This window comes from Gymnogyps californianus, chromosome 1 (assembly GCF_018139145.2).
Source record: "Gymnogyps californianus isolate 813 chromosome 1, ASM1813914v2, whole genome shotgun sequence".
NCBI lineage: Eukaryota > Metazoa > Chordata > Aves > Accipitriformes > Cathartidae > Gymnogyps > Gymnogyps californianus.
In genome coordinates, this window is record NC_059471.1 from 109884182 (window position 1) to 110028360 (window position 144179).

The 144179-nt window shown below is 39.5% G+C and overlaps 1 protein-coding gene across 2 annotated transcripts; it reads right to left on the bottom strand.

Moving 5' to 3' along the window:
• Nucleotides 1–5291: 5291 nt before the first annotated feature.
• Nucleotides 5292–99713, bottom strand: USP25 (ubiquitin specific peptidase 25). 2 transcript variants are annotated; one of them, XM_050890895.1, is made up of 26 exons: nt 99621–99713; nt 77057–77134; nt 75809–75953; nt 66278–66401; nt 60056–60218; nt 45723–45809; nt 40792–40929; nt 39815–39891; nt 39031–39104; nt 37403–37551; nt 33484–33611; nt 32617–32712; nt 32146–32307; nt 30119–30327; nt 29336–29406; nt 25945–26173; nt 24373–24570; nt 22728–22867; nt 19874–19987; nt 17981–18076; nt 14309–14487; nt 13423–13501; nt 11476–11555; nt 7172–7295; nt 6339–6534; nt 5292–5887 (listed from the first exon to the last, which is right to left on the bottom strand). In XM_050890895.1, exons 1-26 carry the CDS (start codon nt 99663–99665, stop codon nt 5715–5717), a joined length of 3354 nt encoding a protein of 1117 aa, XP_050746852.1. In that variant the 5' UTR covers nt 99666–99713; the 3' UTR covers nt 5292–5714. The 2 variants fall into 2 exon arrangements, with proteins under 2 accessions (XP_050746852.1, XP_050746926.1); XM_050890969.1 differs by lacking the exons at nt 17981–18076; nt 19874–19987.
• Nucleotides 99714–144179: the final 44466 nt, after the last annotated feature.

The window sequence follows — 144179 nt, forward strand, 5'->3', positions numbered from 1 at the left end:
GTGAGCATGGAAGGGAGGAGATAAGAAGTCTTTTGAGCATCCAAACTCAACTTGGACTTCTCAGAACAATAAAACCCCCATTCCTTGAGGGAGATAATGTTATTTGATTTTGTGGGGAGGGGTATTTTGGTTTTGGTTTTTTTTTTTTTTTTTTTTAAAGAATCTCCTTCATGAGATGCAAAACTTAATCTTTCCAAACAAAAGAGCTTCATAAGCAGATTATAAGAATGTATTACCTTGAGCTATTAAAAGTGCCAAGATTTTCAGTTCCATAGATCAAGGTTTCTCTGAAAAGCCTAACACTCCAACCTCTTCCCTAAGAAAGCATGAGATTTTCTTCAAATTGGGTTACTTAACACTGACTTTTTTTGCTTAAAACTTCTTACTTGAAAAAATGTTTTTTTCATAATCCATATAAAAGTTTACTATGTTTACATAGTAATTCCCTCCACCTTATGATTCTGTGTTATCTATAATTAAAAAGAAAAAAGCAACCCCCCCCCCAAACTCCCACAACTTTTCCAAGCCTTTAGTTCACAGTTCAATTAAGTTTCACTGTTACAGATTAAGGTCACAGACAAGTACAAGTTTTGTTTCTTGAAAGAAATCTACAGGAATTACTGCTCTCTCCCTGTTGCCTGCATGTCCGTGAAACACAAATGGGTTCGGAGAACTTTAACACAGATAATGAAGAAGATACTTCCTATTACTTTGTGGGACTGTATCTAGATACAGAACACAGATATGGGTAGGGACTACACAGATACCAACTTAAACCAGCACATCGAGACATAGCTGCTTTTTGCCAAAATTTATGTTTGACTGCAGTTTTAATAATTCAAAGACAAAGCATGAGGATCAGGGTAAACTGAAGATCATTCAGCATCAGGAACAGCCCCTACAGCCTTCATAAACCCGGATAGTGCTGAGATACAGTGCACAAGACAACCCTCACGCTTCTGAAGTGCCCAGTTCAGAGTGCTCGGTTAAGTCAGTCTCCAACAAATTATTTACCCCCTTTTTTTTTTTTTTTTCAAATGTGCCAAGAGACTATACAGAAAAAGTCTGCAGCTTGAACTAACTATCCATAACTTCCCTATTTCAGGCTCTCAAATGCTGAGTTGCCAAACAGCATGTGTGTGGACGGTGTTATTTGACCCACAGATCCTGCACAGGCATACACACCAGAGCTGTTCCAAGAAAAGCACTCAGGAGCCTGTAGAAGTGAAAACTAAAGCCCACACTAATCAGATGGAAGCAGAAGAATCCTGCTTCACTAGCTCTACCTGGTAGTAAAGGCACAGTGGTGAAACGAGCTGATGGTGAAGCAAAAACTAAAACTAGAAAGCCTGGAAAGTGGATACTTGAGTGACTTAAATGGGGAACAACAGGGCACAGGGGAAATAAAAACATAAAAAGAGTTAGTGAAAGAACCATGGGGTCCAAACCTTTATTTGAGAGGTACTTCAATTAAGAGATGAAGTGAGAGATGAAGGATGACCATATCCTTAACATTCATGATGAATCCATCCAGTGAACGCCATTCTGAAAATAAGCCTTTCTCACTATACATTTCCCAGTCTGAGAAGGGGATTTGGGTTGATCCTAACCACCAGAAAGTAAGTCAAGCTGTTCTTTCAAAGTGCTGCCTCAAGAAGCTGTTTCTGAGAAGTGTCAGTCTCTTCCTGCTACGTGAAGGTCTGAAATTAATGGTGAAGAGAAGTTCATAGCCAAGTCCAAGATTCTAAGAGCATGACAATAAAGCTGGAGCACACGTGTGTATGGCAGCGATGGCCAGAGCTGTACGAAATACAGGTGTCTGCAAAAGTTTTGTGGCTTCGCTCCCGTAAGAATCAAAACTGAAATAGAAGAGCGGAACCAAGCAGGAATGTTCTGCTGATGGAAACTCAGCTAGGGGAATACCAATACCATTAGTTTGCCTACGAAGAAAGATGCTCCTTAGGAATTAAGAATGTTTTCAGTTAATAGCTTATCCATCAAGCCCAGGATTTCAGAAGATCTTCAAGGACACAACACAAAGGAAAACTGGATATCAATCACATGAAAAATAATTTAATTTCACTCGAAAGAATCACTCCCCTTTTGAATTCTAGCTACTGCATTTTGCTAAAAGACCTCCTTGGATAACAGCTTTTTTTATATCTGTATTAGTATCCTCTCCAGAAGCAAGTAATGGAAAGATGCAACCACTTCCCTCTCAATGCCGTGACTGATACCCATTTTTCTTGCGTCCTTCTAGACACAAAACCAGAATATATTTTAAAAAAATTAAGGTACATATTTATGTTGGAAAATGCCGCATAGATGAGGTGATTTATTATATACTTAGAGTGGTGCATTTTTTCATCAATATTCTTAACTTGTGTTTATATAAGGCCTCCCACAGACATTTGGACTCACTGGATTTTGAGAAAAGGTAACAGCACAAAGTGAAGAATATAAACAACCACCGTTGTCTCTCTTTATGGACCTTTATGTTTGTTGGACAGTATCAGACTGTTTCCTGTGTGCTGCTGTTTATGTCTGATACCTTTCTGGAGCTGCAGTCTTCACATGCATACTGGAGTAACCTAAAAATAATCTGAAAGATATTTAATACAGATATTATCAGGTTTTTGGTTTTTTAATGCCTGAACGTGAAGCATATGCTTTTGACTATGTTCATACTTCACGTTTTCTAGAGCAAATCTGTTCATTGCATCAGTCATTCACTGTAGTTAAAGTACAGACTGTTCACAAAGCAACGGTGACTCAGTAATGAAGGTCTAAGTCTATCCCCTTGCTTCTGGTATCATGTCAACACCACCACGTCTAAGAAGTACAAATTCACTCTATCAATCCTCTTCGTTTGTTCTGATTAATTCTGCTGCTGCTCATGGTCTTCTGCTAGGCTGGAACTAACAGATCTGCTACGGCAGCTTTAACTAGAAACAACAGGATATTTGATACTACCAAAATATCAGTTAAAGTGCAGCAATATGATAGGTCAGCTAAAAAGAAGACACATGGCAGGGGGGGAGAAGGCACATAACTGAAAGACTGCAGTGCCTCATGGGTCCTCCACAGTATGAAGCAACATCTGGAAAAAACCCACTTTGCATTTAATTGATGGCGCAGGGGATTTAGTAAATGAATTTGGGTTAAATTCCCTTAATCTTTGTGTTCTGTAAACTGAAAAAGCCTGATAAAAATCTCACAATTCCCATACTGAAGAGAAATATCTACTTACGTAATTCAGTCACAGACTATTAGGTAGTCAAATGAACTGTATTGCTTTACTACCTTACACAGTTACTTGTATAGGTTTTGCGCTAACATCGTGAATCCAAGCTATCAGCTATCTTATTGCAGTGAATAAAGCAAGGGTTTTAAGACAAAAATAGTACCTTAATGATTTAGCTGAAGGTTTAATTCATACCAGGTATTTAGAAGAGAGTAAAATACATATATATTTATTTCTGCTCTACTAGACAGACCTTCTCAATTCAACTCAAAAATTCAAGTAATTGCAAATGAATACATATTTATCTTCAGTACTACGAACTACCATGGATTATTTTCATACCTTAAGAAACTGAAAACAACTGAAACAAAAAGAACAAATAATCTCGTCTTTGCTTGCTTCCTTTTAATTCAAATATCTTAGATATTCTTCCAAAGTGAAATACTTTCTTCCTCTTTTTACCTTAGAAAGAATGCCTTTTCCCCTGTGTTTGTCATAGAAGATTACACAGACGATGAGGGTAACTGGCTCCTGCAGGGCTAGAGGGGAGCTTTCCTTAAAAGTTTTCACAAACATTCGAATTCAAAACCTGCTAGCAATAAAGAAATAAAATTGCTCTTTCACTTTTAGCTGTTTTTACTGTTACTGAAAAAGGCAAATAGTCTAATCTGTTCAAAACCTTGTTTAAAAATACCCAGTGCTAAGTAGGCATATTCTTGAGTTTCAAATCAAAGTGCAACAGATGCAAAACGTGAAATCTTTTAAAATGCATCTTCACCCTTTTCATAATATGCGGATCTTCATCCTTGAAAGGTGGTATTTCACACATCAATAGTTTCAGACCTTAAGTAGTACTGCACTTGTAAGAGTTCAATATTCTTTAAAAAAAAAAATAAATAAATGGATAGTTTGACAAAAGTATGAAGCACTCCAATATTGAAAACGGAAGAGGAACACATCCCTAAAAAGATTTTGAATTGAAGGCCACACTCTATTCACTGCATATTGTGATCCAGTATCTCTCAAGAGTGAACAACTTCCAAGACTGATACATCCCAAGACTGAACTCTGCCGCCTCTTGCATATGAAATGCCTACATTTATGCCCACTACATTTCTAGGTGGTCTGAACTTAATCACTCCTTCCCTCCCTCTGTGTTCTTTTATTAGTAGATATTCGAATAAACACCACTTGAAAGCCTGTAATGAGAAGTTGAGTGCCGCTCCAATAAAAACATACAAACAAATATTCACATATTTTACTGTTCTAACACAAAACGTTCTCTATAAAGAGTAGGAATCAAAATAGTGTCAGGTAACAGGATTACCTAAGGACGCATGAAATTTCTTTTTCCACAAAATAATTAAGTTTCTTCATTAAAACCAGACAGTATTTCAGTTCTACAAAACAAGCCCTATAGATCTTTTCTTTTACTTCCAACAGAAATTTAATTAGGACAGATAAAAGATTTCTGAGATATTTTGTTGCAACAATAGCAACCCATTTCAAGTAAGGAATTAAAGTAAGGTTTTATTTCTCGTCATTTACATGACTAAAATACCAATTAAAAAAAAGGATTAATTCTTAAGCTTCACAAATTCCACTTTTTAAAAACTTTTATTTCTTCTACTTAAATCAGTTTCTAGAAATTTTGCTCAGAGGGTGTAATATATTTCTACTGAAAATACTTTTTTTTTTTTTCCTAATTTTTCTTCTAAGAATAGAAGGAAGGTGCCATTATTGTTTTGCTTCAGAAGCCAGTTCCCACTATCAGAATAGACTTGGCATGGCCACACACACACAAAAGTGTTCAGGTGCAGTATCATACAGATCAGTAAAGAATATACAAAAACCATGGTGTATAATACTGTGACAGTTTTTCAATATATTCACATACAGTAATCTCCGACTACCTGTAACTAAACTGGCCATAAATCCTGAAGAACCTTGTCTATAAAATTGAGTAACCCATCAATATACTGTATCTCTTCTAAAAATACCCGTATTTTACACTAATATACAAGGTATCTGCTTGCAAACACAGAAGTAGCCATAAATAAAACTTTATTCTTTCATTTCATTTACAAGCTACCAAGTACCATGTATTTACACAGCACTGGACACTTAAAGTAGTTGCAGTCACAAAATGATCCAGACAGCTGTTGATAAAGTAAAGGATCTTAAGATAAAAGCAAAGTAATACTGTAACAGATAAGTGGCAAAAAAGCAGTTTTGCCATAATGATCAGACTTGCATGTTGCATCGATTCTGGTTGAAACGACTGAGCGCCATGCGATTCTCAGCTTTAATTGTTTGCAGTCTGGCTAAAGTTTGTACAGTCATTTCTCTTTTGCAGTTATTAAAATAAAAAAGTTAAAAACTATAGCAGCAACAAGCAAACCCTGTGACAGGAAGGCAAGGTTTAAGAACTAAAAAAGTTTATACAATGTGCTTAGGAAGGTTGCAGAATTTATCTTCCATCAGCTGGAGTTCGACTGAGTGACAACATGATTCGGGCGTATCTTTCACACAGTTCATGTGTGGAGTAGGAGGGTAACTTTGGCGGGTCATTGAAACCTTTAATCTCTGTAGAACAATCTAGCAGTTTTGGCAGGAAATCTGTCAGCTTTTCTTGCAAGTTAGCTGCAAATAAAACAAGAAAAATAGACATAAGCATTTACATCTGCATTGTGGAATCCTCCTTTTTCTGCCCAACACTGACTTTTTTTTTTTTTTACTGGTGGGTGGGAAGAGGAGGACTTTCACTTGGATTAATCCACTTTCTTCAGGTCTGCCAGCAGTAACTAGGACATACCAATTCCTAGTAAGATGTTAATATAAATGCCCCTTCAGATGGTCTAACACCACAAATGTTTTTCCATTCAAAAAGCATGTTTCCTTTAAGGTCTAATACCCCAGTGCAATATATGGGAACACTTTATTTAAACGTGTACGGGACTATTCAAAAGTCAGGGTAGCTCAAAACACATTACTAAGGCACAAAAGATATAGGCTCAATTCAAGACATTGAAAACACCACATTTATTAAAAAAGTTGCGCAAGGGCCTTTTACCTTAATGAATAAATGACTTACGTTCCATTTCTTGTCCAAGATAGGAACACCAACGGTTTCTCATATCTTCCACAGCAACAATATCTTTTTCTTCCATTTCATCCACCAGTAGTAATGGCAAACATGGGACAATAAGCTCATTCATAATGATCAGGCCGTTATTTACTTCCTGATCATCTCCCGATTCAAACAGTGCTGCAGCATGTTCATTTAGTTTCTTCATAAACCACCACAAAAAAGGAAAGCCTTTAAGTATACAGCATTTCACATTCTACCATGCATCAGTTTCTGTTTGTTTTAAAGCACAGTCTTCCTGCAAAGCTACCTGGTAATTTGTATTAACCACAGTTGCGCTTTAATGTTTACAGCAATGATGCATATACTCTATTAAACCACTTGACCTTGTGCTATTCCTCAAAGCCACTTCATTTGATAACTGCCAACTCAACCTTTGCAGCTGTTCGTTTTAAAGACTGAGGTCCTATCACCTGCTTTTGTTTCCTCACTATTGCTAAAAGTGACATAATCAAGGAAAAAAACCCTTATTTCCTGCTGATGCCTTTTCCAATATATGGAAAATGTTTGGCTATACCTAGCCCAGACATGATGGCAGTGAGCACACTACTTAGAATCATGAAGAAGATGATTAATTATTGAAGAAAATGGGAATAATGTTTTCCTTCTTACTTTTGCTTTTTTCCTTACACAAGTCTAAGTATTAACTTGTTAATGAAAGGGGGTTTTGGTTGGGTTTGTTTTTGTTTTACATGATGGCAAGATTTTTCAACTAATTAGTTTTGTTAAAGCTATGCAGCAAGTTCAACTTTTTGAAACATACTTCACCCTTCACTTACTAGCAAACATTCTCGTCTGTAGTGAGATATCAGCTCCTCATCATGCCCTCTGTACGGGCCTTTGGACAAGAGTTCTTTGTTATTCTGGTAAGCATAGATAAGGTAGAGCAAGGCTTCCATATAGCTGAAGTAAAGTAAAGAAACAACATTAGATGCAACATCCAGGTACCACCTGTTTCAAGCTAACTACTGCGCTCTTCCCAAGATAGGTAACTTCACTTGCTTATTTGACTCTAAGTCTACCCGTGCCCACCAATCTCTTCATAATGGTGTTTCTTCTACCACACAATTTCGTCTTTTATGTACATTAGAACAATTTATCATCAGGTTAGATCACTTGCACATGACATCTGATCCAAAGCTCACTGAAACCAATGGATATCATTTCACTCATTTCAAAAATACCTTTGGATTAGCCTTGAGTATACATGAAAACTTAATTTTTCCTGCGTGCATTTATGTCACATTAGGTTTGATCTTCTGTTGCCATGTATATCTTGATAGCATTCCACACCTTAGCAAGTAAGACTTAAGGCTGTCACCTTATTTCTAAAAAGTGAACTGTGAATTTTTAACCTCACTAACTGTAAGTTCTTCCAAACTATTGAAGTCTAAAGTGATGGAAGAAGCCACAACAGCATTTCAAAAGCAGAAGTGCCAATAGACTGTTGGTATTTCTGTCTTTAATCTAAATGCAAGAGATAAATACAAGCCTAATTGGTAAAGGACGACTAACAGAGGACCTAAGAACCTAACAGTTAATAATCAACAGAGATCCCTTCACGCACAGATTAACAATCTCCCCTTACACTGCCGCATACCATTTCCAGCAAACAACTTAAATTGTTAATTCTCTGACTTACAGAAACCCAGTTATGACAGACAGCCACTGAAAGCAGTTCAGGCAGCTACCCTAAAAACAAGCAGTTAGCAATCTCATTTTTATTCAAACTAAAAAAATCTAGGAAGAGAATTTTTTAATGGAGTGTTAGAGGAACAGTACATTGTGCACTCAGTCCTAGTGAGAACAGGAGGTCATAGTTAAGGTTTAAACTACCAAAACCAAACTACTAAAAATGGCTAAAAAGTATGTGTGAGCACACAGAGGGCATACCTGAAAAATACATGTCAGAATTTTCCAAACTAGACAAACTCAAGACTTACAGTAATGCCTCCCAATGAGATAACATAAAAAGAAGGGAAAAGGCTACTTGAAATAGCAATGGTTCATTAAAGCTTTACCTTCTAATATCCCTGTTTAGAAGAACAAGATGAAGCCCAACACCATAATTTCAGAATCTACTGTGAAGTTATTTCTTCCACCATGAGATGTGCTCATAGTCCCTTGCAATTCTAAATGTTTATTGCTTAAGTAATTAATATATTATATTACAAGTACAGTCACTGTTCTCCACCTTTTTGTCCTCAAAATACAAAGCTATGCTTTCATTAAAAGAGGTCCTATTACCCTCTCCTCAAGTCCATTTCTCCTGCCCATGAAAACTCTTCACACGACTGATCACCAACACAACTGACCAGACAGCAGAAAACTTCATGTAGGAGGAAAGAAGATGATTGCAAGGAACTGGAATTGCTGGATATAAAGCCAAAGGAGCAGGACCTTCTCTCCCCTTCCATTCTTAGTTCAGATATTTGTGAAACTGCAGGTTGAAATTACAGTGTCAAAACCTCAGCTGATCCAAATTAAAAACTTCCTGCTGGTAGTGACCCTATTCCCAGTCCCTCTCTTCCTGCTCCTTCCCCCAGTTGTGTGACCTTTCCCTGAAACAACCGTAGTGCCATCTAACAACAAGGTAAGCTATTTTAAATCATCATTATACATCCAAGCTCAGAGTCCTTATATATCTTGAGAGTCTGAGGAATATGACTACAGTGTAAATTAGCAAACAGATTCTGCCTTTTCACATCTGAAGTGCATAGGAGCTCCAGCCTATGAAGTCTAAGGCTAAAATCACCGAAGCTGCTCACAGAATTATGGAGCTCACTGGGTCTAGGCTTTGGAAAAGATGCAGAAAGCACAGGCTGGCAAAATTTTTTGCACTGCTTTGAAAAAGGCATTTCAGTCAAAACTGAAAAACTGTACTGGCTTTCCAAGAAACTTAAGAGGCAACTGCTAAGGTCTACAGTTTGTTCACTTTTCAGCTACTACCACAGAGCAAGCTGCAGGTAAAACTCCTGCCAAGGTTCATTAGCTGGCTGCATTCATCTCGCCCATAGCAGGTTCCTACTCTATAGTACAGTCAGCGAAGACATGCCTGAAAGACCCTTTAATTCGCCACCTGCAGTGAAAAGAGGGCCTTGTCAACCATCATAAGGGATCAGGAGTGAACACTGAAAGTAGGCATGAAAAAGATACACCGAACTACATCTTTAATGTTGACTTTGTGTTTGTTCAACACAGTACAATTATTTAAGGAAATAAGAGACCACCTGGATAAAGGCCGATTTTTGCCTCCATCTAGAGACTGAGTGCTGCTAGGTATCAACTACTGTTATTAAAACTAAGAAAAGTTGGTCAACTGAGGGAGATGGGTTTCTGAAAAAAAGCCTCAAAATAGTCCTGCTAATGAAGGTCATATTTCAATTATGAAAGTCTATGTTTTCATAAATATTTTTAAAGTTACATTTTTATGATTTCACTGTTAATAAGGGAATCGGAAGAGTCCATCAATTCAGTCTCATTTTCAGAATAAGGATGGTAGTACTGCCCTCTAGAGTGTACAAGATGTGAACCTCAGTAAATATCTGTCCTTTGGGAACCTGTAGCTGAAACATGGGTGTGTAATTGCAATAGATGCCTTTAGAGCAGGTCAATGGATACCCAGATCCTCACCCATCCTCTAAGCATGCTTAACTCTAGTCTTACTGTCTTTGTATTATATACCTCTTGAAGCATCGATGAAATTGCATTTCTTGCCAAAGGGAATGAATGCTACACTTCTTCGGATGTTAGATGAGTCTGATAATATCGTATTTTTTTATTTCTGACCAATACCAGAGTCTAAGACTGGTCATTATAGGCTTGTTTCCTAAATTACAAAGATGTTTGGTAGCAAATGCCTCACCCTAATTCTGCAAATTAATGTAAATAATGGAAAACTATACCAAAAACGCTGTTCAGCACAGAGCAGAAACCTGTGCTTCCCTCCCTCCCCCTGGCATAATCAGAATATATTATGGTAAGAAGTGAATGAGTGAAAACACTGGTATTTTACAATTGAAGGTGCCATCCTGGAGTCCCAGTGCCAAGGAACTTGAAGATCTTCCGTTCTAAGCATGCCTGTATGCTCAGAGTGTGCATGAAATCTGGGGGTAACAAGGAAGGTTCTTATATACCACACTGATGCCTGTGACATTTTTGCCTCCTTAAGGGATCAAGCAATACCAGAGTGTTTATTTTTCAAATAAGGCAGGCAATGTTCTGACCAACCTTCGTACACAGCTCAATTTTCACACTACAAATGTCAGCCACTGGATATTTTGCAGCTGATCATTTCATTCCTTTGGCTGGGCATGGGAGGAAGAGGTACTTTTGAACAATTCTGTTTCAAAGACTCTTCTGCAGAATGCTTTGAGACATTTACACTGTAATCACCATCCTTGTTGCATGTAGTAGATCAGAGAATAAATTTCAGCTGTAGTGCGTTAAGTACGTAAGTGTCACCAATTTTATATAGCCACAATTCCTGACTTGGTTCAAAAAGAGAAGGGAATGAATCACCATTGCCTCATGGAGCTAAGAAGAATCAGCTACAACTATGATAGTTATGCATGACAGTTTTCCCCAAATATGTTCTTTCTTCCTGACCTTTAAAGCCCATGGCAGGTGGAATTTTGGCTCAGACAAATGCAGAAGGCAAAACTTTGCTTCTGTGGGAAGACCCAATAAAAAGACAGATAAGACAGGGACTTGACTAATTGTGATTGCCAATGAAAGCAGATAAACGTATGTGCACATGTGGTGCCAGAGAGGAAAGATTTTTATGTCTGAGGGATACCCAGAGCACTTAGAGTAGGAGAGAAGGAGGAATACGGGTGCACGTGGAGGGTGCTCTGAAAAGAGTCCATGACTTGATAAGAGATTGGAAATGGAGATTAAGAATAGGAAGTTGCGGGAAACTGAGGTAGATGCAAGACTGAAAACATTAATGGACCAAATAAATGCTTAACTAAAATGAAGAACACATTAAACATTTCTTAATTTAAAAAATAGCTTTACTTATCAATATTACATTTTGCCTTCAAGTCGCTTTACTACATTTGAGTTCTGTACTACTACTTACCTCTTTTTTTGGAAAAACTCCAATCCTACCATGAGAAACATGGTTGTTTCCCTGAAATTTCTATAGTCTTGATGCCATCTCTGCATATAAGAAAGGGTATATAGAATTTCATCCACAAACATGAAACACAATTTTTTTAATTTTTTTTTTTTTTTTTTTTTTCCCCCACCACACATTTTACTTAGTGCTGAATACTCACAGTAAGTGCTAAGGACCCCTAGGAAGCTAGGGTCCCTGTGAAAAGTCCACCTGAATCCCCCCTCCCTCCATAAAAATAAAATTCTAGAAATATTTTAAATACTTAAGATTAGGTTATTTTTACGAAATGTATTACCATTTGAAAGGAACACAAAGCATCTTTCAATAACCACAGTCAGAATTATACGAGTTCTTTTTCTTCTCAAAAAGAGTTGAGAAGCTACTAGCCTTTTTTTCTTCCCTACATTACACTCAGTTATTTACTCAGAAAGTGTTAGAAAGCTTTTTCATACACTAAATATTAAGCTTAACTTTCAACATAAAAATGACATAGAAAAAGCCTGAACACTTTACATGGGAAGTGACAAAAAACCAAATGCAATTCAGACTGTGGGGATGTTTATATTGGAGCAAAACATTTATTTTACTGCATCACCATTTATACAGAGTGACTACTGGTACACTTTACAGGTAAATGCTCCAAGTGACAAAGGTGCTTTTACTGCAGTTGTTTAGTAGCCAACTTTCAATTGCTCATTAAAGATAATATAGGGGACAGCATACCATAATACATAGCCACTTACAGATTCAACACAAAGCGCATGAGAAAGGGTCCATGAAATGCCAACTCACTACACAGGACAAATACTGATACAATCTTTGGAGAAACTAACAACTATCTGCCTCAGGAGCTGAAAAAGTGGCACATATCTGCAGGGGAATAGAAGACACTCCCACTCCCTCACTCTTAAAGCGAAGTCCAGAATTGTTTATTCTACCTGTGCAACGCCATTCAGAAAATGGTAAAATATTGAGCCTTGCACAGCCTAAAAAAATGCAACAGAAATCCCACTATGAGAGTCCTTTCCCCTCACAGGCTAGGGAGGGCACACTAATGTAGTAGCATCTACTGTAGGTCCTGAACCTGGTAATGAGAAATGACAAGTAAATATTTTTCATTTGGTTTAAGGGAAAGATTACTCCCATAGTCCTCCTGAACAAGCTGTTTGGACCTAATAGCACAACAATGAAATATAAGTGGTGCACTGGAATCTGCCTCAGACATAAATATCCACTGTTAAGAGGCCTTAATAAACAGCATTACGCAGAGTTGAAACTGATGCTGTAAAACCAGCTACAGACTTAGCTTTAAATAGGAAATTAATTAATTTTGGCAAATATTAGTAATGATTATTTAATGTCTCAGATTTGCTCTTTTTTTCTTTCCAAGTTTTTCTAAATAGCACAGGAGGAAAAATTAAATGCATAAACTGGTTAAGCATGGTCTCGGCAAACAAAAGAATCTGGTGCTCGTAAGAAAATGGGAATGGCTGCAGAGACAGCTGGAGGAAAAGCACAAATGTGACTGTGACCCAGTTCTCAAGATGTGTAAGGCTGGGCTTAGACCACTCTCACTCCTTCACTGCTAGCTGTTTCTGACTACAGAAAGCCAGTTGGCTTACATGGTGATAAATTACGAAATACTGTTAGTGACATCAAGACACATTAAGTAGTAAGGACAGACTCAAACTTGACATTTACTTATGGCTCAAGTCATTGGAATTACAGATGTGGAAAAAACCCAGCTTTAGATCAACTGATCAGAACAGTCTTCCTACAAATAAATGGTCTTTCAATAACAAGTTTTAACTTCTCAGTGTAAGACAACAAGAAATTTGTGAAGATAGAATTCAGCTTACTGATAACTAATTCACGTTACAATTTAATTTAAAGCATAAAAATACTGACCTCATATTCCTCCATGTTTACTTCATCTGGCTTTATCATTTCAAGTTTAGCTTGAGCAACCTTCATTATGTTACGGCACCTTACAAAAAGCAACAAGAAAACATGGAATATTACTGGAAATTCACAAAGGATATTATCCATACAAAGACAGCAGCCTCAAACAGTATAAGCTACAGCCTTATGCAAAACAGTATGAAAACACTGTGGAAAACGTGCTTTTTATTATGCATGGTATAATCAGCAGGAGAGGGCATACTTTTGAAGCACGTGTGATGGAGGCCTGTGCTATTTAAGAATTACTTCTTGTTTTATTTTGTTAAATTGCCACATTGCTCAGTCTTTCTTTTTAATTTAAAGTTCAGATAGCTTGAAACTCCCCGATATTTATTTTGCAAAAGTAACATTAGAAGATTATTCACTACACAGAAATCAGACTAATACTTATTTCTTTAAATAAGTAAATATATGGAATTTCAAGTGGAAAAGAGACATTGTCTTGCTTTCAAGTAAGTTACCCATCTAGCTTGTAAGGTTTTGCTGTCTCCTTCTGGCTTTCAGGGCAGTGAAGAAATGCAAATTACACAGCCTTACACAGCGTTTTGAAAGAAGGTACAGAAATCTATGTCCAAAATTATGAACAACACTGAGTATTTCTCGTTATTTCATACCAATAGAACCCCAACTTCTTGTTTACCCTTTTTATACAGATTTTTATAAAGATGGTATTTTTTACAAAATATACTTGCAAGCTATTAACTAGAAGATAAAACCAAACAAACACACTAGCGTTCCCTCTATTACCTGCACTATCTGAATAGGAAGGGGCATCTCCACACATCAGAGAACGTTCGTGAGCACAGGAAATGAGACATGCAGATCTTATTACCTTTCATCAAAGCTAAGATTGTGATCTCCAAACTGTTCCAGTAATGTTCTCTCAATTATCTTCTTTGGTGCCTGGTTTTGGATGAAGTACACAATTGCATGACGCAAACGGTAATCACATTCAGGTGGTGGATCTTCCTGGGCTAATTTTAGCAAACGTGTGTATTCCAATTTAATTGCCTAAATAATTTTAAAAATATACGTTATTCTTTCTGGCTTTTAACTCTTAAACGTCACAGACACTAACAGGATAATTCATGTCCCATGGCCTTTTGCCTACAAAATAATTTTTTGACAATTCCATAGTCTACCCTTCTAACACGTCTGAACTACGTTTAAAAAACAAAAAAAAAACCAAAACAACAAAAAAAACCCAAAAAACAAAAATCCAGACAAACAGTAAAGTTGTTCCTGTCTCTCCCCAGCTAAGCCTGCCAAAATCCCAGGTAGATCTTCACTTCAAAAGCAGTCCCAATCCTGTGCTACGCCTCCCTGAGAGAAGGTTTTTCCAATCCCTAGAGAGGCTTCTTTAAGCATTTACAGCCCAAAAGCAGTATAAGATTTCAGACACTTTACTTGAAAGAATCTTCTAAAATCTCATAAGGTAAAAAAGGTACCTCTAATACATGGTTAAAATGCAAATACGTAAATAAAACAAATTCTACAGAAAGTTTAATGAACATATACAATTTTGGAAACACTAAGTGAGAATGGAAAATGTCTTTCAACAAAAATCGAACTGTAGGATTTCTAAAGAAAATAATACTTCAATAAGAATAGTATTAGTCTGATATAGGGCAGGACGGAGTCCTCACTGAATATTTTAGATTGACTTTAGAGATCATCAGAAGCCTTTATTTTTCCAGCTTTGCCAGCACAATAGATTTTAATGAACATCATCTCTTATGTTCATTATTCACTAAAACTATACAGCATGAACAAGAACAACAACAAGAAAAATAATTAGAAAAATGGTGACAAATGTTAATATGTTCCATAATTTATCTCTCAAAATAGGGAGATGATCAGATTGTTTGCTAACACTAAATGTCAACTTAAAATAAATGACTTACAGTAGCTTTACACATTAGCAAAGTTTTGATACAACATAAGCACAAAATAAAGCTCCAAAGCAGGCAGAAAAATACCCTGTTCAATATTTCAAATTCCTTTATGTTGAAATATCTGGCAGTAGGAGGTAACTTCTTGATGTTGAACTATCAGAAATTTGGGCTCCCATCCTCTACTAATACATATTTTGTTTCAGGACTAAAACACATGGGTAGGATACTATTCAGACTTGCTTAAACACAGAGCGTGTGGAGAACTTTAAAACTTAAAACGTTCTGCATCAGTATTTTTAAATACTAATCATATGCATTATCATTAAAAAGGAAGTTTGAGAGAACTGACTATAAATATTAAAAGCCACAGAGTTTCTGTTATCTTACATCAGAAGAAGTTCTACCATTAGAAAACCAACGTGGATAACTATGCAACTAAACCCTGTTTATTGGGGTAGGCCAGAAACAAAAAGCAATTGCTATTATACATTTAATTTTTCAGAGAATTACTTAGGAGGAAGAAATGCAACACAAGACCTGTATTTTATATACATATTTAAACAAAATGCAATGGTATACTACAGATTCAGAAATCCTATGTACAATGAAAAAATAACACTATTTCTTTACACAGAATACAGGAAAAGGGACGGGAGAAAAAAAGTATTACCTGCTTTCATTTTCTCACTAAGAATGTTATATAAAGAACTTAAGGCAAACATTCTGCAAGGAACTGTCTATAAAGTTTAAAGAAGGATGATTGGAAAAGGTCATGGATCAAGAAATATCTTAATGGGTTTGTATTAGTCAGGTCTCAAGCCTGAGATCTAAAGAGGGAGTGAAACCTTGGCAGTAACAATGACCCACATCAAATGGGTTTTACCTGAGTTACACTAAAACAAAGACATCATGGAAAAAAACCCACAATTTTCTGTAAACACTCATTTTATAAAAAACAAACACATGAAGAAACTCAGGGTATAACAGTATTAAAAAATATCATAGAAGCTTTTACAATAAGTTTATGGAGTAACATGAGATTTCATCTGATACGTTTCAAAATATGAATTTTGTTACTAAGTAGGACTACTTCATCTGCATACAGTCATACTAATGTATTCCTCAAAAATGAAGCATGTTCCACCTCTTCTAAGTTATTGCAAACATGATTCAGCAGAAAATGAGTAAGGAAACTTTTCTACTCTCCAACAATTTAGTGTCAGAACATTTTCTCGCTCAAAGACAAATTCCATCCTCCGTAAAGTGAAAATGTTTAAGCATTCAAAATTGAAGACTGAAAAACATTTCAACTGAGCATTGTTTTGATAACTCTGAAGCACTAAATAGAATTTTATTTTGAACTGCATTTCTGTTTTAAAATTATCAAAACACCCTTCATATTCAAAAAATAATTAGGTGTAATTAAACTTCCTGGTAAAGAGTTTGATTTGATCAAATGAGGATGTTTTTTCAACTTAATAAAAAAAGATTGACATCTTTTCATTAAGTAATAAACGTGAAAAAAAACCCAACACTGAATCTCAAACAAAACCTATTTCACTTAACAGAGGCTATGGCAGGTGTCTCTCCATTCCCTGAGGGCAGGCACGGTTAACAGAGACAGCCCTGCAAACAAGTGTTATGGTCATAACACTTCTCTAAGTATCCATTACAAAAACCTACACAAACAGATAAACAAACAAACCCATGAGATTTCAATTTCCTTACCAAGGGGTTGGAGAATTTTTTGGTGGGGGGGGTGTGGGGTGTGTGTTTGGTTTTTGCTTGGTTGGTTGTTGTTTGGGGGTTTTATGTTTCTTTTGGTTTTTACAATTTCTTCTAGTGCAACTACACCATAACAATTAAGACGAAAACAGACTGCTACTCAACGACAAGCAAGAAACTTCTTCCCCCTCTCCAAATCACGTTTGAGAGGATTTTACATCATGTCAAAGTAATTCCCTTTCTAATACCCTGAAAATTCAAAAGATCAAGAGCTAAGAATGCTCAGAAGTTTCTGTATTTAATATGACTAACGCATTTTTAAATCTGGTATCATTGTGAAGAGTAATAACCACAAAAAGCCTAATGTCTAATTCCCAGTAATAAAACATTGCATAAATAAATAGTATTGACATCCATGCAGTTACACAAAAGAAAGTAATTTAGATTTACTAAAAGTCTTTTAACGAGTACAAAACAAGAACATCTCTTTGAAATAAACAAACGACTAAACACTGATGTCCCTGGGTGAAAAAAAATGATGTCCCAAACAGTCTAGCGAAGGCATGGATTTTGTTACTAACGGGAAAAAAAAGACACATATTCTTATTCATTACACATCTAGGTTTCATGTTACTTGCTACTGTTATTAGAATGCTAAAATGCAGAAAGGTATATAAGCTACTGATATCAAGGCAGTGTACTGCTGAATCAACAGGGCAATAGCTGTCTATTTTTCAAGGGAGAAATATCTAAATGGAGGACTGATATTATAGAAGAGTACGTATAAATGCTGGAACAGTCTTAATACGCATCAAAGGGTGGAGGGAGAAGGCATATCTAACAAGAAAAGTCAGAAGAGAAAAAGTTGAAAATGTTAGTTGTACCTTAAAGAACCCTGCTTCTGGCCCACACCTGTCATAAACATTCCTGGCTTTACCTATAGCCATGATAATACCTTGCATGTTCGGGGTCAGCATGACCTGCCACAAGGGATTTAAGGTAAAAGTTTTGAATGATTAATATTTTAATGACCAAATTCAATATGCTTTTAGTCTCATGCAAGATAAAAAGCAACTTAATGCATGCATACATTGAAATGGCACATTTCAATACAGATCTGGTGTGCATATTCTGCAAATCAGTCATGGCACGTGTATATATTTTTACTGTAACAACATATGATTAAAGGAAGCTTACAAAAAAAAAATATCGAAGAACTGTGTCAAATACAATTTAAAAGTTACATGGTCAAAACTTCCTAGGAAAGGAACATGCATCGTTCAGCATTATTACCCATCAGAAACTGCATACTGAATGAGCGCTACCCATGGCCACCAAAGGATTAAAAAAAAATCAAATGTTTCAAGTAGAAAAATCACCCAATCACACTTTATATACACTATACTAAAAACATAGTAAACTACACTGCCTGTATTTTATGCATATTTCAACATCAAAATACGGGATTCATTGCTGCAAATGCAATTGGTCCCTGAAGCATTTGCAGACAAATTCTTAAAAATCAAGCCCAAAACATTTAACAAACACAAAGCCAAACATAAGACACACATCTCACAACTATTCACATCAGTTATATACAAACAATCTGATACATCTAGGTTACTCAGAAGGGCCGTTCCCCTTTGTAATCTGTCAGCAAAGAAAAACACTCCCTCTCTCCCTGCCCAAGGTATAGCTGGCACAGCAACTGGCACAGCAACAAAAGATGAAGAAGCCTAAACTCTCCAGAAGTTTTCTCCACGCATAAGAACAACATTTAAAAAAAAAAGTGAATACACTTACAAAAGGAACAGGGAAATAGGGAAGAAAGTAATCATCCTCTAGAAAGGCAATGGCATGGGGACAACAGTGAAAAACAACAGTGTGACAATGTCAATTAAATAATTTTATTCCCCATCCCATACTCCTAGTTACAACTGATCACAATTACAGGGCAGAATGACCTGAAATATCCATTTGCCTAGGGCAGCAAAAGCTCCCCATAGCCCACCAAGAACACATGCTCAGACACCTGAGAATATGGGCTGCACCAATGCTATCCACAACCAAAACAAACACGGAGTAAGCAGTGTCAAGGCAGGACAGTTTGATGACCTGGCAGTGTTGCTTTCTGCTGCTAAAATAGGGCAGCAGAAAATAACGTCTCTCAGGATAACATGGGCCTCTCATCTGTTCTGCAAGTAGTACCAGCTACACGCATCACCCTGGGTCTGAATTGGGAAAAAAGAATTTTTGTATTTTTTTTCCTTAAGCTTTGGAAGAGTCAGCTCCACCAGCCATATCAGTTTCAGGTTATTTCCATGGATAATTTAATCCTTGAAGTCTGAAAAGCTTAACCTTAGCAAATAAGGGATCGGACTTGAACATTAGCTTTATTGGACTGACAAGAAAGCACAAACATTAAGAACATCACTCACTATCCTGTCACTTTTTAAGTAATGTAGTAGTCCGCAGTCTATCACCAGCATTTCAAAGGCTATCTGGCCTAACACAAACATTCAACTTCCACAGCTAAAAAGACAAATATACCTCCAGTGTAAATGGTACCATGCAAAGCGTGCCCAATTAGAGTAGCTAGTGCTTTCCTTTCATATTCCATTACAAATTAAGACATTGTTAAGGTTACAAATCGCTAAGCATTTAGTTTTGCAGAAATCTGTTAGGTGTCACAAAGTGCAAACATGCCAAAAGTTCTCATCAGGCAGCACAAGAAAGCACCGAGGAGGAGCGGTGCACACAACTGCAATCAAATGTACCTCATCGTCATAACCCCCCTCCTCTGACTCAATCACAAAAGTCCCTACATCAGGAATCGCCACCTCTACAACTCGCTGGTTAGGAACTGGTTGAGCTGGGGCATTATCAGAGCTCTGCAGAAGAAAACCATTATCAGTATATGTGTGTGGGGGGAAAAAAAAAATAATCAGAAAATAAAGAAAATGGAGAAACGCAAACAGACAGGCTGATCAAGTAAAATGATGTGCACTGCTGAAGTTCTGAAAAAAGTTATAAACATCACTTATAGTCTAATTACTTACAGTTTCTTAATTTTTAAGCAGTACATTTTAAAATTAAGCCATAGTTATTAAAAAGATTTCATTTGTTTTTTATTTACTAATTACATCTTCACAGGTTAGTATGCCAGTATTGCAATCTAATATCCATTACAAATTTCAGGCAGTTGTTAAAGGGTGAGTCTGTGAACCACCACTTCTTTTCATACATTAACCAAAAAATTACTAAATATATCTAAGTATCTGATGAATTCATACTAAGGTATGGCAACAAGCCAAAGCCTCACATTTCCTGATACTCGGGGGGGGGGGGGGGGGGGAGGGGTAGGGCAGGGAATACAAAAAAGCCTCTAGCAATCAAGATATTTGAAAGAATATTTAAAGGTGCATTACATTCAACAGGTTTATTTTTTTAGAAGGGTAATTAGACAGAAAATCAGGGGAAGATTATGCTAGTCACTAAAATTATTGCTAAGTAAGTTTTAAACAACAACGGAAACTAATCTCAGCTCCTATGGTCTATCATTGTATAATAGCCAGTTTACAACATTTGCAGAACTTAAACCTTGACTCTAATCTAAGCAATCACAGACCGCCATGCCACTTGTTCTGCAACTATTACAATAGTCTCATTTTTAACAAAGATTCCAGAAACACACATAGTATCTATTTACACCCAGTACTGTATAAATGCAAAGGAAGACTGTGCAATCAGAGGCCAGAAAAAAGGACAAAAAGGCAGAAAATGGACACAAATGATCATGTGGTGACTAACCTACAATCCTGTCTGTTACATGTTCTCATGTTGGCTTTCCTTCTTTTAAAATGGACAAACAAAAAGTGGCGGAAAGGAATATATGCCTGCATGTCAGAATGCATATGGAAGTAGAATTATTAAAAAGCATGCTGATACACTGAGAAGGAAGCACAACTCTGCCTAAGTTAAAGTTGGGTATACAGAGAGCAGCTTTTAAACATTAATAGAGTACCTTCAGATTAGCTAGAAACTGGCTTTAGATTCTAAAAGCTGAAATACATTTGTTTCTAAATAAAAGAGTTTGCATAGTTTGGGTTTTTTTGGTTTTATTTTTAAAGAGCCATCCACCTTGTGGCAGAACAATGCAGTGAAAATATTGGAATAAGACAACCTGCATCTGCCTCATTAAGCCTATCACGATGTTCCCCATGTGGTTCCTCAACCACAGTCTTGTGAAGTCCTAAGGCTGATCACTGTACAAAGTGTCATTAGCCTAAATTTCCGTAAGATTCTTCCACATCCCACCGGGATGGATGCCCACAGACCCTAGAAAGAGGACAGTATCATGCAAGACATTTGATCATGGGTTTGGTATCTTCATAGCTACCCCTTCAGCTGGAGGTAACTCATATTGAACAGGCTCCCCCTAAGCTGTTCTGTGTTCTGAGAACTCAAAACAGTCAGGTATACAGTAGACTAAAGCACTAGTGGTAGAGCATCTTTTCCTCCAGGGTTAGATTAGTTTCCCTGTTGGCTTTGATTTCAGTTTAGCAGAGAAAGTGTGCTTCTCTGCTCTCCTGACACCACAGGAGAGAGGGATGGAAAACACATCAGGTGTAAGAGTCAACAAGTTGTCACATCATTTTCAAAGGCTTTAAGAGGACTTTCCTGTTGGCCCCAAAGACATCTGGGGCTAGACTGCTTTTGTTTAATGAGGACTCATACCTGAACTTAGGAAGCATGCTTCAAATTTTGCACAGATCTAAACTGTTCGTATCTCTAATCGTTACTAGGGGTGCCTAAGGAAGCTATACTGTACATTTCCCATGTTTTATCCTTACCAATATGGTTCCCATACAGATGCATATATTGCTTTAAAGGCACTTGCTTTTGTGGCAAATACATTGGTCATTTATCTATATACTTATAGGGAAGTAAAAAAATATTTGCTGAAAGAAAAAAACTGTTAAACATTAGTTTCATTAATACCTCATGAAGTAGTTAATTTCCAATTCCTCTTACTATTTGTTGTATAAAGTGAAAACAGAATTACCCAACACTAATTTTTATAACCATTTTAAGTTAATATATGCATCTGATGAATCACAAAAAATAATTTTCATCACGTCGTGAATTTGCATTAAAGCTACAGAATACTGTTGAAAACCCCCTTATTTTTGAAAGGTACTTTAACTTCCATAGGTCTTTCAAGGGAACTCAATTATAATCTTATTTCTCAGATAAAAACCTGAATGTTTAAAGCAGTATTTTTCAAGTCTTAAATGGAACGTCAGTGTTTACTCCTCAAAAATAAATGGAGCTATCTAACACTTTGAAAAGATGGTGGGCACAAACACATGATTGTCATTTGAACAATATGCTGTACCCTTGACAAGTACTTTAATCACATAGAGGTCATCTACCTTAGTATTTTTCTTCTACTACACCCATCACTGTAGTACACACTTTCTGGATGGACTTTAGTGTTGGACAGGCCCTCAAGAAACAGCAATTTTCAGTTCAAAGTTTCCACACACCCCCTCTTTTATCAGCTATTATATCATTTCCACTTGGAAAATAAAAGCAAAAGAAGTATTTCAAGCTTCAAAATATCCTCACCGTATCCATTATAGCTTCCGGACCTCTATCTTCTTGTTCAGCTAAAGCTTTATTGATTGCTTGTACAGAATCTTCTTTTAAGTGCTTTGAAATATCAGTTCTTGATGGCTGCTCTAAATATTCTGGTTCTCCTGCTTGAACTTCGTGACAGAAATAAGATAACAATTTTGTGTGTTAACAGAAGCATGAATTTCGAATTGGTTAGTTTTATTTGGATCACTGTCTCATAGATAAGGTAACCCACACAGAAAATGGAGAGCAGGTCACACCTACACAAATTCGCAAATACAACTTCACACCAGTCTGTCTCAGGTCATTTTGAACTCTTTCATATAAATGGACCCATGATTTTATATTAGGAACAACAGACCTGTCCTGTCTATAGACCCATTAAGGCTCTTGAGTGAGGGGTGTTCATCAATCATATAGGGGATGACTGAGAACAAAGATGAGATTCTACTTGGACTTTCTCTGGGATACAGACCCAATATATGGAATGACCTACAGCCACTTGAGTGCCAGATGTATTTTTACTTCGCAAAATAATCAACACATTATATTCTTCTGATTTACGGGAAATCTTAAAGTCTCCCCCACTTGAGGGCAATAAAATTGATTAGCGTAAGTAGCATCTTATATTCCTTACGTGATGAAAGCAAATTTTGGCAGACAAATAAGACATTCATTTAGTACTTTCCATTACTAACAAGAGAACTAAAACCAGTCTCAAGGTGTTTGTGAAGTCAAAACATATAGAAGATGAAGTCACTCTCCAGAGAGTTTGCAAAAAGAGAAGTGTCATTAAATCACTGCACTTTTTACATTCAGTTTGTAGTCATAGATAGTTATGAGAAATATATTCTCAGTCTTAATGACTCAAATACAATGAGAACATCTGGACAGCAGTCTCACTACACAAATCTATCATATCATCTTTCACATAATGTACATACAGCCTTCTGCAATGGAGCAAAAGGTGGATGTAAACTAGAACCCGACAGGTTTTTCTGTGTCAAAGCAGGCATATGCTTTATAGTCAGATTGCCAGTGGTCTTTATTAGCTAGGTTCCTAACAGTATTGGCCTTACTGTTGCTGTTCAGAGCCTTTTCCATAGTTTTAACACCCTTGTTTTTATGTAGTAATTTCTTAAGTGGGCCCTACTATTGCTAACTCTATTCAATACATCACACCAAATAAATTATTCTTCTCTTCAGATCTCATTTTAAATTAGGACAGAATTTAGAAGGTAGGTCTTCTACTCAATCACTGTGAATAGAAGAATATATGTCACTTGTGGACTAATAAATTCTCCAAACAGACTGGTGAGATCTGTTAATAATTACCTATCTTAAAAGGCCAAAGTTTCTATAGGGAAAAAAAAAAAATATCAGTAAAAGCTAAGCACAACTGGGAGGGAAAAGGCACAAGAACCAACAAATAATTCTTTTCTTTAAATAAAAAATAAAATGCAGAAAAACCCCAACAGACTAACCTTCAAGTACAGTTACCTTAGCCAAGTAAATAGTTACAATTCAAGATCACACAAATTAACTTTTTCTTCCTTTCTCAAGCTGCAAAACAACATATACAAGACCCAGTGATTTTTGGTTCTACTCCTTTTACAAACAGGTAGAAAAAGCTAACCTGGAGCAGGTGAGGGTGCGGGTGCCCTGGGTATCTGAGATAACAACTTCTCCTGCTGTGCCTTTTGAGCAAGTTCTGCATCCCATTCTTCAAGTTCTTTCTCAAAACGTTTATTGTCTTCCTTGACATAATCCCTTAGATCAGAAGGTAGTGTGTCCATTCCAACAAGGATCTGTCCTGTTTCTTTGTTAAACTCCTCTGCGGTAACATGAAACGTAGATTTCAGAAAAAGAAAGAATAGGGGAAAAGAAAGTATGTTCAACAAGTTTCCTCAAGTGAATTACTGGAAACACACAGTACAGCACCAAAAACCCCAAACTATATTACTTTTAACTGGTTTTATTATCTGTCGGGCACTCCTCTGCTACTGAGACGTATGGCTACTGCTCTTGTGATCTTTGGATTACACGTTCTTGGGCACCATCAGATCATTGCCATTTTGAAAGATGAGCCTTTTGGGCCATGACTGTGAACATTCAGGGGGAAAAAAAATAAAAAAAAATAAAAAAAAGTCACCATAGCTTGATTGCATTACTGCCACACAGGGCTGTACACAACTCAACTTCCCAGCAGAAAAGGGGAAGGGGAGTGGGCCTACAGGGATTTGGAAAGTCAACTGATAAGAATACCAGCTACATTGAGTAACCTTCCTTTTTGCTTTGAGAATGGTCTCTGCAAGAGTATCTCAGATCCTAGGGGATCAATCAGCTGTAATTGTCCCCCAGCAAGCAGGCCGCAGACTTAGAGTGGCACAGCCACCCTGCAGGGCCCATAAACCCTATGGCTGTAAGTCCACTACTAATCTGGCAATCTAGAAATGTCAAGGCTAATATCGGTTCTCATTTAAAAACTGAACAAATGTGCACTCTAGCTTTCTGCCCTATGAAAAGACAGGAACATGGAAGTTTTCCACCACCTGTTATTGAACCTCTGGCCATTTTCAGTCAGTTCCCTAGCCGCCATTATCAGGCCCCACAAAACTCATGCTAAGGGATCTTTGCCCTCTCTCCAAACACTTCCATACAAGCCTTATAGTTACATACTACTACATGACCTGAAAAAAAAATTTCCCAAAACATGTATTACTTTGGTTTAATGTGTGGTTGGTAGGTCTAAGTTATTCACATTTTAATACACTGCATAAAGCTTCAAGTTTCCACGTTCCAGTAAAGTTCATCAGAGTTCTGAAGCTTATGGAAAAAAAGCTACAGGAGGATTTTAATGTCAAGAGGCTCATTTCTCTATTTCCATATTTCTGTTCTAATCTTCAGTGAGATAACATCTCCAAAATTCTGAACATGCAATCACCTGGCTAAAATGTTTACAAATTAGCAAACTTAGTTTATTTTGCTCTCTTAATAATGCTGAAACACTGGCATTATCTTTATTAATCTAAAAGTTGAAGAGCAATTGTTCCACCCACAAAAACAATCTAACAGTTATGAGCATAAATAGAACTTTCAATAATTATTAAAACCATTTCAAAAATCTGGTAATCCATCTGAAAGAAGCTCACTTTATCAATATATTTAGCTATTCTATATTATGCAGAAGACATATCCGTAACATTACCTTGTATCAAGTATTGTTCCTTATCATTGATATACATCAAACAATATGCACTGGCATTCCTGTAACCACCAAAAGAGTCCCGTTCCAACTCTTCCCAAGTTGACTTTGTCACAGAAATATCATTGTATTTCATCCATCTGTTCTGGTGGTGGTCATAAATATATGCCCAGTAGTGTCCTGCATTAGCTTGACCTTCATGAACTAGCACAGCATGCAACCTATAAGGAACCTTAAAAAAAACAAAACAAAACAAAAAACGTTAAAATGTCAAACTCTCCTTGCCAGCATTTAGTCCCTACTACCTGCCAGCAATAAGAGCTACATTAAATAAAAGTAACAAAAATAGGATCAAAACATGACATAGAGGAAAAACAAAGAGTTAAAACTAGCAATCCACTAAGCAAAAGAACTTTGAACTATTTTACTTACCACTACTAGTTACAAGCGATCTTAAAAACATTAGTGAGTCTACAGCATAAACGTCTACTCTGCCATCTTTACTGCCAGGCATCCTCTTTTCTTAATTCCTTAATATTCCTACTTTCCTTGTATCTACAAAAAACCCTCAAATGTGTCAGCCTTGAGTGTCTATGATTTGCTCCAGTTCTGACCTGGTAAATTTGTCCTGAAGTGTGGAAAGGCATATGCAAATTCAAAGTAATAAACTCTGTGCTTTCTGTGTGCCAGTAAGAGAGTTTATCTAAAGGAATATCTGGGAATTCAATACTTCCATTACCCAAAGGTAAAATTCTTACAGGAATACAACTGTTTTCCAGTATTTTAAACGTATCAGTAAAAGCATTGCTAAGGGAAGCATGGAACACATGAAGAGGTCCTCTCCTCCTTCTGAAGCAGAGAAGGAAGATATCAGTTTCTAGGATCAATGTAAAAAGTATCCCAGGTTACATGTGTTCACCGACAATAAGAATGGGAAACTTAGTTTCTACATACGTAGTTGGAAATCTGAAGGAGAGAGAGAAGAGCAGAATGAATGAGTGCTTCCTTACTTAAAAGTCTTTTAAAAGCATCTTAGTGATCAGCTCATGTTAACCTGCTGAAACAGCACATGCAACATAAAAGGGAAAGCTGATCTTCCCTGCTATGCACAGTATGCCTGAATGACAACAGCTCAGCTAGGATGAAAAACCTGAAACCATCTTTTACTGGTGTCACAGTCTGGACTGTAGATAAATGGTCTATTTAACACAAGGTATACTAAATATTGTTGCAAATATCATTTGAGCACCACAATAATCAGTAACCATAAATATGTATGTAACTATGACTTGAAAAATTCCTTGAAGTTATTTTTAACCTGATCATTCTCTTCCAGGCTATACGCAAGTGCTGGAGATTTTGCAACCCCCCTTGAACTGTAAAGCTGACTGACTGCACAGCAGCTGGAATCAAACAGTCTGTCTTCCCACAGACCAAACCGCACTGTAAATCTCCCAAACATAAGAAGTCTACACAGAAGAAATCCTAGCAAGTCCTTAAATCTGAATGCTCTGGGGTTTTTAACATCTGTTATCAAACCAGTGTGAAAGCCTTCTTAGAATGAAGTTCATGGAAAGAGGGAAATAATCAAATAAGCAGCTGATGAAATTTATTCATTCACGAGGATGAGACAAAATAATAATTTTGGGAATATATTTCATATGACAATTTGACAAGGGTTTTATGGACAACTGTAGTTTCCTTAGAATCAAAGGGGACACAAGGACAAGATGAAGAGCTTCTTAAATAGCTCATACAAACACTAGAAAGTATCCTGCAAATATAGTACGTTTTCCTTAAGTCTAGTTTTATGTGCCCAGACCTTATCAACTCCCAAGAGAAAAGTTTTCAATCCTGCAATTGTATCATTCAGAGGAAAACATCAATACTGTGAAACTGCTCCCAGAGAACGGGGCAATACTAAGCTATCCAATCGCACAGATGCAGAGGTATGCAGGGTAAAGTAGACAGCTATATGCACCTGCCTCCTTCCTATTGTGCCAAAACATCCACAGGGACAAAACCAACTGAGCTGTAGAAGGGCAGCCTTCGCTTCCAGCCTGTGATTTCAGATGGGTTCAATACCTACTCATTCCCTAACAATCATTTAACGCACACCACTATTTTCAGGCATAGCACAGGAACCCCCTCTACAAATCTACATACCATCTTCTTCCTCCTCCATTTCTGGAATTCTGTTTCAGAACAAAAAAAATCTAGTCTACATTATACAAATCTACACTAGGACAAAGTGTTTTACTAAGTAATCTCCTTTTTCCACTGTAATGATTGCTGACTAATATCTTTGCCATTGAGAGGTATTGCCTCCTATAACACCTAAGCCAACACAGGTAGGCTATTTGGATGTGAAATCACCAAATTACTTCATTTTACTGTTAGATGACATGTAGCCTGTAGCCTTCCTGTTATAACACAAGTATTAAGGAAAAAAAATGCCTGCCAGTAGCAAGCTTAAAGAAAGCCATCTAGGCAAGTCTGCCTGAAATCCTTAACATCAGAGTTCAGCTGCCACAAACTATTACAAGCCATGTACAAAATGAAAACATACCTCAAGGAAAACTGTAAGCTGAACAGATCTTACTTGGAAGGAAAATAGTTCCTTCTACTAACAGAAGGTAACAGAGGAAGTAATCCTTAACCTTAAAACCTGTCAACGTGAGCAAACATGAGTGTGTGAACATAAGAAATACCAGAGGAGCCACAACTCCATGGCAAAGCATTCTAAAAATGCTGTTCAGATTACACAGCATGAGGATCTCCCTAAAAGGCAGCTTAGACTAATAGTCAAGGTTGTGACTGATACTAAATCTAGACAGAGTTTTAAAAAAAAAAAAAAAAAACAACAAAAAAACCCCACCAACAACAAAAAACCCTACTGGCATTATTAACTACAAATTAAAATCAGGAGCCTTGAATTCCCAAGTATTAGTATGGAAGTTGAAATACACAATGGCAATAAGCATCGAAGTATAAAAAAAAATAAGTTTCTTGTGTCTAATGCTTTGCCACCTTAAAGCCATAAGATCACCTAGCAATATGGTCAAATTGGGGTGAGAAAATTTTATTGTTATACAAAAACTGAAGTTCTGCATTCAAGTCAAAAAAGTAGATCAGAGAGAGAACATATTTGGGCTTTTCATCACAAAGTTGTTTAAACTTAAGTATGTCACCTGTAAAATACTGTAACGCTGTCTTTCATCTGACTGTGCATAATTAAAAGGTTTGCAAAACCCATTATGACTTTCCAATGAAATTTCTCAAACCTCTATACATAATAGTTGTATACTTGCTCTATTTTCAAGCATCTAAGAACTTTTATTAAAGTGACAAAAAGGATCTATTTTGAATTATCTCATGCAGAAATTGTACTTACTTGGACCATTGTTTTGTCAGAGTACATCAATTCAATTGTCCGATGTATTCTAGATATACTTTCTTGTAAATCTAAAAGAAAAATAAAAAAAGAAGCTCTCTTCCATGAGGCTGCATAATTGCACATGGCTACATCTCATTAAAAGCCAAACAAGGGTTGTTTCACATTTGGTGCATCTGTTTATCTATCTACATGCCAAACACTAAACCTTCTCGGATGCTAAAGCAGAGAGAGTGATTCGTAATACACCGCTGCTGTTTCCTAGAGCTCAACCAAGCCCACCCCCGCTGGAACAACTGCTACCCTTGTTTCCCTCAGAGCAACAGAACAGACCGTAAGCTCTACCCACTCCAAAAAGCCTTTGCTCAGAAATTTGCTGAATTTTCCCTTACGGAAGGGGTGACTCTACCCTAAACTCCCCTGCAGAGCACCAAGTCACAGCATGGGCCCCAGCCACTATCACACTGACAGCTCACACATGTCTGCAGAGACTTTCTTCGGCATGGATCCCACCTCTGTTTCACTCTACTCCCCCCAACACCACGCACAGAGAAACCTGCGTTGAAACACCTGTGTACGCTTCACTCAACGCCCAGCTTGCATCTTCAGTTTATATACCTCCAGTCTACTACAATCTCTGACTGACTTCCCTTCCTATGTGCTAGAGATAAGTTTACAAGTACAAAACAAGCAACTCAACACACATATGGACATTAAGGCTATTTCCCCCACTTCCACAAATCCTTTCCAACAGCAAATGCATTGTCCAGCTTGTGGCATTACCTCTAGTGTCGTTCTCTACTTCAGTCCTCCAGCGATGTAAACAGCCTTCTAGGACAGACAGCTCTTCCTCAGTGATGTGCCTTGGTGCCGGATGCATTGGCAGATCAGGAGGAATTCGTGATTGTGTAAATGGTTTATGTATTACTGATCTTTGTACAGGAGATGTGCTTGGAACATCTGAAGATGAAGGGCCCTGCTGCTCTATTGTGCTGCATTCATTCAAAACATGAAATACAAAAACTGAATCATCACACATACAAACTAAAGGCTACACCATAAAAATAAGCTTTTCATCTGAAAACAGAAATTTTAAAGGTAGTAATTTCCTACAGTGCAATCCAGGAAAGGTACTTACAATATCAATATGGAATTACTATGTAAATTGTGAAAACTTTGTGGTGTACTACTTGTTAGCACAATAACAACTCTGACTGCCATTACCAAAGATAAAGGAATCAGAATTGGATTGGTCAAGCCAGTTTGCTTTACCTGAAGTGCTATTCAACACTTTCAAATAACGTCATACAAGTAATCACTGTGGTTTGAAACATTTACTGCCAAACTGCAGAGAGAAAAATCATAGCAGCTTGTCTTATGGCCCATTGACCATAAAATCCAATAAACACAAGTTCTCCGTTTAATAACTTCTTTGCGTGTCTTATGCCTAGCAGACGTTCTTTTTCCAATTGCCTACCTACAACTTATATTAACTGAACAGCAACAATGAAGGGACCTCTAATATTTACAGCACACCACAAATTTACCACCAAACCATCTAAACTTATTCCAAACAAGTAGTCTAGCTCAAACAGCAAAGTGGCCAGCTTAGGAGAATTCTACAGAAGTAGCAGAATAATAAAAATGAAAACCTGCTACAGATTTTTCTCTTCTCATCAACAAGACCACCTAATATGGAATCATATGCATAACAGGAATCTGAAGAGCTTTCTAGCAAGCTACTGACTTTTTACTTTGTGTACAGCATCATGATACAGCCTGGATTCTTCAGTAGTTTAGAAAGTTCTGAGAACATTAAGAGCTGACAATGTCACTCCACGTAACATGCTGTTGTGTTTCTACAGATTGACCAAAAAAGTCATAACACTTACATTTTTACAGAACAAACTTCCTATATAGGAGTTTGAACAAAGTATATTACTTTTGATATTGTATTTCATGCAACCAATGGTAGCTTTTAAAAGTTTGCTTTCTCTTATCAATCATCATGATTTCTACTGGCATTATATCAGTAAGACATTTGAAATCTTTTAAAGGCTTTTTAGATTCATTTACTTCACTTCTCTGAACTACAAAGTTAACTGTCTTGACTGGACCAGAACCTAGAACCCTACTTTCCAAATGCAATATAGAAAGCTCTGTTATAAACTGTTAATGTCCACCTAGCCAAGTCCTATCCTAAGTTATACTCTATTAACTGTAACTACTAGTTACTAGCTTCAATAATGAGAAAAACAACATTATTGGACCTTTATCTCCCTGATACTTTGGCTACTCTGTATTTAAAGAGTTGGACTGTTAGGTTCCTGACAAATTCGGTGAGAAGTGTAAGCTGCAAAGCAGAAAGGGAGCTTAACTCGCAGGCAAAAATTAACAGCTAAATTGTACACCAGAAACCTTGAAGCTCTGCAGCACATACATGCTGCCCAAATTCAGATTCTTAAACAATACAGTTGGGAAGCAGTGACCTCACCAGATATTGTGTCTATTTGGAATTGTAGGTGGAATTGAGCTTTGTTTGAAAATGGTAATTCTCCACCTAAAGATATTTTTATAAGCGCATGAGACAAACTCAGATTATTAACATTTTGGTTTATTTAAGTCTGTCATGCTGAAAAATACTTCTAGGAAGAGAGCAGAAACTTTACACTATACCCCTTAGGAGATGCCTAGTTGTATTAATCTGGTGAACGAAGCAGTTAAACTTCCTCCCCTCTCTCTCAGCAGGCAGGTTTGCACCGAGGGGATGACTGGCCTCTCACCTTGGGAGAGCGGGAGGCAGCCCTTACCTGGGCGAGGTTTGGGCCGGCAGCGTGCCGCTGGCAGGGGCACTAGCACCTAGGTCATCAACGGGAGACGAGCACACCGGCTTGCTGGAGGCGAACTCCAAGGCGTACTGCAGGACATCTACCAAGGGGAATCGTTTAGGACCAGAACCATAGCTTAAATATCTGTTAACCATAAAACGTATTAATGCCATGACTCACATATACAAAAAAAAAAAAAAAAAAAAGAAAAAAAAAAAGAGAGAAAAAAAGGATTTTTTTCTGGTTGACTGCAATTAAATAAAGCAAGCCTTTCCTAGCATGTGTCATGCATCAGAATTACTGCACTTATACACAGTTTCCAAGGAAAACGGTAAAAGAAGAGATACAGAAGGGAAATCTAGAGCAAATAACTATACACAAAGCGTATAGTTGAACGGAGTTATTCTATGTAGCCCATAATATTATTTGCATTTACACAGTTATCTATAGTACCGTTCTAATCTTTGTTGTAAAACTGTGAGGTACTCCTTGAGTCTCTTTATTTCATCCCGTTTAATTCTTGTTATTTCTCTGTTTTTGTGCATATATCTGTAAAACATGAAATTTAGAAAGAGGTGTCAGCCCATAGTATCCCAACACTGAAACTGAGGTCTGTACCCATCAGCCATACTGCTTAGTGCTAATAAAAACTCACGCTCTCTAGAACTTACAACATATTAAGCAGCAAAACAGAACTAAGAAGAAAATGGTAAATCCATTAAGCCTTCCCTCCCACAACCTTCAGAAGATGCTTTTTCCCCCCAGTGTCAAAAGCTCTGTTCATACCATGGATGACAAACATGTATTAGAAAGCTTCCAAATTAAGTGGCTTAAGCAGCAACCATGTAGCAATACTTCCGCTTCATTATTTAGGCTCACAAATAACATTCAGCATCTAACTGAAACCCATCATGGTATTTCACCTCTACGCATAAACAGCATGCACTGATGCTGAGAATCCTCTTCAAACCATGCAGTCTATCTGGAACACCATGAAATATCTGACTTCTCACCCTCTTTCCAAAATGGACCTGTAAATAGTATGATTTTTCAGAGTATTTTGCCTGTGTACACAACTACCTAGCAATAAATTAAAGACTGAAGTGCAAGCAGGTTTTGGTACAAAGTAGCAGTATGTCTTAAATTGTATCCATGTGTATTTTCCGAAACAGATGAAACCCATGAAAATTTTAACTTGTCTAGCTAGAACAGAAATTTACTGTGATTTAAGCGAGTATAGGATGCACCAGCAGCTTTATCAAACTCATGAGATTTAATTTCTATTCAAACTACGACTTTGTTGATAATAGTATACTGTACCTGTCCAGATACAAAATTGGAGGAAATTCTAATTTGTTGTGTATCTTCTCTGGTCTCCCCAAAGCCTGATTAAATTCAAATCTTGATAGCTCAAAAGTTAAGACAGGAGGAAGCTCGGTGAACCAGTGCTGAACAAAAGAAAAACAGAAAACCCCACAATGAATGCCTTCCAATAGCAGAACTTTAGTAATAATGGTACAATACCTGCAGACTGACATAGCTATGGGAGAAATTGCTTTTAGAGGGTGGATCAGCATAAGCTTTCCAAAGTTCCCACCTTTCCCCTTCACTGTAAACGGAGACCATTTGTCACCCGTGCTGCATCAGAGCTTTTCAACTCATCTATCACTATCTGTGTTAAAGCAAAGTAGGCAGGAAGGCTTCTTCCTTTCACACGTCTCGCTCGTACTAAAAGCAGCCGACGCTTGAACCTACCTGCCTTGCCAACTGTCCTGTTCTCTTCTAACTCTCCAACGCCACTGAAAGGGTTGTTTACACTGCATCAAGTGCTATTCCCACTAGTTTCCTCGCACTCAAGTTTCTGACCCTTTCATTCACCTGGTATCACTCAAAGTTTCTAATGACCTCCTCTGAAGCACGATCAGCAAATACTCTGGGCTGGGTCAGACAAGCTCTCTCAGTGCTGTATAACTGATAGTTTTTCTTGAAATCTCCTCCATACTAACAATCTCTCCTGAAGTTTCTGCTCATGTCTCTAACCAGTGCTAATCTGTCCATGGACCAACCCATGTTATCATTTCCTTATCCCAGTTTTCTTTGAGTATTCGTTAGGGGTCTATCCTTAGTCCTCATTTCTTTCCTTACATACTTTGTTTCTCAACTACAAGACAAATTCAGCTCCAATTCCAGCATTAGAGTTCCTTTTTTCTCCCCACTCTACAATGTAAAAACCACAGTCTATCCATTTAATACGTTTTGGATGTCTGACCATCAACTCAAGCTTCCCTGATTGCTGCGGACACCGCTGCCACATATTTCTGATGTCAATGCCCATAGCCCAGACGTGGCATTTGACTCGGGGCTCGCTTCAAGTTCTCCTATCCAGCCAAGTGTCTTGAACAGTCTTTTCCTACAATACCTCCAAGACAGCCTTTTCTTCCTGTGCTCACGGCTAAAATTTGGGTCTAGGTTCTCATCACGCCACATCTCAGTGCAATGTTTCCTCTCTTCTCCCCTTGCCCGGCCTTAGTGCACATAGCCTTGTCACACTAACAGATTTCCAGGATGTTGCTGAATTTTCCTAGTTCATTGCCTTCAGCATCACTCCTCTCATCTGTTCACATGCAAAGTGAGCTTCCTTCCCTTTTCTTTCCTATATCAACCTCCACTACCCAACTTTTTAGTTTTAAAGGAGACAATCATGATCTCCCTCTTGCAGCAACTTCACACAGCAGTAAATTTCGATGCTAAACTCAAAGCCACACCACAACCCTTCCCCTTAAAACCCTCTTATTGCGAGGCCCCCAAACCACTTAACGATGACTAAGCTGCTGATGTGCTGAAGTTTCATCAACAATGATGCTGACAAACGTTATCTCATTTTCCCCACAATTCTAACGCCAAGTATGTGCGTTGACCTCCGTCTTCTCTTGAATTTGGATTTAAGTTCCTTGGGACTGGGAGTGTCTTTTTTTTCTGTTCGTACATTAGCTCGCTTGCTGACACCCTACTCCATGGCTGAGGCTTTTAGGCATCGTGATAATAATAGTAATAATTATAATAATAATAATGAACTACAAGCTGAATACCCCAATTAGAGGCAATAGGGGGAACAAGGAAAAAAATAGAATGTTACTTTCAGGATCTTTCAACACATGTGACTACCACATTAATATTATTCTCTTTAAGCTTTGTTATCTACCAGCCTGGATGAATGCCACTTCAAGGCTTTGTTCAGCGGAGACAGACTTCGTTAAAACTACATGAAATTCAGCTTCCTTCAGTACTTCCAAACCTTCCAATGCACTGTAACATCTTTGAGGCATTATGTTTAAATGTAACTACTAATAGCAGCAACCACTATAAATAAATTACTTCAGGGAAACATAACCAATTTACTTGGCCCTGGTAATAATGCAGTATTGTTTTTCTAGATTAGGACTTAACACATTACCTTTCTTGTTTTGCCACTCTTGTCAATTCGTCACACGACTATTTCACTTCCATTTCCACATGTTAAGAAGCCAAGCTGATTAAAATCCTGACAGTTTCACAGAACTCAAAGCTTAATGCTCTAGACCTATACATGACTATCCTTCTGTTACCCATAGTTTCCTGACATTACAAGCTAAAAAACCCTCAAAAACACCCCCCCCCTGCAACTCTGACATTTCTAGTCAAGCGTTTGTAACTGAACTGACATTTTATGCATGAATGCACACAGGTTTTAACTGCAAGACAACCTTCAGTCCATAAGATGAACAATCGTGCTCTTGTAATAGGTACATACAAGACTTCACCTTCCATAAAGAAATTGAACTTTGGATTCCACCAAGATATTTATGAAATTTTTTTTCTTCCAGTTATATTTCAGGAAACATGCTCATTGTAAGAAGACATTTCTACAAGTAGTGGAATAAAAAAATTGAAACATCCTGTGAAAGAACAAGACATCCAGTAGGATGTGTAAATACACTGAAAATGCTTGTTAACATCTGATTTGGGCGATCAATATTTGATCAACAGCTGACCAGAAAAAGGGACTGCAAAAGGGATGCTATAAAACTTTTGTTGATAACACAAAACTGGAAATAGAACTTCAGACTGGAGGATGATTTCAGTGTGCATCACTAGGCTTAGTAATTAAACCCTGTGTGTATGTTGCTATGATTAAAGGAAGCAAAATTTCATTACTGCCAAAGACATCAAGGAAGAAACTATACCTGAACTTTTTACTTAAGTAGAAGAAACCTCCTAAGATTTCACATCTTCAAAATAACTGTGATGAAACATGAACAACTGTGTAAAGAGAAAGTAGCTCAGCCTTTACAGGCAATGGAGATTCCCATATTTCCACACCCATAACCCACAGGTTATTAGAGAGAGCTCTGCCAGAGAAAAATGCTGGGTATATACATGTATGCCAGCAATAAGAGGGGACATTTTAGAGCATACCCTCTTGGTTCTACAACCACCATGGGTCCAACTACCTCTTTTCCCTAACCTGTGACTTCTGCACAAGAAATCTCATTCGTCACCTCATCCCAACACCATACACTGCATACTCCACTTTTCAGTGTGGCTCCATCTGAATCCCTCCACCCTTGTTTCCAGCATGCTCTGACTTCTGGCAGCCTCCTGCTCTAGCAAGAGCTCTCCTGGGAGGAACAGCAGCCCACAGAGCAAGTATTTTATGTCCACCACCACGAGCAAAGAGGAGGAGAATTGCCCACCATAGGGGGCAAAAAGGAGGATGCTGGGAAACATCAGTAAAAAGGGGAGATGGGAAGAAGGCCAGGGTGCTGAGGAATTACAAGACAGAGGCACAGAGGAATAACAACAAAGCTCTGAAGCAATGGTCAAACGCACAGCTCACAGTTGCTGTTTACAGCATGGCACAGGGCAGCAAGTCAGTCACCACAGGACATTATACCCATGACCTCTCCGGAGATCAAATATCAGCAACAGGTGGGAACCAGCCTGTGCCAAATCACTACTGAAAGCACTTAATTGTGCCAGCTTTTAATAAGCATGAACTTCATACCTTATGAAAAATACAAAAAGATGATACTCTGGATACTCCAAAGGAAATACAAATCCCCCAAATTAACAATCCAATTTCACCACACATCAGAACCTGCACAGCAGCAGGTCACATAAAAAAACCATGAACCCCAATGAAAAATAAGGAGCACCACAACCACACCCTGAGAGAAGCCCACAGGAGCACTTAACTCACCTCCTGACCAGATTTTGCAGCGTTTTCTGAATGGAGAGATTCAATCTCCCCTTCAATCATTGCAGCTTCTAGGCACTCATGCAGATCTTTAAAGCCATTAACCTGGAGTGGATACTGGCCAAACATTTCTGTGTTTTCAAATTTTTTACCTTCACATAAGAAATTAAACAGTTACGGAACAAACATTTACCTTTAAAAAAACCCTAAGAATCCTAGGTCACCTGACCTAGTCTACTGAACAATACCCACATTTTCTTATTGAGTAATTCAATTACACGTATGAAAACAAGTTACTCGAAAAAGTCACTTGAACTTAATATTGAAAATTACTGTATTTTCCTCTTCAGCCCATTTTTTATATTATTTTTGCATCTATTGGTATTAAGCAAAAACACAAAATTACTTGGCACCACAGATGTATGGGAAGTTTTAGACATATAAATCAAAATCCTCCTCCTGCAAATAGCAGCTCAGTAATACAACTCTACATTGTATCAGCAAAGTCAGTGGAATTGCTGGTATGAAACAGCTCTTTGTATAAGTAGATTTTGCAAAAATAAACCACAAAAGAGAACATTCATGATTTCTGTCCTGAAAACAAGTTCATAATTTGCTAAGTGTATAAAGTTGTAAGCTCAAACATGAGCAGAAATATGGGTGACAAGTGATTTCAATCTACAATTTCAATTTATTTCATCCTAAAGTCAGTAACAAGCCTTCTTACATCTGCCAGTTTCTTTTCATTGGTTTGGTTTTTACATATCTCCTCAGTTAAGATACGAATGTGAGGGATGAAAGTAGCCAAACGCAAAGGAGCAAGAATGCTAGCTAGTAGCAAGAAAACTGCAGAATGGTTTTGAAATCTGACAACAAATCATTAGATACACTGTTCCAGGCTGAGGAACAACTTGGAAGCCACTTTAAAGATTACAGCTGCATCTCAGGAGTCATTCACTCTCGGGATGGGGGACAGAATCACCAACATTAAAAATACTTTCACAACTGCTGGCCTCCTGGAAATAGAGAACACTGCAATTCTGCAGATCTACTAATTATACGCAGATAAGATAAAGGCAAGTTTGTTGCACAGTCTCTTCCTCCTCAGTACTCTCTCCGACACTGCCCTTGAGCAGGTTTCCACTGACTTGTTTTCAATGAACTGTACTTTTAGGAGGGCGAGTTATCCATACCAGAAACTGTGCAGAAGAAAATGCAATAATTGAAATTTTAAATTGCATTAAATGAAGCAGAGAGAGTGCGAGACACTAGCTCAATGAAATACAGTAACTTGCCTTCTGTATACCATTAGTAAGTGGCAAAAGTGCCCTGATGATAATTTCTTGCAAACATTTTTGCTCAGCATCTCACCCTAACTTCTACTGCACTAAGTACATACACTTAGCTCTTGAAAGTTATCAAAACAGTCTTTCTGGACCACTGCAGCTCACTACATTTACCTTCAGTCTCACATTCTCAGTACAAACCTTTTGTCACAGACTGACCATGTATTCTCCAAGCATACTTCTGCAGAAGTAGCTAAAATGCTACAACTGCATCATTCACCTGTGTACTTAGACAAGCATTGAACAGACACGAGCACAGAAGTCCAAGTAAATTCAGATGCATACCTTCAAGTACACCTACTGCTAGAAATCGTCCATAAAACAACTCCACCATTGGGTTCTTTGGTTTCTCTCCATCCCTGAAAACGTGTCAGTGCAAAAATCAGACGCAAAGCTACAAATTTTTAAAAACTATGAGCAGAATATTCTGAATTCATTATGGAAATGCTGCCTATTTTACTCAGTTACTGTTCATTCAGTTTTGTACTTTCCTCTAACGACAATAGCAATGATTCATATATTTGCAATAAGTATATTCTGAAAATTAATCTTCAGAAGTGCTTCATTCTAGGAAAATTTATGTAAATCAGATTCAATTCGTGAGTGGTTAAATTGTACAAAACCCTTGTAAAAACGATTTCCTGCAACACTCTAGAAACAATTATGTATTCAAAATACAGTTTACAGATGTTCACTTGCACAAACAATGAGTATTTACTTCTGAGAAGAGAAACAGGAGCAAGGTTTTAGAGTATTTAAGCTACAGGACTGAAAAGCAAAACTGCATTCAAATGAAAAAAGCCTAATTGATTATGTACAAAACACATCTCTACTCTTTATATACTTTGGACTTCATTCAGCAAGATTTCTAACATGAAATAAGAAGGTGAAAAAAGATCATTCACGGAAAATCAAAGGTATTGGCACGTATGGAAAAAACACACTTGAACTAAAACAAGCTACAGAGTTAGAACTTTTTCAGCCATACAGTGAGAAGTGGATTTTTGGTTGTTTGGATTGCTTTTTCTCATCAAAATGTTCAATATACAGAGCTAGGAAAAAATCTTACCTCTCTTCTTCAGCTTTAATTTGGAAGGCATCTTCTAGCCAATCTAATAATTTGTGTGTAAATTCACTAACATCTTGCTGTTGAAAAATATAAAATGATCAGTATATGTTCACATACGTAACAGAACACAATGAAGTGTCACCTTAAAAGATCAGTACAGCAGTATTCCCCTCCACAAGAGCTCCAAAAATCACACTATGTCCAAGACTATGCCATGATTGTTTTGTTTTTTTTTTTATGGGTGGCTTTTAGAGTATGCTAAGGCTCTGGTGTTCCTCAGCCATTACACTGTCCTGTGATCCTTATTACTGAGCTCAGCTTTCATACCATGCTAGTCCAAAGGCATCTTATGAATCTCATTGTTCAAACCCTTTGGTATCTAACAAGTGGTGACTAATACTACTTTCATCACGCACTAAATTCAGCATGCTGTTGTAATTAAACACCTTAGCCACATAACCTCATGTGCGAAAAATAAAGCACCTGAAGAAACAAAGTGTTTCTCAGAAAAGAAAAATATACCCACTATGATTTAGGCAAGAATCCTGAATATGAATATTAGGACCCTCCAAACAAATATCTACACAGACAAATAGTATACTAGGACTGTACCAGCCCTGGATGTACTGTTACATCAGAAAAATAGAGCTCTTTCAAAAGCCACAGACTTAGAAGCTAAACTAAACCCTAAAAGCAAGAATGTGGAACTATTAGTTTCTAAAATAATAGGAAGAAAGTGTACTGAATAAAATAGTCATGTTGTCCGGATTTTTTTTTTTATTATTACTACTTTATTTTTTTTAATAAGAGTGACTAGAGATCACATAATATTAGAGAAAAAGCTCAAAGATTGTCATAATTAGAAGTTTCTTTTCTGTAGACATTTTGAATTTTTGTTGTCCATTTTAAATATTTCCTATTGCCAGATGACCATATGAAAACATGCATAAGCTTGAATGAAAATACACAGAAATTACCTGTTGGGAATCATTTGATTTAAAAGCATCTTTAAGGATTTCAACTGCTCTTGATGGGTCAACATATTTTCTCTTCGAACCAACTAGAAGTGCAAACAGGTACCTCAATTCACGCATGAAAGGCAGATTCCTATGTTCCTGTATTTGAAGAAGAATTAAAAATACTTAACAAAGTGGTAACAAAAATCTACTTTACAGAAGTGTTACCCAATGAACTAAGCATATATCCAGCCAATCATCATAATAATATATAAGCTTACTTGTAGTACTACCAAGGTAGTGTTGCATGCCTTTTGCTTGTCAGTTTTACAAAATAATGTCCTTCTCTGGGAAGAAGATTACATTTCAGAAACTGAAAGCTCCCTGAAACCACATCTAGATGTGGCTGTTTGACTTGAAATGGGGCTGAATGGACAAGTGGACAAGCTGAGTTGCATTTATGACAGAACTGTTGTTCCCAAGACTTACAAAGTCTTAAGTAATACACTGCAACAATATGCATTGACTTTATTGAAATTAGTATTTCCCTACACCTCTAGCAGAATTTCTTGTGAGCCTACACACTGCCTAGTACCTTTTGAAGCTTATTTTTTACTGAAGACTAAATTTATAAGGTGTACACAAATCATTATTATTTCTCTTGACAGAAGTAAGAGAAATAGCCTGCTCTCCTTTCTACCTATTTTTTTAAGTATAGTTCATAGGGAATATGGAGGGTTTTTTTCTGGTTTCCAGGAAAGAAGCAGAAGAAATACTTTCCGCCTGTATAATGAAAAGCAAGTAAACCGAAACACAAATCCGTCATACCATAGATTAAACCACAGGTTACAAATGCTGTGGAGACTGGATATCACTCATACTCCTGAGTCGATAGTTGACAAATACTTGTGAAATTAAAACTCATGTAATATCCACTTGTATTTAGAACAAAGTATCATTCAAAGGCAGCACAGATATCAGATGCTGGTCAAACTGGAATTACTTGATGACAAACTATTTCACATGCTCATCAAACAGCAGACTTGTTTAGTCACTGCTATGTCAATCCAGCATGCATAAAGCTTTTTGTACATAAAGTCTGTTTTATTTCAGCTTTAAAAAAAACCTGTGCATGGTGAATTGGAATATGTTCCGCATACTACTTAAAAAAGACTTCTAGTCACGTAAATTCCCAAGTTTTACTTGCTCTTCCAGTCCACCTTGCAAAACACCTGCCAATTATAAACAATGGTCACAGAAGAGGCTGAAGACTTCATCAAATGCCACCTTAATTCAGCATTAAATCATCATAATTTAAGAATAAAATCAGTCTCCCATCTACATATTTAAAGCACTTTGTAACAACAAAACAGAGAAATTGTGAAAGTGTTTTTCTTACTGTTGTCATAAAATAATCTATGAAAAATGAATAGAATTTCAAGTTTTAGATACAGATATATTTTATCAAGATGCTTCAATACCAGCGATAATTCATATGCATAATATAGATGAGTGACCACAGAATACTTTAGATCTCGCCTTCCTTTTGTTAAATCTGAAGTACATAGGCAGTGAGTATTATTGCATTACTTACCCAAATTTACACTACTAATTTGGCTGAGTTTTAAGCATACTTGTAGCTTTAGGTTGAACAACTGGCTACTGATGTCAGTAGGATTACTCAGAACAAATACCTCTGTAAAGCCTATAAAAGTTTTCTAAAACTAGAAAAATCCTTGTTATTTTTTGAGAAAGCTCAATTTAATGCATTAGGCATGATCCTCAACCAGATTATGCGGGCATTACCACAACAAACAGTGATTCTGACTAAACAAAGCCTAAAATCTTCAAAAGGATATGAGCTAGTCCCCAAGACAAGGTATACAGTTCCACAAAGGACTTGCACATTAAAACAAAAGAACTAATAAAGGGATCACAGCACAGCATACGGTTCTCAATTTTAAAGCATACTGTAGGTGCACAAACATGAAAAAAGATTAAAATCAATTTTGAAATAAAAACTGTATGGAAAGTTCATAATCTAAAACATTCTCTATTGTATCACCTATCCTGCCTGTATAAATGATTTCTTAATACACTGATGTTGGAACAATTTATGATTAAGAAATGTTTCGAAAGCAATCTATATGTTTAATACATAGAAAACATTCGTTATTGTCAATCAGTATGCCAGGACACTGGCATAACAATAATGTTGAAACAGGGGGAAGGATGTGCTAACCTGTAGCACAGTAATGCACTTCCTCTGATAATAAAATGTTTCCTGAAGATATCGTTGAGGCCAAATATTCTGGCCTCACTGCGTACAGCAAAAAAGATCTGTTCATAAGACAGCAAGAGGTAAGAGAACTGGGAGAGCAAAGAAGCTGCAGTAACTACAGAGAACCGAATTTGTTTTACAGAAGGAAGCCGAGGAACACATCAAGGAAGAAAAATGAATTTCAAATGAAAAAGAACAAACACAGATTGGAGATTTTAAGTGTATGCCCAAATTTAAAATCAAGAAAAACGAAGTCCAATCAGCTGAGGCAAACAGGGTGGGGTGGTTGTTTGTTTTGCGTTTTTTTAAAGTCAAAATTTATACCATGACTTCTGCATTAAAAATGTTACATGCCAAATTATTAATAGCATTTCGATTCAATATATTGATAGGAAAGAACAAAAACACCCCACTATGTAATATTCCCTGAAGTACAGCCACATACTTTAATTCTAAATCAAGAGAGTGTCATGACCCCAGCATTAAACTCTACTTTCCACCAAGTGGAAGAACAACAGGATGTAAACCAAAGTCTTGAAAATCTGCGATTATTAAAACTTGGTCTTTATTAGCAAGGAAATTTGATCCTAGGGAATGTCAGTCACATACAGTACTTAATACTAGGTTAAAAATAAAAACCAAAACAAAACTAAGTCAAGATAGTTTTAAAACAAGTAAGCAGATGGAAGTAAACTCCAGGGCTTTTTTTTTTTTTTGTCAACTGGTAGCTTATATTACAACTTTAAATCAATTTGCCTCTACTTGCCTTCACCTTATAAAGAAATAAAAGCACTATATTTGGGGGCATGCATGCTTATTTCTTCTATTTGTCTAAATTCCAACTAGTGAAGTGATCTCTTTTCCTAAATTCTCCCCAAAACATATTTCAACATTAAGATAATCCTTTTCCAGCTGTAGATAAGACAGATGAGTACATCAATTAATAATGTTATTTCATTCTGGAATTTAAGTTAAGAAAGGAGAGGATACAAACTACTGCCAAAGTTTCTTACTAGCAGGCTTGTAGAAAGCAAGGTTTCTGCACAAATCCATATACTTGCCTGGTGTCACACCATTTCACACAGCCTTAATGTTGTCTGTCATGGTCAGAATTTCTAAGAAATAGCACTCTGGAATTGCTAAAGACATTTAGCTACTAGTGTCAATGCTTGGGCAAGACATTTTTCAAAGACAACAGCTTGTTGTTATCTATTTCATATCACCTCTTAGGTGCCAACTGCTTTTTACACCCTGAAAAATGAAGGTAAAGAACTCCAAGTACTGGAGGTTATTACTAAAACAAGTTGTATGACAAATAATGAAATACTACGCAGAAAGTCAATCTAAAAATAAAAATATAAACATTTCAGTACAACACTCTGGTAAAGCATGACTTTATCCTGTCTTTCTTACTAAAATACACTATCCCGTCAGCCTCTCTTGACATGTTCCCAATACTACCCATGTTGTATTTGCACACAATCTCATGACCTGATGCAAACATTTTTTCCTAAAAAACCCCAAACCCAGTGACAACCTGCTCTTTGAACAGGGGCCGGGGGCAGGGCGGGGGGGGGGGGGTGGGCAGGAGAGAAATCATACAGTTCTGAGTGAACATTCAACTTCCCTTTTATGGTACATACCCAGAGGTGTAGAAAATAGACACTATCTTCTCTACGTCTGTTTTCTTTTGCTTTTTTAATTGCAGCTCTTTCTTTTGCTAGTGAACATTCCAGTCAAGCTTGAAGTGCCAAACAACTAAGAACAGGACAACACCACACTCCCTTTTTAAAATCCGAAAGAAAGGGGCAAAAGCCAATAGGCTAATTTCTGGATACGCAAAAATTCACTGCTCTGTAAGCCCTTGCTAAAAATCAGGGCATCGAGCGCCTTCACACTTCATACAGCCACTTCCTCTTCCTATTTCTTCCTTTCTATTTCATAGCATAGAAACCAAGGTGCCCCCGTGTATTTCTCCTCAGAGGGCATCCATGAAGGAAGAAAAATTGGTCTGTTTTGTCCCGCAGTCCATGACCATTCCCCCTTGCTAGTCTGAGGTCACAACAAACCTGAGCCAAGGCCCCCCCTTCCCCAATCCCATATGAGTACCAGAATAAACACGGGAAGATTTATGCTTACAATCACCTCATGAAAAGGCCAGAAGAGACAAGCTAATAACCGAAAGCTTAATCTCAGATCATGAGTTACAAGTAATTAACATCCCCAAAAAACCAATTAAGTGGCCAGGCCAACACTAACAACGCTGCTGGCAAAGCTACACAGATCAAAAACACCCAAGTAGTGAAAAAGCATGCCCGTAGCTGCACGGTGTGATGGAACCAGAATAAAATATGTTTGCTAATACCAGCTACGTTCACATTAGAAATGCTCACCCACCAGCGGCAGTGCTGCTACAGCTGTATCAGCAAAGCCCTTCTACTGAACCTGGTCTAAGCAGCAGCACGTCGAGCAAACTCTGCCTCTCTCAACACCCTGCCCCATACTCTGTGAGGCTAACGTATTTTATGTAAGATCCGTAATAGGAAGCTCAGAAATCTTAATTGGCACCTATAAAATCCGTGCTAATCTGAGCTAAAGAACAGCGCAAAATTCAATTACAAGAAAGAAATGCCTTTATCAGCCACCAGGGGAAGTTAGCTTCTAATTTTACCTTTTGGTTTCGGGGCAAGTCTTGAGCATTTGCAGGAGGATTGAAATTCAAAACTAGTCTTCGAAACTCCAGTAGGTTAAATAATGACTGAAAAGAAAAAATTAAGAAATGTTTAAGCACTTCTACAAACAATACAAAATTCTTCCAAATGTGCCTTAGCAAAATAAATGAAATGTTAAACATATGCAATGCTACTGTTTCATTTCAGAAGCCAGATTATTTCACTTAACTTTGCTAAACATATTTTCACCATAAGATGATTACTTTTGCCAAGAAAAGAGCATAATAAAAAAAAAAACTTCTTTACACTTAATCACATAAATAGAACACTTTTAGATGAAAGGTAAACTACTTTTTACAACAAGAATTTTATTAATTGTGTAACCGTCAGTTTTCAAATTGAAATGAAAGCCTTTTTAGCCATGTAAAATTCATCTTGCAGCCCCTCTATCATCTACCTCCTCAGTGCAGAGAAAGTACATCTTTGTACATGCAACTTAAATCTGCTTGCAATTATCTGTACTTTTTGCATTCTGTCCACTCCTCCCATTATTATAGGATCTGAATGATGTACATTAGAGTAAGGAAACTGGGTTATATATCTTTGCAGGTAAGGAACTGATAACATTCTCATTTTACGGACAATAAGACATGAAAACAGGCGTCTACAGGCACACCCACAAAGAACCCCACAGTGTAACACACAGCCTGGAACCAAGAGAGTACAAGAACAAGATGACTCTCTGGGCTGCAAAAATACAAGTGCAAAGCAGTGGCTGAGAACTGAAGTCCTCAGCACTTGCGTAACTGCATCGTTGCTTTTCTGTACAGGCAGAAAGCACTTTAACTGAAGTTCACTTCATTACCACAGACTAGCATTTTGATGAAGAAAGGGTAGCAGAAAAGGTCTAAAATATTTTAAACATGCTCACCAGAGAAGCACAGGAAAGATTTGCCCTCCTATTCGTACCCTGTGGTTTTACAATCTATAATTAACTTCCCCCCCCGATCACATATTAGCTATTTATTTTGGAAAGGCAGGGCTTGCCTACCCCAGCAATAGACCTTGATCCCGCAACTTGTCCTACACAGGTAAAGACTTAAGTCACAGATCACAGCGGGTTTAACAGGATTTCAACCCCACAGTGCCAAGAAAGTGAAACTCAAATTGTGAAGAGGCACTGCATTTATTCTAATAATTTAGAACATGTTGGAAGGAAAAGATGAGTTTTTGAAAAGTTGCAATGTTCCTGACTCCCCTCATGAAAGAGCCTGTACCAAGTTTAACCTCTTCCCATACCCCACAGTATACAGCATCTCCAGCAAAATGAAAAGGCTGAAGTTGTCTTTCCTAACATTTTTAGATTTAAAAATAATTAAAAAAACAAAAAAAAACCACCACCAAAAAAATCCTTTCTGACCTTGCTAAATCAATACAGACAATTGAGTAGTCAAGCTTTTTTTTTTCCTTCTGGTTTGCTGTTCAGAACATAGGTTCCCCTTTTATCCATCCTTGCAGAGAAGGGAGATTAAAACACAGAGTCCTTTGTTTACTTACTCAAAGCATAGAAAATGTTAATATTTAAATTCAAGTGTCATTCTAGAAGCTGATACTAATTGAAGTTATGTCTCATGATGTAACAGCATTCCACTGGTGGGCTCTTCATCAAGTAAAACATAGCAATGTCTTACATACAAAATAAACGAGCTGCTGAAATGTAATGTCCAAAGACTGACTTCTCTCCATGACCAATCCAAGTGCCAAAGTGCCAAGCAGCTGAGCTGGCCAATTTCATAATACACATACACGAATTAAGTACAGAAAACTGTACTAAAGTTTAGAACTTTTGCCTGGCATTCAATCCACAAGTTTTTCCGCAAAAACTGTATTCCTTTAATCTAGAACTCTAAACTATGAACATGTAACTCCATGCTTTACTAAGCTGAATGAACCTATTTCTGCAAGCTGCTGAGAACAATTAAGAGGATTGTCTGATATGCTCTTTTCTTCTTCACCTTTGTTCTACTCAAAATTTCTCATGCAAGATATTTAGTTATTAAACTTTTCTCCAAAACGGCTTACGCTGTGCATGGTTGTACTGAGATGCAGCATAACGCTCACAGTTAATCTACTGCCAACGCCACTAATGCTAACAGGACAGTATCATGTTGTAGCTCTTCTATACTAAGCTAAATCAACTTCAGAAAACTTCTATCTTCTTAAAAAAAGCAGATAATTTCCCAGTGTAAGTGTAAACAAGTATAGAAAAAGTGTGCCTGAGACCAACCAATTTTTGTGGTTGGAACCTACAGTTGGAACCTACGGTTCTTCCTGAGGTAAGGAGATATAGACAAGCTCACCTAAGCCCTCATTGCAGCAGGGACCTCCCCTGGCCAACCACTCCAGTGCTTCAGAAAGGGGCTAGGCAAAACAATTCCCAGTTTGCTGAGCCATCTGTTGACTAGGCTTCCTACACCCAGGGTAGGCGACACCACGGAGCACAAGCTGTTCTTCTGCAGCCACTGACAGAGACACAGCAGACATTGTCCCTGGCCCGAGTGCCACCCGCTGGCCCCAGGCCAAAGCACTGGCCTTCCGAACTCACTGCATGGGGCAGCACTTCATCTCTTACCCACTTGGCTTCAGCTACGGGTAGGTGTCAGGACTCCCAGTGCAAGAAAACAGGCTGGATCTAAAAGGCGGCCTTGATCAAATATGTTTAAAATTTACCGATGTAAAGTATGCAAAACTTATGCATGCAAGAAAAATTCTCTAAAAGGTGGGGTTTTTTTCCCCAGTGTATTTAAACTTATTTAAAAGCTGTCATCTGGAAACTTGACCAAGCTAAGGCTAAGGTAAGTTGTATCAATTCCAATTATCATGAAAATCAACAGATTTTTAGAATACCCTTCCTATTATGTCAGTTTGGGGGCTGAACAAGACAGTAAAAGAAAGTGAGAATAAACCACAACAACAAAAATCCAATGTCAGTTTAGGGCGTTCAAACTAACTGTGCTGAATGACATACTGTGGTTTTCCCCTGCTATAGGTGATGATGTAGATGTATTTTCTGTCATGCCAGAGAGAGCTAGGCAGAGTTGTAGCTTCAAGACTGTAAGATACTAAAAACATTCACTTTTCTGAGTAATGTCTACCCACACTATACAGAGTCCAAACACAATTTCAGAATATTGTTACGTTGGTTTGGTTTCACCTAAAACACCCTGCTTATCCCTTTTTCCCCCTTAATGTCTAAGACTATCAAACATAAGGACCTTGGCAGAATTTAGGTTGCCTGAGTAAAGGATTAATTCTTAACATTCAAGAACTGTGATGCTGCATTAATACTGCAAGAATATCAATTAGTCAGCATATTAAATCCATAAAAGCTTGGCATGCAACACAGATCATTAAGAGTCACCAGCAGAGTCCTAAAATAGTAAAGTTACTGACATCAACAATACTTGGAAAGAAGGAAAAGAGTACTTCTCTGTCTAGATAAAAGATGACCTATCAAGCTGCCACACAAAGCTTTAGACAGGCTCTGTGATGGATTCTTGCAAGTTCTGTAAGCACAGGGCACTAAAAACAGCTGTTTCACTAAGAGGTGTATGAAAACCTTTTGTTTTCTTTGACTAGCAATTTTGTATTTGTTTCCACCGTTGAGAAAAAAGCAAAAAATTTTGCACAAGAACTGGGGAATTTTTAATATTGATCACCTTTATACAAGTTTACATGAAAACCCTAATTTCATAATACTATGAACACAGCTATCTTCCCATTCAATTCACAAAGGTTAAGCTTGGAGGGAAGGAAAGACTTTCAAATTGGTCTGTGAAACACATATTAAAGCGATTCAGACTACTAATTCTAAACCAGTCAGTAAGATGCCAAAAACATTCTCATTTGGCTGAAAATCATCTAGGACGTTTCAGTAGAATGAATACATTTGACCAGTGCTGTAATGGCTGCAGAAAACCTAAACATCTCCTAAGGTGATAAGACAAACAAACAAACCAACCACCAAAAAAACCCCCCGCAGTTACTAATGAAACTTAGCAAACAAAATAGGACATACCTACTAGCACACAGCTGGACCACCACCGGCATATTGTGAAATGTGGTCATCGTTCAGGCTTCTCTTAGAGCAGCCCCAAGAAAAGCTGTGCAATTTCCATTCTTGTGGCAGGCCAGTTTGTAGGCTCCCCTTTACCGCAAGTGAAGGGGATTAGCAACAGGCAAGGATGCCGCGACTAGTGTAGGTGTGCGTAACAATACCTATGTGTCAGCAGCAAGTACTGGCTAGAACTTCTCCAAATTAGTGCCAAGGCTTGAGATTTAACAGGAGAAAAATACAAAGACTAATTTGAATTTTGGCAAAGAAAATTTAGGAAGGACTTAATTTGGCTAGTAACCAAAAACTAAATATATCTTATTAATACAGCTTGAAAAGCAACTCTTCGGCGGGGGAAAGAAAAGTATGCATTCCTACAGAGCTCCTAAATGAATTGCTTCAGGTACTGGCATTTAGCTAAAACATGATCTTGTCTAAGTTGAAAGCTTATATATGCATTAACACACTGCAACACCCATTTGCCTCACTTAGTCATCTGGGGCCTTTTATGCATTTCCAATTTTACATTTATTCAGATTTTAAAGCCACAAAGCAGAGACCATATCTACCTTCATTTTGTATAGCCAGCAGAGAGCAATCTTAAAAAATGAATACATTATTATTGTTCTAAAAATAAAAAGCAAAAATAGAACTCTACCTATGTCATTAAGTACATTATTTGGAATAGTTTGCCTCTGCCAACATGACAAATTAGACTTACGTTCTCACTTCACTTTATAAACAGTTTTGGTGGTTTACTGTAGATAGAGCTAGTTTCAGTGGGGTAGATCAGCCATTATTAGGGTTAACTTTTTATTCATGCCAATAATCTAAATCAAAGAAAACACAGAACTCTATGGAATGTATGCTCCCACCTGCACGCATTACCATATGTTCCTTCCAATAACATTAAGAACTTTAAATTTACTAGTTATCAATATCCTAAGTGCTAAGAGTTCAAAACAGAAGTACTCCTAAATACTGCACTTCGGCTTATTAGTGACTTAACACTCCTGTATACCTCAGATTGAGTATTAGTGTCCAGCAAAGCTCCACACTGCAAAAACATAAGCAACTTCACCGGCAACTAAGTCCACTTCTCTCCAACTTTCAAGTCTTTTGGACTTTATACCACAAATTTGAGAGAATCACTTCTCCGTCCTCTATTAAGGCCTTCCCCACTTTTTCTATTTATTGATCTATTTTACTGTTTTACCTTTTGGTTCATATTCTTGAACCTACTTTTCTCACAACAAAGTCCATGAAGTGGCTGTTTGTTGCCACTGCACTGGCCGCTCTTAAGCTCCTTTCCACCGAGTACCTCCTTATAACTCACACTGGGGCTGCCTCCTACTCCACTTGTGCATGTCCTGTTTGCCTAAGTGGTAAATCCCGTTTTCAGATTAGAGATTAATGACGGGCATTAAATGTGGTCATCAGGCCTGTATTTGAGCCTATGCATGCATTGCATAGCAGTAAAAGTCAGCAAGCATAAATACAACAAGAATTCTTCCTATAATGCTTAAACTAAAAGGAAACTGACTGCTATATGCATATGCAAAACATTTTACTTAAAATGTAGAAAATAATTATTGTAACAAGACCATAGAGAATTTTAAATCTATTTTCTCTTAAGCACATAGTAGCCCTGTATTTTGTCTTCTACCTTTTAGGGAAAAAAAAAAAACCTTAAGAAAATGAGGAAGTCACCCAAAACATATTCCTGAGATTGCTTCTTTCCATACACTGAGAATTTGGCAGAGTCAAACGCCTTCCTGAAAATCCTCGCATTCTTTAGAAAACTGCATGTAAGGAAGAGGGAAAGGAAGAGAGGAAAACGACTTCAAAGCTGGACTTGAGCAGGTTCCTGTTCAAACTTAGTTGTGAAAGTATAGGAAGAGGAGTTTTTTCTCTCTCCCTCTCTGAAATAAAACTCCTACAGACAGATAGGACACTATCTCATGGCTGAACTTCAGCAGAACAACCCCACATGTACAGTGGTAGCAGTCAGGAAAACATTTAGCATTTTCAAAGTCACAGAGAGATTCAATCCCAGATCTTAAAAGCTTTGGAAAGTATCTCAAAAAGGACATTTTTATTTATAAACAGTCAACTAATCAGCATTCCAAACTACTGAAAACCAAGGTATAAAATGCAGTTTTAAGCTGTCATGTTTTGCTTTTCCAAAAGGCTGAGGTGTAACATGGAAGAAGATGGAAAACAGCTTTCATACTGTTTGATCTAGAAAGTCAAACTAACTTAAGACCTCTAGCAGACTTGGGTTAAGTCAACATTTTAAACAAACAGCTCACCATGGTATTACCAGCCTGCATTTAGAGAACATCTACTTGTTTATAGCAACAAACTCAGAACATTACTGCAATTCAGAAGACAGATAAGTATGATATGTGTCCAGAAGAATTCACTTTACGTGCCAAGACACAAGTATACTAAAAAATGCCATTCAACCACTCCTCTATTACATGTTCAAAGCAAGAAAAAAAAAATCTGTTAAGACATAAAATAACAGCCAACATTTCCTTACATGGTTACAGTTTTCAACTTCTTGCCTAAATGCACAACAACATGAAATAAGTTTGTGGTATAACTTTAAACACCACACCTAAACAATGCAATGGCTTTATGCCCTTCTAAACCTAGGAACTGCACGTCGGGTCACAACCCAACACTTATTCTGTATCCTTTATTTTAATTAAATGAACAACTATTTATGAGTCAAAGCTAAAGCCATCATCCGTTACAGCTTTCCAACCCTTCACAGCAGAAATTTTGCAATATTATATATCACTAAATATAAGGTAAGAGTTTGAAAAATCACACAAGCAACCCGAGGGAACTGGAGACCACAGAGAAGAACAAAAAGCAGGAAAAGGAATAGCCTGTCAGCAAATATCATACGATGACTGAACATGAAAGTGACAGGTCAATCTTTACTCTACAGGGAAACAGAAGGAGTGACGGAAGGAGGGAAAGCAAGAAACTAGATTTCCAACATCATTATTCCTCTGTCCATGAAACTCTACAGAACAGTTTATATGATATTCCACCCCCCCACCCCCACCCTAGGCTGTTCCACAGAGAAAATAGTGGAAAGAAAGTATTCCACCAATGACCATTTTAACTCAAATGGGGATTGCACACTGAATGTTCTTCAGCATGCAACCTTCCATTGCATGCCCAGGGAAGCAAGGGAGTCGTGTACAATGTACTTATATGCAACTCATTATATAATACTAGGCTTTTTGGTATTACTGCACTACCACATCATCCATCACAATCCTTTCCATTCAACATGACAAATAGGAAAAACAAAACAACGCAGAAGTTAGATACTTGTGGTAGGCTCCTTCAAAGATGGTAAGAACAATAGCCGAGCCACCAACTGGGAAGAAAATACTTGCTTGATTCTCACTCATCAAGCTGGCTCGCTTCTTCCCTGAACTAGAAGCTTAGGATCAAATGAGATCCTAACCCCAAATATATTGGCATCAGGAAAGCAAAAAGGCTGCTCCTCAACACAATGCAACAGAGTTAAAATGCCAGAAGTGGTGTTAGGGACCCTGAAAATAAAAGTTAAAGAGCAGCCATGGAGATTCGTGCTTGTAAGACAGTAGCTTGTTAATTCTTTGTTCTGCAAGCTATGTACTTTTGGGGAAGAAAAAAAGTCTCATTTTTGAATGCCTAACCAGACTCTGACAGACTCCCAGAGAAAAGAGTGTGGAGATGCCAAACCCCAGCTGTCCTGTTGGCATAACTCATTTGGTAAAGGTATGAGCTACAATCTGGACAGGCCCTCAGGAAGTCATGAGACCCAGGAAAACACTGTACCTAGTACTTTAGGTATGAGACTGGGGGGTAGGGAAAATAGAGCAGCATTTACAGTACAATTTTCATGTGTTTCCCCACACACCTTCTTCCTTCCATCAGAAATTTGTCTTAGCACACTGAGTGGATGACAGTCACTAAATGACCAACTACTCGGTATCTCCCATGACACCTTTTTCAAGGGGCAAGTACTGCCAGGGCATTACTTCTCGCACGTGACTGAAACCCTACTTGGAACTCCAAAAGATCGTCTTGTGCAATGTCTTAAAGCAAAACACCTGGGAGACAACTTGCACAGGCAGCAACCCTACAGACACAATTCCAATAGTGCATCTGTGTCCTGTGAGTTACCCGCCTTCTACGTCCTACGTCCTGCAAACACTCAACTCATGCTCAGCATGACACAAAGGAGCCACTTCACAGGCTCAATAAGCCATTTTCAGACTATGAACTCTTAAAACAAAGGAAAATTGTGAAGTTACCTTTTTACAAGGGAGCCACTGAAACTGTGAAAAAGGAAGTAAAAACACGTAGTAATATATTTGTGTTTTGTTTCTTTAAAGAACTTGATATCTTAAGTTCTATTTCAAGAGCAGACATGGGCAGTTACAATAATGAGAATTAAAAAAAAAAAACAACCCACACAAACAACCTTCTAGAAATATTCTAAAACCTCAAGATTTAGGGACCTTTCTACAAAAGTTAATCCAACTAAACAGTAGCAAAAGCATGTATGGGTGAACTTCTGTCAAAAATGTAGGTTTATTACAAGTTCAAGAGGAGGTGGGGAAAATCGTCAAGGGACTCACTTCGTTTCTTGGCAGGTAAGGAAGAAGCAAACATGCTTTAATACAGTTCTGTTTTGACATATTTTCTTGGGGACTCAGTTTTAAATTCAAGTTATTATCAAGACAAAAATCTTCAACAGCTGGATAGATTTTTAGAAGTTACACTGTGGAAAAAGTATTGCTGTTCATTCTAATGATGCTGAATGTAACTGTTGAAAGCAAAACTTTTGGAGCTATCTGAAGGGAGACTCCCCTCTTCCCCTACAGAAGACGATGACTTCCACATGTGCATATTTCTCTAATGCACAAATAAATACAGATTAAAAGGCAGTATTTCTAGCAATGTTTGAATCTTGCTAGCATTTGCTGTCACTCACTGCAAATGTATCATATGGAATTTCATGGTCTTAATGCAAATACAACAAACCATTGATGATTGCATTTGACTAAGTCAGCTAACTGGTGGCTATAAAAAACAACATACATTGCATAAGGAAACTGTCAAAATGTCAAAAGCTTTTTCTTTTTCCTTAACAAGCACCCCTTAAATAGAAGGAAAAAGACTTTTCTTTCTTTGCAATTTAGTTTTGGATTATATTACACAATATATCATTGTGACTGACAGTAGTTAACATTTAGATATTGTTGACCTATGTGATGTGTCAGGTTTCAAAAGACTCCTAAAGAAAGCTTGAAAATACTTCTACATAGTCAATGCAACCCAAGGAGTCAATCCGCCCCGTGGATAAATAAATACGGTATTAGCTAATGCTCTAAATTAACATGCATTAAATTTCCTGGGATGGTTGTTTGAAACTTAAGTCTTCCTGGCTGGCAGACAACATTAATAACCTAAATTTTCAACCAACTGAAGTTATAAATCTTTCAATGGTTTACTTGAATTACATTCTATAGACCTAAATACGGAAGTTTATCTTTTAGGATCAAACCATTATAATTCCAAATGCCACAGATTTTCACATAATATGGGTGGTGACCATAAGAACTAGCTAGCCCTCTTTATGATCCATTTTCAAGCTATAAAGTTGCAGATTGGGTATAAGTAACATGAGATCATAGGTCTAGCATAGGTTTTTACATTCTTCAGCCTCTGTTCTTATCTCTGTGGTTAATGAATTAAAATTCAAGTTTCCTTGAAAACATTTATTTAAACATTTGCAGTTTGCTATGTATAAATATTTCTTTTACAGAAACACACATAAAATCAGTCATTTTGAGATTTGGGACTACTATGGAATGTAAAATCTGATTACATGACAGAGAAGGTAAAACACCAAGTCATATTAGCTCCACAAAGAGCTTTATAGAAATAAAATGTTTCTCTATATTAGCACCAAGACAACGTTTCTGCTATTGGAAAAAGAGCTGTACATGTGAAGGAATAAGGAAAGGAGGAGAGATGAACAAGGGAAACATCAAAAGATCTCAGGAAAACAGAAAATTCAAACACCTGATAGATTACTAGATGCTGAAAGGAAAGAGACCTAAGAACATAAAAACTTCGGTGGGAAGGGAGGTGGTAGAACAAATAAAGCAGTCTTTCCGTTTCATTATGTACAGCGTTACCTAAGTATTACCTGCAGGTAAGTAAATCCTGCCCATAAAAAAAAAAAAAAAAACAAAACCAAACAAAAAACCCACCACAAACAAACAAAAAACCCAAACCCACACAAAAAAACCCACCACAAACAAACAAAAAACCCAAACCCACCCAACACCAAGTAGTCAAAAAGAACACGGATAACAGCAATCCAATTTATGTAGTCTACTGGGATTTCAGAGTAATTTCTGAAGAAGTCATTCAACAATAGCTTTTAACTAAGCAGTGATGAGGTAAGATGGAAGGTCCAGGCACAGACAAATAGGCAATCAAAAAGAAAAAGAGGGCAGGAGCAAATTATCTGTTTTAGCCTGAAGGGAGGTTACTGCAAATTCATGAAGTCTGTGCTGGTAAGCAAAATTCAGAAGCTATCTAGAAAAGAGAGCCAGTGGCAAGATGACCAAGTTTGCTCAGTACAGAAATGTGCAATGTAGTAAAAACAAGAGCTGGCAAAGACGAACTGACAGAAGGATCATATGGGTCTGAGTGACTACGTAATAAGAAAGCTAAATTCAACACAGATAAGTGTACAGTGAGGTACATGGTGGAAAGCAACCCTAAAATTTATAGAAAATGACAGGCACCAAGCTAACTAGTATTATTCAAAACTTTGAATTTATGACAGATAGTTCCATGAAAGTATCAGTTCAATGCGTGAAGTAGTTAAAAGCAGAATAAAATAATTTACGAAAGGAAGACAGAATGAAACAGAAAACAGTTCTACAGAATCATAGGGTAATTCAGCTCAGAAGGGACTGATGGAAGTCTCCTGTCGAACCTCCTGCTGAAAGCAGGAGGTCAGCTGTGAGATCAGACCAGGCTGCTCAGGGCTTTTTCCAGGCATGTCTTAAAAGCATTCAAGGTTCAACAGAGCCTGCACAGCCTCTCGGCACAACCTCCACTGCCTGCCCGCCCTCATGGGGAAAAATGCTTATATACAGGCTGAATCTCTCTTATCTCAACTTACTCCCATTGCCCCTCTTCCTCCCAATATGCACTGCTGTGAAAAACCTGGCTCCATCTTCTCAATGGTCAGCTAATGCAGACCATCCGATAGCTTCCCAAGTTGACTTTTTGGCCTGTCTGCAGTTAATCAGAAACCTCTCTGATTCTCCACGACCTTTCAAAGATGATAGACAGTGGCCTTGCTAAGACTTTCCCCCATTCTCTCAGCACCACTGGATGCAGCTCAGTGGGTCCTGTGGACTTATATGGGTGAAGTTTCCTCAACTAATCTCTGACTCAATCCTTAACCACTGCTCAGAGTTCCTCTCCCCCAACTAAGCACAGTGGTCTGGGAGACCTCATCAGTGAGGACCGAGGCAAAGCAAGGCACTGAATACCTCAGCCTTATTTAAGCCTGCTGTCACTAAATCACCTGCTCTATTCAGCAACAGAACCATGTTCTCCTTGCTCAGCCTTTTGTGACTAGTGTAGCATCAAAACCTCTTCTTGTTACCCTAGACACCCCTTGAGGCATCAACTCTAGGTTAGCTTTCACTTTTCTAACACCATCCCTTCATGCCTGGGCAACATTTCCAAACTCCTCCTCAGTAGCCCATCTCTGCTTCCAGATCCTGTACATTGCCTGCTTGCACTGGAGCTTGGCCATGAGTTCCCCAAGAAGCAGAATGGACCCTTCTTGCACTTAGAGGATGCTGCCAGCTTTCCTGAGCTCCTCTGCCCTTCAGAGCTGCCTCCTACGGGATCCCAGATACTGACTTCCTGAAGAAGCCAAAGTCTGCTCTCCTGAACTCTACGGTCTGTACCCTGCTACTCCTTCCTCACACCCATCAGGATCTTGAACTTCCCTATTTCATGGTCACTGCAGTCAAGAGAACCCACATTACTACATCTCCAACCAGTTCTTCCATTTTAGGGAACAGCAGATCCAGCTGTGCATCACCTCTAGTTGGCCCATCAGTACTTGTATCAAGAAGTTGTCCCTGATACTCCCCAGAAATCTGGTTTGCTTGTGTCCTGCTGTCTTGAGCTTCCAGCAGGTTTCAGGATGTTTATTAAAGTTCCCCATGGGAACCACAGACTGTGATCCAGAGACTTCAAGAAAGCTTTGTCCACATCCTCATCCTGAGGAGGGTGGTCTGTAACAGACTAATCAGGGTGGTACCTTTACCAGCCTCTCCTCTGATCCTGACCCACAAACTCCCATCTTAAATTGTCCTCTTGTCCCACACAAGTACCACATACATTTGAGCTGCTCCTCCACAGGAAGGCAACGCCCTTCCTTGTCATCCCTACTTGTCTTTCCTGAAGAGCCAGTATCTGTCCATCATACCACCTCAAATTCATAGCTCACTCACACCTTGAGAACTTTCCTGGTCGCCCAACTAAAATGGTACTAGAGCTAGAAAAGATCTGGAGAACAGCAACAAGGCAGATCAGAGGTTAGAACAGATTCTGTATAGGGAACAACTCAGCAGTCAGCTTGGGAAAAAGAGACCACCGACCTGTTGAAAGAGTGTATGACAGCAGTCCACAGAACTGTAACGGCAATCAACTTTTAACTATCTTGTCCACCAGGAGACATGGAGACCACCAGACAGCTAGCGAGAGCCAGGTTCAAAAAACAAACAAAAACGAGGCAGTTCTTCATGCAATAGGGACCACAACTATGGAATTCCCACTCAAAGGACCCTACAGGTGCAAGAAGTTTGCAAGGTTCAAGGGAAACAAGTACATAAAAGGTCCACTGGGGATTACCAATTAAACAAACCGCAAAGGATTACAAAAATCCCCCAAGATGATAGCAGCCGGAGGCTTGGGAGTGTTTTAACAGAGCAGTCTCACGCGTACTGTTTGTACTTCTCTGTAAGCATCCATTTGTGGAAATTGCTAGGCAGAACATTGATCTAAATGGACTCAGCCGAAGTACAACAGCCATCAGTATGAAAGTAACAATATTAGTTTATCTGATAGTAATTTGTTAAAAATAGGTATTAAATATTTTATTTGATTCCTCTCAAAATGTCAGACTATGAAAAGTTACAATATGGTAATATGCTGAATTTGGTTCTTGTAGACTAAAAATAAATTTCCCCCTATTGTATGCCAGTTTCACCCACAGTTTTCAGTGGGTTTGGATGCTTTTGAATATACCTACAGATTATTTACAGAAACATACACAGATTTAGCAATCACTTCTAAAAAAATCTCTTAAAAGATGGATTCGTAAAGTTTATGTACAATGAATTATTGATATTGGAACATTAGATTTCACTAGACAAGTTGCAGTACGTGTACTCATTTCCCTATTGACCCTATCTTTAAAAAAAAAAAGCCAGCTTTTAATTAAGCTACATATACACAAAAACAGATTAAGAACACACATATTGGCTGTATGGCTTGTACACAAAAACAACCCAAAACAGACACAATTGCATCCGTATCAGACCTTCACTTTCCTCCTTCTCAAGTTTCCTTCTCTATCAGTTATTCCTTCTTTTACCCTACTCAGCTATCTATTTCCTTGTAGCTGTTCTAGTAAGCACTCCATGACTGATGGTGTCTCATTTCCTCTACCTACCGCCATTGTCAGCCACCCTGTTTCAGTCATTTGCATGCGTTCCTTTTAATATAAAAAGTCTGTTCCTCATCTGTAATCCAATTTTCACATGCTTTTAGGCATTCACAATTGTCATTGATGTCAGCATGAGCTGCAGACACCCAGGATCTTCAGAGACTCAACTCCTTGTCTTCAACAACTTTTTAATAAGAAACTTTTTGAAGCTTCATTTAGTTATGCTACAGTACTTTCTACACTTCAGACTTATGGATGAACACGTTAAGAGATGCAATAAGTAAGTAATGCTCAAAAACATCTCATGCAGTGGCCTAAACTTCCCAGGAAAACAGGTATCTTAAGTTATCCACTTAAAATAAGATAATTCACCTCACAATAACTACAATGAAGAGTATACACAGCTAATCGAAGAGAGTGCTTACCTGAATGACAGCACTAAACCAGCACGTGTTGCCAACATTCTTTAATCCTACTGGACAGTTGTCTTGCCGCTTTCGATCATAAGGGTTTGGAGAGTCACTCCATACCTCTGGATGCGTCCTCTTTAAACTTGCTTTATTTTCTGCAATACTGGCTTCTAGAACTCTTCGGGAACAGAAGGGAGGGAAAAATGTGAGAAAAAGCAAAAAAAAAAAAAAAAGACGTAGTAAAACACCTTCAGTTACTAATACAGACATCTTAATTACATCATTTGCTAACTTATTGTTGCTGAGCTTGGTTTTAAATTTATATGCAATAATATGTCTTCAAAAGTAAGATGCTATTTTACTTTTAGATAAGTTACAGTAATTCCATTACCTTTTGGAAAATGGTATCAGTGAGTGAGTGAATTTCCTGTGAGAGCTCTAGATACAAGAGCCATGTCTGCACGTCATCAATTATTTAAGAACCAGATTCATATAGGATGGACGACAAGAAATTTTAGGCAGCACTATTAGTGTAGTGCTTTCATCTATAAATGCTTTCATTGGTATGCAAAGCACAAAGTCACCAATATTTATTTACCAAAGCTAGCTAGGCAACTTTCAAAAATGGAAGAAGCTTTTTTAGTTTCCATTTTTGCAACTTATGCAACTGTATTAATCACTTTACATAGCAAGTAATTACTTTATAAGCCATGGAAAGACATCTCCTCACAATTTTTCAAATGCCACCCAACAAGTTAATTGTATGCTTCAGTGACCACACTCTTTGCAGGAAACTGTTCCTACATGATTTATGTTGAATGTCCATATTTCACATGACAGCAAGATCTGATGTGTGTTGTGCTCCCAAACTCAAGCTTCACTTAACACAGTATTGCTATATGAGCACATACCCTTACACTGGTGACAAAGAACATCTTAAAGGTAATTTGTGGTAGCTGCGTATTCTAAATAGAAAGAGGGAGATGGATGCATTCAGGTCATGTAACAATGGCTCTAACTCATAAGCAAAGTTGCCTGGCATGTGCCCTACTGACACAGTAGTCACCATCCCCAACATCTAGTCTGACTATCATACAAAAGGCTGAGCTGCTACTGAACTACTACATTCGCCAATCACAGGATTTCAGGAGCTGCATGACAAGCATCTAAGCAGTCTGAGCAGCGTGAAGGGTTGCCCCCTTTGGTTCTAGACTAACTAAACACCAAAGAAAGGCAGGTTTAGGCTGGTCTGTAAATCGAGATCCTAAAGGACAAAGTTTGAACACCTTAGAAAAAACAAAGAAATGGGGGCGGGGGGGGAAAACACACACACAATGTAATCCCCCAGTTTCCTAACTAATTTTTGTTTCAAGCCATGCTCTTGTCAAAGTAAGAAAAGGTATCTTACAAGATATACAAGAACTATGAAGCATTATACGAATTTACTGTACATAACTGCTTTGGGGGACATACTAATTTGTTACTGCTACTTATTTTGGAAAAAAAAAAACAAAAACAGAAGCATTCAGAATTTGAGAGACCATTTGGTATAAATATCACTTTTGTATCAATACATCTCAGGAGGAACCTAAAACTTGTAATTTCCTAAGGATTAATTAATTTCTGACACACAGTTTTTGACAGATAACCTTGTAAACAACACTGAAAGGACAGGCATATAATCGTCTAAGACCTTCTGCCCTGACATGTCTTCAAACAATGCATAGGAATGGAACCTGACTCTTCAGTGGTTGCTAGTTGTAGAAGTCTTTCACAGTAATATTATCTCCTAAGCAAACCCCAAAATGTAAAGAAACAGTCAAATTCATTTCCCTTCTCACTGATACAATCCTTCAAAAGTGTTAGATGACCAGTGTATCTCTGCTTAGAGAGTAAGAGTTATTTGATGGGGACATTAAAAATTAATTCAAAACAAATGTCATACATATTTCAAATAATTTCTCATTCAGGTAGAATTACTTAAACTCTTGATTCAACTAAACTGAAGGGACCTTTAAAACTGACAGAAAGACTCTGACAGACTGGAATAAAATTAGAATGATGTTGTAAGAGGACTACAATACCTACTCCATAGCACTTTTGTTTCAGGGAAACAATCAAACTTCCCCCCCCATCCCTCCCCAAGCTCAAGAATATTTCAAGATATTTCGAGATTCAAGTTCAGCAAAATCTATGTTCTCAAACTGAAACAGTTCCCTGACCCCAAGGGTATTACCATTTATCAACTTAACTACCTACTAAAATTTCTTCCTTGTATTTGTTTTTGTATTTCTTTAGCAGGTGAAGGATTTCCTCATCTCTAGCTCCACCTCAGATCTATTTCCATGTCTTAATAAAGTATTTGATTTTCAAAGCTTCATGATATTCTGCCTTAATTTTACTTATAACATTATCTGTCCCCAGAGAGCACACACAATAGCTGCACGCTCTATGTGCCAAATTCATTTTCAGCCATAATGATAGCTGTGATGCAAACTGAAATAAAAGTAAGCACAGTAAACAGGAACCTAACGATCAGCTCAAAAGCTACATAAATAAATGTATTTACCAGCATAGTGAGCATACCTCTTACACTATAATGTTCACTACATTATATTCATACAGTCCTGATTTGGGAGACGACCTTGACAAAGAATCTTACTCACACATTGCTCTCAACAAAAAGAGCATCCTTCCAGAAAGTTAGTACAACGATTTAGCATTCTGATTACACAGCCAAAACACCCTCTTTGCCACCCTCAGAGACCATAGCAGCAGTCGCTATCAGCAGAGGCATAAGCTACGTGCAGGGTATGGCATTTCTCTAGCCTCACGGGACCAAAGGCTTCCCCCACCTCCAAGTGCTGGAATCTTGTTTGGAGGGAAAGTCTGGAGTGAGGGTTAGCTAATGCCAGGCTTGGCATGGAACTTGAAAGCAGTGTTTTATTTCTCTCTGTAACAGGCTGGGCATGGCCAAGCAGCTTTGCAGAGCTGCTTGCATGGGGCTAGCCAGACGACGCAATAAGCCTCTGGCAGAGTGAGTCCACAGCACAGAAGTTCAGCCAAACCATTTTGAGGAAGCCCACTAAACATGCTGCAGAAAAGCCCACTCTGGCAGGCTACTCAGCTAAAAGAACAAGGAAGGGTCTTTATACTGTGACTGTCTTATAGCTGGACATCCAGGAATATCCCCAACCCTACATCCCTCCCTAGTTTCACCTTTGATCTGTACACACAATGCTTAACCACAGTGCAAAGACACCAGCAGTTTCAATGACCATGTTAAAAAAAAAAAAAAAACAAAACAACGCCTGTGAGTTGTGCACATCCTTATGCACTTATAGTATGGGCTCTCACTTTAATATGGCTACTACTCTAGGCACAACACAGGCCAACTAATTTCTCCTTTCAGTCATATCTTGCTAGCTTCCCTAGTGAAGCCCTGTCTGGCCAGCCTCATTCTCCTTCAATCCATGAAAAGTAACATAAATAGGAGAAACTTTTTCACATTAGGAAATACACTGATCATGCACATTTCCCTGGGAGATTTAAAGAGGGAATAGTAAAAAACTTTAAACGTGCCATGTACCAGACGTTCAGCTTGGACACTTGGAAATTTCAGCTGCACTCCTCTCAACACCTACGTAGTAATCAGATCTCTCCTCATTAAATAGCACAATGCAATTACATTCAGGAAGACAAATTCTACGTGCATTACAACATTAATTACACAAGTCGAGAAATTCCATTTATGCTCCCTTGGAAACCTTAACAAAATCAGTGCAAATTAGGTTCCAAAACACTACGAATACTTTTGAAAAAAAAAAAAATATCCTCCACACCAAAGACTATTTAAATATGCACACTTCCTACATTATTAAAAATGAAAGATTTCCACAGTTTCATTTGCTTATTATTGACTTCCTATTTGATTTCTGCCTCTTATTTAACCTAGAAAAACAAAAGTAAATGGCTGCAGCTTGACTTGTTTACAACCACAGCGTTCTACTTTTTGTTTTGAGAAGTCCTGCACAGATACTGTGCTTTCTATTGGAATGCCAACATTCTTCTGTGGGGTGTTAACTACAAAGTGATTTTTAAATTTTTTTTTAAAAAACAGTCTGAAGTCCTGTACTTAAGGAAACTGATTGAACTGTTCAGATCAAGAATTCAAGAATTCTGAACTTCCTGTAATTGTACAACTTGGACATAATTTGCCATCACCTCAGGGTGTATCTTGGTATGTAACTGAGTTGGTCTAATACCTCAATGCTGCCAAAACTCCCAAGATTCTCACTCTTCTCTGCCTCCATTCACAAGCAAAGTCCGATTCCTTTTCTTGTGCCATGATACGCTCTGGATCTTTTACTGAATATTTTTGTATGGCTTCGGGAAATGAATTTGTGCAACAAATGCTCCAAAGAATACTACAGCAAGTATAGAAAATGTGGTACGGTGGGCAGGCCATATCCCTCTTGGTAGCAACAAGCTCTTAATTTGGCACATGTTATTGTGTGTAATTTTGCCACCAAATATACATCTCTGTTTCATCAGAAGACCAACATTTTCTCTGTATATAACTGAGCAGATTGTCTACATGCCTTTGTACATACAGAAAAGAGATGGCATACTTTGTTTTTTTCTGCAATCAGAAAAAAAAAAAAAAAAACCCACACCTTAAGTAGAATGTATTTATAATACTTAGTTATGGACTAAGCAGATAAGACCAAAAAGGGCTTTTTAGTCTGAGAAGTGAAAAACAAAGTCTACAGGAAAACACCTAAAGCTTCGAGGCTCCCAGGAAGTGACCACAGCACAAGCAGTCAAAGCTTGGGGAAGGAAAAAAAGGGAGAAAGACTTCCATATCCAGAAATAGGTCCATCTTTCTGAGTGCCTGCCTAAATCACAACTCTAGTTATGCCAATTCTGTCGTTCAAAAAGGAACATGCAAGAGCTGAACTTCTGAATCAGAACTGGACAGAACTTCCACCATAATCTTGTATACAGGCACATACTGAGGTCTTAGGAAAAAAAAAAACCAACCCCTTAAAATCATCTTCTAATTATTTGAGAATATAAATCCCTCTCATCTCACCTTTCTCTCCTAAAATATGTTATCTTAAATTCATATAACGAGATGGCTTTTATCACAAATGGGGGGAAGGAGGGAGGGGTATGTTTATTCTCACAATTAGTACATTTATTATTCAAAGGGAAAAAGAAAATGACTGTGGATAAAGTAACACTCTCCATATTCTCAGAGTTGGACTTTTCTGATAAGCCATTTAGCCTGTCAAATACAGTGAGCCAAGGAAAAGAATTATTGTGGTGAAACTCTCCCATCTAAATCAATTTTTTATAAAATTAGTCTTTTACAAGGAGGCAGTACTTAACCTTCTAACACAAGGATCAAATCATTGCCCTTTTCCCCTAGAACAAGGCCAGCCACAAATGAGAAAAACCAACATCCCTCCCAAGGCCAGCCACAGATGAAAAAACCAACATCCCTCCCACACAACCCTACACCCAGGCTTAGTTCAAGTCCCAAATATTTCATATCTATATTTACATATAAACACACACTGTACAAAAAGTTATTATAAAATCTGATCAAAAGTTAACTTACAGACTCTTATCATGCCCAAGTTGAGAATGTTAAGTTCATAAAACTTTAAACCAAGAAGTTAACTTCACTCAAAGCTTATAAATGCTATTTGTTAAATAGGTTAATAACATACTTTATCAGCTAAAATACAGCAGCTGCTCTTAGTATACTCAAGTCAAAACATTACTACCCCCTCCCTCAATCTCAGCCTTAGCACAGAGGTAAGAAAATGTTATTGTAAAATGAACACTGTAAAAAACAGCACAAAGAATTTATTAGCTTCTTAATTATATTTTGTTTTCATTGCTTTTTACCTGATACACAAGAGAAACTTTTAGTTTTAGGTCCTATTTATATATGACCATATATCCTCTATCTCCATCCACTTCCTCAATATTTAAACAAATACATCACGATGAAACATACTAATAAATCCTAGCCCACACATAATAGACTATTTTCCAGTGTAGAACATACAATACATTAAAGCAACATCCTGAAGCCAGGCATATCAGTAGCACAAGTGAAAGTAAACAAGTTATTCTTTGTTAAATTAAAAGTTAAAAAAAGCAATACAGGCCAATCTCCAACTCTTTAATTTAATTTCTGCTTTATATAAGTTGTTCGTTTACCTGCTAATGGCTTGTTCCTCATCTGTTATTCCAGTCTCCCTGAATGCCCTGTTTGATTCCTCCAAACTCAAGGCAATTGCCCTCTGAAGATCATCTTTATCATCTCCAGTGAGATCAATCACATCTGAAAAGCAAAACTATCTTTCTCAAAATTAAAAATGAAACAGAATGAAAGGCAAGTCTTACTGTAGAGGAGAGAGAGCCCACATGGATTGCTGAGCGCCATTCCAGTTCATCCCTCCTGTGCCTTGCGCTCTTCCAACCACTAACCCTGCTAACGGCTCCCTTCCACATCCAAGCTGGATAAAAACCTCAGCAGCTTGCTCTTGCTAAGATACGATCGGCAATAGTCTTCCTTCCTCCTAATGTTCTTAAGTTTCACAAAGCTATGGGACAAATTTAGGAATCCATGGTTTCTGAAAGTCCTCTTAAAGCAACACACTTAAATGTATTACTTCAGCTACCATAATCAGTTGCTTCCATGGAACACATGATGAAGATAACCTTCTCTTAAAAAGGATACCTTAACCAAGCATAGTTGTTTTTCCCCCCTCATGGAGGAACATGTGGGGAGTTCTCCCAATACAGCCCCGAATTCTACAAGTATTTCTGTGCACTGGCGAGCCACGTACTTTCACACAGTTTCATAACATGTGGGAGAGTTACTTACTTAACCTAATTCTTTTCTATCCTATCTGTGCATTCCTTTTCTGAACGTATTTAAATCCAATTTGTGTCTACTGGAAGTATCCCATCTCAACAGAGAATTAAGAAAACAAATACTGAAGTCAAAATGAGGATCCATACTTGGACAAGTGGGGAATGCTGGATGGACTACTGAGTGGGTAATGAAGATGAAAACAACCCTACTTCTGCCTTCCTCTCCAGCTCCCATTATCTAAAGAATCAGATACTAACATCCCCCGTAAACCTCCTTGTTTCCCGAGAGTAGCGACAGCAATCCCCCTCCTGAGTAAGGAGGGATTTCACTACCTACATCACACCATGACACAAGTCATCCCCACGTTGGGCACAGCCATGCTTTCAGAGCAGCCAGGGCCAACAGGAATGTCCATCAACTGCACAAGACCTTCAGAAAAGCCAAGGTCGTTGGTTATCATGATTTCAAGGGCCAAAGTCTCATTTTGCAAGTCAGCCAGACAGAAAGAGAGGGGAAAGTGCAAAAGAGACTTTTATGTGCAATATTAGACAGACGCGCACATGGGGCGTTGGCTGGTTTCAGTCTCCCTCGTCCAAGGCCAAAGTTTGCCCAAAGAGCTATGAAAGGGACTGCTCTCCAGCCTGGGGTTTGGACATTAGAAGCTAAAAGACTCTAGGAGAAAGAGATACAGAATCTTAACTGATGATTGCTCACAAAGACAGATGAGCAGCTTGTCTGCATTTCTCCTTCCACAGGCCAGCTCAATTATTCATACCCAAAGACCTTCTCCATCTAGTTTCTGACTTCTCCTGGATGGGCTGACTCGCTGTAGAGACAGCTTCCCCTGTTTCCCTGGGCCTACTTGTCTGTGACATTTCCCACTGGATCGAAATAAAACACTGAACTCATGACACGAAAGTCATTGCCATAGCTGTGTATGAACAGAAAATGAGATGACTTGTCCTCACAGAAAGCTGAAACTGAAGAAAAGTTGTAAAAGAAACTTTTCTGTTAACACCAGCATCTTCAAAAACTAGTTTTCAACTTAGCCCTGCTTCCCCCAAATAAAGATGGCTGAATTTCTATTTTATTTAGTGAGCCTTTAAAGGAAGCACTCTTACCTGCAAAGTAAACTGGGCAATCTGTCATGACCTGGAAGTACGGAAAAACGCCATGACCACAAAAGCAGTACTTCATAATTTTATTCTTATGTCTTTTATAGTCAGCTCAGATCTTCCAGCATATCAGAAGGATACTTCAACTCAGATGCCTAAAATTCTCCTTCACAAGTACTAAAGCAATTACAAGAACCACCAGCAGAAGTCTCACCCAGAGGAGTTTTGATATATGAGCTGCCATGTTGAGAACAACATAATTCGGGCTAAAATAATACCTCAACCTTGGTCACATGCAAGCATTGCTCTGTTCTACAGCCTGAGAGCAGAAAGGCTAGAAAGGTTGACAGTGATGAGAGGATCCTGTGACCACACACACTACCTATTACGCTCTAAAATGCGGTTCTTATATTGTATTTTCTACCCATTTGCAGGTAGTCCCACACAAGGACCTCATCTCCACTGGAGACGAGCTGTTTTTCTGAAAGTAAGAGTGGTCACAACCAAAGGTGGAGTAAGCCTCAATCCAGCAGCCACACATGCTGATGGAGAAGTACGGGATTACTCCGATCACTTACTTACAGAGGGGAATATTCCTTTAGCTAGTCTCTAGTCAGGTAAGAGTGATGAAATTCTTATACAACAATAAAGAAGAAAGTTAGAATAAGAAGTAAGCTTCTTTACATGGGGAGTATTTTCCAGAAAAGAATTCATAACCTAGCTGAAAATTATGTGGTTAACAAAAGCTCCCACTGTTACCAAAAAAAAAAATCATCTATCAAGGTCAACTCCAATTCACACTTTCATTAAATTATTCAACTTCTTTGCACCTCCCTAGCTCCTTAATCTTTATTAATCTATACCACCACCCTATGTGTTCAGAAGTTTATTACCATTCATATTACCAGTGATTACATCACTTTAATATCAAAACCTCAAATCTTTGACTTCCGCTTGCTTTGGGAAAGCGGACCAACACAGTTTCCTTTGGCATGCAAGGGTTTTGGAGCAGACAATACAGGATTCTCTTTAGAAACGTTGTTTTCACATATACGTTGTTCCTAATCTGCATGAATAAAGACAATACAGTGAAGACCTGCTGCCAGATACTACCACCACATCAGTGGTGCAATCAATTTATGTCACAGACGGTTTACCTAGCATAACTTATGTCAAAAAAATACATTTCTAAATATCAGCTAATCCATGGTAACCTACTCCATGCAAGCTTTTAGTTTGTAGCAAATGTAAAATAAAAATGTTTTGGAGATTTAAGCTAATGTATTTTAGCTCATGTTTGCTGCACTTGGAGCAGGTCCAAGGTCTTTTTCAGCATCTCGGCTGACCCACTAACTCATTAAGCTGCAACAGCTCACATATGACTTGAATCCTAAATCAGAGGATTATAAAGAGGAGATCTCAATAGAAGTCATAACAGAAGGGGAAAAGTCTGAGACTGAACTCCTCTTTTTAAAAAAAAAAAAAAAAAAAATACCAGCTTGTCTGCACCGTTTACATTCCTGTCAGTTATAGATTATACAAATGTACATATACTACATGAAATTCATGCAGGTTTTTTTTGGTTTTGTTTTAAAATATCTTCATGTTTTGTAAGTTATTACATGGGGATTTTTTTTTTTAGTGAAAAGATGTCCAATTTTCAAGCAGTTATTCTACAAGTATGATCACTTTGCCTTCTCTCACAATCATTAATAAATTCAACATTAACCTAGTTTTAAAATACCTATTTCACTTCAATTTTATAGTGTTACTGCAAAACTATGACTGTTTATTTTATAGCAATTAGTAGCGGAATTCATTCATGAAACTGATCTGCTGAAGTTTCCTATCTGACCAACTCATTTCTGTGTTGAAGGTCTGAGTTTGGAAAAAAAAAAAAAAACCACACCCTGACTTTTACCCAAAGTATTTATCAGACACACATGAGTTTCCTGTGATAGGCTGAAGGATGCATTTCATAAAGGTATTAAGAATAATGCCACTTCTCCAAATTTATAGTTACCTGACTTTAATTTACATACGCCAATTTTGTAATACTCCTCTCATTTAGGCCACAGAACACTTCAGTTCTCACTGGCTCATCCTCATAAAGGTACTTCTTATTGTATATCACATAGCCTTAGAAAATGCAAACATTCTTAACTAAGCCATGACTACTAAATAAACAAACAAACAAAAAAAATCTTACTTCTGAAAAAATTCTTCATGAACGAAGAAACTGCTCATCAAAACAGTCTGGCTTAGTGCATTCATGATTTTTATTCAACTAAAATTAACATGCAGAATTAATCAACTGTTTTACTAAGAAATCTATTTTTGGTTTACAACATTATTATATAATAATGTGTGCTTCTGGTACATAAGATCCAGAGAGCTTGACGTTGTTTGTAATTCTACAAAGCAATTTTAAGTTGTATATTGAAATTTGTGACAAATACACTAGTGTATATATAGTAAACGCACACACTATATCTATCTATCCCCACATATCTTCTTTCTTTTCTAAAAATACTTATCCATCTGTTTACTTAGGAATTTTCTATCATCATTTAAATAAATGGTTCTTACTTGGTAATTGCCTAGGTCATTAAAATAATTACTATGTTATTGACTTGTTACTTATACCAGGAGGAGGCAGAGAGTAGGAACTTCAAACTTAAGTAGGCTGGGAAACTCAGCATGAGGGATAGATCTGAAGTAGCAACTGAACCCAGGGACAGGCAATAAACAACCACAGTGATGCAACCGCTGGCACAGTGAGAGGAAAATGAAGAGGCAGGCCTGATAGGTTCAATGGACAGGTGCCAAGTATGGAAATCCAGCAGCAAGACTCCAATTTCAACACACCAACAATATAAAAAGAGAAAAAGGAAAAACGAAGTTGAGACTACACCAGTTTTGTTTATTACAAGCAGAGCTAAGCAAGATCCTATATTCTACTGTCTATTCTGTGATGTTAAATGTCATGATGGTCTTGGGCTCCTACGTGAAGATTTAAAGGAATTTAATTGGCTGTATGTGCCCATTTTTGTTACAACTGGATGGGGACAGAAGGCACAGCATCCCAGCAGCCACTAGGCCAACCCAAACAGCTCTGTTGATGAAAGAGCTAGCAAATGTTAGCCACCACTATCTTACAGGAACTTCCCCATCTCGGCTGCATTTACACTGTCCTAGGATAACACCTTAAACTGACGATTCTCACACTGACAGGGATGGGAAGGAGAGAGGTAGTCATGGAACAAAGGAACAAGTGAATCTGTAAGATGAAAGGAGGACCTCAAGGTACAAGACTCCTGACGTTTTGAAGCAGGGACCCTGCCATACCAAGCTGGAGACACTCCTAGGAACCTGGACGGAGATGACACAAATAATCCCTGAAACAGAAGGAAATGTCATGAAAACACATAGCGATATCCAAGTTAGGTAAGGTGACAGAAGAAACTAGTGTCAAATTCTACTCACAGAAACAATAAAATGCACAGCTACAGAATAAGGACTGATTCAGACTTGCGCCACGAAGGATCTAGGAGCTACAGCTGATTCATGTTTAACCTGCAATTCACATGATCACAGCATTGAAGAAAATATGAAGTGTTACACTGAGGTATATTGTCAGAGTACTACTTATAGAGATTCACCCATTTTTCTTAAGAACGCAGCTGAAGTCTTCGTTATTGTTTTGAGTGCCACAGTTCACAAAAAAGGCAGAACCATTAGAGAAGGTCTAGAAGAGAAAAAAAATTGACGATAGGTATAGGAAATGCATCCAAAGACTTGGAAAGAATTTGGGCTGTTTAGTTTAGATCTGAGAAAAGTCTGAGGGGACATTATGATACACAGTCTTCGAGCACGCAACACTTCGTCTGAGATAAAAGGAATGAAGTGTACTATAATCTCCACAAGGGATAGCACAAAGAATAAAGGACTTAACCTGAAGCAAGAGGGATTTAGGCAAGACATTAGGAGTCTAAAAGAAAGGACAGCGAAGCACCAAAACAAATTACTCTATAAACTTTTCAAAGCCTCTAGAATGGAATGTTTTTTAAGAAATGTTAAATAAACATCATTTCAGGAGGTTTTAGGTGCAGTTAAGTCTGCCTCACTGGAAAGGATTGACTGAATGACTTTTGAAACCTATGCAAAGGCTCAAACTCCAGGAACAGGAAGATATAAAAAGCCAGGTCCCCAGAAGCAATGAAGTCTACAACCCTCAAGTTAGTGTGCGTGGCATTTTATAGTTACATTGTACTATGTCCTTATAAAAGGGCTTGAAACCTTTTGTTTTGGCTGTGGAATGTGCAATTGCAAAGACTAATAATTCAGTTTTTGTGGAAAAGAATTTTGAGTTTTCAAAAGAAGGGAGGGAGAGAATTTGTCTTGACGGCTATTTCATTTGAAGACAATACAACTTCTAAAATACATGTCTTCATTCTGCTGCTTCCTTTAACCCTGGGTTCTGCAAGTTACTCAAATAAGAAGGAAATGGATATATGCTTAGCAATGCAACAGTTCTGTTGTGCAGCCACCAATGAAAATACACTGAATTACTTCAAATGGAAAAAAAAAAGGTTTCTAGAGAAATCAATAAAGTGAAAATATTGGAAAGTACTGCTAAACTTCTTTTGTTTTGCTTTAAGTGCAGTGCCTAGGATTTATGCTACTAAGCCAAACATTAAAGTGATCTTAGATTAAAAGGTGTTCATTTGTACATTGCAACCCTAATGCTTAAGCCCTTTCTGCTCACTAACAGATTGCAGGAAGGGAAAAAAAAAAAAAAACCCAAAGAGTATCACCACCTTTGCAAAGGGATCAGATAAAGCATGCATCACTCTTGATGTGAAAAAGCTACGCTTGCAGGTGCTTGCACATGCCATTTTGAACAGGCAAAAAGGCAAGCATCATGAATAACACTGATTGTGCAAGTCAGCCTTTGTTTTTAAAGATGGAGTAAATTTTATGCAAACACATTAATATTTTTGCAGCTGCTGAAATGTTGCATTTGCTAATAAGAGAAATCAGGGTTTGTTATACCTCCTAACATACAGGATGCAACTCTCCAACAGCTGAATGACCACTGTCACTTTTGGAAGAGACAGTGCACAATCCAGCCTAATTGCTGACTGCTAAGGTATACATACACATTTTTACTTTACCCCTTAACTAAGTAACCATTTCAAAGAAATGTAGCCAGTCAAGCTTGCAGAATACAGTTGATATACCTTTATACAAAGCATACATTGAAAAGCCTTTTTAAGTGGCTGGAGGTTTTCTGTGGCATTAAAGACAGTTCTGATATTTATCTGGAACTCTCATCCCCAGTTTGGATGACTTAACTTGGTGGGACCGCGAAGCTTGGTGACTCATAACATTGTAAGTTCCAAATGCACAGAGGTAGTTAAGCAGTAAGGAACAGTAAGGGTGAGTTATAATTATCTTCATGTAATTATACCTACGTGGGATAGTAAAAGGGAGTCAAATCTGGAAGGCAAGATACTGTCAGCAACTCAGCATAGTTACTGCGAACTGCTAATAGTGTTCCTTGCAGAAGGGAGTGTTGATGGTTAGAGCTATCATTGCTGAATATATTTTCCATCTATGTCCACCCTTCCATTCTCTATTCCCAAGTCATCCGCTGTCTTTCATGATACTCCCTTACATGACAGTACTTACTAACGTAGCGCCCTGAAACTTGTCCATTTTAAGTGTACTGCATTTTTTAAATTCATAATCAAAATAATTACAGGCAAGCAGATCACAACAGAAGAACTGTAGGTTTCTGCAAGAAGCTTTCACTAGATCTCTACCGGGGGTGGGGGCGGGGGGTCCTCTATGATCAGTCTGGTTTAGACTTCTGTTCTGCCATAGGTGTTTAGTTCTTGCCCCATAAGTCCTCCAATGGGAAGAAAAGTTGGCCAAGATGCCTTTATCTCATAACATGCTTTCAGTCTAACTGAAACAGCAAAGGCTGGCAAAGGGCTCTCATCTTTGTTGCCAGTGAGGACCTGACCAGACACTAAAGATATTAAAAAAAAAAAAAAAAAAAAATCATCTGTCTGCTTTTTCCACAGCAGTTGGCACTTCTTGATTACTGGCTTGTAGTGCTATATAGCTGTAAGAAATCCGGGTCTGCCTTCAGCCCTCCAGAAAAGAGAAGAGAATCCTGAAATTCAGCTTGGAATGTGCAACTCAAGACTTACTCTTTCCAGTTTCATCATCAGTCATGGGTAATGCAGACTCTGCAGGCTTGACTCTTCACTCTCATATCCCTTGTCACCTCATATCTTCAATGAGGTTGCATAGCACAGTAAGTGACAGCAAAACTAAACACTTCTATTAATGGGATTGCTAATAAATCTAATTAAACACAGACTGCAAGAGAATCCAGCTTACTATTCCACTGCCATAGCAGATCTTCAGTACTGGAGACAATGACAACAGTGGTAAGTTTGTTGAAAACAGTCTCCACTTCCTCAACGTCAGTTTTCTGACATTGAAAATTAAACACTTGGCATTTTGTGTGTGTTTTCTTTCCAAAGGAGGGAAAAGAAAAAGAAAAAAAAAAAAACAAACCGGAAAAAAACCCCAAACCACCCCCCACAACTTAGTGGGGGGATAATACAACTACCTAAAATGCACTCAGGGCATTTTATACAGGGTTGCTAGTAATACCAAGGATTAAAATAGTTTTCAGATCTGAGATGTGAGCATAAAGTCATCTCTAATTTAAAAAAAAAAGTTTTAAAAAAAAGATGTTTATGTCAAGGTGCCAGAGACAAAAAGATAATTGTACAACTGACAGAGATCTAACTGAACTTCTTTACAATGCTGCCACCACAGCCACCCCAATATTAGTGAAACGAAGGGGGGAAAAAATCCTACTGTGGGTGAGGCTAAACAATTCTACTTATTTAATAAATGCTACATAGATATAATACATATATGGTCAAAGGATCAATACACAATTAAAATATTCTACATCTATGTTTAGACTGTTGAAATGTAAATACAGTATCAAGAAACTCAGATTTTACAGAAATCAATCCCACTACAAAACTTCCTTTGACTTTTTCTTTCATGTTATTTCCCATATTTATTAGCAGAACACATTTAATATGTTTAACACATTTTTCCCCCCCCATAAAAATAACTATGCGCTTAAGCAAAGGAATAGAACCTGCAAGGCTCAGAGAAATACAGGTTGTGGGACCTCCTGTATCAGCTAAATAAAATTGTTTAAAATTAAGTATATTTAATGTTAATTACACATATAAAATACCTACTCTTTTACTACAAAATGCACACCTAACCTCTCGCTTATCCCTTTGGGAAAGTCATTTCTGTCAGGGAGAAGCTACTCAAGTACATTAAGCTTTAACATATTAAGACAGACATTCACAGACTCTTCTCCAATTTTATTTTATTTTGACGGAAGAGTACCCAGCTTTTTCCTTTATTTACTGCATGACCCCAAAATAAATCCTACGGGGCAGGGGGAGAGGGAAAAAGATTGAAAACCCAGTTATTCACCCTCTGATCGGTACCATACATACATGTAAAGGTAATGCTTAAGGATAGCTCAAAAAAAAAAAAACTACTGAAATAAGGAAAGAAAGAATACATAATCTAAAAATTGTTCAGTAAGAATTATAAGCAGATTAACAGTCATGTCACAGGCAAGTTCTTAAGTTTCCTTGCCTTTAAACTAAACTTACAAAAAGAAAAAATACCTACTGGTGTCTGCCTGGCTGCCCACGCTGATGTATCTGTCATTTCCAGGAAGGGCTGTTTGATAGTAAGTTGCCTCCTCTAGCTGGGGAACCTTGGCATTCTTCGCAGTGAGAAAAGCCACAGCCAACTCCAGATTACCATTGCTGTCCTTTAAGCATCAACAAAACAAGAAGTGAGAGTCCCCTCACCCTTTTTTAATTTTTCTTAACAGCAAAGGACAACATTACAAGCAATTTATAAGATCAATGACACATTGTATTTTCAGGTGAAACACTGATTAGAAAAGTAAGTTTCCAAACTTGACATATTCTGCATACTTCACTATTTTTAACCAAAATAAAGATAAAACATCTTATAAAAATTTACTTTGGTAGAATTTCACTTATTTCAGAAAAAAATTAAAGGTCTTGTAGTGTAGATGAACCCCTCAACAAGCATAATCAGCACACTCTCACAGACTTCAACAGCAGTCATCTTCTGAAAATCTACCATTTCATTTTTAAAGCCAGAAATACTGGCTTTTGAGGGGCAGTTGTGTACATGATTTATGCTGAATCTGAAGCAACATCTATACACATATATATACACACACATGATTTCAATTCACTAAATCCTTATTTACCATGTATAAATGGCTAAAAAGCTCTGCTTGAGGGAGACAAGGCATTTATTTTTATTTATATATATATATTTGGGGAAACAGAATGCAGAGAGACCTGCCATTCTTTAGTTGCATCAAAGAACTCTTCTGTGCTGTGAAAGAATTTACAATGGTTGGGAAAAAAAAAAAACAAACAAAAACCAGTGAAACAATAGCAAATTAGCAAAGGGTGGCAAGTTCAAGGGAAGTTCTTCATTCTACGTACTGAGCAGGACCTGTCCATGATAGAGAACTTTACACCTTGACAAGAAAACAACACTTGACTCATCAGGAATTGACCAGCTGTAGTAGCACCAAGGTATCGCAAAACACTTTAGCCAAAGGTTAAAGGCAAGTCATACCATTCCTGTCTTTTCATTTTTGAATACTAGATTGATCTTTATGTCAGCACCAAAATAGATCAAGATTCCTTCTAAAGTGAAGAAGCCATCATTAGCAGCTTTTTTCCCCTGAAATAAATCTAAAAAGTATTCAAGCTGGGAATGGAAGGGAAGGAAGGGAAGACGAGAGTAAGAAAGGATGGGGTTTATGGCTTTCACAGACAGTTAAGATGTATACATTCAGCTACAAGTCAGACACATCCATCTTACCTTCAGTGCCTGTTGTAGTACCTGGATGTCATTGATACCAGTGATCTCCCTCAGCTGATTTAAAAATGTTTGCTGGTGCTAAAAACAAAAACAGATCATCAAAATAAGATAAGAGCCAAATAACAGCAAAACCAATTACTTACATGAGTATGCTTCTCTACAAACATTAAAAGTATCTCCATATAAGCTTTATGCACAACAAAGGCTCTACCCCTTTGTAATTCAAGTTTGTCTTAGTTTCTGCAACTTGAGCACTTTTAATTTCCAAATGTAATGGTTTTGTTTGTTTGGGTTTGGTGGGGTTTTTTTTAAAAACAAAAAAATTGATGATGGGTGAGCTTATGCAACGTGGGTTTAAGGAACCTATATAAAGCCACAGTTGGCTCTCCTAAACAAATAAAACTCCGTAGCTTGGTCTTCAAAGGCAGTAGGGGGAACAGTTGACTGAACTCCCACCAAAACCAATTTCTTCAACTCCCAATTATTCTCAACCCCACTATTTCCTTAACATACATAATTCCCAGCCATTCCGACCTCAAAACTAAGAAATTCATCTTTACTGATCATTTAGATGTTTTAGGAGAAATACTATAAAAATGTCCACACAAAACAGTTTCTCAAGACTAAAGCAAAACCTTAGTAATCTGTCTTAACTGCCTTCCTAGACCAGTTGAATCCAACTCTCCCAAATCACAACATCAGTCAGCATCCACAACTGAGTTTAAAGTAACACTTGAAGTTAAGAAAGAATAAGAGGTTCTGGGTCTCTTAAATATTCACTTCATAAGAATTTTGAAGCTTTTTTTTTTTTTTAAATAAAAATCTGGTCCCACTCCTGTTTAGAGCCAACAGATGATTCCCTCCACTCATGCTCAGATACCACATCACAGAAGCAAAAAGCAGGCACTAGGCTGGAACAATCCCTGAACTCCAGTTAACCATTAAAACCATCTTAACCATTAAAACCATGAAAATACAGAGGACTGACCATTGTTCCATACTAAAAAATTCCATTCTTCCTTTGGCAGATGGGAAAAGGAGAAAAGTTTGGTGGTATTTGCAAGTGGTTTTTCCTTTTTATTGTTTGCCCACCACATCCTGAACTCAAAACAATAATTTCATCTATAAAAGAGAAGATTTTGTGAAGTACAGGGTTTTGTTTGCTAGACAAAAAGCATATTTCCTATCAGTGACAAAACTGTTCTCATGTTACTCTCCAAATTGAATTAAAAAAAAACAACTATAATTGTCCTGCGGCTACTTCTAAAATACTTCTCTTTAAAACTAATTATTTGGAATCAAATATTCAAATACCCTTATTCTCTCCTTATCACAGCTTTGTATAAAGGAGGAAATTAAGAGCTGCATGAATGCTGAATTCCCCAGTGTGAAATTAACCTGGCAGGCACTACTTCATGCCCTAGTAAGTTGAAATAGAAGGCGTACAGTTCAGGATGTTTATGAATTACATACACAATCTTCCCTTCATTTATGATCCTAAGGGACACTGGTAACAATCCAATTTGCCTTTTTTTTCCCCCCTTTTCTTTTTAAAAACCCTGCTATTGGCACAAGAAAAGTGAAGTGATGCAGGAAAACAAACTCCCACTCTATCCCCATCCCTCACCTCCTCATTTGTTTACTCCGTGCATTTCATAGCACTGTACAAAGGCAGGACTTGTTTCCCCTATAAAGTTGCTTTCCTGCCCCTGGGTCTGGCAAGAGGCAAAGAAAAGAAAGAGTATTTGGGAAAAGTAATTACAACAGCATTAAAACTGGCAGGAGCAGCACACGGCAGCAAAATGGATTTCTTTTTGTATTTGCTACCAATGTGACTGTTAATAAAACAGAAAATAGTTTCACTATAAATTATTATAGCAACAAGTTATAACAGATTTCTGTATCTTCCACAATATATACAACACTTGGAAAGGCTGACTGGAGGGTATTCATTGTTCACAGAGATTGGGAAAAGACAGAAGAGACATAGTTTACCAACAAACAATCTCTTAGCAGTTCAAAATATTGGCTGTTAATTTATGAGCACAGCTGTGACTTATAAACCTAGACATCTGTAGTTTATATCCAGATTTCAGTATGCCAGTGTAAAGCTGTTGTTCAAGGCCCCCTTCCCAAGGACATACACATTTAACAGATCAGAACCAGGCCCAGAGATGCTCCTTTCTCATCAAGAGATGATTTAAGTACCCAAATATACTTTTTTAAGGCCCAGAGTTTAAGGCACTCAGCTCCAAAATTTCTAACTGGTAATTAAGTGTCATGGTTTAACCCCAGCCAGCAACTAAGCACCACGCAGCCGCTTGCTCACTCCCCCCACCCACTGGGATGGGGGAGAGAATCGGAAAACAAACCTCATGGGTTGAGATACAGACAGTTTAACAGGACAAAGGAAGAAAATAATAAAATGACAATAATAATAAAAAAAGAATTAGAAGGTACAAAACAAGTGATGCACAATGGAATTGCTCACGACTTGCCGACCGATGCCCAGTCAGTTCCCGAGCTGCGATCCGCCCCTCCCGGCCAACTCCCCCAGTTCATATAGTGGGCATGACATCATATGGTATGGAATATTCCTTTGGCCAGTTTCGGTCAGCTGTCCTGGCTGTGTCCCCTCCCAGCTTCTTGTGCCCCTCCAGCCTTCTTGCTGGCTGGGCAAGAAAAGCTGAAAAATCCTTGACCTAGCATAAACACTACTTAGCAGCAACTAAAAACATCAGTGTGTTATCAACATTATTTTCCTACTAAATCCAAAACACAGCACTATACCAGCTACTAGGAAGAAAGTTAACTCTATCCCAGCCAAAACCATGACATAAGTGAAAAACACAGAGAATCCATAGGCATTCTAGTTACAAGTGACAGAAATTAAGAGGAAAATTAACAGTTATCCTGAATACCTCAAATGGAGCTGAACTGCTTTGGGGCCACAAACACCTGGTTTAGACATTACTGGCTTTTCAGGTAAGTGTGGACAAGCTGCCATTAATCTCTAATTGAGTTATTTCAAATCACACAGAAGTTAAAGAATGACGATACACTTCCCTTCCTAGAAGGAGGAGGAAAAAGACAAAAACAAAGCAACAAAAAAGTACAATTTAAATTGTTTCCACCTGATCAATGTGTTCTCGTAATACCTGCCAACAGACTAACAGGTCTTCACAAACAATTCTGAAACTGCATAAGGCAGCTAAAAACTCCTTAACGCACCATTTGACTGGTGGCCTTCTCTTCCATGCATTCACCATTCTCCTCACCCTCTCAACTCTGACATAACTGCATCATCTTTACTGTGTACAGACCTTTCCTGCAACTGCATGTTTAACTTTGCCATTATTCTCCTTTACTGTTATATTGACAATATGTTATCATCTATGAAACTGTATTAACACAGGTAATTATTTCTTTTCATGACAAATGACAGTGCAGGCAACTACTACCAAACCCTTTCCTCATTCATTAATCAGGAGGTAAGATCCAATTTTCTTTTTGCTTTTCTTTTCACTTAAGTTTATGAAACACAATTGTACCCATATTCAGAGAGCTGATATTACTTAATTCTTGATGTAACTTTAGTGCATCTGTACTAGACTGCAAAAGTCAAAACAAGTAAAGTTTATTTGTTTTGAATTGTATTCCTTTAGTGCAGGCTATTGTGGCATATAGGATGATTTAAAAAAAAAAAAAAAGATTTTGTTTTACAGTTACCCATGACTGAAGTTTGGAGATCAATTTCTAACGCAACTGCTAAACAATTAAGTCTCTTCTGTACTGTAATATTTAATACAATACGTAGGACAGACTTCTACATATGAAGCGAGCCACCCTCTTTACTCCTATTAATGCTTCTTCTGATTACATCTACCCTAGAAGCTTTACTCTTCCTGGAGCTTGGGCTAACCTGAGCTGAAGTGACTGTAGCGTACAGACCCTCAAATGTCCACAAACACTAATGTAGATATTCTAAACAATTATGATCATAATTCACTCAAAAGCTTACCAAAAATACCCAAAAGAGCTCACCCGACACTAAAGCAAAGCTAAAAAACGAAGAAGGTGGCATACAAGTATTTACAAGTGTCTCAAGCATCTACACTAATGTATGTTAATTAAATCAGGTCAGTGAGGAAGATTCAGAACACAACTAGCAGTCCTAACATAAGTAAGTTGACATCTTTTTTCAACACAGCTCTTCCCCGATTCCCTATTTTTTCCAACCTTGCATTAGCAGAGGTTCAAATTCTGAATTATAACTCACTGTACTGTAATTCAATTTAATAAGCAACCTCTCTCTTCAAAAGCAGATCCAAAAAGATTATTTCAACAGAACCAGATGCAACTACTGGTGCTAAGAAATCCACTTCAGTTCTTTCGGATCCCATTTGCCTGTACCCACTTTTGTTTGCCATCCTTCCCTCAAATTTACATGACAGATTCCATAGTTTATCTACAGCACAGATCCTCCAGTTTAGTGAGTCAAGACTCCACACATATCTGCAGTGCAGCACCAAATGTGTTATGTTATACATGCACACATGTATATAATACATATACACACATACTCCATGTAGCTTGAACTGTGTTTGACTCAACTCTAAAAAGGCTCCAGGACTTGGTCTATGACACCAGACTCTGCTGGTGCAACTGCTACAGGGTAACTCAAATCCTTGGCCAGACAAAGGAGATGGTCCACTGATGCTATAGCTGCCCTGAGATCCAGCTGCTCACACCCCTCAGTCCCACCACATCACGCAGCATTCGGTTCCCCAGGGCTTCCACGCATGAGCTATTCCCAGCCTTTCCCCGTCCTCTGGCTCCCCGCGGTATGCAGTATGTATCTCCAGGCTTTCAGCTCTTGGAATATTTTAACTAACAGGAAATTCTCCCATTTTCCTGGATGGAAGCCAAATTTGTGTATTAGGAATGCATGCCCTTATTTCCAATTCTTTCCTTTTTCAGCCATCCCTCCCTTCCTCTCAGGAAATGCCCAATTAAGATTATCTGGTTTATAACCTCACACAATAGCATATTCAGTAGCTGTGCCAGCGCTAGTGAAGCAGAAAAGGATCTACACTATTATCTGCTTAGGGAGACACTGTGCCCAAATTAGTTCCACGACAGTACTGTAAACTCTGATAACTTATCAAAATCAGAACAAAAAACTAAATTACACAAATGCTTTTTTTTGGACAAGGTAAATCTCAGAAGTTGACTAATTCTGAATTATACTGCAGATAAATTTGGGGAAAAAGAATTAGCCACCTTTTGATGTGTTAATTTTCTCATCTCTGTAGCTTCTGAAGAAGTACATGTAAGCTTTGGCTTTATTCATGGCAACATCCAAATATTTGTATTTGCAACACAAGCACTTTCAAACTTAGAAGATAAAACAACCCTCTTCAGTTTCCAAGCACAGAAAAAGTCATATGTTTAGTAATAAATGAGATGTTTACTCCAACCATTACTAGGAGAAAACAGGGCCCACTGCCTCACTACACAGTTCATTTTAAATTGTACATAATGAAAATGAACTATAGGAATCCCTTCCTTCTCAAGGGATGAATACTTGTACTAGAGAAAAAAAGAAAGAGGGGAAAAAATGCAAATGCCGAGAACAGCATCTTGACTCAGTCCCTCCACACAAAACCCGCTTACTTTACTTTCTGGTGCAACACCGATTTACAAGAGCTATTTGTTGGAGGAAAACCCAAATGACATTGCACAAAATATTTTATATTAAAGACAATTCTAATGTAACCAGAGCTGCAGAGGACTTGCTAATGGTACCGTTTGCAGACAAGTGCTAATGAGCTAGTTTCCTCATATGGTGTTGCTGTAATGAGAACACTGAGAGATTAAAGGAATGTAATCCTCTACAAAAAGGCTTTAAGTTTCTGCTACAAACAAACAAAAAATAGTTAACGTGCAAAGGACGAGCATACTAAAGACCCTCAATTACTACTGTGAATGTCATTTTCTGCCACTTAATCATATCTCCCAGGAACAGTTAAAAGGCCCACATACACTGCTGGGCATTATAGCTTCCAGCACCACAGATACATTAACCATCTTCTAAATAAGATGCTGGTCAAGTTCCAAATAGGCAAGTAAAAACTAACTCTTCTTCCATGAAGATACTAAGTTGAAACACAGGGAAAACACACAGTCAACTCCAGAAGGCTTTGTTGCATGTCTTTGCTCTTACCATCTCTGTCCTCAACATTTTTCTGTGTGTGTGCATGCAGAATAAACATACATATATAAATATGTAAATTAAAAAGTGGGTATATGTATACATATATATTTAAAAGCAGTGTTTTGCTAGTGCAAAGACCAAGTTAAATTGCTGCGCTGGCTTTAAGGTGTTCATTCTTACAGTGCCTCCTAAAGCGCAGCAGAATTAGGTTCCCTTGCCTGGTGTCTGCTAACTGGGTTTCCTTTTGTTCAGTCATGAAAAGAGAAACCTCTTACGTGACACTGTATCCTCTGAGAAAGCAGGTAAAGATATATTTTTATATACACACAAATGCAAAATGCATTTCAGCTTTGGCTTGGACAAAATCACCTGTGGAGAGCAAAGGACATGCACAGAGACTGCAGATTTCCAGTCCAGGACTGCTCTGCACAGACTGCCAAAACCTGCCAATTACAGCAGCAGCCTGTGTAAAGTGGACAATTACCCACCGGCAACTGGACTGAGAGCAAACTTACTTCAAGGAAGCAAAAGGACACACTGTATGGCAGTAACTTTGAGCCAGCCACAGCCTGGACCAATTAAAAGTTTAATGGGGAAAAGGCTTGAGTGCATTACTTACATGCACACAGTCCTCCCTGAAAAATTAAAGGAAGGATCCTACTTAATCATAGCGTTATATAACCTATATTCATCATAAGACAACACTCAGAATACTCTCATCACATTTCTATGGTTTCCATGAACAATAACAAAGCTGTACTACTTCAATTGAAAATGCTTTAATAAGTGACTTTCCAATGAATTTCAAGATTTGATATTAAGGATTCTACACAACACGAGAGCATGCATTCCTATAAACACTCACTATTCTGAGCCTCATATATGCAGCCAAAAAAAAAAAGTCTCATTTACTCTCAACTTATAACACTTAAATTTATTGTAATTCAAGCTAATATTTAAACTTTTTGAAATGAGATTTTTAAAGAGAGGCTTGAGGAGTTTGGTTTGTATTTACTGACACTAAATATAAGGCAAACCCACCTCAGATAGTCATACACATTTACAAAAAACCAGAAGTTAAAAGTGAGCCGAATCATCACCTATGTGGGGAATACTCTTACAATGAGCCGGAAACTCTGTCAGTTCACAGGGGGAAAGTCTGTGACTTTCCAAACTATTCCACCCACAAGCAGGAAAAGTGGCTTCACACCCTTTCTTCTACGTTCACGTGGACAGCACAGGGAAGGAATGAGACCGTAAAGCCAGATTTCTTACACAGCTCAGGGGGGAGAAGAGTAAAGCAAGGGGGAAGCATCGCCGCCTTATATGGATCTTCCTAGGCAAATTTTGGGGTGCTACAGAATTGGAGTAGTAATGCAGCTGGAAGAGGCACCACTGAGTACACACATACGATAACATGGAGAGCATTCAGAAAGCAACAGAAACACACTTCCTTGAACACATTCAGTGGATTTTGTCTCATTTTCCCTCAGGCCACAGAAGTACTGAAACTCAGCCCCGGACTCCAACTTGATTGCCCTGCAGGCCTATTGCCTGGATTACAACTAAACACGCTCAGTTTATATTATCAAGAGATTCTGTTTTGTCCAGCAACAACAACAACAACAACGAAAACAGTGGTTGAAGGCAATATGAGTAGTCATTATAAAGACAAATCAACAGCAAAGACTAGGAAGATATCAAAGCCATTTAAACTAACTTACAATAATAATAAGTAACTAACACACTATTCAGTAATAATATTGGTAACTAATTACCAATAATAAATGGTGTGATCTACAACAACAAAAGTCTGAACTGGCTCAAAAATCTTGTCATTTCCATCAAAGCAACATGGTTTAAAACCAATCCTCCAAACCAAAAGAGGAACAAATGACAGAAATGTAACTGAAGTTCTATCTTAAAATTAGTCTATGAACTGATCTATGAACACTGTTGCTTGAGTGAATCAGCATTGGAAGAATTGCTTAGTTCCACATTTCTAGCTCTTACTGATAACTACTCCTAAACGAGCTTCAGTGACAGGCTGATAATCAAGAAAGGATAGCAGCCTTAGTACTTACTGAAAACATAAAACGTGTCAGAAATGTAAAATTATTGAGAGTTTTGAGGTCTGTGTGTTTTAAACCACCATCATGATTTCTCACACCCTGCTCAGCACAATAGCGAGCTTCCCAATAGTTATGACAGCAGCTCTAAAAATTAATTAACTACCATAAAACCAATGAGATCTTTAGTTTCATTTAACTAGATGCAAGTTAAACTTCAGGTTGTATTCACTGGAATTGCCACAGGAAAATTTGCTTCATAAAAATTGCTTTTGATTCTTACACACTCCAATGACTGTGACAGTAATTAGCAAAAATATCTCTGCTCCGATCCAAATCTGATAGGTTACTAGAGTTATTGGTGGCAGCGGGGGGGTCTTTCAAAGCACCAGCACACATTATCTGTAAACTACGTATAAAATTCAGAAGGATTCTTCTGAGAGCCCACCCGTGGACAACAGCAGTGCCACGTCCCAGTGGCACACTCCAGCCTCGGTTCACATCCCAGTCCCACCTCAACGTGTTCAGACCCCAGCATCAAAAGAGCTGCCAACAGCATGCACAAGCCACAGCAAATTAAAGCCAGTGGGCTCAATGACAGGTGACATTATACAGATAGAAAGGAGAAGGAGGCTGGAGGATGACAAATATACAGCTAACTGTATGTGTATATAAATATACATATACACACATATTTTCCAATCACTCCTGGCTACTTTCCATTGTAAAAGTTTCCTTCTTAATTTTTTTTCTTCTGTTCACAGACATCTACCATCATGCATAAATTTTAAATTTTACAGTGTCTGCCCAGACAGTATCAGCAAGACACAAGCTTGCTCCTCACAGGCAAGACTATTGCCCAGAGTATCATAATTTTACTGCAGCAGCTATTAAAAATGTCCTTTTGAGTGTCTTTTAAACAATTCATGAAATCTTGTCTTTCTGAGGTCTAAAACAATGCTGCAGGATCCACATTTTAACTTCCCGCTTTGAGATATTTTCCTTTGCATCCCAATCACAGCTTAACCCATCATGCCAAACACAAGCTATTCTGGCTCACGTTTGAGGCTCTTCACAGTCCTTTCCTCACCCATTTATTATCTGTCACTGAAAGGCTAAGACCTACCTCTCAACTCGAGAGGGCAGTCCCGCTAGCCCATTCAAGTGTTTAGCTTTTTTATGTTTTTTTCCAAATAGCCATCATGATAGTCTCAGCCTGCTCTGCACAATATGGAACAGCTCACAAGAAAACAACATCAAACCAGCCCCTTCGTTCTCCTTGCTCTGCCGTTACGGTAACAAGGACAACGACTCTAAGAACAAACAAACCAATTCTGGAAGCTGCAAGTGTCCTCAGATTGGTGGGATCCCAGTCTCTGCAATACTTGCCAACAATAAAGCTTAAAAAGGCTGGCAGACCACAAGCTGCTTCTGATGAGTCAGCTGTCCTTCCCAGGCTGTAGCTCCTGCCAGTGCGGGCCAGCCTAGGCTGGTGTTGCCAGATGCCACCCGCTCTGGCCACAAGCCACTCCTCCCTTTGAGCCAGCACTGCCACTTGCCTGAACCTCCAGCAAGCCAGCCCAGGCTCTCAATAAACCATCAGAAAGCTGCTCTTTGCTTTTAATTAATTTCCTGCTGACTTAGTGAGAGCCAGGGGTGGGACAGGGGAGAGGCCAAGACCAAGGCTGCACCTATTTCCACTGGGTTAAACTGTTGTGAAGCAGCAGCCTTATGAGAATGAATTGTTTCTCTGCCTTTATTTTATTCCTATTTTCATCCAGTGAGAGAAACCAAGGGGGAAAAAAGCCTCCCACAGTCCTCGTCCTACTTACGCACTATTGCAGAAAACTTACCCCAACAAGAGATGAATATAAAAATCATACAGCAACAGGGATCTGATGCTCTTGGTGTGCGTCGGTGGTCAAAGCTGCACAACATGCAAATGAACGCGCACACACTCAGGCCCACTCCTGCACGGGCTGAAACCCTGTACGCTGTTCTCTGCTCCCTGGTTTAGGTGTTCACATCCAGAAAGATTTCATTTACTGCAACTGTTAATGGCACAAGTATCAAAGACCCCACCTTACCTCGAACAACTCCGCTACGTCCCCTAGGTAAGCAATACCAGGGAAGATTTCACAAACAATTTTTCCACACAAAATTCAAAATAGTTCAGCATGGAAATCCTAAATAAAAGTTAAATTGCACTTTTTAAGACAGGTCCGTATTACAAAGAGTCCACAGTATTCAATAGCAGGGACACATTTGGGCAAAGAGCTCAGCCGTCTGTTTTGAACAGAAAGAAAAAAAAACCAAACTTAACAGAAAGCCTTTCAATAAAGGCTTTTCTGTTTAGTCTGATTAAAAAAAATTACTAACCTGATTTCCTAAAGAAACGGGCCTTGTGATCACAGAATGTGCACATACCCAGGCATACCTGCCCTCCTGTCTCTCGACAGCAACAACCCCAGCAGCCCAAGGCCACCTCCAGCAGCTCGGCCCAACCCCAGGGCTCCCTGACACCCTCAGCAGCACCCCCTGCCTCCGGGGAGTCCAGGGGCTGCACCCGGCAGCTCAGCCAGCTGGCATGCAGCTCTCAATCGTGCTGCCTGCTGCTGCCCACTTTCTGGGCCAAAAGAAATTAGGTGAGACGACACAGTGGGCTGGGGAAGAAGAGCAGAGGGGAGCACCTCCACCCCACTGCAGTGAGGTCTTCCAGAGGTGAACTCATCCTGCAGCCTCAATTGATCTCCCCCACCCCAACTTTTAATCCGAGGTGCGTTACAAGATGAAATTCCATCAGAAAAGTCATGCACCATTATTTGCAGCATTCAGTAAAATTATTTAATAGCTTATCCTGCCCCATACTAATCATTTAAAAAAAAAAATCCTATGAGGAGGCATACATTTTTAGCTTGAATGGGAAAAAAAATACATAAACAAACTCTGCAGAAGAACAAGACTACAGATAACATTAAGTCACCTAAAATCCGGGGTAGTATTTAACAAGTTGCCTGCAAGGTGATGGGTTTCTGACAGCAGTTCCAGCTTCTCCGGCGAGACAGCCTTTCCTGGGTCAAGTGCCAGGAAGCTGCTGGCACATGCTGTGCCCCTGCAGAAAGGCCACTGCAACACTTCACAGACTGTCAGCCTGTGAAGGTCAGCGAGCAGCTTTCATTTTCATTGGGTAATAACCTCATTGGATGCAGATGACATTAGCATTAAAATGAATCTAAAACACAACAGAGACACTGTAGCATTTAAAGATGTGTTGAGATTTGTACCGAGGATCAGCATATAATTTTACCTCACAATTGAAGAAACAGTAAATTCAGCAGTGCACTCCACAGAGGGCAACTGAAATTTTCCAGGCCATTTTCTTTCAAGGAGAAAGAAAAAAGACAATCTTGAGAATCTTTGGGGTTTTTTTAAATGGACTTTGAATTACCTGATTTTGAAACACACATTTGCCTCAGCTCCCACAGAAAGGTGAACGTGTTATATTCTAATATGTGAGGACATGGTCTCAAGAAACTTAAGACAACTTTGGTTTACAACTACTATTTGTTGTAAATTTAGCCCTATCAGTCTTCCCTGTCTCAGTGGTGTTGTGGCAATATCATCAATAGTGACTTTCTGCCATCCTTCATCACCACACACCTAGCTGAAACTTCATAGGCTGACTTGAGTAAAGGGGTATGAAAGACTCCTCTGAAGAGTTCACATTTTTGAAAAATAATCTGAAACATAAAAAATTACAATTCTGTGCTGCCTTCCTAGCAGCAGCATTATGCCAACACATTCCCCATCAAACAATAGAGATAATAAACTCCAACAGCAAAATTTTCAACCCTTTTCTACCCAGTAAGATCACAAAGCAACGGAGTCTTCGGCATCTTTGCTGAGGATAGTAGGCAGCTGCAAACTCCTTCCCTGGTCTATAACAACGCAGCAGAGTCTGTACACCACACACATACCCCCACTCAGCACGAGGAAGTAGGTGGCACATTTACCAGTCTTCTTTAAATCAGCCCCAGAAAAAGCTTCAAGGCAATATGCCAAGTTAGCAAGAGCTGGAACTGGTAATGATGGGGAAATCTGTCCATCCTTACCATCAATAAATCCAGAGGTTACCCAGCAGACTGTACCCAAAAAAGCAGCCCAGTCAGCTTCAGGCAAGGGGACAATTATGGTCCAGCCAGGGTTGTCACAAGAGATGTTCTGTGGCTTTCAGCACCAAGTCCCATAAAACACATGCAAGACTAGAGGGAACTTTTAAAAGTTGCCAGTAAAATGTTGGTTATTTTTTAATTTCCAAACAAGTAAAGGAATACAGAGAGAAAGAGAAGACTTAATTTTAATACCCCATTTAAAAAAAGAAAAAAAAAACCCAAAGGTTATAAACTTAGGCGCCTGAATTAAAAAAGCTTGCTGATTACTACTACCAAATAATTAAAAGGTTCGAATGTAAGAGAAGAAAACAGTAGTGGGAAAGTCTCTGAATGAAAAGAGCATGGTCCTCAAACAGGTGAGAATTTACATGAAACACGAGTAGAATTTGAAGAAAAGAAGCTGACAAATGGGAAAGTAGATAATCGCAAGAAGGGAAACAACTCTGCAAGCTGTCCAAAAGCTATTTAGCTTGTTAAAAAAAAAAAAAAAAAAAAAAAAACAAAACACACAAACCAAACATATTTACAAGCTTAAAAACCTTCTCTTCTATAGTTTCCCATGATTCTGTACCAAAACAAAGCAAAAGTTAAAATCTGGAAAATAGAGAAATGCTTTCTCAGTCATAAGATTCCTGGGATATGATGAAATACACAGTATTCAGTTCTCTGACCAGGCCATTTATACCTATGCACTTTGGAAAGTGTTTGGGGGAAAAAAAAAAAAAAGTACATTTCCAATAGCTGTGATCCCAGGAGAAATTTCTTTTTCAAAGCAGCTAACTTTCAGAGGAATAAAATGAAACCGAACACAAAAGCAAAGTGGAGGAAGAGTCTGTTCTCGCCATCTCCTCCTCTTCTGAAGAGAACGAAGAATGCCACGTGCCTGTGCATACTGAGCCTTTTCCAGCTGCTTACTTTAAAGCAGTCTGAAGGCATACACCTGAATGTAAATGAATACTATATTCAATTTCCACTTGGTACTTTTTTTTTTCTGGCTTAATCCCAGTAAAAACACAGCTAAATTCAACTTCTCAAAATGATTTTTTTTAAATTGAAGTTTTATTGAAATTCAGAAAGAGTCATTTTTTGTTTGAGAATGAAAACAGAAATTTTCAGCACAGGTATCTGACTTTTCTTGAAGTCATACAGCTGTGAGAAGAACAGCTATCACAGAAACTATGCACGAACTCAAGCCTAGCATTTACTATTCACCAAAAGTAACAGATGGCATTAAATATAGCTACGCAATTCACAATCCGAAACGTTTACATCTCAGACTCAGACCCTCATGTCAAGTGAACATCCTGTTCTAATTAAAGGGAGCCCTCTGGATTATGGGGTACAACACGAGCAAAATGATGACACATCAATTGGTAGGAAGGAGCCACAGAGGCATATAATGCCATTTTATCACGTGCATTAATTTCCACAAATTCTGTCTAGACCAAGGTAAGATACAAGGGTCAATTAAATTTACATAGCTATGGATCATGCCTTGAAAACACTAATGCCTCTCTGAGAAGCTTTTATTAAATACATTATTCTTGTCTACATGTGCTTACTGTAAAGCTTAAAAATATGCTTTCACCTGATGGCTAAAAAAAAAGCTTTAGTCAAGGCTATTATAAGCACAATCTGCATTTGCTTGACACCTAAAGTTTGATAAGCTTGACTGTTGCCAATTAGTTGATAACAGAAACATTTCAAAAGAAATGTTGTGCAGGGTACAATTTTTTTCAGCAAGAATCCACCAGTTAAAATAATTCAGAAACCTACTATAAACAAAAGCTTCAAGTCAAAGCTGTGCACCTCAGAATAAAAACTATTAGAATTTGCATACTGGTATTTCTCCTGCCTTAAAAAAAAAAAAAAAAGTGGTTTACATACACAAATCTGCCAGTTGATGTTTCCAGAGTTAACCTAGCTGCACTCCAGCCTTCAAGCTCTTCCACATCACGTTCTTTCAATTCTACTTCTCCAACATCCTTACTTCAGAGAGCTACATTGAAACTGTGGACACTCAGTGTTGCCACCTCTCACAACAGTGCTGCTTCTGTTGAAGTCCCATCATCAGGTAACATCAGGTTTCAGGAAAACTCTTATGCTAGTGGCTTTCAACACGCTCCTGAATTTCATCCATTATGGCAAAGAAAAGCAAAAGTATGTAGCTAATGACATTCTCAAAAGAATGAAAGCTACAAAACCTAACTGTAAAAAACATCAGTGCCTTCTTAAATTGTGAGAGTCTATGTCTAAATAGATTAAATATTTTCATTGTGATTTTCAAATGCTTGGAATTAATGATGTTACTAAATACATGGAAAACCAGTCCATAATTAAATAGACAAGAACTCACAAAGCCTGCCACAGATGACTGAAATTATCAGTGTCCTACTCACGACATTTTGTGTCAATCTGTCCTTTACACCATCTTAGGACCCAATTCTTCCTTCACAGCACTTCATGAGAATCTCAACGTTGACTCAAAATGTTGCTTAACATGTCATTCCTGTTAAAGCCTAAAACCACAGATTCTGCACCACATTCACCAGGAAAACTACTATGTAGTTCAGCATGTTAAAACCACCCCTCTACCAGAAGATACAGCCCTGCAGCTATCAGCAGAAGGCAGCACAACACCTCTGCCACTCCAGATCACAGACCAGTGTAATCACCCCAAATATCCAGGCAAGGAGGTGTAACCTGCTGCAGCAAAGAGACAGACTTACATTCCCTTCTGGGGGGGATGGTAACGTAAAGCAGAAAGGTGGTATGGACAGGTTTACTCAAAAAGAAGTTTCATGAAAATTTTCCATTAATGGTCCGTACAGCCCTTAGTGTACTGCAAGTTTTGAAGTGCTAAAGAAATCTAGCGATAAAGAGATCTAAAGCCTGCAATACGAGAGAGCGCAAATTTTAATGCTGTAAGAAAGCAACATTTTAGATGGTGACTGTACTCAACCATGGCACGCACTATGGCTGCTCTCCATTCTACCTGCAAGTTTGGCTGAGGTGTGTTGGCACAATACAGCTTATGACAACATTTATATTCAGCACAGCATTAACGTAAGGTAACATTAAAGAAGTGTGACATGCACTGTTCAGAACACTGTGTTGCCAAACTAAGAGTTACAAGTGTTCACAAACAATAACAAGAGATGCCATTTGCCAATCTGATGCAGGAAACAGGAAGAAGTATTCACTTTTACTTGGCACAAAGCCCGAGTTTGTACCAATCATACAAGGCATGCCCCCACTATCCTGTTCAGCAGTAAAGCATCTCACCACCTCATCTTTACTTCAGCCTCACAGCTTTAGATTACTTTGTCACCATATTTTCTTCAAGTGATAAAAGAGACGATGAATTTATCAGAAAAGTTTCAACTTTACATAGTTCTACATGCAATTTACTACTGTGATTCACAGTACTAGCTTTTCCCTATTAACTATACTTGACCACCCATTAACCAGAACTTGCACATATCACAGTCCCAAAGTGAATGGAAGGAGTTACCACCCCACCTATTGCACACTTAGCTCTCTGGCAGAAGTCACAAGCGAGTTACATTAGGTTCCCTGCACTAGTGAAACTGAACTAACATTCACTCCAGTCAAATATTTTCTACTCCTGGCAGGTGTTGACTTCTTTAACAGCGCCCCAACTGATGAAGTGTAATCATCAGCTAATAGAAGCGGTCTTTATTTCCTAACAGGAAAAAAAGACTGAAGTCTACCCTGAATTCATAAAATCATTTTGAAATATGTTGTCACAACAGCCTCTCCTACATTATTCACCTAATACTCTGGCTTACTATTTGCATCGTGATGCTACACTGCTAACCCAGGCACGAATCAACAGCCCCCTGGTGAGAAGCTGAATCCTCTCAAATTACAGGTGTCTATCTGCTGACTAAAGACCATCACATCGGTAACTTAGTCACTGGGTTTTGATGGGGAAGTTTAACACATCCGTCTAAAACAAAAACAAAAAACCAAAACAAAGCCAAACACAAAAAACCCAACACGCACACCCCCCTTCATTGTGACTCAATGCAACCTTCCCCGCCCTTACATAATCACACTGGATATCACAAGAGAACTAGAAAGTGAAAGTGCTCAGGATGCTTTCGTTTCCCAGAAAAGCAGCTCCCACACATGTGGCTTTCCTACCCAGTGAAAGTAGAAAAGACTTTCCTGTCTCCGTCCAGGTCCTGGCAACACACACACCCCCCTCTCAGAATTCTAAGAGCTCTGTTCCATAGTAAGTACAATAAGTCAATGATAAAAAACAAACAAACAAACAAAACCAAAAAGTCAGGCTTTTAAAGGAATTTATTCCTACATGTAAGTGAAGACACTGCTCTTAAGCTTTTTGTCTACTTTTTATGCTAAGGAATATCAGGAACGTCATGTTTGGCTCTTAGCTTTTGCCAGATGACCAGCTGGGAATTGCAAATCAGCATCTTCACTACAGAAAGCGAAGAGCAATAAAACATAAAGGAACCCTGGAAGCACCCCTAGGAGCCTCGATAATGCCCCCCATCACTGGCACTGCCAGCAATGGCCATAAGGGAGTGACTGATGCAGCACCCCAAACAATTCCTGGCACAGGTGATGTCTGAGGGTTAGACACGTCCCAGCTAGTTCTGTGAAGATTTCGGCCCAGCCTGAAAAGGCAGCCTCCAAGTCGGCTGGGGCGTCAGGTCAATTTAACAGCTCTGCCACTGCATCACTCACCAACGTCCAGGGTGTCCCCCAACCCAACCATTCACATCACTCAAGTTATGGAGCCAGCTTCTCATGGACTGAATAATCGGACTGTTGACACTTGGGTGCATTCTTCAGCCAGGAAGAAGAGAAGATTTAGCCAAAACCAGAACAGAAACTATATCTTTCATTCTATCTTTCATTCATCTTCAGTTAGAGAAGCCATGAATACCAACTGAATTCACAGAATTAAAGAGATGCTACTTCCTGCCTTAACATACCTTTTCAGGCATAAGAGTGCAAGAAAAGCAACTGTTCATTTATCCTCCCACTTATCTTTATAAAGCACTTTTTAAAATGTGAAATATTTTTCTATTTTGAGACATGGGTAATTTGCTTTTTGACCTTTTCATAGAAGCTGATGGGTTTTGTCATCTTTTGTAGCTGCTGTTCCTAGTAGCTGTAGATACGCGGTTATCCTAAAAATATATTTTTTTAGGAAGTTATAAAGTTATTTTTAAATAATATTACAAAAAGTTAACAGAAAAAATGTATAAACCCTACATTTTAATATTCTGAAGCAGTATTTTTTTTTTCAAGGTGTGGATCAGAAAATAAAGACATTATTTCAGACAGATGCTAATGATAGTACTATAGTTGTAAACTCATGTTACCACAATTAAAATCACTACTGAACTTTTGTGAAAGTCTTTCTAGAATGCAACAGGTTTTAAACTCCTACTAAACGTTTCAGAAAGGTGCAGATTCATAGCATATACCAAAAAAGCAAGATTGCATAGCTACCAAAAAAAAAAAAACAAACCACCCACCCAACCACACATACATCCCCTCCTACCAAAACCCATCAGAACATTCACAAAACCAGAAGGCATTCAGCATACCAGTCTGACAAGGGCTTTCAAAACTACTTTGAATCACTGACCTTTGCACCTTGCTGTAGCTTTCACAAAATATAAACAGGAGTCTATGTAGAAGGTGTGACTACACACAATACAAACCTTTTTAATGAATTTTTTTTAATACATAGCAAGACATGTATATCTAAAAGTGTGACTCCATAGCACTCCAAATAATTCTTGCAAATTACTTAGTAGTTGGTACAAACACTTTCAGTAAACCAGTCTGGTTATTCTGCTCATCCTGGCCAAAAGAGGTAATAAAGCTTTCAATACCAGCAGTAGCAGGTATAACCCTCCCATATTCAAGCCCACCATGCAAGGAGCCTGCCTGTCACACAGTCCAAACACAGGCAGCCTGTTTGTGGGGAGAAATGTAACCCATCCTCATTACATGACTCAGGGTGCATTTCTCAGATACGGGAGGACACCTGCATGTTGGTCACGGGCAAGAGCAGCTCTGGCTGTGTGATGAGAGCAGGAGCCACTAGGCAAATGGTCGTTCAGGAAACCCTGAACTCAAGTGATCAAAACGCAAAGACTTTAAAGGCTGTATCTTTGGAAGGTTGCCACCTATTGAGGTAAAAAAAAAAAAAAAAAATAAAAGAGCACAACTCCCAAAATACCTTCCTTGCGTACCAAGTCCTCAGCAGATATTCTCTGTGATCACCTCCTGCCATTCAGGACTGCATGAACATCCCTGTTTCAATTGTTGGAGACATATGACTATCATCTTCTGTATGAAGAACTACTGCAGTGTTAAGAAGTTAGTGGCTATTGCTTTCAGGAAAGAAAAGCAGTCAGTACCATATTATTAGCTAAATCTTTCAACAGTTAAGTACATCAAATACATGGGACAAGCAGAGCAGACGGACACACGTGAGCTAGCACAATTTTCCCCTTACTACCCCAAAAAAGAGTAAGGGAGAGGAAGTAAGTAGTATTAGACCTTGTTTTAAGCCATGCATTATTTCAAGTGGTAAATATCCTTAAAGGTTTGTGCTTCTTTTAAAAAAAAAAAAAAAAACAAACAACAAGCTGAGCTGACACACCTAACTTTTTTCTGCTGTTCCTGTGATTACACTGCCAATATGCTGCTGAATCACAGGCCTGAAGTAACAGTGGGTGTGGGAAACCAAAGGACAGATAAAACAGACTTTAAATCCATGTATCAGCCAACACTCGGTCTCTCTCCAGAAGCAGTAGAACTTGATAATACACATTGCTGAGAGGCCACCTAAGTGTCACCCTTTAAAACCCAGCTTCTTCAATCTGCTGTTCTGAGATGACCATCACAATAATTATTAGTTAGAGCTGAGACACCACTGAAACATGTATGACCTCTCCACATCATTTCTGCCAATTACTGGCAAAATCACCGTTCACCCCAGCCCCGGTTGCTGAATCCACTGTGTAAGGGACACTGACCGAGGGAAGGGTCTGCGCAGCACAAGGGGCAGCCTGGGATGGTCTTCCTCCGGGAGGAAGATCAACGTACACATGCACCAGCGCGAGCTGCACCCATGGCAGCGGTGCAGGACTGCCTGGAGTACAGGGAATCCTGCAACACTCATGCCTTAGCTCTTCAGCAGCAAAATGCCTGACAAAAAGGATTGTACTGGACAGAAACACAGACAGGACAAAATGAGAAGCTACTTTTTTTAACTTCCCAGGCCATTTACCTTTATTCACATGCTTTAGTCTTAATATGAACATTACAGATAACCTACAGACACCTAATGACGTTAGAGAAGCACACAATTATTTGCTTCAGGAGATAAATTACAAGTTTTAACTAGGAGTCAAGATGACCAGTAAACATGAAAGAAAAAATTTCTTTTGACCCAATCCAGATGCTTGAACTACACAATAAACTAAAGATAGCTTCAGTGGGAAATGGGCTGTTTGTAGTTAGAGCATTTATTAATACAAACCTATGTCCCCAAGTACTGCTGAAGTTTGACACATACTTCCTGTTTGACAGTAAGAAAACATCTGATGAACAATGTTGGGAACCACAGTTCTGAATAAGGTATGCTGATGACTCATGCATCTCTTGGAAATCCAATATACTTCTGCTTGTATGTGGTTTCTTCACACTAACAGAAAACAATCATGACAAACTTTGAGGTCTCCAGAACAAACTCTCATTATTTGTGGAGCACGGGATTTTCTTCTTTTGAGGGAAGATGATGAGTTAGTGGTATGGTAACCTCTCCACCTTTCAACCATGCATCAGCCCACTGTACCTTCACAATTTTTCTTCTTACATGCAAATAAGCTGAACAATGTTAAAATTTGTCATCCAATTAGCTATTCATTAATCTCACTAAGCAATGAGATACTCACTTTGGAGTTGAGAACAGTTTACCAAAAAACATTACTTAACATTGGCCCTTTCCCTCCCCAGCATGCAATTAGGGATAAAATAGGTAACAAGGAGTTTCAGATAATATAATAATCCGATGATTCAACAGAAATAAAAAAGAAAATCCCTGCCGTGAAAAAAACTTACTTGTTATTTTATAGTTTCTCTAGATACTTAGATGAGTAACCGTCATCCATAGATGCTGATTACAACTTTAGAATTATTGCTACTTTCATTTTTTACTGCAGTATGGATTACCAGGTGACCTACCACAATCAATCTCCAACCTCTCTTTAAGCTTATCCTCAATTTGAAACTTAAGTGATCCTGAACTACTGACCTGCAAGCAATAGTTTAGCTGAAGACTGTAACATTTCTTCTTCAGGATTATTGACAAAAAGTGCGAACAGGCAGCTCTGACCAGCGCCTACCAGGTATTATGTAACACAGTATCTGATATGATAATTAAGGGATATTTAAGTAAACCATCAACAACAGGTTTTGTAAAAGATAACCTTGCTCACGGACGTTGTCAGGTGTGCAGCAGCAACAAATGAAGTTGTTAAACACAGACACACACATAGCATGGGACCTGGCAGCAAAACTCTGCTACCTTAGCCTGCTAGCACATCCCAGTTGAAAACACTGCCGACTGAGGAATGAAGAGACAAAATTAGCCCGTTCAGCCCTTGCCTTCCTGCTGAAGCGGCCAAAATCAGTGCTAACTACTTCCAACTATGATAGCAGTCTTTGGCGAGACATGCCTCTCCCTCCAAATGAGCTTCTTGAGTGTAAGTTGTACCACTTTAACCAATTATACCTTAATCACTGCATTCCCACTGTCCACTCTTACAACTGGAGCCATTTAACTTCCACACTGACTATACCAAAGCACATATACTTTTATCCTCTTATAAAAGCATCACATGCCATAAAAAAAAAAAAAATCACAGCAGAGGAGGCAGTCATATCACTAACCAGAACAGCTGCATTAACCAGCAACAGTTACCTTTAAAAAAATAAAAAACAATTTAAAAAGCACTGCGATTTAATTTTAGATTTCTTTTTCTCTTGCCAGTTTAGTTCACTTCAAGCAAAGAAGAGCTTTAGAAGCTGTCCATTTTTTTTTTTTTTTGACAAAGAAACATTTTCCAGCAACTCCTGGTGCGCAATAAAAAGATTCATAAACGCTGCCATGCGCTTAACCCCATTTCATGATGCACGTTAATACCAGTCCCCAAATCCAGCACTTTTTTACTCCAGCAAGAGAGCGTCACGGCGAGCCGTGTGTCACCCGCTGGAAATAGCGTTCACCTTTAGCAGGCACGGATGCCGGCGCAGCAGGGTCACGCCGCCCATGTGCAGCATCTCCCCCCTGGCCCACGGCTCACACCGGGGGCTCGGGCAGGACCTCGCTGTCCTCACCGACACGCTGCTCCCCGTCCTGCTGCTCTGCCTGGCAGCTCTGCAAGTGCAACAGGCCCGCCTGCCCGCCCGGGGTCCCGGCGCCCTCCCAGCCCGGGGCTGCCTGCTCGCCGGCCCGGGGAGCGGCGGGTCTCCCCCGAGCCGCGGGGTGCTGGGGAGGGGGGGGACGGGACGGGACGGGACACGACCCCCAAGCCCGGAGGAGGGGCTGACCCGGGGCGACGGCGGCCCCCCGCTGACCGGCCGCGCCCCAGCGCAGCGCCCGGCCCCGCCGCGCCCCCCCGGCAGCTTCGCGGTCGCCCCGGCCCCAGCCCGGGGCTGAAGCGGCGGGGGCGGGAGAGGCCGCGGCGCGGGCAAGGCCGGGCCCCCCCTCGGCCGGGGGAACCTTCACCACGGGCCCGGGAAGCGGCGGGGTGTGGGGAGGCTGCGCCCCCCCGTTGCAGGGGGGAAAAGTTGCCGGCGGGGCGGGGGCCGGGTGCGGGGGCAGCCGCCGGAGCCGCGCAGGAAGGGAGCGCCTCCGGGAGGGGGTGGGGGCCAGGCCCGGGCGAGGCCGGCGGGCAGGGACGCGGCGAGGGGCGCGCAGCCGGCTCCCAGGCCGGGCCCTGGCGCAGCGGGCGGGCCCCCGCGGCGCGGCGCAGCGCAACGCAGAGCGGCGGGCCGGGCTGGGCCGGGCCGTGCCGGTGTCTCACCTTGGCGGCGCCGCCGGGCTGCAGCACGTTCTGCTCCACCGTCATGGCCCCTGCGCGGCTGCCGGCTGCGCCCCGGGCTCGGCGGGCGGCGGCGGCGGCGCCGTGCGGCAGCGGCTGGGCCGGGCCGGGGCTGGGCGAGCGGAGCAGGAGGAGGAGGCGGCGGCGGCGGAGGAGGAGGGGCGGGAGGGGGAGCCCGAGTCACCGCCAGGCGGGCGGGCCGCCGAGGCGGGCGGCCGCCATGGGGCAGCGCGGATCCGCTCAGGCCCCGCTGTCACTCCCAGCGCGGCCGCCCCCGCCGCCGCCCAGCGTGCCCGGAGCGCCGAGCGCGCCGCCGGCCCCGCCCTCGGCTCGGCTCGGCCCGCGCCACCGCCGCCCGGCAGGGGTTCCCCGGCGGCGCCGCCCCGCGCACCTGCCCCGGGCGGAGCCCCCCCCCTCCCCCGCGGCTGCCCCCGTCGCTCGCCGCCGGCGGGACCGCCGCTGCCCTGCCCCTTCCCCGCGGTATTTACACCGGCCGCCTCCATCTTGGCGGCCGCGCCCGCCCCCGCGGGAGAGCGCCGGCCTGGCTTTGGCCCCGGGGGGAGCAGCCAGGCCCCGCCGAGCCCCTGGGCGCCCCGGGCCGCCCCGCCGGGTGCGGGCTTCCCTCCGCCCGTCGTCAAGGGCCCCGCGTCCTCCGCCGGGTGCAGGCTTCCCTCCGCCCCTCGCAGGGCCAGCCCCACCGCGCTGCGTCCCGAGGGAAAGCGAAGTTTCCCCCCGCTCCGCAGCGGCCCCCCGGGGGAGCCGCGGTCTGGCCACGATCGGCGGCGGCGAAACCGAGAGCACCTCGCTCCCGCCGGGGAGCGGCACCCCGCCCGGGGGTGCGTTGGGCCGGCTGCAGGCTTCTCCCAGGGCGTGGGAGCCAAGGGTGGCCTGCCCTGCGGTCAGCCCAGTCTGACAGTCATCGGCGTATTTCGGCTTCAAGAACCCGGCGCTTTCCAGAGGTTTTGCAGGAAATTTCTGACCAGTTCCAGCGCTGGCTGCTCGTATCGGCAACAAACCTTAGCACCAAACGGCACTTAAAGTTGCAGATCTTCCCCTCCCTGCTTAGGCTTAGCTGGGTGAGCTGTGAGGTGATGGTATTCAGCATTCAAATTAAACGGGAACGTCCTTAACTGTTTCGCTGCTGATTATGGGGAGAGTTTCAGGTCTCGGCAACCCAGAGTGAATTTTGGCACCGCAGATAAACGGTATTAGGGAAGAGATTGTCCCTCTGTCACTCCGCTCTGTGGAGTCAAGGAAAGGGAGGGAAAGGACTCAGCTCTGGGCATCAGCACAAGCAGGGGGAAGCCAGTCTTGGAAAGTCCCGGGGGTACTGGGCCGTCCAAAATGCATTTGAACAGGAGCAGGTGAAGGGCAGCAGAGGAACCCCCCCACCACATTTTGGATGCCTGCACAATAAATAGTAGCTGCAGCCCTGTTGGGTTTCTCAAGCTGGTGAAGCTTGGTCTGTAGGAAAAGCTGAGAGGAGCAGCCCGGTTCTGATAGCTCCGAGTACCTAAAAATCATGAGCTGGGAGCGTAATGCAACGAAGTGTATTGTGGCTACTGCTCGTCTGTCACACAGAGCTTTAGCATTTACGACTCTGTAACTCAATTCCCCCTTCTCCCCACAGCAGAGTATGAATCTTTTTAAAGCTGAGATTATCAGCTTGGACTTTAAGTAAAACAACAATTTTTGCACAGCTTGTGACAACCTGCAAACGCTGCCTTATTTCACTGTAGCTTCTATGCAGGAGATGTTGCAACGTGATCAATATTTTCTCTTCTAAGTTTTGTTGCTCATAGATTGTATCAGTTTTAATGTTTTTGCCTTTTATGCTGCAATATACATGATGATTTTTAAAATTAATGTTCCCAAAGAATTTATTGTGCAAAAGACATGAAACTATGCAGATAATATAATGAGATCAGAAATGGCTCGCAAATTACTTTTCTGGGGATAAGAGCAGAAATTATCTCTGCTCAGACTGATGGGTATGTGTAAGAAAGATAACAGTAGTAGTTTGGGGTTTTTTTAAGAAAAGTTTTCTGTTGTACTGCTGTGCTGGAGTGCTAGACCAATTCCTCTGTCCTTCTCTTCCAATATATAGTCGTGCTTTTTCTCGTACAATTTTACAGCTTCTACACTGTGTTTTTGACATATGCTGCACTATTTGTGTTCAGATAATTTTCATCAAAGCTATTCATTGCTTGTATTATTTGAAAATATTTGCTTTGATGCAGCATTTTTTAGACAAATACATTTGTCTTGCAATAATTTTTTCAAGTCTTTTCTCTGTTTCATTTAACTCAATGGAATAGCTTCCCTGACATATAGAATGTGTCCAAAAAGAAAGTGTTGGAAAGAAATTTTACTTTTTGTCCAATTTGCTTCAAATCAGGATAGGATGACAAACTATCGTCTTCCATTAAATTCCTGTCCTTCTCCCCTCCCCCCCAACAAAATTACCACTTTTAAGGGCTCCTCCCCTTCCTCACTTTCTTTAAAATAAAAAAAGGCTGAGCAATCCAGTCCTGAGACAGGGATTTATCATTGAAATACTGACATAATCTGAACCATAGCCATGCAAATTAGGATTCTGTCGTACATATGGTGTTGCTGGAAACCAGACGGAACGGAGTTTCATGTTCCATTTGCAGCACAAGCTCTATATGAAGTACATTGAGCACAAGACTGGAATTCGTACCTCATCAGAAAACACCAACGATTTTGTCAGGGCCACAATTTAGAAAGAGCTCTTGACTTGATGATATTAGTATTCCTTAGTGTCTATAATATATTGAGGAACTATCATTTCAGAAGAAATTAAAAAAGCAGATTGCTTGGTTTAACCCTTCCTTCATTTTCTGCCTTCAAATCCTGTTGACTGGAGCCCACATGAATTTTGTGCGAACCTAGCAGAGAATTCAGCATGGTAACTCAAGGTCCAAAAGCTGTCACATCTGCACTGGTACAGCACGAAAAGAACCATATAGGAGACTCGCTTTTTTCTCTTACATAGTATCATCTCCTAATCTCCTACAGAGCAGTACCTGTAAAGTACTGTTTCTGAGACGTGCTACCTTAACAAAGAGTCCACAGTCTTAAATTTCTGAGCTCCTGTTGCTAGTCTGCAGTGAACATTTAGCTGTCGCACTTCCAGAGCTGCAACCATTTTCTTGCTCGTCTTATTGATGGTAGTAGTGCATAGAAAGAGAAGTGATCAGAGGCTGCGTGATGACATTTGCTTACGAGTCTCAAGAGCTCAAATTTATTTCTCTTTTTTTATCCCTTCCTGTTGCTTATATTGTTCATTACAAGTTGAACAATGTACCTTAATGTACCTTTAATATCTTAAATAGTATAAGGCGTAGCTATACGTATTTTCCCGGAAGTTTATCGTATTTCCGCTTAGTTGCTCCTCACCTTTTAACAATATTACAGGGTTCGGTTGTTAAACATTTGGCAACATGTTGCATAACCTCTGCCTCCAGCTGCTTGGTCCCCTCAGCAAGGCTACCCCTGTTTGCATGGTCTCCTCACAAGCAGTGCTGGAGAAGAGATCCACCTGAAATATAACCACAGCCTCCCCTCCCCCCTAAACCAGTTGTTTTCTTCTGCTAGATCAGTTCCCCAAAATGGTTCACTGACTGGCTATATGAACAGCTGTGCCGGCCCAAAAGAGAGGGTGACACAGGCTCAGTGATGGTACCCGTTGAGCTTCGTTTCACCTATTTCTTGAATCAGTAAGTGATCACGCCTTTCTGATCTGCAGACTGCCAGTTGGATGCAAACCATGTTCCTGCTCACTAGGCTCCTTCCCATTTTTGTAAAGAGCAAACAAAATGCCAGCCAACCACAAAACACTTTAGCACATGTTTTATTGTATACAAAGATCATGTACAACAAGAAATAGCTCATTATTTCCCGCCGTTTTCAATAGGCTTGTTTTTGTCTTTAATTAAGTGCATCATTTATTTAGCGCTTTAATTATACTGTGGCTGCATTGGTTACAGCTGGGGAAGTATAAGTCAGGACTTCTTGGTTTTCTTTTCCCAAATGTGTAACCTGCTATATTGGCCATGAGAAAGCACTGCTTTAAAAAGTGCTGTAGACGCTACTAACGCATAGCTTCTGTAATTAACCCTGGAGAAGAGTTCCTCTGGATTCACATTTATAAACCCATTTTGGAGCATTTCACTTACTTAGGCCATTTTGCTTTGCAGTAAATGGTTCAGCCACCTGAAACAAAACCACCGCCACTCAAGAAGCTTTTTAAGCCTGACACCTTTTAAATCATAATTTGACAATTACTCTCTGTGTCACTGGTAACCATTCAAACATTGCTTCTGCGCTTGCAAAGTCTTATGTTGGTTATTCCCCAAGGGAACCAAAACAAAAACTAACAAAAATTGCAACTCAGGAAAGAGAGCAATCATTGTCTGAAAGCCTTTTGAAAATCTAAAAGTAAAACTAAAATGATGTGAATGTAGTTGTTGTTGCTGTACAAAACACAACTTCATATTCCATCATTTATGTATCTTAAATTGAAGGTCCTTCACCTTCCAGTTGCTTCCTGACAGTAGATGCCTATTCATATACCTTCTAAAAGACAGATGCTACATTCAAAATAAAAATTCTGAGATTCAGAGTACTGAGTCCATGTAACTGCAGCTGAATTCCACAGGAATTATGGATTCTCCAAGAACCTGGTTCAAGTGCCTTACATTTAACCTTAGCCATCTTCACATTTTACTTACTTTCTTGACCACACTTGCGCATTGATCATATATTTCACAGAGCTTTCCTGAGAGGCAATGTTTTTTCCTGTGTGGCTGAAGGTAATTTAGAGCTCAGCAAAGAGTACTAGTCCTTCCAATAGGCATTACCCACCATTTATCAAGCAGTAGAAAGTTTCAGAATTTTTCCCCAAAATAATTCTTTCTGTCATTGAAGAGGTAACTCATTTAAAGGAGCATGTTTCACAAAAAATCACTAGCTCCACTGAATTTCCTTTTAGGTAAAATAATAATTAACACTCTCCCTGTTTTAGACTTCACCTAATGATTATTTCCAATGTTTATTTTGAAACTATTTCAGCTCAAACATTTATAATGTTTAGCATCACAAGTGTGTAACACTCAGATATTCAGGGTCTAAACAACTTATTTTGGATTACAGAGTAATTAAGCCAGTTCTGCAGAATATTCAAATTTTTTTTCATTTTTACTTTGAATATATTTTTTCAACTGGCAGAACTTCCTGCAAAGTAAAAAGTCACGTTCTTGTATTCCATTCATCTTCTCAGTCATTTCTTGCTTTCTGTTCAAGCAAATGCCCATTGACCATGATGATAGCCTATCATACCTCCTGGACAAGTTTCCCATACATGCAGTCATGTACATGCATGCACTCTTCCTTAATTAAATAATGACAGACAATTGCTTCGTTAGCCAATGACCTTACATCTGATGGTCTATGTGGATAAACAAGGTTGATCTCCATCAGGACCCTGTAATCCACAGATAAAACTAGAAGGCAAAGCTGATGGGACTAGTACAAAATTCACATTTTTGCTTCTGTCATTTTTTGATGCCTGTCTGTCTAGTCACCCATAATCTGCTGCTCAAAGATAGAGAAATGAAAGGACCCAGACCACTGAAGTGCATTATTTCACATAGGTTTCAGGTATTCAGTTCTTAGGGTAATATCAAAACCCCTCAGCTAGTTACCTAAGCTCCCTGCCCTACGTATGGAAGGGACTTGGATGCTGCAAGCTGGGATCTATGACATCCAGCAACCTACGACTTGCTAAATTGCTGAAAGAGGCATGTGCCTAATATCCTACCCCTACTATGGACTGGGAAGCTACTTTTGAACAGGTGGGAAGCTGCTTTAGATACGGATTCATGTTTCACAACTGAAGCTTAATGATTCTTGCTCGGGTCCAACCATGCCACTTCCTTATCGCAGCATGGTCTACAGCCTCGTTGTCCGGCCACTCCTCTGGAATGAGGGGAATGTCGACACCAAACCCCTGATGGTGTAGGAGGACACAGCACCCAAATCTTCCATCTCCTGGGAGAGTACTCTAAACACAAGGAGATTAAATAAGGAACAGACATCATTACCGCCTCCCTCACTGGCTGTATTTTTAAATGTAAGCACCCAAGGCTGCTGTGTGTCATGTTGATTCATTCCTGTCAGCGTGCTCAAAGCATAGCTATCAAGTGGTCTCAGGGAAGATGAACTGGGGAATACCACTGCTTCCCTTTTAGGGAACGTTTCTAGGCACTCAGCCCTGGCAGGGTGGAAGCACACACACAGAAAGACAGCTTCCCCAGCACTTAGGAAGCTTTACCGATGAAAATTTGTTTGTCTAAAAATTTAGGTGGGAGTTTGCTTTTTTTTTTTTTGCTTTTAGATCTGCATTTTCAGTCAACCCAGCTGCAGACAGGTAGCTTTCTATAGAACATGGTGGGCATTAGCACAAGGTTCGTTGTGTTCAACCCTTAGAAACATTAAGGAAAGATCGGACGGTCCCTCACAAATGACTGTGGCCTCCATGGCAGGACTTGACTACAGCTTTTTTTTCCAAGAAAAGAAAAAAGAGGACAAAACCAACCTTTAGGATTTCAACAGGATCTTGTAGGATTTTTATAGCATAAAGTTTTCAAGCCCTCAGCCCAGAGGTTTTTTAAACTTAATACTTCTCAGTCCAGATCACACAAAAGTACCGAGTAGTAGGTGTAGTAATTTCTTCAAAATGAACTGCATGCTTGCTTACTTTATATTGTCTGAGAGGTTTTCCCTCTCTTATATCCAGTTATGGGACCACATGTCCTTCATTTTCTCGAATAAGTGTCAGTTTGTTTTGTATCTTATTACTGACCGTAAGATATTATATGTAAAAATTCAAGTAGGTGTGAAACATTCCTGACATATGTGCATGGTCAGGCTCACGCCAGCTTGTATTTTTTAACTGTATTTAGAAAATAATTATTTCTAAAATATTTTTTGGCAGAAAATAATGTATTCTCCATGTTATTTCAATGACCCATGGTGTTTGATCACATTTACTGACTGCAACAATAGCAGTTTTGTACGTCAGAAGGCATCTGAGAAAACAAAAAAGTATTTGTTTTCTTTTCTTGTCATGATTTTAACCAACAAGCCTGCTTCACCTAAATTTTACAGAACGCTGACTGTTGCAGACCAATTCGCCTGCCATATTTGACTTGTTTTATCTAAGCACAGTGTTCATTTGGGTGATTACAAAGTTAACATTTTAATAATTAATATTGGGGAGGTTACCTACCAGAAAGAAAGAAAAAGAAAGTTTTTAATCAATATAAAATGGCACTTTAAGACCTCATTATTGCTATTAACCCACTCAGAGAAGCGTTGAGGGTAGTGTGTGCCTGTTGTCAGTTGGCGCTCTAGACACAGCTGTAGGACAACCTCCAAATAAATATGCGACTATACTCTCTGTGTATTCACATGAAGGACAATATTTGGCTCCAAGAGTACAGCTGGCACCGCAAAATCTGTCACTTTATATATTCTAATGAGATTTCCAGTCCCGCTTGTGCTGAGGCGACCAACTGAAAGCAAAGTCATTTAATATGTGCAACATTTAAAACTGATCTTGTCAACAGACTTCACTGTGACTCTTCCTCATCACATTTGGTATATAAAAATGAAACCCACCTAATAGTAAAGTCAGTTTAGTGACCTTCACTACCTCAGTATCAGGCATAGCAGACGCAAAGCCTTTAAATGTTAAAACATGGACAGCTGGGGTGAAACATAAGACTTAAAGGGTGACACATTAGATAAACGGGAGCCTGATGAGATGAGTAGGGTCATAAATTGCATTAGTCATACTGTTTGAGAAATGATCTCCAGTGGCACTTGCTTCTCGGTGGGGACTTTAATTGATGATCTTTACTATTGCATTGGTAAAACTTTATTCAACTTGTTACACTATTGCACATTTGGTACACGTTATGAAGGAAAACCATCCTTGGGGCAAGCTTTGCTGGCATGAAACTCAAGATGCCGAAACTCAACATGCCAAAACTCAACATGTGCTACACTAGCTAGGACTCCGTGCTGCACAGTTAAAGCAAGGGTCAATTTTGGGGTGGGGAGGGAGAGTCTGTGAATTCAAATGGAGACAGGACTGAGGTGGTGACATTAGACAATGCTTTTGGGGAACGTGGGTCCAGCGGTCTCATCAGAAATATCACATACCAATTGACAATGGGAGCAGCTCTGAACAGCAGTTCATGTATGTTTCATTGAGGCACGCTACACATGCGTGTACTTTGCAATTTAAAACAAGTTCAACATAATATTCCAGAGAATCAGTGAAGCAAGAAAAACTCCAAAGGCAAAAACCTAAGGCAAGTATTTGTTATAAAAATGGACAAAATGAAGACAATAAAATAATTCATCACATGAACAGGATGGGAACTGATTATCTAAGCATGAAGGCAGAGACAGATAAGAAGGTTTTTTAACAGTAGCTGGTCAGCATTACAGGTAGGTGAAGTCTCATACATTTAGTTTAGTGGTCCATCTAGAAAATGGGGGCAGAGCTATTAATTCTGAGGGCTCGCTCTATTTTTGTTAACCAAGGCTGGGAGATGGTACGGCTAAACGGTACTAAGGGATGGCAAAATGTTAACTGTAGGAGGACATACTCAATAGCAAGGAGGTACTGTGGGGGGAAAGAAACAGAGTACGAGGGCAACCAGCACTCTGCGCCAGGTTAGGTGACTGGCGTGGAAGTTCTGCAGCGTGCAGCCTGAGAGGTGGCCACGTCAGAGTGTCTCCACCGCTCTCTGAGCCTTTGCAAGCACACACCTTCACGGCCTGTCAAAGAGAAGTCACAATGCTCTACTGGAAATACGAGTTCCACGCACATGGTGACAGAGCAAGACAAACAGGGCAAGAGACACAGAATTCCCCATCCCACCAAATGTGTATCTGTAATAAGGTAAGAAGTTCAGGTAAACACATCTTATACAGTGTGGGGTTTTTTTGTTGTTGTTTTCTTTCAGATACATGATAACAGAGAATTCAAACTGTTTTCTGTTCTAGGGGACTCTCATTTCCACAGAGAAGACACATGGATCAATGTAATACACAAATTAAACATTTTTGTGTAAGGTTCTGTGATTGAAAGGGTGTATCTATTAATTCACGCAATGACAAGAGTTTGGATCTTCACTAGGGGAATTCAGTGGGAGGAAAACTTTGGCTCTAGGGTTCATACTTAAAGACCAGGTTGTATGGACTGTAGAGTCAATTTGGGCACAAGCGGTCATGGATTTGAGGACTCATCTGGAAACGTGAAGGCATCTGTTTTCTCAGAATCAATGTTGCTTCTTCTGATCCATTCAAATTTTCTTCTTCAAGCCTGCTACACTTTTTAAAGTGACCTAAACTTAGATTCATGAATGATAATGGCTCTATTGACAGGCATATCCCTAAGACTTTCATAGATGACCAGGAGAATTACTAAAGGCCAACTGAGACTCTTCCCTTTCAAACTCGCTATTCCCCCTTCTCTGTAGCGGAGCTTGGACCCACAGCTCGTCACTCAGCCTGCTCCACTGCACAGCAGAGCCTCCAGGGTAGTAGTCTGCCTCTGACAAGAGTTAGTACTCATTTCCTTCTCAGCTGCTTACAATTGCAAATCTTTCAAAGCTTAAATGTCTTCCCTTTTCTAGCCCTGCCAGACAGACACCCTTATGACAAAGCAGGAAAAGACAAACTAAGGAAGTAGATGGTATCAACCCATCTATTATTACTGCTTAGGAAGTTGCAACACCTTCTGATTCTGACACAGCTATTACTGCAGCAGCGTCAACACATCAGATACCCCTTTCATGGACTTTCTGGAAGCTTTCAAAATGCAGGCAGTTAGAAGCCGGCTCATTGCACCAACGCGGTAAGGGAGCTTCGGGTTTGCAACCTATATAAACTTGTATCCTCCTCCTCTTCTTCAAGGCAGTTCCACTCTCAACCACAGTGCTGTAACTTCAGTCCAGCTCCCCGGAGAGGCTGCATGAAGCACATGCATCATGGCACAGGGGCAGACAGCAGCTACTAACTGCCATAGCTGGAACAGCCCTGTTGCCTCTGGGTCTACAGCAAAGCGCTGCAGCCCGATGCCACAAGACCAGTTCTACTTCTCAGGAAACACAGAAAAGAGGGTAGTTGGGAGAAAACCATAAGTATCAGGATTGTTGCTAGTACAAAACTTAGAGCTCAGGTCTGAGTTTAAAGTGAGAAATTAACAAACTCTAGCTATAAACCAGCTTTGGTAACATCTGAGCCATCTAACTTTGGATTTCTTACCTTACCATGAGGAAAGCTGCTGCAGAACTACTGTCATGTTGCCACATATAGTGTTCATACAGGAGGTAATTCTACCTTCTCCTACAATGTCACTTTACTGTTTCAACATAGAAGAGTAGAAAGAATACAGTTACTAGTGAAAAACGAGAGAACTGCTCCCAACATTAAAGAATTCATTTTACTAGGGTAGATTAACTTGTAATTGAAGACTCAAGCTATTCCAGGATGGTGGCAATAGTTTGTTTGAAAAGACTGTCTTTTCTGAACTTGTGCATATGTTATGTTGCCATTTAGGTGGCACCACTTCTTGCATAAAATTTACTTTGCATAATTACAGGCAGTTTTGCAAAATATTTATTTGTAATCTTCGGTGCTTGCATACCACACATTTTTTCATTTGGTTCAGAATGTTTGTAATAGCCTTCTGTTGTAGTTATTTAAATGGGGCTAAGGATTGATTTCTGCAATACCATGGGAAGAAGTCTGGAAGTCTTTGGATACTCATGAATTATTTCTTTCTTCTGCTTCTAGGCCCTGCACAATTCGTTACCGCTCGTTTGCCAGGGGAAAACATCCGCGCAGAAAAGCAGCCGGCTGGGGCTGTGTGTACATGCCTCAGATGCCAAGTCCAGCAATTTGCTTTAAAGTGCTGACGAAAGCTGGTTTGTCCTAAGACAGCAGACTTTGCGCTGAGACACGTGCAGGTGCTCCACCCCGGCAGGCCAGCTGCGGCAGGGACAGGACAGACGGGACAGCTGGAGGGGTTCTGCCTTGAACAACCTCAGCACAATTTGCCAGACTGTCTCTGTCCTCGTCCCAGGACTGAAAGAGTGGGTAAACTGCTTTGTTCAAGGAATAAACGCAAGTGTTCTGCGTAACAGGGTACCTGCGTGATGGATGAAGTAAACCTGTGACTTCTCCCATTTCCAAGCAGAATAATTCAGGGGGAAAATTCTGGTTCATTGAGTTCAGAGTGTTTAGTTCACAACACTTTCAGGTTTGGTGGCCTTCTGCTGAATCCAAGGTAGAGGTGAAACCTTTCCATGGTTACTGCAGACAGCCGAGAGCAAAAGGCGGCCTCTAAGTTTTGTGGTTCTGCGTCAGAGCCACCAGCTGAGATCATTAAAGACGGTGGGCATGTTTGCACAGCGCAGAGAGGCCCGGGAACTGCAGGCAGCATCACGGCCTCAGGACAGCACGGTGCCGATAGGCGCGCTAGCTAGTGTGCGTGCCAAGAGAGGGCTGTACCACACTACTGTAGCTAGACTGATGGTAACTCTCTGCGAACTGCTCATGGCACGAAACAGGGACACCCCAGCTTCATGGGCTTCAAGGGAAGCCATGGTAAGTTTGCTAGCTCATATGGGGTATTAGGAAGGAAGATAAGCACAAAGAGAACACGTCAGATGGTATATGTAGGGGGATTAATAGGGCGAGAGATGTAACAGAGAAGGAAAATTATAATCTAACATACTGCATGTCATTTTTAGGATTCAGCAAGACTTTCATGTTCAGATTCATATTTCATAGGCATTTCTCTCTCCCTTTTCATTAGATGCCAAAAATCTTAATAATTTTCTCCGTGTTTTGTTCCCCATTTCCTTTTTGCCTGTGCATTGTTTCTTCCCATTTTCTGAGTATTTGTAAAATGCAATTTCACAAAAGCTCATTTTTCATACGTACCAGGTTGTAAAATATAGGAGCCAATTGTTGCTCACTCTCACAGCTGTAAAGATAGATCTAAAATTGAAGTAAAAATGTTGAATGGATAAGTTTTTTTCATGTACAGACAAATCTCATTATAAAACTACAAAGAAGAATTGTCCTGCTGTCCTTCCTAGATACATAGTTTAATTAATACTGGATATATTTAGTTTTCAGAGTGCCTCTCCCACGCACAAAAGCCAAGGTAAAACAGGAATATTCAGTTGCTATATAATGGGAGGATATTTATAAAAAACAAAGCTACATTCAGCAAAGCATTGTTCATTTAGATGGATGAGTTGAGGGATGTAATTCTAACTTTAATATGAACTTGTACATGTATGATTAAGAACCCATACAAATAGCTAAATTAGATTTTTAACTCGAGCAGAGTTTGCAACCTGATTGTTTTGGTAGACATCACAGGCCTGGTTTTACTAGTCTGTTAGCTGTACAACTCCTTGGCCCACAACAGCTTTGCATGGTGTAGAAGGGAGGTGATATCTGCATTCCTTTATATGACTAAGTTACTCTGTCATGAACCTAGCGTATACAAATTAAGATGAAGGACAAGATTCTTCATTCCACCCACGAGAAGGAGTAACTCATTTGAACAGAGAAATATTTCAGACATAGCTTGGAGGGCATTTTGAACTAGCACAGACATGTTCATTTGGTGACAAACACTCCTGTAAGGTCTACACACTCCTACGTGGTCTCCTACGTAGGAGAATTCTAGCTAATTAATTTGGCAGACTGGATTTCTTCTTCAGCTTACAAAGTGATGGGAAATGCATGGATGTGACACAAAAAATCTGCTTCTATAGGAAATACATCAAAATCCCCAGAGAAAAAAGAAATCTGGCCACTAGATGGTTGTTATATTCGGTGATTGTTATATTCAAAGCATGCTGCAATGCTCATTGCACAGCAACTGGTTGCATGGTGCAACTAGTCCTTTTTATTTCATGTTTTAATTTCCCACGTAGAAAGAAGAGCTAATGAATGGACTCTGCTTCCTTCACACTAATAGCGTCTGCCTCTGCCAACACTTTTTCCACTTACAAAGGTGTTCTTTATAATAATACAATTTCCCAGCTTTCTTCTGCCATCACTGTCCAGCTCCCAGTGAGACCTATGGCATGGCACTCCGTGGTGACATATGACATGTGGTAACAGCTCATCTGACATGTTCTTTTTGTTTCAAAGGTAATACCCAGTTTAAAATATACAGAGGTCAACTTGAGCTCGCAAGTTGTCAGCAGCCAGCAAATGAATGGCAACCTACACTTCAGGTAATTGAGAGTCTTATGCTTTGCAAAAGCATAATTAGTCTGAGACCATTAATATCTACAGCTTGGGAAAATGTCTTCAGCCAGCTTTCAGAGAAGGGCACGACTAGCTTCAGTACTGAGGCACCTTTCCGAGGAACATGTGCAACAGGGTTTCCACACAATGTTCAAGCCATCCCCACTAAAGCAAGCAGGTGGCTCAGGAGATTTTAATCCGCTTGCATTTGTGAGTTGACATTCAAGAATTTTCTCTCTCTTTAAAACCATCAATCAAAAGTATTTACAGAATCATGATTCATGATTCTATGAATCTAAAGTATTTACAGATTTAGGAAATTGTCACTAAACAGACCTGGCCAGGAACTGGATTTTCCGTTTCACAGGAAACTTCAAGCTGCTAATTTTTTTCCCATTTCAACCTAATAAATTCTATTGTTCTGTAGTTGCAATACATTTCATACAGAGTTCAAATTTCTTTGAATTGTTTTAAATAAAACAATTCACATCTTAAAATTTTCTAAAAATGGTCAAAATGTTCTTTCCTGGACTTTTTTTTTTATCAGTTCTTCTTTGAATAGATTTTCATCAACTTAGCATATTTTTCAAAGCATTTCAATTTTGACAGAAATAATGCTGCATTAACAAAAAGAATCTCTGAACAAGCTACACTAAAGATCCCATCTACTGTATTTGTCATACACCTTTCTATTTCTTTCCCTGAGTTTACAGTTCCTAGACAGCCTTATGTGCACTCAGAATAGGAGCATAAAAATGATGACAGTCATTCTGGAAGGCCTTAGTTCAAGACTTTTTTTATGGCTTCAAGGGTTATTTCTTTAAAAATATTCTTGGTAATATTGCTCTAGTAGCTATTTACATCTGAATGAAAAATGGCAGGAGAAAAAAAAACGCCCAGCTGTGCTCGAGTAAATGTTAAAATCCATAGCAGTTTAGAGAACCACTGCAGAGCAGTGAACCACTGAAAAGAATCCCTAAGTGAAGAAGCCTCTTCCCCTCCCTTCAAGTCTTTTCCCTATGAGAGGAGGTTTTTAAAGCTCTCATGACAAAATAGAAATATTGAAGGTCTTTTGCATGTGCTAAGCCGAATGTACTGTAAGAGCTACTCTTGGATACAGGCACACCTCTGATTTGCACTGTAAACTTCAAACCCTTTTTATGTCAGCCTGTACTTCAGTGCATTAGGTTCCATCTCTGTGAGGAGGGTGGCAGTGAAGTTCTTGATGCAGCAAATTTCTTCATTGATAAACTAAATTCATGAGATGAGTCAAACCAAGGAGCTCTAAAATGATCACCAATTTACACATATTCACTGTTCCTTAAAAGGACTAGTTGTTTGACTTGTGACTTGTATTTTACCTTGAGGAGTGGCGCATCATTTTTTGACTTGGTCCAGGGACTAAACTTTCAGAATACACTGGAAATCTCTCAATTTACCAGGCTCATTTAAAAAAGGTGCATGTACAGCATTTATGTAGTGTTTTGACAGACTTTATTTTCTGCTTAAGTGATTCAGTTTCCCCTGGATACATATGGCCCTGTCTTTGTTATGCAGAACTGTAACTGCACAGAAAGAGGATGAGGTCATCAGCTAAGTTGCGATACATTCTTAAACAAGTCATTTCAAATAGCCTGAAATAAATGGAATGTTCTGTAAGTAAAATCAGGTTCTCACCTACTTTAAATGTTAGGCTGCCAGGCTAAATGAGAAAAAAACATAGTATCTGTTAATAAAAAGAAACACTGATAACAGCAATCAAAATAGCATAGCCATTATACTCAGAAGGGCCAGCAGCTTTCAGACTTTTGTACCCACCGAAGTTTCAGATTCAGGGAAGTTTTTTATGTCTTAATTGCTGTAGGAGGGCTGAGCAATTTTATCAGATGAGAATGATGAATACTAAAGAACCTGGCAACAAATTTTGAGATCCAGATACTTAAAGCATTCTGTTTGAGTAAAATTTTAATACTAACTAAGAGGATATAGCATTGCAGTGCAAAAGAGGACAGCAAGTTACAGGACTTCTTAACAGAGACTGTCCAGCACAAAGATGCAAGAGGTCAGTGCCCACCTAGAGGATAGTCTAAAATAAATCAGTCAGTGCATACATCATCTTTGAAGTCTGTTGGTGACCTCTCTGAAGTCCCATTTTGGGTAGACCCAAAACTGTGAAGGTGGAAAGACAATCCCAGATATGGGTGAAGGTGCACCCGCGACTTCAAACACCTGAGCAACTCCAGCCTCATAGATACAACTGAAGAGGCTCCTTGTGGTCAGCCTGCGAGACAGCTGTGGGGACAGCACGTGGCAGGTCAGAGGGCCTGCGGTACTTGCGCATGTTCCTGAGACCACTCTTCAAGTGCAAAGGCACAGTCAGTGCTGTCTGAATACAGATGTTATCACCCACAGCTGACAACCATAAGTGGAACAAAGCATTAGTCAGAACTTAACATCATATAATTTGCCTGGCATAAGCATGAGCAAGAAGACCTTGCCCCAAAATGTTGGATAGATCATCTACAATATTCTTGAAAAACAAAAGCCAGGTATGACAGAGAACTTGTAAGGGAAGAGAAAGGACGGACTGGTATTCTTAAGAACAGGTGGCTGAACTGGTGGCCTGCAGGTCAGGTATTGGGTGCACAAGACGGTCCTAACTTACCACCTTTTCTGCAGCAGTTCTGGAGGAGACAGGGCATGACAGCGGGTGAAAACTGGTACCTCCCTCTGCGTCTGTGGATGGCATCCTGTCAGGAGAGCCCCAGACCTGGCAGCCAGCCTCCAGCACTGAAAAACTGGGACCACCAATGCAAGTCCACCCCTCATATACTGCCAAGGGTATCTAAGACAGTTTTCTCATCTCTCTCACAAGCCTCCTCTGAAGGGTAGCACAGAATATCTGAGTTAGACTTCTCGTCAGGAATCCCCAGCAAGATCCTCTTTCTCTCTGTTGACTACAGAGGGAGTCCTTGGAAATTAAAGTCTTAATTTTGTTGACCAAAATTAGTCACCTAAAGCTAGGGAATGTGAAGTCCTTATCCTTTCCTCAAGGCATCTCCCTTGGGCAAAGTAGACAAATTTTTAAGGTTTTAAAACATGTTTTCTGATAAATCAAGTGTTTGAGATTCAGCCAAATACCTTACATAATTTCCAAAAACATTGAGCGACAAAAACTTCTGTTAATAGGAATGAAAGATACAAGCAACCCAGAATCCCTGGGCTAAGTAAACTACAACCTCTGGTCACTTCTGGAGCTTTGTGGTGACACTGTATCTCTTGCAGTGAACATTTTTCTCTGCTGATGTTAATAAAACACTTACTTAAAGAAAATTATTTATGCTATTCTTTATTATTGGGATTGTAGATGCCCCATTCTATGCAGATGCAAAAAAAGGGTATAATCTCTGTTTAGGAGAGGTTATAAGTCAAATAAAGTTTACTAAAAAATCAAAACTATCATGGTAAGCCAGTTTTTTAATACTATCATGGCTCTACTGTATTACACTCCACAGAAGCTATAGCGAGACAGTTGTTGAAAGCAGCTTTGTTTATTGTTAGCAACGAACTTAGCAGGGGGGAGGGATTTCTGTCACAAGGCAGGATATAAGGAAGGAAAAATAACAGTGTATTTCTGTTGTTGTCTTTATTCTGTAATATTCTGTATAATCCAAGTAGCTGATGATGCTATTTTCTGGGCAGCAGAACAAGGAGCTATTGTAATTAGAAGCAGCTAGACAATTTTCATATGAAACACAGAGTATATGTTACAGCTTTCTGAAATACTACAGCAAGATTCAAGGTTATAACAGAAGACTGTGGAGAAAGACCGTACAAATGAAACAAGGAAGAATGGAACTGGACACGCTGATAATGTCTTCAGCTTTCTCACGGGCAAAGTCAGCCAATGATACTCACTAGTCCTACACATTGCCCTCTGAAGTTGGTGGTAATGTTACGACTCAGAGCCACTGCAGGACAAGGTTTGAGATCAGCCATGTCTAATCCTGCCATCTGTATAAACTCTGTGAGCGAAGGGCAACAGCAAGGCTGGGCCTTCAGTGCCTATACAACAACAACTTTTTTAATTAACACTTACACAGCAAAAAAGTAGTCACCTGAAAAACATGACTTTCTTGCTGAAATATCGCATACAGAGAAATCAATAGGATATATTTATTTCCCAGCAGTCAGACATTGCAGATACATCTTCTCTCTGTCATTTTCTCTTCTGTCCCCTCCCTCTCCCAAAATGAATGCATTTGCAAAATTAGAAAGGGACAGAGGGCAGAGAACATCAGTTGACAGGTTCCTCTGTAACCATGGTGTTAAAATTGAGACAGTATTTAGCTTTGTAAACTTTTTGTTTAAAGATACAGCTTAGCGTAGAATAATATATCAAATGAGAAAGTTTTGAATTTTTTTATAAATGCATTCCCCTTGTTTTTTAAATTGTGGAGGTATATCAAGGTTTCTTAAGAAGGGTGTACATGACACGTGCTCCAGAAATGGTATCTAGCCAGCTACATATTGCTACAGAGTGACAAGAGAGAGACTTCCTCAGGAGCACTATTCTTTCTAGCCCAGAGCACCGAGCTCTTTACTAGGAACTGTGAGAGATGAGCTGTCTAGATTGCAGCACTGAAACCAGGTGCCTAGAACTGTCTGAAGTTAGTACCTGCCTTCAGGATAAAAAGAGACATTGCAGGTTCTGGCTTCACACAATTCAGTCTGGGCAATTCATCCCCAGATAGTTGATTCATCTTTAAAGCAGTGAATAGACTAGAAATTTATGGCCCAAATGCTCTGAGTTTTTTCAGCAACATAACATCATAGCCATTCAGTGTTGTCCTGGTTTCGGCTGGGATAGAGTTAATTTTCTTCTTAGTAGCTGGTACAGTGCTGTGTTTTGGATTTAGTGTGAGAATACTGTTGATAACACTCTGATGTTTTAGTTGTTGCTAAGTAGTGCTTATCTTAAGTTAAGGATTTTTCAGTTTCCCATGCTCTGCCAGCAAGCAGGTGTGCAAGAAGCTGGGAGGGAGCAGAGCCGGGGCAGCTGACCTGAACTAGCCAAAGGGCTATTCCATACCATAGAACGTCATGCCCAGTATATAAACTGGGGGGAGCTGGCCGGGAGGGGCAGATCACGGCTCTGGCATTGGTCAGCAGGTGGTGAGCAATTGCGTTGTGCATTACTGGGTTTTTTTTCTCCCCCCCCCCCCCCCTTCTTTTTTTTGTCATATTCCTTTTCATTACAATTATTATTATATTATTATTATTATTAGTTAGTATTATATTTTATTTTAGTTTAGTTATTAAACTGTTCTTATCTCAACCCACAAGTTTTACCTTCTTTCCCGATTCTCCTCCCCATCCCACTGGGAGTGGAGGGGGAGCGAGGGAGCAGCTGCATGTTGCTTAGCTGCTGGCTGGGGTTAAACCACGACAAGTATTTATGGCAAAAAAAAAAAACCATCAAAAAACCTGAAACCTAGCATTCTAAATGCTAAGTATCTTCTTGTATAATTAGCATTAACATTAACAACCTAGAAATCCAAATTCCCACCTCTGAGTGGAAAAGACCCACAAGCAAGCAAGATTACTATCTGGGTTGTTAAACGGTAGCCCCTCTGTGAGAATCTCTTTTCCCTGCGCTGGGCTACGTACTACCCTCGGCTACACGGCGCCGATCCCATAAGCATCTATACATCCTGTACTTGCAGGCGACACCGAGCGTGGCTCCTGTTAGAGCCCACCTGGCACGCAGCTCTAGGAAGAGACTTGGCAGCGTATTTCCAAGGAGTTGCGCTGATGGATGCCGCTCGCCAGGATCACAACTGCGGGGTTATTGTTAGCACAGGCAGCACCTGCCAGGTCAAAGACTGGAGAGCCGGATGCAGACCTAAACCAACAGCTTCAACAAACAGAATACAGACCTATGTACTTCAATAAACACGTTGAAGGAATAAAATATGAATTTCTCGGTAAATTTGTTTTTTTAAAAGTAATTTCTCCACTACTGTAATGCACCTATAGAAAAAATACTGCAGAGAGTACAGCAGACATTTCAAATTGCCACAAGAATTTCTTAAACAGCTTGTCACTTATTTTGAGAAACATAATTAATAGGTATAATTAAGGCTTATGCAACTCCTATTTCCACTTTGCTGAAAGTAAAAGTAATCACTGAATATACAAAACTATTTAAGATCTAACCTTCCCTTCCCAAACCCATACAAAATTAATTTAGGTCTTTATAAATTACTGCAATTCTGTATCTGTAAACAGTGTTCTGAATTCAAAGAAAGCTACAAATATATTATGGCATCCTTCCTACAGGAAGGATCATGACAGGAAACAGAACTTTTTCAAGAACTGGATTCGTACTTTGGAAGCCTCTTCTGCAAGAGCAGATGACTATATATCTCACCACATTCAAAAGACAGTAGAAATCTCTCACAAAAATCTCAGTTCTTTGATTAAGGTTTCGACTAAGTTATTCCAGACACACACATAATATACATACATGCAGTTTTTTCCTCACTCCTACAGAAAGGAAAAGGAAAATGATGTATGAAGAATTTAAAAACAGCACAGACAAGCACTAAGAGAATGATAGGTATCATACTACCCAAATAGCACAGTTAAGATTGGTCCATTCACTTCTCAGCCAGATCTGTAGCCTGCCCTTCCATACACACCATTGCTCAAAATGTTAACTTTCCTGAAGCCAAATGTTTAAATACATATTATCTGACAAATCTATAGATTTCAGCTATTGCAAGAATAATTTTTGAATGAATCTGTTATTATTTCCCTGCTCTTTGTCATCAGTTTTCACGATGCTGTCAATGTAAGCCAGAAACTACAGAATTATTCAGCACAGACGGCACAGCAATAAAAATCTGGACATTTTTCATGTGAATGTCTGTCTTTGGACCTATTTTCTAAGCATATGGAATAGGAACCACTATATACCGCAGTATGATAACACTCTCGATAGTGATAACTGAGGAATGACTATTACTTGAGTATAATGTTAAGGGTCATTTGACATAAAAGAAATGTCTTAAAACAGGTTATCTATCTTGGCACCATACTTAGCTCGTTCTACTTCATCTGGTACAGTAAGAAATCCATCTGCTGTTTTTAGATATCCTCAATGTTGAGGCTCAAGGTGGTGATCTCAAGGATTAAACATCTGAATCTCTCTTCCAGTCAGCTGAAAGGAAGATGGGGGTTTAACTTATGGGAATTGAACTTTTATACAAGATGGACTTGGACTACAGAAATTAAATTCTACCCTCCTAAAAGAAAAGTCTTACTATATGAATGAGCATGTATTACTATTATTTCGGAATGAGGGAGAAAGAAAAAAAGAAGATTCAGAAACCATTTTAGGCCAGCAAGTCACAGCAGTTATCACACAAAGACAACATAGCTAGTGCAGCACTGTAAAGAGATAGCCAAGTTAATTTTAAGCTGGCTGGTCAAATATTAGAAGTTTATACTAGAAGGCTATCCATGGCAGCAAGGAACTGAGTGTTAACCAGCTTACCTGCTGAGAGTCAATTACTCCGTATCAAACTCTTGTATTGCCACTTCTGATACCTCAATGGCTAAATTAAAGCTAGTTCAAGTATTGATAACTCCTGTTTATTATTTCTAATTTTTTAACAACAGTTTTTGAGATGGTAACGCATCTTCACACTGACAACTCCTACACATTCTCTCTCATTTTAAAAAGAAAATGGGGATTAGTCCAGACTTGAAAATGTCCCTCAAATTAGGAGGTATCAATTGCTGCAAATCAAGAAGCATTTGAAATACACTTCTAAGAAAAACAGATTATTCAGTCTTTCAAGTTGCGAATTACATTTTTGGAAGGGATTGTTATGGAATTTCTCGTATCATATTTGCATATATACAGCCTCCTTATATTTTTAAATTATTTCTGATTGACTCCTGGTGTTCGAATAATTTAGTTTATCGTGTAGCTATCAGATGATACTTTTTTTTTAAATCTAAGAGAACTCAGAACCATTTGTAAGTCATGGGGTATCTAAAATTTTTTTCCAGCTGTCCAGCCCAACTAAATGTGAACTTTCTCTGAAAGAATAAGTGTCACATTGTTGTGTTTCTATAGCATTAAGCACAACTGTACTCTAAGAATCCGTGGCAAGAATTGGGGCGGTGCTATTGAACACAAATTATATTATAAAAAATGACAACCTTCCAAATCAGACATTATCAATAACTGGAAAAGAAAATTTTAAGAAACATAAAACTTTTAAAGAATCATCTTTTGAGATTCCTTCTGTGTACCAGTAGGATTGCAGTTTTTCTTGTGCAGTTAAAACACAACTACGGCTTACTATTTTTCTACTCTAATACAGGTCATTTAACATACCTGACATGAGGTCAATGACGTTTTTGGATATGATTTTTGCAAGTGCTGAGTGCCTGCCATTCTTCTGAAACATAAACTTCTGATATGTGAGATTTCTAAAGAGCGAGTCTATGACATCTGATACAAATCTTGCTATAGGCTGTAGACGCGGTAGTGGTATAAACAAGGTAGAACTTGTTCCTAAAACACTAAACCCTAAAATAAAGCAAGAGCAGGAGTAGAGACATCCTGGTGAATCAGGATGCCTGGAAATGCTCTCAGAGTACTGCAGATCAGACGTGAATACTTGCAGCATCCAACAGGTCTCATGCTCCCTGAAATAAAACCTGGCCAGTTCCACAACTCTTCCAAAAAGTCAGCTTCCACTACGAGGTGCTTGCTGTCAAATTAGTTGCCCCTTGAGGAATCAAATTATATGCCTCAAAATCTATATTTAAACCCTTGCTGCTACATAATCAGGCTATTAACACCATCCACTCACACATTCTTTGAGATTTGGGACAATTCCACAATTACTACACTCTGGCTGGTGTTAAATTTCGGAGTCATTTACTCTGTATTAATTACATCATGTGAGAGTATGGTATGACTAACCTCTTACTAACATTACCCACAGTACATAATACATGCATAGGGCCTCAGTGACAGATTAATTTTTTTTATGCCATACTCTGGCTGACAACTAATAGTGCTAGAGTTGTGATTTCTAAGCTAGTAAAGGAAATAGCAGCTAGTTTACAGTTACTGTTAACTTCAGCTTTAAGAAGTACTCAAGATAAAGAACATCATATAAAATATCATTATTACTCTGCCTCCCCCTACATTTCAGTTTCATTCATTTTATTATTTATTCCACTCTGCCTGTGCTGTATGTGTCTCCTTCTCTTTTGCAGGTGACAATAAGAACATGGACTAGGAATGACATGTAGTAGTATATAAAAAGGTAAGCTTGGAAGTACCAGGCCTAAAATTGCTCTTCACTGCTGTCTTACACATCTTTGCTTCTTGCCATATTTTAAGCAGTGAATGCAAGCACTTAATAATGTTTCTCAGCTCCCGACCAGTGAATTTATTAAGAATGCTGGAGTCCCTTAATTTGATTTGCTGAGACGGTATGAAATGGAAACACTAAAAAAAGAAAAAAGAAAAGTGTAATGACTTTTTCCTCTCTGTGCCACTTTCATATCAACATGTCCTTACCTGTAAAAGGTTTCAATATTCATGTCATATTTTAATAATCAAAGGAACTCTTTACACCATCAATGATTTCTTATTAAGATGCAAATCAAGAATAATCTCTGATCTTCTAGCAGAGCCTGAAAGCACTTTCTTAATTAGTCAGGCTCCATCTAACATGTGACAAGACTTCCCTCATCATAGGAAAACTGACTTTAAAATTATCTTCTGAATTCACATTTATGGTCAGCAATAAGGGGCTAGAATCGTATATAAGCCATCAAAATCATATGATAATTTTTAATTGTCACTAAAAATCAGCATACATTCTCCTTAACGACAGAAAGTGTGAATGCTTTGGTTTAGTTGTTTAATCAGTATTTCATAAACTGGTTCTGACACCTGAATTCCTTTAGATGCTAAAATGAAATGTCCCATGCTAGACAAGAAGAACGGTATTTCACTGACTCAAGAGTCACTTCTAACTGCTCATTAGGTGAGTTTTTCTTCATGCTCTCTCGCTCACCACTTTATAGGTTTTGCAGTATCTCCCTTCATCTTTTAAATATATACCTTAGAAAATGTAAGTCTATAAAGCATCTATGGTGATTACATGATTACCACATCTCACCTTTTGCTGTCATCATATGGTCTATAATTAACCTTCAAAGTGCTTTGTTGCTATCTCAGCTTGAGTAATAAAAACCTTGAGACAAGCACCATGGCTTGCCTTCATTTTTAGAGAACTTGCTTTCCTTGCAATCAATAACAGATTAATAATAAATTAATATTTCTGTCCCTTTCAGACTTTCAGTTGTATTGAGCAGAACTTTGCTAAAGCCAACAGATGTCTAAGTTCAAGCTGAAGGAGAACTGTGTCTCATGGTAGCAGCTTTACTATTTTCTTCATGTATTTTGGCAGGCTGACCAGTCATGCTGTAGTTACGGGCACACTGGGAAGACCCAAGGAAGGTAAAATAGCTATAGGTGTTTTCCCCCCACATTCAAAAGAGCAAATGCTCCAAAGAGGCTGAACATATATGCTGGTCCTGATTCAAGAGAGTTAACTTCCATACCAAATTTTCAATTTCCCCAACTTCAGCAGGACTGCTCAGTATCTTAATTTAAAACTTGATCCTGAGGAGATTTGTTTAAAGGAACTAATCCAGCTAAATACACTAACGTGAAGAATTTACACAAGCTAGCTCTCTACATTTGCATCTTCCTGAGGTAGTATTCTAATGGCACCATAGCGTAAGAGTATACGGCATTACCAGAGTATTGCCTCACAAATCTGACGTCTTCAATCTTTTGAATAATTAAAAAAAATAATAATAATTATAGGTCAATAACCATCTGACTAAAGCTTAACTTGGAACAACAATGTCCATCTACATTTTCGTGATTTTTATTTCTATAGTTTAGACATCCAAAAGATAACAGATTATAATCTGGCCAGAACAGTGCTCCGTCATCTCTGTTGACCACCCAGATGCCAGAAGGTCCATTTTCCTTGTTATTTCTTACCATCAAGTTTTCATTCAGATTCCTTCACCCGCAGGTGAAAAGTCTGCTTCTCTTTCTGCAGAGAATAAAAGTGTCCCTGACCTCAACCTTTCCACAGCGATGCAAATGAGCTAACCCTGGCAACTCTGCTTCTCCCAGGCAGGGCTGCAGCGGTGCCCAGCCAGAGTGAAGCCTTACCCCCAGCAGTGTTTATCGGACCGGAGACAAAGTACGGATCGAACAGTGCAGCTCCTCCAGAAAAGTAAGTGAACAGTGCATCTGCCTCCCTTACACCCCGTGCCAGGTCCCGCCGCGCTCACCAAGCGTTTGATTTACTTCCCTGAGACTGTGGACGCTGTCTGGGCCACGTCCCCACCTCAGACCATGTTCTGCCCAGGTTCACCTCCATTCTTGTCCAGGTCAAACCTTGGGCTTCGCAGTAACTGCAAACCAGCTAAATTTTGGGGGTTTGGGTTTTTTTGCAGATTTATTTTGTTGTTGGTGGGTTTGGATTTTGTTTTATTCTGTTCGAGGTTGCTTATTTGTTTTTGTTCCTGGGGCTGGGAAGATTTCTGAAGACTACTTGCAATTTCTTCTCTGCCAACTCTTGTTGAGATCTCTGTAGCCGTCAAAAATCTACATGGTCTCCTGCAGGGTCACGCTGAGGGCTCTAAAATAGGTGCTCTTAATGATACTTAATTTTTTTTTTTTTTAATTATACCTGATTTGAAATGCGTGCTCCATTGCCGTGCTCGGCTACCTTGCAGACAGACAAGGCAGAACCGGGGCGGCAGGACGCGCTGTGTTTGCTTCCCACTCGGTAACTCTCCACAAGGCTGACACCACGACGTGACCGGTTTCACTTCCCACGCGCGGTTCTGAACTGACAGCGGACACAGCTACAGCCCAGCCCCGCGGCCACGGGCACGCTGCGGCACCCCGGCACCCACTCGCGAGAGGGGGCTGCCGCCGCAGCCCCGCCGCCCATCGCAGCCCTCTCCGCGGCCGCGGGAGGGGAATGGCGGCCACGTCAGCCCCGGCGGGCGGGAGGCGGCCCTCCGGCCGGCGGGCATGCCTCCGCGCCGGGCAGCTCCACGGGCGGCGGCGCCGGCGGCCAGCCCCGCCGGGCCTCTCCGGCTCCTGTCACGTACCGCCCGCCAACCCTGCCCCGCCCCCCCGTCACCCACTCCCGGCCCGGGCACAGCCCGCGGCGCGGCGCGGCGGCGCCACCTGCTGGGCGCGCCGCGGGCACCGCCCCGCCGGCGGCGGGGCCGGGCGGAGCTGAGGTGGCTCCGCGGGTGGCGCTGCTGGCAGCTGGGGCCGCCCCGCCGGCGGGTGCGGGTGGCCTCCGCGCCGCGCTTCAGAGGCGGGCTGCTGCCCTGTGCCTGGCGGTTACTGGCTGCGCTTGTAGCCGCTGTGCGGTAACGGCGCCGCCACCGGCACGTTCGGCTGAGGGAACGGCCTCCCCGCCGCCCTCCTACTGTCCTTCCTCCCCGAGGTGCCCTGCTCCGCACCGGACGAGGCGTCCCGCCTGGCCGCAGCCTCCCCGGGCCGGCCTGCCGGCTAAGGTTAGGGCCGGGCCCTGGCTGTTCACGGGCGCAGCCATTGGAAAAGGCCATTTTTAGGAAAGCGCACTTAGAGGAAATCCAGGACGGTCAAGTTACACCATTTTTCGTGGAGCAGGGAGACAGCTTCATTAAGTGGCTGTTGCGTTGGTACCTTCACGCTTCCAGTCAGGTCTGTAAAATTTAAGACACACGCATACAGAGGAGAGTCACTGTTGATTCAACTGAGCATATGGCTGGGGTTTTTTGGGAAGCGTTCACCTACCTGTCACCCACCATAATGTTTTCCAGGAAATTATTGAGAGCTTGGGAGTCAGATATGTTTATAGTTAATTCCATTAAGTCAATCCACCTATTCCAGGGGTGAAGGAAATGCTTCCTACCAGAGATTTAAGGCTTTCATAAGTCAAATAAGATTCACAGATTTACAGCCAGCCTTACAGATTGTAAGGGCGAACATGACCGTTGATCAGCTCATCTCGGGTGAAAACATCCCGAACCCGAAGGGAAGAAGAGAGCAACGATTCAGTCTGTGCCCTGCCACCCTGACATGGGGCTGCCGTTACCAACAACCCTCCTGCAGTGCTGCAGCTTCTTGCCAGCTCAGCAACTGGGGACAAGCACTGCCAGTAGCTGGGCAAGGAAGAGGGCAATAAAGACAGAGCTGAAACCGTTTCTTGCGGCTGGAGCAGTCTGGGTTTGCCCACTACACTCGTGCCCAGGTGTGGCCCTGGCACCACGTGTGAGGAACAGGAGCCCTGCCTTCAGTATTGCTGCAGCACAGAGGCAAGCCCTGGGTGACCTGCTGTACCCAGTCAGTGACCTGCAGGAGCTACCCGAGCCACCTGTTCACACTGCAGTGCAGCCCTGGCCTTTGATCCTCTGGGTCTCACCCCAGTTATTTCTTCACAAAACCGCAGTTTCCATTTGAGGTAACATCAGGTACTGAAAAAGACTGAATTTTTGCTTGGTATGGGAAATCCTGAGTAAGCTGCTTTTCTTCCTGTAAAGACAAGCAAAACAAACCTTTGGTTTCATTTATCTGTATGCAACTTCAGCAAAGTTCTCTCTGTGCAAGCACAGCATATACTCACTGATACAGTTTTTCTTTTTTTGTTGGACCTTTCCAGATCCACGGTCATTCTCAGGCCTCTCCAAATTTTTCAGCATCTTTTTTGAAGCACTGACATCAGAATTGGACATAGCATTCAACAGTGATCTCACCATTGGTGCAGAGAAAACAAAACAAACAAACAAAGACTCCACATCACCTCCTGAGTCATATCTCTTTCTTAGGACAGTGGAGCAAGGTTACCTGCCTGCTCACAGGACAATTATACTGTGTGCCAATTTTCAGCTTTCTGACCAGGAAAAAAGATTGCCTTTCATAATGCTAAACCTATTTAGTTCTAGAAAAGGGGCCTGTCTTCTAAGACCTTACCCATAGTCTTGGTATAGAAAGTCTGGGTCCTTTTCTCACGTTGACCTCCATATACTGCCCTCCACCTGAATTCAGGTTTTTATCCCTAACTTACGGTATTACAGACAGCTTGCAGGTGTGCCCAATCTTCTTCAATAGCTTCTTAACCCTTTTCTCCCCTGAGATGGTAGCAACTGGTAGAAGCTACACTCATTCTGACAGTGCTATTTGTTTTGAAAGTTAAAGCATAGTGTAGGTCTGAGATGAACACCTTGAAGAAGACCATTTCATGAGCATTTCTTTTTCCAACCAAGCTGGTGATCTTCTCAAAAAATTACATAGTGTTTGGCTGACCAGATTAAATTTTCATGGCTGATCTAAGACTACAGTGAGCTTGTTGAGCATACGTATCTCGTAACTCTTGTCCTTCCTTAGTGCACAGTGCCTGGAATTGTGTGATGAAACTTACCAGCCAGCGTAACTCTTGTTGGGACTAACACAGATTAGCTCCTCATTTTCAGACATACAGTCAGTCACAAGAAAGAATCTAGTTCAGTATAATCATAACTAAGGAAAGAAGCAACACCATTTAGTAAACAGACTGTCTTCAAAGGCCAAGCTAGAAATATTTATACATTGTTCTGGGAAAAAAAACCACCACCATACCCAAGGTAGTGGGCAATAGCAGGGTATTCACATGGTGAAATGGAAAGTGAGCCTATGGATTTGTGCATACACATGTGTATGTGGCAGGCCAATAAGAAAGTGTCCTCCTTGGGAAACTTAAAAGAATCATGCCCATTTTTATGAAGCCCGAAGTCATACCTTAGAAGAGTGAGTTTTCTGCTTTGACAGCAAAATGGGCTAGGAGATCATCTCTTTCTTCCTTTCAGTTTAGTGGCAAAAATTTAGCAAGAAGCCCTTCCAGCACTTTATGTTTCTACAAATGCCAAAACACAAAATGTGCTGGAGAATTCAAGTGTTGCCTTGCTTATAAGCAGGAATGATCTAGCCTGAGTACTGTTTAAAAAGAACCAAAAAACACAGAAAGGAAGGCAGACAAAAGAAGATGGTAATAATAATGAAAAATCTATCCTAGGGGACATGCATCTTCAGGCATTGGAATTTTTTATTTCTCCTCTGGATAAGAAACTATACTATGCTATTTTATCTTTGCCATTCTCTTAAGCTCTTTGATAGATGTCATACTTTAAGGAAAATCATCAACAGTTTCCATTATTTATGAATGCTACAGGAAAACTGACCAAACAAGACATGGAAGGCAGGCAGTAGAATGAAGAGCATAGAACTCTAATAATTAGAGATGTGTTAGTTCTTCTGATATTCTTTCAAATGAGAAGGATTTTTCTTGACAAGTATAACAGCATGTCACTACACAGTGGAAAGGCTAAACCAGGAGCTATCAAATTCCTGATAATAAACATCATCTAAAGGAACTTCATAAAAATCTTCATTTAACAACAGTCTGATTCAACTTCCTGGTTGGGAAAAAACCCCCACACGGATAGTAGAGCTCACATTTTTTTACGGTGCCCTAAAACTGATTTAATCAGTCCTTTCAGTCGTTTGAGAGTAAGACACCTAATAAGGGTGCCATAAGTGTAATCTTCCCATTTCTGTATTTTAGCTAATGCTTTTTACTATATGGAATGGTGACACGAGCTCTGCTGCAGGCAGCAGATTCAGGGCAATGTTTTATCTCCCTGTCCTCTTCCGCCACCCACACCACAAGCCCAGTAGAGATTTCATCTCTCAGTACTATTTGTTTAATTGTTTGCCTGGTTGATCTCTAACCTATAGATTGAGCCAGCTTGAAACAACCCTTTTCTTATAAAGAGGGTTTTTCAGTTGGGTCATTTCTCAGAACTGATTTAGAGCCTACATAACTTAACCTATTCAAAATGAAACAAATGAACGAAACTCAAACCCAATGGCAGGGATCTCTGGCAGAGGCAGCAGATAAAGGTGAGAACAAGCAGCTTGGGGGGGGGGGGGGGGCAGGAATGGTGTCAATAAAATATCGATTCAGCTCAGCTGTAACCAGAACAGTTCCTCTGACCATACCCGTAGTCCTTATCTCCCACTCCATCATATTGCCTTCGTATGACTTCTTTAATTGAAATAATATATCTTTTGGGTCACTTTCCTTGTGTTAATACATGATGAAAGACTTAGCAGTCAAGTGAGGGAGGAGAAAGAAAGAGGCAGCTGTTTGTTACACTTTGCACTCACCTTCCTATTACATGACTGGAAGAATCTGGAGGCATGTCTCAGGCAAACATCAAAACAGCTATTATATGTTAGAACATCAAAGCGAAAGCTCTCATGTACCCTGGTTGATTTCCATTGCAAATACAAAGCTAACTCATTTATTTTCCAGTTTGTGCTCATGATTATTTTAATTTAACATGTTTGTCCGGAGGCAGCCGTCATGTTGATGCCATGGTGCTGTGTCACACAAGCTGCGGCCTGAGACACCCCAGCTGGGCATTTCAGTATCAAGAGAATTTATTCATGCCTCATACAAAATGTATTGTACAGGAAAGCTTGCAGTGGCATTTTGCAAAATAGGTCAGAATATACCTTAGTGGCAGATAGAAAGTCTCAAGATGCACTTACTGGCATTCTGCAACACCTGCATTGTTCTGCAGCGCAGCTGGAGAAGTCACAGTGCAAACTGCTGCCATTCACAATAGGTCTCCCTCCAACCCTGATGGAGTAGCAGTATTAAACACCAGCCAGGCAGGCTGGCAGCAAAGTCTTGTGGCTTTTTTTTTTTTTTTTTAATTAGTTGGAAACAGAAGTGCTGAGGTACTGACAGGCTGGCTCCTGTTCTTACCTCTGCTGTCAGAGTGGTTCCAAAGAATGTTTATCAATTTGGTGATCGGCACTTTATATATATAAATGCATATATAATGCAGATATATAAATATCTGCATGTCTGCAGATCCAGTTGCCCTTCTGCATGAGAAAAGCTAAAGGGAAGCTGCTGGGTTAGTGGAACCACCACTGGTGCCAAGGTTGACATCTAACTGAAATTTTATTATAAGATCAGTTACAGGTCTGTCACAGAGCAGCAATTCTACTGCATTTTGAAGAGGAGGTGTCAGCTCTAATTGTGAAGAACCACGCAAATATACCCTGGAGCCACACAGGAGAAAAAAAAAAATAGCTTTATAACCAGTGAATTTAACTTCAATCCTTGGCTGTTGCAGGCATCTCACAGGTTCATGGAAATTAGGACTGGAAGGGACCTTAAGAACAGGTTACAGTTGGGAAGTTTTCTTAATGGTTATCCTGAATTTATCTTGCTGCAATTTCAATAAACTTTTGTCCTGTTTGTCAGGGAACAGTGACAGTGGGGCTGCTCCCCAAGGGAGGATGAGCCAGGAGCTAAGGGTGACTCCAGCACAGGCAATGCCCTCACCAACCAGGGTGCAGCCTCGCACGCAGCACATAAACGGGGTCAGCAGAGCCAGGGGCTGGTGACAGCATCTGTCAGCAGCCCCAGACACAAGAGAGGGGATGAACCAGGGCCAGGTCCGTCCAGGGGCAGCAGAAGATGAGACAGGAGATGGGGCTGAAGACACGATTGGAGACAAGGTGACAACATGAACCTGAGGTCCATCTGGGAAGCCCTGTCAGAGAACTGGGGCAGGGGAAGTCGGGGGGGCCCCAGGTGAGCCTGGTCAGGACAATTAAGACCTATTAGTGCTGACAGCCTCCTGACAGTATTCACAGTGGATGTGGTGATCGCTTACACTTTTCTTTTCTGTGGAAGATGCATCTGCTGTTTTTATCCTTTCCTTTGAAGTTGCACTCTTATACTCATAGAAAGGAAAAAGAATTGTGAAAATGTACTTTAAAAAGGTGTATAAAATCATCTACTCAGTTCTTGTGTTTGGTCTTGTTCTGTCTCAATACAAGCCTGTGGAAGGATCTTGTTTCTTTGTTGTTGTTATTGTTGTTTTTCTGGGTTCTTTTTTGTCTCTTGGCAAGAATGAGTAATAAACTGTCTTTTTTTTTTTTTCTTGAACCACTTCACTCTAAATTCAAATATATGAACATGTTCAAAAAGCAGTCCATGAGAACTGTGCATAGCTTGCAGTGCTATTTCTTTTATCAAAACAATTGTATATTGATTACTTTTTTCCCAGAAGGCATTAGCAAACAATTTGAGTCTTCAGTATGGAAAAATCAGGAAAAGTGTAACAACGTGCACTACAGTTGGCCGCAGTTTCAGGTAAGATGATTGAAAACCCAGACCTCTGTCATCTCCCTCAGTTTATGCATCCAACTATTGTAGCATGAGAATTGTCAGTACTGTCTCTGAGCAGTAGGTCATCCTCCATGTTTTTCATATATTCCGGGACCAACTGTTTTTTTATTTGCTCAACACAATTAAATGCTCATACGAAAACCATAGGCTGAAATCTGATAATTGCCTTCCATCATCTTCCCAAGCTACCAATTGTTCAGCTTTTCTCCCAAACATTATCTATGAAAGATTTAAGAGAGGATAAAAGAGCTCTCTAAAGGCTGAAAATGTGAGTACAGTTGTAACATGTTGAACTGAATAGCAAAATGAATAATTTAGAGGTTATATATTTTTTTCATATATTTTAATTAATTAAAAGACCCCAGAGTTTCTAGTTTGCAGGATGTTTTCTTGGAATTTCTGTTCCTCTTTCAAAGTGTACACAGAGCTACACCTATACCCACTGTGGGATATTTCACGCACATTGTGTGAACAGTGCAATCACTGAGTTATTTAAGAAAAAAGTGTTTTGACAAGGAATAGGTGTGTACAGAGAAAATGTACATACTTGGGAAATAGATCCATTTACAGTGCTAAAGCTTCACATACTTGACTATTTCCCACATTTTCTGCCATATGTTTTATTAAACCAGGAACTTTTGAACCTTTGTCCCTGTAGGGAATTTAATTTAATCAAGGCTCATTCACAGGAGCGACAGATACTATATCTTGTCTCAAAGTGCAGTCTAATTCTGCCTTGATGCTGCTGCATAATGGATGCATACTTTACACTCACACTCCAGAGTGTATTTTTCAGCTAATATACTGTTCCAGCACTGTAGAAAAATAATCTGAAAATTGAAATGTGTGTCAGTCAAATGGTAGAGATTAATAAAAATTGCTGCCTGCATGAAAAACCTAAACTAGGTTTCTAGCAAGAAGAAATTTTATTAGCAGAAATAAGTTATTTTCTGAATACATTCTCGTATGATAAATTAACTTCTCATACAGTACAGACATTAAATCATTCGAAGTTACCTTAACACAGTTCTCAACATCTGTGCCCTTGCTGAGATTCCTTCAGTGCCCAGCAGCAGGAGCACTCAGCTAGCTGGAAATGAAAATGAGTTATTTATGTAAAAAAACCAAGCCACCTTTGAACTGATTAAAAGTCCCCCTATACACTGACTGCATAAGGGATCGCCTGAGACTATTTGCTTTGTAAACCCCTCACCTCCTGTAGTTTCTATCTCATAACCTCTAAGACCGATGACATTTTGCAGTGACACTTTTCAAGCCCACACTCCTTATCTATGTATTTCTTCAAGGTTTTTTTTTTTAAGACAAAGCATTTGTATTTTGCCCAAAGCACTCATACCATTGCAGTTTTCCGCATCCCTATAACTAAGGGAAAAAAGAAGACAGAAAAGAAGGTGATTAAATTTATCTTGCCTGCTGCAGAAGTTTGATTTTCATCAACTGGGGGGGACAGGGAGGGGGACGGATGGATGGGACAGGACACATTTCCTCGTCTGTTGCCAGAGACTGAACTTTGGGTTTGCTCCATTTGCCAGCAAATGATCTTAGAACATTGTGATTCTGGTTTCTTTACAAAATAATTGAGTAATCAAACTATTGATGATGCAGCTTCAGAAAACCATTCATAAGGCACTCATTTTCTTTACATATTGCAAGTGGTTGATGTACATTATGATCTGATAATCTGTCAGAATCATCTGATGCACGAATTTTTTTCTCATTGTATACACTTTGTCTTGGCCAAACTGCATTATTTGTTAATAATACTACTCTACTATGTCAGGAGCCTGTTGTATATGAAGACTGGAATGCAGTTTAATGAGAAAACAACCAAAAAAAAGGCATTTCCTTCCCCAGTCTCAGTATAAAAAATAAATTATAAATGTTTATGAACAGTCAGACTAACAAGAGCAAAGAATGAACACGAAGCTGGTCAGCATGATTACCAGTGATCTGATGCTTCAGGCCAAACAGATTTGACTGTCTACTTTGCAGAAAACTCATGCTTCTTCCTCTTGAAAGCTGAAGTAAAATTTCCTGTAACTATAACCTTTATAAGTCCTCTCAGCAGGGGCTGCAAGTCAAGCGTGTAAGACCTAGCATGGGAGGATCTTCCATATTACTCCCAGTTCCACCTACAATAGTTTGGGATAATCCAGCTCTGCATATAAATTACTGGATGGGGCACCTCAGAAAGCAAGTCCTCCCAGCACAAGGTATGGAAGCAAGTGTTCAAACCATTCAGTATTTTTTGCACTTACTCTGAGCAACTGAACTAGAACTGTCTTATGAAGAAAGATTAAAACCAACTAAAACACGCATGACTGGCCAAAAATGACTTGTGTACAGATATAGTTATAGGCTGCAAGTATCAAAGAAAGACACTGTTTAGCATGGTCAAAGGGACAATTTGAATAAAGAGGTGATGCATGTTACTTAGGAATTCTGCATTACTTATAAACTAACATTTATCACTGTATAATTTTTGCAAATGCTGTGATATAAAGCACTGCATAGTTTTAAGAATTACATTAATATGTGTGAAGTCTTATGAGCTTTATGTATTTTTTCTGAGTTTATGGGTCTATTGGGATAAATAAGGTTTTATTAACTCTTGGATACTAGCTCAAACACTTAAAGGATCTGCAAAAATTAAGGTAAAGAAGGTAATGGCGACACCAGCCTGTCCTATTTTTGAGGAGAAAGTGGACTGCGATAGGAGTGATGAGAGGCACACCAGATGTCATCATTAGCAAATCTACCACTGAAGCTCAGTCCTACAACCAGTTCTCCTTCATACTGAAAATTGATTTTTCCCTTTCTAGGCCTCAGTCTAGGAGTGTTTGTAGAAAAGCTGTCATTCCAGGAGACGATGGTGAGAGCAATCCAATGGATGAAAACAGAGTGCAAGGAAATGGTTTCTGGATTGGTTACCTCTGTGCTTTCTAGGGCACCAGCAGTCAAAGCTGGGATAGTGGTTGTCTTTCACCTGGGGAAAACCCTACTAAGAAGCTGAAAAAGAGACCAGAAATCAGCTTTGCTGTCTCTGGATGACTCTCTCTGCTGTGCTTCTAATGCTTTCTGTGACAATGCTGGATTCACGGCTTGCTCACTCTTGTCAAAAGCTCTGGCACTATGTAACAAGCAGTCCCAAAGCACCAAATGCAGGTTTCACTTTATGCTGTAATCTAATTTACCTTCTTTTTAGTGGTCAAGTCTTCAGAGAATCCGTGGGAAAAGCTCTCAAAGTCTCTTAGAAGCACAGCACAATTATTCTTCACTAGGCTTCAAAAAATTCAAGACACATTTTCTACAATTTATTCAAAGCATTTGAGATTTTTTTTTCCTCTCCGCCCACACGTTAGGTGTACCTTCCATTCCTAATGAAGTATTAAGCTGGGCATAAGCTTAGTATATTAAGCTAATGATGGGGCAATGAAGAATTGCTGTTATTGCTACTTTGAATGGGGAGATGAGGACTGCTAGAGTAGATAGTATTTTTGGAAATGCTTGAGGGACAGAAAACTCACAAGTTGAAAACGCAGTGAGAAGCCAAGGAGATGGTAGTGTACTTTGTTGCCAACTGAAAATTTATTTGAGAAGACTCGTGTAATTTAAGGTAGGTTTCCATTTTCTCATTGGATAAATTTAACCCTAATGAGAATTTTCATGACAACAAATGAGACTGAACACAGGTGACTGCCAGAGTCCCCATGTCTCTGCACATCCACCGAGAGATGCCATCTGCTAGAATATAAGAAAAAGAAGAATGCAAAATATTAGGAATATAGTTGAAGGAAAATCATGTGAAGATTGTATTTATAACTTCATGGTTTTATCTTTGACGTTATTTAATCATCTTCATCTTTAGTAGAAAAATTCCTTTTTACACTTATTTTGTCTTTGCGTTTTCAGGTTTTCAGATATTTCTGCTCAGATGAGCAATTACAAATAGCTAGCCTGGAAGGAAATGAAAAGGGAGATAGCACAGCTATGATACTAGAAAGCAAACATGTAGGAATACTGTTGAAGATTACGTCTCCTAGTACTTCAGTGTTTGAGGCGAGGAGGAAAAGCGAGTGCTGTGAAGATTACATCTTCCTACTCCACTTTTCTAACCAAACTGTGCCCTCCAACCACTAAAACATCCTCCACGCTGCAATTCAGTCTTAGTTTACTCACAAAGCATATGAATGTAATGAATAAGGAGAGACATTTTAGTAAGCGTGATTGACGCACACAGACAGATCTTGCTGTCTGCCAAATTCACTTTGTGCCCTGTAACTCAGACGTGGCCAGAGCTGTGTGGTGGAGAATAAAGTCTCCACATGAGAAATTTTCACAGGCACGGAACTGCCAGCTCCAGACATTCGGAAATCACAGCTCAGGCCTCAAAAGAGTGCCATGGGGCTTTAAAAAGTATGAAACATACTTAGAGTAATACATTCTGTATTTTTGCATTTACGCTCTGGATTTGGAGACTTCACCTTGTTTTTTCTTTATAATTTTTGTTTCTTTCTTATTTTTCCTTAAATAAAAGCTGGCATTCTTTTGAAATTTTATGGTCTAGCAGCTGGTCTCTACGAATACTTCCAGAAATCGCAAGGCTTGGGATAAAGTTGCAAGAGTTGGCAGTACGTCTGGCACAATAAAGGCTGCGTCCTGCACAGGAAATTCCCTATGAGGTGTAAGATAGATAGAAGACTGGTAACAGGAATATCGGACTGAGATGAAATATGTGAGAGAAAAATAAGGGAGTAGATGAACTGAACTGCTTTGGCTCCTTTTATTGACACAAGCTCGAGTTCTGTCTCCTGAACCCTATAACTCACAGAGGGCTTTCACAGGGGGAGAGCCTTCCTGCACCCGATCAGGCTTTTGCCATCTGTCTCGATCTCTCTTTTCTCCATCTCTGTGCAGTCCAAACAGGAAGGGAGAATGTAAAAGCCACTGACACGTTATTAAATGAAAAATGTTTAGGAGAGGTCAGGAACGAAATCTCGGGGCTGTTTAAAGTTGCTTGATTGCTGCCTGTGCGGCAAATAAGGCAACCTTACAAAGGTCACTGTGTCTCATCCTATTACATCAGTGCCCTTTCAAAGTACATTGTGTCCCTTCAAGTTGTGTCACATCAAGAGCTGGTCGAGTGCTTCATTGTGATTGATATTCATTGCTAATTTAACTTTCTGCTACTGGTACATTATTTGTGAACCAATTCTTGTTCCTGGAAGCACGTTTGTTATTTGCAAGAGAGTTTGAGCAATTTGCAGATGCTCCATTTGATCATTCACGTTGTTAGGAGCGTCACATAAAATGAGTGATTCCTTCTCTTTCTTAATTAGATTACACTTTTTTTTTAATAGCAGAAGAATAAGATTACTGAAGCATGTATATATTTGTTCATTTCTAAATAGCTGTAATCTCCTTAAAAAAAAAAAAAAAGCGTGAGTAAAAAGAGCCCAAAACTTTGTCAAAGAAGCATGAACTTGGAGGATTTAAAATGCTGACTGTACTTTCAGTACATGCTTGTAAGCTGGGGTATTTTTGCATTACAAATCCAGTTAAAAGTCAAATCCCCTCAAATGTCACATTAGGAGTAAAACTCAGAATTATCCACTAGAGGACTCTCTCTTCTTTTAAATGACACGCTCAGCTCTCAAATAAGGAATACAGGACCATGTCCTCTGGTCTAGCTATCGGAGTGGTTAGTTTATAAAAATGTGTGAATGAGGTCAATGCTGAGGGACTTGTGTGAAGTCTCAAATGTTCAGCCTTTAGCTTAAAATGGAAAAAGATTTTTAAAGCAGTGTCCAAATCAATTAGCCAAGCTGTAGGATTGAACTGAAGTGCATGGAAAATCTCACTCTGTTTTGACACATGCGTAACATTTTATACATACTGTTGCACTCTCAAAAATATCTTCACCTTTTTCTATCATTCACACTCAAAAATTTATCAGATATGATTCTCACCCATGATCAGGACACATTGTTTTATTTTGACTTTAGTGAGTGTGGGAATATGTTAGTGCTTAATATAAACTATTGAAACACCAGGGCAATAAAGTGTTGCTTTTTCTTAGCATCCATTTTCATGTTAAAGCCGCCCCATTTAATGGGGAAATGCTAATGAAAGGGCTAATGTTCCCCATCAATCTGCTTGTACGTGGCTATGTGTTCCCTCTGCCTTTGCTCTAGCAGTCCTAATGATTGCGCAGCTGCAAGGTGAGCTGGATTAATCAGCTGGCTCAACAGAAAACAAACCCACCAAAATAGTCAGATAGGCAAAGGGAGGCAGAGCACCAGGTCCTCTGTCAGGGAGCTGGAGGTACCTCACTGCTGGCAGAGGGCTGGCTGGGAGGGAAAAGCAGGAGCAGGGCTTGCTTTCAGCAGCAGTTTGCAGTTGCACCAGATTAGGTGCAACACGATACCGCAGATTTTCAGGCCACTAAAAATGTCATGCAAACACCACTTTGGTTTTTATTTGGTTTGTTTCTGAAACTGAAGTTAGGTCACATCCTGGCTTCTGATCTGTAATATTAGATTCATGCACTTTCCTGGAGTTCACTGGGTTCACAGCTGCTTAGTTTTATGCAGCTACAGAACAGGTGGCCTGAGAGAATTAGACCAATAAAAGATGTATGAGTAAACTTGGGTTTACTTTTGTTTTTATTCCTCCTCATGAACATTATTGTCACATGACTGTTCTCTATGACACTACAAACTATAGTACTCAAGGGACGCAGTCATTGAAAATAATGAACACAATACATTGTGAATCCATTGGTTTGTGAAAACAGTCTCTATAGTGTTTATTGAATAGAACAGAGACTTACTTGGACAATGTCTACTGTATGTATTCAAGTTATAACACATTCTTACATACATAGTACATTTATGTTAAAAGCCACATCCTCTCTCACTAAGAATATGTGTTGAAGACACAAATATGGTGTGATGATTTGATGTTTTTCCTGTGTCTAACAGATTTGTTACCATGCCCTAATTGGAGTGAATAAGAGAGCAATGATAATTATTAAAATAAAACATATGAAACAACAAAAAATTGATGGTTTAACATTCTATATATTTTTTGTCTTTCAAGGGTGATATTTTATATTAGTATACAACAACTTTACAGATGTTTATGCCTTCGGTAGCATAATAAAATGTGTAAAATATTTACTACTAAACATGATTTTCTGGCTTTTTTGTACTTGGTTTTGAAACATACTGATAAAAAGCAGACATGCAGTAGGCAGACCTAAGCCCAAAGAAAGCAAACAGACCTTACTGTCCTAATTAAGTACCTTGCCTTTCTTCTTGATGGACTTAAGAAGAAGATATATTTCATTGTAAAAAGGTAGACTGATTACCTTAGTGTTAGTTACTTGATGCTGCATGACATGTATGGTTTATACAATAGGCACAGCTTAGAAAGGGATGCTCTTATGGATAAATTCTATGAAGTCACAGAATAAAAGAGTGCACACTTCCAGAGAACAATGCAATCTGATTGTAAGACTTTTTGAGGTTAAAACCTAAGAACTATAGGTAAGAAAACACAATTCTACTATCTACCTACTTTCATATGAGCAGGTAGTTGTATTATCTAAATTTTTCATTCTCCATTTCTTTTCAAGACAGACATCTCAAGGACCTAGACTATGACATGGGCCATGTTCCCATGCAAGGGAGTGGAAACCCTTTTATTTGTACTTGAGCTGCCTCTCATGAACTTTAATCATCTGGACTGTTTGCCTGTTTGTCTGCTGCATGGTGCTGGATGAGGAAGAAAAGGAGAGGGGGAAATCTGTGCTGTAAAATCCCATTTGCTGTCAGGCACAGCTACTACACAGAGAGAAGGCATCATGGTGTACTGCTAATACAGGCCCACTGCAGGGGTATGTCTGAATCAATTCTTGGTATGTGACTCAAGGAAAAGTTTAATAATTCTTTACCTAGTGCCCTTCATCTAGCTTTGAAGCTTCATACCTTGCCATGGTAGCCATAGGTAATGTCTATTCAATCCATGATGAAAAGTTCGGGGGGGGGGGGACGACCCAAAACAATTCTGGTGGTAATTTTAGCAGGACTACTGGTGGAAATAGCCAAAGTTCCTGAGTGTTAAATTAAGGCGGCAATAATCAGAATGAATTCATATAAAGCAGACTATAAAGACATAACAAGCCATTCAGTATAGTCAAAATACACTTTAAAACTAGCTAGATAGCATATACTCAGGATTGCAGTCTTCTCAGGCAATGTCTGCCAGGTATGGATGATAATTTTATTATGGAATAGAAACCAAATGGTTCAGCAAGTATAAAGGGATGACTGAAGTCAGAGAAGCAGGAAGAACCATCAGTGGTTTAACAGGAACCTCAAAAACTAGACGTAGTCACAAAAAATGTAAGTAGCGCTTAATGGCAGTATTTTGGAAGAAAGTACATATTTTCTTAGACAAACTGATAAAGTTGGATAAAATGGAGATGCTTTTGGACTTGGCATCCCTTAATGCCAAATCCAAAAGCATAATATTTTTCCCAGTATATTAGCTGGCTTAATACATGATACATCCTCTCCCTTTCCTCACTTGTATCCTTAGATCATCATGGTTGTAAACAACACTAGTCCTATTTTGGCAAAATATTACAAAGTAGAACAAAGATGTCTTCTACAGTGGTAGGTATCAGAATGAAAATGAGAATACACGTTCCTGCAGAAAGTAGTTCGGTCATGAAGATTTTAATTCATCATCTGTGACTCCTTTCCTCTTACTTCTTGCAATGAAGGCATCTTTCTTTCTGCCAGGCACATGCATAGGTGGCAAATGAAGTTCTTTCCTGATAGGTCCTGGTTTCTAGCTGAAAGTTTCAAATCTTCATTCTCCTTTGGAAGCAAAGGTCAGTGTCTAGTCTCACCTTTCTTAAGGTCTACAAAAGTTAAACCAAAAACAATGGAAAAGCACAATTATGTCATTTGACAGTAGTTACCTACACAGGGTCAGCTTGGTGCTGTCGGTGCTGACCTCTGGTAGAATCTTGGGTGTCAAATTTAAAATCTTTGTCTTTCTCATTGATAGCCATCCCAGGCCTTGGCTTACGATATGTAAACAATAATCCAATACACCAGGACTGTGGTTGGCACCTTCAAGTCTCTGGCACAATGGTGATCAGAGCAAAGCTTTCCACAAAAGCACACCAACCCCATCGAGTGAAATTCCCCAGAGTCTGTGAACCGTCATACCCCTTCATCACCTTCTGCTTCAAGTATATTTCTTTGGCCATTCCCCCCCCCTCCCCCCATATAAATTTACAACAACATATACACTAGTAAACACTTTTAAAAGCAATCATCCTTCCCTATCTTGCTCTCATTAAAAAATCCCTCTACCAAAGGTTTTTCTCTACACAGGCTCCTCTCCCTGGGGGCAGGCTGAAAGGAGAAAGAAGTGACAGATGTTAGCTGTTTTGGTTAATGCACTATTAGAAAGCACTCAGGCACTATGGTGATGAGGGCATTATAGAAGTCTATGTGGCAGAGAATAGAAAAGGCACATCACATGTAACATCAGAAGCACAATCGGTGTAACAACTGCGTACAGCTTGTTTGCTGCACCTTGCTAAAGCATCTTGTCCGCTTGCCAAGCCGCACCATTTGTCCTGGCCCGCTGGTGACAATGGGACGGAGAAACATACAGGGCGAGCACTCTTTCAGAGAATGTATACTCTGTCTTGCATGTCCTAAAGCACTCAAGGGATTAAACAATAGGAATCACAGGCAGAATTAGCATTTTAATGGGGAACAATGAGTTTGAAAATTCCCATAATTTGGCCTTTGAGCACCATCTAAAAAAACTGCAGGCGCAGGGGGACGGAGACAGAGAGACGGAGAATGTACTCTGACCAGACTTATGAGAAATTCAGCCTGTGTTTTAATGAGGGATGGGCTAAAGTAAGTCAATGCAGCTGACCTTGTTGGAGACACATTTTCCTCACACCAAATCCTGACATTTCAGACCTGCTTTCACACATTCCATGAATAGATGTCATTACTCATTATCACATTTATCATTACGAGTCTAAAACAATGAGGTGTCAACGAGGGGAAGGATTAAAATAGGCTTTAAAACTTTCCCTCTCACCTCCCCAGAAAGTACCTGGCATAGGTTGTTATGTGGCAATGTATTCTAAGAGGGGAAGAAGCAGCCAAGCTTCTGACACCAAAAAGTGTTCCTCGGACATGTTATTCTACCGAGACCAAAACTTTCCATTATCCTGTTCCCTTCCAGACTAACATAAGACATTGAGCTGAGCTTGGAGAGATAATAGCCAGTTCTTCCCCGTACTGGGGGTTTTATTCTCTACTTCACTGCAGGTAGCATCAAGCACACAGTGCAGATCTTTCCTCCTGTTTTGGAGGAAAGTCAATGCAGTTTTCATGTATGGCAATAAAGTACATTACAAAGAATAACTTGACAGTCAATTTCTGAATCTATTTGTGGCAAACTGTCATGGGATAGCTAGGGTGAATGCAAAATGACACAGTTACTGAGGTGTGGAGAAGGGTGAATACCTGGCATGCAAAACTAGAGAGGCTGAAATTATCTCCTTACAGATGTCACTCACTAAGCCTAAAGAGAGCCCAGCCACCCTGTTTCCAGGCGGAGGTGATGCTCGGAGCAGATCACAGGAGTCCTGCCCACCCTGCCCCACGCGGTGCCTTGCTCTGCTGTGCCAGAATGGCTCCATCCGTTGCCCCGCCAGCAACCAAATCCTGGAAAATGAGTTTTGAAAAGAACTCTCCTTTTTTTGGTAGGGTAGGGTTTACGGGGTTTTTTGGGGTTGGGGGTTTTTTTTAAGCCTTATCAGTTCTCGGGGCTGCTTCACAACATGGCCAGCTGCATGGCGGTGCCAGCACACAGGGAGGAGGCAGAACACCATGGCATGAGGCAGAAATGAGCAGGAACTATGAGAAAAAAAGGTGGTTAAGAAATTACAGGGAGGTATTGCTGTCATATAGCTTGTGTAGTGACTCTTAAGCCTATTCCACAATCCGAAATCTGGTGATAAATGCCATGTGCTGGGAATGGGAAGCATGCCTTTAGAACTGCCTTAATAATTTTTTTTTTTAATAGAAAGAAAGCTGGCATTTCAAAAATAGTAAATCCTGCTATTTGCAAATGAACTTTTAAAAAAACCTGCATCAGTTAATAGAAGTCTCTGTCATTTAGCCAAATGCAAACTCAGGCGAATAAGATTGCCAATTATCAGTATAATTTTGAAAGAAAGGTATTCAGAACTAATTGTATGCTTCACTTGGATAGCCAGTCTATCACTTTGTGTTTGCAGTGCCATCTTCTATCCAATTGACAGTATTATGGCTTTTTTAATGGAATTTTCTCATTTGAAAAAATTAAAGCCTTAGTAAAAGAAAATCTAGCCTCCTCAAATTAAATCTGTCAGTAACTTTTTAATGCCACTCCATCGTGACCAGCAGAACAGTCAGGAGGACTGGAAAACTTAACAGAACCTTGTTGAGGATGGTTGGAAAATTGCTAGTTCTGCACACATGTATAGTCCTGGTGGGGAAATTGCTTATCATTTATTTCGGTGATGCAAAGAGCCTGATGGTGCTTACATCAGAGTCAGTGCTATGTGAGAGCTGAATAACCTTGCCTTTACTCAGGTGCTCCTCAAGTGCAAGCCTAGAATCCACAGAGCACTGACGGATCTATTTTGCTTTCTCTAGCACTTGCATTGCTCAAGTGATAAAGTGCTGTATGCCATACTGACAATGGAAAGGTGTCTAAAATGGCTTATGTGATACAGCCTGTGATGCAAAAAGCTTTCTGTGGACATGGATAATGCCCACACATGTGCAGAGTATCATGTTAACCTCTGTATATTTTACAGCATAAAATGTCAAATGCAGATGCCACTATGTAGACCAAATGAAAAGAGACATTGCTTGATTTTGCAGACAATTTGATTTCCATTTCCTGATCACAGATTCATAGATTTAAAAGGCCAGAGGGACCATCATGATTGTTTTGTCTGACCTCTTGTATCACACAGGCCAGAGAACCTCACCCATTAATTTCTGCCCCAAGACCATAACTCCTGCTTGTGTGAATACAATTCTTTTAGAGACAGATTTTTTCAGTGCCCAGTCCCATGACTGCAAGTAAACAAGAACTGGGCAATTTTGTGCAAAGGCTGTAACCATCTAGTGGGGGATGTATTTTTTTTCTGGGCTTTTTTAAAACTTCTGAATGGTTTTGCCATCATCTCTGACAAATGAAGTCCTGCACTTAGTCTGTCAGCAGTTAAAAGCACAGCAATATTTGTTTCTCCAACACCCACCTAACCCTTGGCCTCTGCCAATGAAGGTGCCAGGTTTGGTGGCAGTTTCTGTAATATGGAGAGTTTTCAGCTCCAAACTGGACAGACAAGTTAATTCCCTTCACATGGTCCGCTGAACAGCCATCAGGTGGTGATAAATGTCAGCTGCTGTTCACCTGCACTGGGTTCACTTTTGTAATTGTAACCGAAATATTGTAATGTTCTACTCTGAGCTTTAATATTGATATTTTAAAACAATTTGCTTCCCCCTTTTAAATTGTAAGCATAACTTACCATACTAGATATTTGTTAAAATAGAATGAAGATGTAATTTAGCATATGACATAGTATACTTATGTTATTTCACAGAAGCATCAAGAATAGTTAGCCCCTGTCTTTAAAAGTTTAAAATCTAAA

Bases quoted from the DNA above. Each gene is read 5' to 3' on its own strand.
- USP25 (XM_050890895.1), bottom strand. From the start codon at position 99,665: ATGACGGTGGAGCAGAACGTGCTGCAGCCCGGCGGCGCCGCCAAG. The intron at 29,407-30,118 runs GTAATGCCACAA...TTTTTCTTTTAG, and splicing joins AGTAGAGAACGACACTAGAG to ATTTACAAGAAAGTATATCT. The intron at 24,571-25,944 runs GTAATGTTACGG...ATGTTACCGCAG, and splicing joins GGAACAATACTTGATACAAG to AGGAGTTTAACAAAGAAACA.